Here is a 142,603-nt window from a genome sequence, read left to right as displayed (position 1 = left end):
TTACTGACATTCACACCCACGGACAGAGCAGCAACGCAAGTTCACAATGCTGTATGTATGCCCACTGGCAGGGAGAAGCACGTTTGCTGTATGGGGTATCTCCCGTTAAACGGTGTCCCTAAATCCCTCCTAAAACAGTCTTCTTCTTCAGAACTGCGGGAAACACAGGAAATTCCGATCGTTAAAGAAATTGGCAGGATCGGTAAGATTATCTCGAGGGTCCCCAAATCAAGTTACCCCTAAAGAGTGCGATTCCTACAGCTGTTACGTTCCGAGAACTTGGGAGAATCGTATAGCCGGGCTAGTCGGAGCTAAGAGAAAAGCAGGGCGCGATCGGGCAAACGAACCATTCGCCGAAAGGAAAAACATGGTCTTATTTTGAAAACAAGAAACAACTTTCCACTGCGGGTATCGGAGCATTTGACAGAGTAAGTGATTAATCTTCAGCGCGATCCTGGGAGGCAGGCGAGACGAGCGTTTCCCTGATTTAGAGATTAAGTAAAAGCCGCGGTTGACAGTGAAGGCAGGGGAATGGGAGAGGAATGAGAGCGGGGGGGGGGGGGGGAGGCGGGGGGAGGTGATTGATCTTCGTGCCCGGCCTCCACTTTTTAAAGTACGGTAATAAAACCGTGTCCCTGGCTGGATGCAAAAGTAAGTCGAGAAGGGGGTGGGGGAGGGGAAGGGGAGGAGGAAGAGGAGTAAGGGGAAAGGGGGCCGGGGGGGGGGGAGGTATATCTCGGGCGCCCTTCCCTCTCCCCATCTCGGCGGGGCGAAGCGGAGACTAGCCTTCACGAGCGGGAAAGCCCGCCGGGGTCCCCGCGCCCCCTCGCTCCACCCCTCGGGTCGGGCAAGGCGCCCGAGACGGGGGCACCGAGGCGAGGGAGCCGGGAGCGCTCACTTAGGGGGCCGGCCGGTCTCCCCGGAAGCCAAGGTCGGGCCGGGAGGCCGGGACACCCACCTGCAGGCCCCAGGGGCGGGGGCTGCTGTTGCCCGTCCTCCCCGAAGATGAGCTTGAAGTCGAACTCGTCGTTGGCGCCACAGTTTGCAGTAGTCATCGGTTTGGCAGGGGGCTCGAGGCGGCCGGATCCCCCCACGCGGCGGCGATGGCTCCCGCTCGGGCACCGGCGGCGACAGTCGGCTGGTCCCCTCAGCGTCGCTTCATGCCCGGGGGCGGGGGGAAGGGGACGGCGAGATCAGCGGGAAACTTTCTGAGAGGTGTCGTCCCGGGCCCCCCTACCGGACTGCGCGAGCGCTGTGGGGCCCCCTTCGGCCGACCGCTATCCGCACCTCTTACCGCCGCCGCCGCACCGCCTCCGAGCGCGCCTCCGCTCTCCGCGCGCGCGCGCAAAGCTCACACGCTTCCGCACCGGGCCCCGCTCATCCACCCCGCGTGCGGAGCCGCCTCCCCCGCCCCCCACCCAGCCCGGAGCCCCGAGCCCGGAGCCCCGAGCCCCGACGCCCCTCTCCCATTGGCCGCCCGAGGCCCCGCCTCCTCTCGCTCCGCCCGACCTGTCACTCGCGGGGCTTCGGGACCGAAGGCCGGGAGCGGGGGCGGGAGGAAAGGGACCGGGGGGAGGAGCCCATCGAGGGAGGAGGGAAGAGGGAAGAGGGAGGAGGGAGGAGGAAGTCGGGGCCCCGCTGCGCCTTGGAGCCGGCTGGGACTTGTAGTTGCAGCGCCTTCACCTCACCGGAGTTGGAGTGCAGCGCACTGGACTGCCGTCGGCTCACCCTATTTATTTTGTTGCTAATAATGTTGCTATTTGTTAAGCGCTTACTATGTGCCGAGCCCTGTTCTAAGCGCTGGGGGAGATACAAGGCAATCAGGTTGTCCCACGTAGGGCTCACAGACTTCATCCCCATTTTACAGATGGGGGAACTGAGGCCCAGAGAAGTGAAGTGACTTGCCCAAGGTCACACAGCTGACGAGTAGCAGAGCCGGGATTCGAACCCATGACCTCTGACTCCCAAGCCCGTGCCCTTTCCACTGAGCCACGCTGTTGAGATGTACACCCCCTTGATTCTACTTATTGCTATTGTTTTCGTCCGTCCGTCTCCCCCGATTAATAATAATGTTGGTATTTGTTAAGCGCTTACTATGTGCAGAGCACTGTTCTAAGCGCTGGGGGAGAGACGGGGGAATGAGGTTGTCCCACGTGGGGCCCACAGTCTTCATTCCTATTTTACAGATGAGGGAACTGAGGCACAGAGAAGTGAAGTGACTTGCCCACGGTCACACAGCTGACGAGTGGTGGAGTCGACATTCGAACCCATGACCTCGGATTCCAAAGCCCATGCTCTTTCCACTGAGCCACGCGTACATCGCCTTGATTCTATTTTTTGCTATTGTTTTAACGAGATGTTCATCCCCTTGATTCTACTTATTGCTATTGTTTTTGTCCGTCTGTCTCCACAGATTAATAATAATATTGGTATTTGTTTAGCCCTTACTATGTGCAGAGAGCACTGTTCTAAGCTCTGGGGGAGACATGGGGGAATCAGGTTGTCCCACGTGGGGCTCACAGTCTTCATCCCCATTTTCCAGATGAGGGAACTGAGGCACAGAGAAGTGAAGTGACTTGCCCACAGTCACACAGCTGACAAGTGGCAGAGCCGGGAGTCGAACTCATGACTTCTGACTCCCAAGCCCAGACTCTTTCCACTGAGCCACGCTGCTTCCCCTCTGTCAGTGGGCAAGGACTGTCTCTGTCTGTTGCCGATTTGTACATTCCAAGCGCTTAGTACAGTGCTCTGCACATAGCAGAGAAGCAGCATGGCTCATTGGAAAGAGCACGAGCTTGGGAGTCGGAGGTCATGGGTTCGATTCCCGGATGTGCCACTTGTTAACTGTGTGACTGTGGGCAAGTCGCTTAACTTCTCTGTGCCTCAGTGACCTCAACTGGAAAATGGGGATGAAGACTGGGAGCCTCACGTGGGACAACCTGATGACCCTGTATCTCTCCCAGCTCTTAGAACAGTGCTCTGCACATAGTAAGCGCTTAACAAATACCAACATTATTATTAGTAGTGGTAAGCGCTCAATAAATACTATTGAATGAATGCGGGAGAAGCTGGAGGCGTGGGGCCGGAGGGAGCGCCCCGTAAGTGGCCGGTGCTGAACGCTCAGCATTACCGTGTGAGGCTCAGTGAAAAGAGCCCGGGCTGGGGAGTCGGCGGGCATGGGTTTGAATCCCGGCTCCGCCACTTGTCAGCTGGGGAACTCTGGGCAAGTCACTTGACTTCTCGGAGCCTCAGTTCCCTCATCTGGAAAATGGGGATGAAGACTGCGAGCCTCGAGTGGGACGACCTCGATCTCCCCCAGCACTTAGAACAGTGCTTGGCACATAATAATAGTAATGTTGGTATTTGTTAAGCGCTTACTATGTGCAGAGCACTGTTCTAAGCGCTGGGTAGATACAGAGTAATCAGGTTGTCCCAGGTGAGGCTCACAGTCTTAATCCCCATTTTACAGATGAGGGAGCTGAGGCACAGAGAAATTAAGTGACTTGCCCACAGTCACACAGCTGACAAGCGGCAGAGCCGGGATTTGAACCCATGTAAGCGCTTAACAAATACCAACATTATTATCATCACCATGGAGAAGCAGCGTGGCTCCGTGGAAAGAGCCCGGGCTGGGGAGTCAGAGGGCGTGGGTTCTAATCCTGGTCACTTGTCAGCTGTGGGACTCTGGGCAAGTCATTTCATTTTCTGTGCCTCATCTGTAAAATGGGGATAAAGACTGTGAGCCCCACGTGGGATGACCTGATCACTTTGTATCCCCCCCACAGCGCTTAGAACAGTGCTTCGCACATAGTAAGCACTTCTCTGTGCCTCAGTTACCTCATCTGTAAAATGGGGATGAAGACTGTGAGCCTCATGTGGGACAACCTGATTACTCTATAACTACCCCAGCGCTTAGAACAGTGCTCAGCACATAGTAAGCGCTTAACAAATACCAACATTATTATTATTAACAAATACCATCATCACCTCCATGCTTAAAATGAACAGTGACCATGTGTGGAGCACCTACTGGGTGCTGAGCGGTGGGGAGACTACTGTAGAGCTAGTGCACGCCATCCCTGTCCTCGAGGAGTCTGGCAAAGGAGACGGACGCTAAAGTAAATTATAGACGGGAGGAAGCAATGGAAAATAAAGACGCCTACAGAAATGATATGGGCGGTGGGGTGAGTGTACCCGAGTGCTCGAGTGATGGCGGAAACACGTCCTGAGGAAGAGGCCGGAGAGGAGCTGCCAGAGCTTGGAGAAGCAGGAGAGGGCCGGTTAAAAAAATAGTTCTATCCGCTGCGGCAGAGAAACCAGAAAAAGGGGATGTCCATCGGGTCAAAGGCAGCTGAGAAGTCGAGGAGGATTAACACAGAGTACAGACCGTTGGATTCAGCAAAAAGGAGGTCTTCGGTGACCCCGAAGAGAAGAATGTTTCTCCCCACCCCCATTTGTGTTTATATTCCTCTTTTTTTTTTTTGCCACCCTCATCCTCTCTGGAGTCCTCTACCACATTTTTTTATGGTATTTGTTAACCGTTTACTAGGTGCCAAGCGCTCTACTAAGCCCTGGGATGGAGACAAGCTAATCGGGTTGGACACACTCCACCTCCCACAGGGGGCTCACAGTCTTAATCCCCATTTTACAGATGAGATAGCTGAGGCCCAGAGAAGTGACGCGACTCGCCCAAGGCCACACAGCAAACAAGTAGGGGAACCGGGATGAGAACCCAGGTCCTTCTGGCTCCCAGCCCACTAGACCGCACTGCCCATCAAGTTCCCCCACAGAGGCCAACGGCCCCAAAAGGAACACAGCCCAGGGCAAGTCAGTTCACTCAGACTCAGCGCTGCCGCTGCGGCTGTAGCTGCTGCTACCAAAACCCAAACGTAATCAACACCACTGGTCCCGAGTGAAAGAGGGGAGACAAATGTGTCCATTTATTGTTCCAGTGTACTGTCCCAAGTGCTTAGTGTGGTGCTCTGCACACAGTAAATGCTTAATAAATACAACTGACAGACTGACTGCCCTGCACACAGTAAGGACTCAATAAATATGGCTGACTGAGTAGGCCTGGCTTCAGACGATGAGAGAGGCAGCCCTCTCAGGTGTACTGCACATTGCAGGCCAAAGTTATTGACGTGCAGGACCCATTTACAGCCAGAGTCACCACAGGGTGATCCTGTGCCGTGGCAGCATGACCCAGAAGGCGATCGCCCCGGGAGCCACTATGGTCTTTGCCGCTCACTTTAGAAAGCTATTTTTCAGGATTCCTGCCAGGCCCGTGCACTTTACGGAATGTACCTCCAGTGGTTCTTCGGTCTGAAAGCTTCGGCACCGATGACATAGCCCCAACGGACAAAACTGAGACGAGGACCCGGGGGTCCCGATTCCCTAAACGCTGCTCTCTCCAGTGGACCAACAGCAGGGCAGTGACAGCAATATTGACGCTAACAATTAGGATATCTCTAAAGTACTGTGCCATGTGCCAAGTACTGTCCTGAGCCCTAGGGTAGATACAAGATAATCAGGATGGACACAGACGCTATGCCACATGGAGCTCACAGTTGAAGGGTGCCGGAGAGCGGGTATTTCATTTATTCAATCATATTTCCTGAGTGCTTACTGTGTGCAGAGCACTGTACTAAGCACTTGGGAAGTACAGTTCAGCAATAGAGAGAGACAATCCCTGCCCGCAACAGGCTTACAGTCTAGAAATCTAGGTTATTTAATTTCCATTTTACAGATGAGAAAACTGAGGCCCAAGGTCCCACAGCAGACAAGTGGCAGAGCTGGGGTTAAATCCCAGGTCCTCTGAGATCTTGGGAAAAATCGTTTAACCTCTTTGGGCTTCCTTTTTCTGTCAAATGGGGGGAATAATCCCTACCCCGTCCTGCCTCATAGAGATGGTGTGAGGCTAAAATGAGGTCACACCTCTCTTTAGCCTAGGGAATTGCCTTCAGTTTTTAGGAAGAATGGTAGTATACAATCAATCAGAGGCATGTATGGGGTGCTTACTGTGTGCAGAACACTGTACTACGGAAACACTAGGGAGAGTGAGACATAACACAGTTGGGAGACACTTTCCCTGCCCACAGGGAGCTTGCAGTCTACAGAGAAATATAAATCTAAAGTTTGATGATTATGTCATCTAGTATCTGGTCTTTATACCTTATAACCCCCTGGGTATTAGCCAAGCCCATTATATTCATCTACAGCCGACTGCTAAATCTCTTGGCTATGTAATGAGTAACCAATAGTCCCCATCTTTGGAAGTGATGCCAGTAGATCCCCAATTCCCTAAGCTGTTTAATGGTGTGTACAGAACCACTCAGTTGCCAAAGTGATAATTGTATATTCAAGGATGTTTGTTGGTCCGTGTATTAATTTCACCTTCTCTATCCGATCCATGTACTTATTCAATTTATCTGCATATTATTGTGGTAATTCTGCTTTTAGGAACAGCAAGATCAATATGCTCCACTGTTTTATTAAATTTACCAAACTATCTAATAATTTGACCATAATTTAATATTGGTATTTGTTAAGCGCTTACTATGTGCAGAGCACTGTTCTAAGCGCTGGGGTAGACACAAGGGAATCAGGTTGTCCCACGTGGGGCTCACAGTTTTAATCCCCATTTTACAGATGAGGTAACTGAGGCACAGAGAAGTTAAGTGACTTGCCCACAGTCACACAGCTGACAAGTGGCGGAGCAGGGATTCGAACCCATGACCTCTGACTCCAAAGTCCGTGCTCTTTCCACTGAGCCACGCTGCTTTCTGTCCCAATATATCTTAGAGTGACCATATTTCATCATACTTTGAGGTTCATACTTGTTTCGTTTTTGCTATTATCGATGATGAGGATTAATCGGTGGAATTTATTAAGTACTCCCTGTGGGCAGAGGACTGCACTAAGCACTCGGGAGAGTACAGTACGGTAAAGTTGATAGGCACATTCCCCGCCCGCAAGGAGTTTACGATCTAAAGGAGGAGACAGACGTTGATATAAATAAATAAATTATGATGATGATTCTGATACGACCATCAGAGGCATTTTTTCCAAGCCCTACGTTATTCCACTTCAGCGTGAGTGTGTCTACCATTAAGTACATCATCTCTCTCGAGACTGTAAGCTCGTTGTGGACAAGGGAATGTGTCTGTTATATTGTTATATTGTACTCTCCCAACCGCTTAGTACAGTGCTCTGCAAACGGTAAGCGCTCAATAGATATGATTGACTGACCCTCTCCCTAAACACACAACTTTTCCAACTCTGTTGGTGTCAGTCCTTCGTGCTTGTGCCTCTAACAGTTAGTTATTCTCCCCAAATTCTATATTCTAGACTTTAAGTCTCTGCCAACTTACCTGTCCTTCCTCACAGACCACATCTCTCACCTCTCCCCTACTCATATCAAACTTCTGTTCTTGCCAGTCAAATGCAATTGCCCTAATGTCCCCTGGCCTCCTTCATCGCTTGCCCCGTGGCTCAGTGGAAAGAGCCTGGGCTTTGAAGTCAGAGGTCATGTGTTCGAATCCCTGCTCCGCCACTTGTCAGCTGTGTGACTTTGGGCAAGTCACTTAACTTCTCGGTGCCTCAGTTACCTCATCTGTAAAATGGGGATTAAGACTGTGAGTCCCACGTGGGACAACCTGATTCCCCTGTGTCTACCCTAGCGCTTAAAACAGTGCTCGGCACATAGTAAGCGCTTAACAAATACCAACATTATTATTATTATTAGATCTGGAAAAGCTAGAGCACGGCTGACATGTCTCCTCCTTCAGACGGCACTTTCAGGAGTGAGTAGAACCTGATACCTCCTGCCCACTCCTAACCCTTCATTCATTCATTCAATAGTATATATTGAGTGCTTACTGTGTGCAGAGCACTGTACTAAGCTCTTGGGAGAGTACAATACAACAATAACACATACAACAATTCAACCCTTTCCCAACCCAGGCTTCCTCCCCGCCCCCACATAAATATAGCTCTGGTTTAGGTGTTTAACTGAACACTCGTATGTATGTCTACTTGAGTCTTTGTTAACTCAATAACTCAATAATAATAATGAATAATGAATAATAATTATGGTATTTGTTAAGTGCTATGTGCCAGGCACTGTACTAAGCGCTGTGGTGGATACAAGCAAATCGGGGTTGGACACAGTCCCTGTTCCACGTGGGGCTCACAGTCTCCATCCCCATTTAACAGATGAGGTAACTGAGGCCCAGCGAAGTGAAGTGACTTGCCCATGGTCACCCAGCAGACAAGTAGCAGAGCCGGGTTTAGAGCCCATGACCTTCTGACTCCCAGGCCTGTGCTCTATCCACTTGGCCGTGCTCGTCTGTACTGCAGGGGCTGTGTTCCCGAAGAACCGCACGTGGACGAAAACTCTTGTACTACTCACAGAGCAAAGTCACTACCTCCAACACCATCTTGCACTAAATCCAGACAGATGTGTATTATTGGATGAATGTTCCCTAATTCCACAATAATGTTGTAGCCCAGATGCCCAGTGAGAAAACGCGCTGTGACAGAACTGACTGTGTAGTTGTCCTTCGAGATTGTCAGTTCCTCATTGGTGGGGATTTCTTTTCCATACTATATACTTCCCTGGAGTACCTATTAGTGTACAGTCCTCCCTCTTCCTCCTCCTTCCCCTCCCCCACCACCCAGGCACTTGGTAAACAATCATAATCCCTTGGCATTTGACCAGGGATGAGAGGCATTGTCTGCAGAGCCTATTATTGTTTGTAACTTTGCCTCCTGGATTACATAATGATTTACATCAGAGGAGAGGGGTGGTTATCACCAACACCACATTTCTGGTCATTTTACTGGGTGGTTTTTAGTATTAATGACCACAGTCAGGATTTACTGAGAGGCGGGGAACAAGGGGGAAATAAGAATGGAGCCAGAAGGTTCAGAACAGAGTGACTGGACCTCCTTTGGTATCTTCCTGCCAAAGGCCTGGATGAAATCGGGGTTCATCTGGCTGCATTAGCACTGTTTATTATCGTTATTAATTAGCTGGAGCAGTGGGGAGTCTGAGAACTCCTACCTCCACAATCAATCCTTACTTGGCATTGTTTGCCTTAGCTTGTTGACTCTGTTTCCTGTTGTTGTTTATTTTTATCTGTCTACCCCTATCTAGATTGTGAGCCCCTTGTGGGACAGGGGACTGTATCCCATCGATCAATCAATGGCATTTATTGAGTGCTTATTGTGTGCAGAGCACTGTACAAAGCACTTGGGAGAGTACAATACAACTGGGTTGGAAGACACCTTCCCTGCTCTACTAGAAAGGGAGCCAGACATTAAGATAAATTATGAATATGTACATAAATGCTGCGGGGCTGAGGGTGGGGTGACTATCAAATGCATAAAGGATACAGATCCAAGTGCAAGAGAGAGGGAGTAGGAGAAATGAGAGCTTAATGGGGGAAGGCCTCCTGAAGGAGATGTGCTTTTAATAAGGCTTTGTAGATGAGGGGGGAGTGGTGGTCTATCAGATATAAAGGGTGTGGGAATTCCAGACCAGAGGGAAGATGTGGGCCAGGGATCGGGGAAGAGATAGACAAGATCCGATCCGTTCTGTGTGTATCTTCCCTCACTTTTAACACAATGCTAGACACAGAGTAAGCACTTTAAAATACCCCTCTGTTTTGCATCAGCATTATGTTCCAATTTTCTCGATCTCAAATAAATGGACAGAAGCTTCTTCTAAACCTCTAATACTACTTAGCCACGTTCTCCCATCTGCTGGGCGGTGAGCTTTTCCCACCTCTCCTTCCTTTCTAAACTGGGCTTCCTGAACTTTTCTTGCCCACAGACTCATTTGGTGACTCTCCTCCTATTCTTGTACCTTTCCCTCATCCCGAACATCCCATTCCTGGGACCCTCAGCAAAGTCCAGGTCACAGTCTGAGACCCCCCACGCTCCCCTTCCCCCACATCGAGGCACTCACCCCGCTGGCTCTAAATGTGTTTACACCAACTTGGGAACAGGTGAATGGGATGATTTACAATTGGGACTCCCCGCTTACTATCTGACAGACCATCACTCTTCCTACCTTCAAAGCCTTATTGAAGGCACATCTCCAACAGGCCTTTCCCCACTAAGTCCCATTTCCCCATCTCCCTCTCCCTTCTGGATCTGCACCCTCTATTCACCCCATCCTCAGTACCACAGCGTTTTTGTACAAATCCATAATTTATTAATTTATATTAACATGCATCTCCTCCTCTAGCCTGTAAGCTCCTGGTGGTCAGGGAACGTATCTACCAAGTCTGTTAGAGTGTCCTCTTCCAAGGACTTAATACAGTGCTCTGTACACAGTAAGTGTTCAATAAATACGTCTGATTGATTGATTGACTGATCGAGGTGTCTCTAAACTGTAAACTCGTTATGGGCAGGGAATGTGTCCACTAATTCCACTGTATCGACTCTCCCAAGTACTTAGGACAGTGCTCGGCACAGAGTAAGCGCTCAATAAACACCATTGATCGATTCAGGAAAACCAGATCTGACTGTCCTCCACCCCACCCCCTGCACATACCCTTCCCGGTCACAAAAAAGTGATCTGAGATCACCTTCTCTAACCCTCCCACCCCGCTTCTGCAGGCACAAAAGGTAATTCCCCATTCCCGTACCTCCCCAAACTCCCTCACACTCTCTAGGGAGCGGCATGGACTGTACCAATTAGAACTCGAGATGCCCAGCTTCCAAAAGGAAAAATAGAATCAGTTAATAAAACTCAATCTTTCCCTCTGTCTGCATTTCCTCTTATTAATAGTAATAACAATAATAATAATTACGATAGAGGGAAGCACATACTGTGTGCCAAAATCTGTACTAAGGGCCACGGTTGGTACAGTAAAAGCATGTCAGACACAGTCACTGTCCTATCAGGGGCTCACAATCTAAAAGGGAGAGAAAACAGGTATTTTATCCATATTTTACAGATGAGGTCACTGAGACATTGAGAAGTTAAGTGACTTACCCAAGGTCACATAGCAGGCAAGTGATTGTGGATGGTACGACCATCCTTCCCGCCTCTAAAGCCCGCAACCTTGGTATCATCCTCGACTCAGCTCTCTCATTCACCCCACACATCCAATCCGTCACCAAGACCTGCGGTCTCACCTCTACAATATCGCCAACATCTGCCCTTTCCTCTCCATCCAAACGGCCATCTTACTGGTACAGGCTCTCGTAATATCCCGGCTGGATTATTGTGTCAGCCTTCTCTCCGATCTCCCTTCTTCCTGTCTCTCCCCGCTCCAGTCTATTCTTCATTCTGCTGCCCGGATCATCTTCCTGCAGAAACGCTCTGAGCATGTCACTCCCTCCTTAAAAACCTCCAGCGGTTGCCTATCAACCTCCTCACAAAACAAAAACTTCTCACTCTGGGCTTCAAGGCTGTCCATCCCCTTGCCCCCTCCTACCTCTCCTCCCTTCTCTTTTTCTACTGCTCACCCCGCACACTCCGCTCCTCGGCCGCTCACCTCCTCACCGTCCCCCGTTCACGCCTATCCCGCCGTCGATCCCTGGCCCACATCCTCCCGCTGTCCTGGAATGCCCTCCCTCCTCACCTCCGCCAAATTAACTCTCTTCCCCTCTTCAAAGCCCTACTGAGAGCTCACCTCCTCCAAGAGGCCTTCCCAGACTGAGCTTCCCCTTTTCCCTCGGCTCCCTCTGCTGCCTAACCCCCCTTCACCTCCCCTCAGCTAAACCCTTTTCCCCCCCTTTCCCTCTGCTCCTCCCCCTCTCCCTTCCCCTCCCCTCAGCACTGTGCTCATTTGTATATATTTTTATTACCCTATTTATTTTGTTAATGAGGTGTACATCCCCTTGATTCTATTTATCGCGATTAAATTGTCTAGGGTTTTTGTCCGTCTGTCTCCCCCGATTAGACTGTAAGCCCGTCAATGGGCAGGGATTATCTCTATCTGTTTGCTGAATTGTACATTCCAAGCGCTTAGTACAGTGCTCTGCACATAGTAAGTGCTCAATAAATACTATTGAATGAATGAATGAATAGAGCCAGGATTAAAAGCCAGATCCCCAACTAATAATAATAATAATGTTGGTATTTGTTAAGCGCTTACTATGTGCCGAGCACTGTTCTAAACGCTGGGGTAGACATAGGGGAATCAGGTTGTCCCACGTGGGGCTCACAGTCTTAATCCCCATTTTACAGATGAGGGAACTGAGGCACAGAGAAGTTAAGTGACTTGCCCACAGTCACACAGCCGACAAGTGGCAGAGCTGGGATTCGAATTCATGAGCCCTGACTCCAAAGCCCGTGCTCTTTCCACTGAGCCACGCTGCTTCTCTAACTCCCAGGCGTGGGCTCTTTCCATGTGCTTGCTCCTCACATGCGGCCTGTTTTCCAAGCAGTAATAAAGAGAGCTGCCCAGGCCTTGGGGTGGGGGGGGTCAACCCAAGGCAGAGACCCCTCATCTGAACAGGTGTCTTACTTGTAATCAAAGACCCTGTTTTTCTGGTTTGACTGGAGCTGAGAGACCACTGGAGAAATGAAAATTCCTTATCCTTCTTGCCCCATCCCAACTGGAAGGTTTGGGCCCAGTAAAGAAGAGCAAATCCAGTCCCTTGGCCTCGGACTGAGTAGTGCAGTGAATCCATCAATCATTTGCATTCCAAGTGCCTATAATTTTGCAATGTGTTCTATCCCTGCCTGCCTACTTGCAATACAACTGGCAGGATCAAGAGAGTACAAGTGGATCTTGTGTCTTCCGCATAGTAAGTACTTAACAAATGCCACAATTATTATGATTATTACTTTATTATTTAACCACTAGCATTATTTTGTGTCTGACCGGAGACTAGTCTGTCACTTATGATGGACTCTATCACCAACACATCACTGTTTTCAGAGCACTATTTGAGGAACTTAGGTAAGTATGATCAAGTTAAAGTTAAAATCCCTGCCCTTGAAGAGCTTGCAATGTAGTCAGGGAGACATATAAATTGATGTCAAAACAACCGGTAACAGGAACAGATTGGAAAAATGAATAAATTGATCGATAAATAGAGTACATGAGATATATCATCTCTCTCTCTCCATATATATATACACATCTATATAGATATATATACACAATACACACACACATACCTAAATGCTAATGGTGGCTGTTAGAATGTGCAGAGACCAAGAGCTTACAGAGCAGAAAGGAGAGTGGAGTTCCCAAGAGTGAAGCAGCAAGTCTGGCCTCCTTAGTTACAGAGCAGTCACCCAAGGTGAGCCCAGTTCTATCTTGTTTACTCCTCCTCCTGAGAGGCTGGAGTGGCCACCATCTTGTGATCACAAGATGGTGGATCCTTGGAAGTGGTTGTGATTTTTCCAGAGAAGAGAACCTCTTCCAGGAATCTGGGGTAGGTGATAATCCCTCTTTTCCCCCTTCCCCTTCTCCTTCCCCATCTCACTCTTGTAAAAGAAGTTGGCCTGGAGGAGACCGAGCTCCATGGGAGATGGGGCACACATCTGGGTAGAGGTGTGGTAGTTGCTCTTTGATTTCACTTACTTGGTGGCACCTGAGAGAGTTGGGGAAGCCTCTGGGGGGGGTGGAGAAGTGCTCTGGGGCATCTGCAGATTCATTCAATAGTATTTATTGAGCGCTTACTATGTGCAGAGCAATAGTATTTATTGAGCGCTTACTATGTGCAGAGCACTGTACTAAGCGCTTGGAATGTACAAATCGGCAACAGATAGAGACAGTCCCTGCCCATTGACGGACTTACAGTCTAATCGGGGGAGACAGACAGACAAAAACAATAGCAATAAATAGAATCAAGGTGATGTACATCTCATTAACAAAATAAATAGGGTAATGAAAATATATACAATTGAGCGAATGAGCACAGTGCTGAGGGGAGGGGAAGGGAGAGGGGGAGGAGCAGAGGGAAAGGGGGGAAAAGAGGCCTTAACTGAGGGGAGGTGAAGGGGTAGAGGGGGAGCAGAAGGAGCAGAGGGAAAAGGGGAAGCTCAGTCTGGGAAGGCCTCTTGGAGGAGGTGAGCTCCATTCATTCATTCAATAGTATTTATGGAGCGTTTACTATGTGCAGAGCACTGTACTAAGCACTTGGAATGGACAATTCAGCAACAGAGACAATCCCTGCCCAGTGATGGGCTCACAGTCTAAATGGGGGAGACAGACAGCAAAACAGAACAAAAACAAGACATCATCAAGATAAATAGAATCAAGGGGATGTACACCTCATTAACAAAATAAATAGGGTAATAAATAATATATACAAATGAGCACAGTACTGAGGAGAGGGGAAGGGGGAAGAGCCGAAGGTGGGGGAGGAGAAGGAAAGAGGGGCTCAGTCTGGGAAGACCTCTTGGAGGAGGTGAGCTCTCAGTAGGGCTTTGAAGAAGGGAAGAGAGTTAGTTTGGCGGACGTGAGGAGGGAGGGCATTTGAGGAATCTTAGTTCAGTGTAAGCAACTCCAGTTCTTTTAAACATTTCTCATAAATCCCTTTCCTAATCTTTTAATGGCTTCTGTTGCTTTTTTTTTTTTGGTAAACCGAGTGCAGATTCAGGCACAAGACTCAATAAAGATCTGCCCAATTCACCATAGAGCTTATCAAAACTGGGAAGTGCATCATTTTCTAATTGCACAGTATAGAATAATAATAATAGTGGTACTTGTTAAGCACTTACTACGTTCAAGGCACATGTGAGATGGTTAGTATAGGAACCAAACTGTCTGAATAGGTCAGAAACACCTCTCTGGGTTAACTGAGTTTTTTTTTCTCTCTCTCTCCTACACAGGGCTGCAAGTGCCCCAGTTTTGGGGTTCACAGACTACATGAGCAGGGCAACTCCTGTCTTCCACATGTAGTTTTTGATCCCAAAAGGCATATATATATATCCTCTCTAAACTATATATCCTCTCTAAACTATATATCCTCTCTAAACTATATATATATAATAATAACAATAATAATGTTGCTATTTGTTAAGCGCTTACTATGTGCCAAGCACTGTTCTAAGCGCTGGGGTAGACACAGGGGAATCAGGTTGTCCCATGTGGGGCTCACAGTCTTAATCCCCATTTTACAGATGAGGTAACTGAGGCACCGAGAAGTTAAGTGACTTGCCCAAAGTCACACAGCTGACAAGTGGCCGAGCCGGGATTTGAACCCATGACCTCTGACTCTAAAGCCCGTGCTCTTTCCACTGAGCCACGCTGCTTCTCAAAATATATATATCCTCTCTAGCCTAACAGGCTCATTCATTCATGCAGTCTTGCAAATAGGGACCAGAAATTCACCAGACTAAGAGAAAGTGTTTCCCAGTATTTTCCAGTCTTCCCCTGTGCCCTACCCAGCCTGGAGACAGGTCAATGTGACTAAAGTGTGCCTGTGGGCCCCCCAATTCTCCATCTGTGAGGTGGAGTGGTGGTCTAGAGGGGGTGGGGACAGGGAAGGAGGGGCAATCATTCAATCAATCAATCATATATATTGAGTGTTTACTGTGTGTGGGGCACTGTACTAAGTGCTTGGGAGAGTAAAAACAGTATAACAGCCACATTCCCTGCCCACATCCATCTGCCACCAGCAAATTCCCAATTACCAATGTCTTCAGTGTTCAACTGAGTTGCAAACGGGGAAGCGTTCGTGCTCCCTGGCCACTGTCATTGTCCAGTTAGATGAGGAAAAGCAGCCAAAGATGGGGAACCCAGGAACAGGGGTTCTGCTCGGTGAGTTACGATAACTCGGCCTGACTTTGGCAGATAAGAAGGTTCTCAGGGGAGCTGAGGAAGAAGGAGAGCAAATGAGAAGCCAAGAGGCCGGTCCTGAAGGAGGTCCACTTTGTAGGGCCACATGGGCTCCGGTTGTCTGTTTGCGTTCTGCGGCTGAGCGTCAGATAAGCCGAGGGAAGCAGCGAGGTCTAGTGGAAAGAGCCCGGGCATGGGAGTCAGACGACCGGGGTTCTAATCCCAGCTCTACCGCTTACCTGTTGTGTGACCCTGGGCAAGTCATTTCACTTCTCTGGGCCTCAGTTCTCTCATCTGCCAAATGAGGATTCAAAGCCTGTTCTTCCTCCTACTTAGTCTATGACCCCCATGGGGGACCCGATCATCTTGTATCCATACAGTGTTCAGTACAATGCTTGGCACAGGCCACTTAAATACTACAATTATTATTATTACTATTAGTTTCACATGTTCTCATTTCCCAGGGCTAGGTCCAGGCTGGGAGCTGGTATTCGGAACACTTTCTACTCATTCTCTTTCCTCCTGTCCTCTCCTTCCCTCTCCCTTCTGTCCTCCTTCCTCCTCTCCTGTGTTCTCCTCCCTTCTCCACTCATTCCTTTCCCCTTTGTCCTCTCCTCTTTCCTACTCTCCTTCTCCTCCACTCTCCCTCACAAATAGAGAGCTCAACTTCCCAAGTGAAGGGGTCCTGGTTCCTCAGCCCAGTCAAAGGCCCCAGCCCCAGGGCCTATGTTTTCTGTGCCCCAGACCCAACTTAGGGGGCCTTAGCTGGACTCGTATAGTTGAATCAGCCATCACCTTATCACTAACTCCCCTCCTGACTTCTTTCTTTTTTATTTATTTATTTTTATTTTGGAGGGAGTTCAACCAAGAACTTATTCTCAGAATCGCTTAACATCCATCGTGCTGAAGGCTGGGGCAGAGAGAAGCCCAGAGTGGGGGGAGGAAGTGCTCTGAGCTGATCAACTAGATCTGCTGAACAAGAAAACTCAACCTCTGGACAATAAAAATAATAATGATGGTATTTGTTAAGGCTTACGATGTGCCAAGCACTGTTCTAAGCGTTGGATAATGGTATTTGTGAAGTGCTTACTATGTGCCAAGCATTGTCGCTGGGGTAGAAACAAGGTTATCAGGTTGTCCCACTTGGGGCTCACAGTCTTCATCCCCATTTTCCAGATGAGGTAACTGAGGCACAGAGAAGTTAAGTGACTTGCCCAAAGTCACACAGCCGACAAGTGGCGGAGACAGGGTTAGAACCCATGACCTCTGACTTCCAAGCCCGAGATCCCCCCTGAATCCCCACCTGGAAAAGAATGGGGTCAAGCGCACCACGGAAGTAAGGAATTTGGCCTCTCTTCCCCAGGAATCCCTCCACATATGTGAGACCCCCCACCTGCGTGTGGATTCATGAAGAGGAGCTAGGGGGACGGACTGGATGACCACCCTGGCCTTCCCGCGCTTTCTCAGATAAGCAGCGTATCTCGCTCCGGTGGCTGGCCGGGGCAAGGGACATGAGGCCCTCTCTAGGCTGGGTTGCTCCAGTCAGCAAGTTGTGCGCACAGCACAGTTCCCCCCAACTGGACTTTGGACAGCACTGATCAGAACTGCCCAAGGCCCTGGGGAGGGGGCCAAATGATGGTTGATGGCAGGGAATTTCTGTTTGATATGGAGATGGATGGGCTACCAGTGGAAGTTTTTGAGTACTGGGGAGTTGTGGGCTGAAAAGTGTTTTAGAAGAATGATTTTCATTTAGAAAAATGCAAAGATGAGACAATGGCCACGGCCTGTAATCTCAATCCAGATTAATCTCAATCAGGCCAGACCTCCTGCCCCAGGATAATTTCCTAAATCTGGGTTCCCTGAACCTGGGTCACCTCTGTATTCCTCAATCTCCTCACAGAGCGGTAGTGAAAGGATTAATTGAGCGCCCACTGGGTGTGATGCACTGTACTAAACACTTGGGTACTGTCAACGGTGAGTCTCTAGCAGGACCAGTTCTGCCAGGCCTCGGAGCAATCTGCAAGGCCAGCCCTGACATAGATTCCCTCCGCGTAAAACCTTAACGAGACCTTGGGGTGTCAGTGCTCTGGTTTACAGACAGGCCTCCCCACCCCTATTAATGGCCTCCAGGACAGGCTCAGCTCAGATTAGACCATTTTATTGTATTTTCCCTGCATTTATTGCAAGTGTCAGACAATTGCTGCCTTTGTTTGGGGTTACACCAGCCAGACGTGACTTCACGAACCCCTCAGCCTTTTCCCACTTGGGTTTGGGGTTTGGTCTGTCTCTAAAGGAGCAAAGGAAGCATTTCCCCAAAGTCACAGTCAAGGGCTAGGCGGATGGCAGAGGGCTGCCAGGATGGTGCAGAACTGAAAAGGATCTCAGTATCAGCATCAAAAGTATTTATTGAGTAGCTACTAAATACAGAGTATTGTACTGGGCGCTTGGGAACATAGAGAAGTAAAGGACACAGTACCTGCCTTTGAGGAGCTTTCAATCATTTGGAGGAGACAGTACTCCCTCCCTCCCTCCCCACATTCAAAGCCCTCCTAAAATCCCACCCCTTCCAACAAACTTTCCCCAATTAATTTCCCAGCACCCTGACCCGCTGCATCCCTTCAGCCAACTCTGCCTTTAGGAATTGACTTATACCCGCCCTCAACACTCCTGAGTACTCAGTTATTTATTTTGACCTTCTTGTTGAAAATATTTTTATGTTCGTCTGATGACGAACGATCCTTTCTCCTTCATCAGACTGTAAGCTCCTAGTGGGCAGGGAACATACCATTACATTATATCTGTACTTCTCAGGTGCCGAGTACGGTGCACTGCCCTAAGTGAGCCTTCGATAAATACTATTACTACTAGTAATAATAATAATGTTGGTATTTGTTAAGTGCTTACTATGTGCAGAGCACTGTTCTAAGCGCTGGGGTAGACACAGGGTAATCAGATTGTCCCACGTGAGGCTCACAGTTCCCATTTTACAGATGAGGTCACTGAGGCACAGATAAGTTAAGTGACTTGCCCACAGTCACACAGCTGCCAAGTGGCAGAGACGGGATTCGAACCCAGACCTCTGACTCCTAAGCCCGTGCTCTTTCCACTGAGCCACGCTGCTTCTCTACTGCTACGGCTAGGTAGAAATTGACAAATATACCACAGAGAAGCAGCATGGCCTAGTGGAAAGAGCACGGGCCTGGGAGTCAGGAGACCCGGGTTCTAATGCCAGCTCTCACCTGCTGTGTAACCTTGGGCACATCACTTAACTGTTCCGGGCCTCGGTTTCCTCATCTGTAAAATGGGAATGAGGCATAGAGAATTTAAGTGACTCGCTCAAGACCACAGAGCAGATCACTAGCAGAGCCAGGATTAGAACTAAGATCTCCTGACTTCCCGGTCCTGTGTTTTACCCAGTAAGCAGTTATATTTCAAACTATCCCCTGAGGCCCTTGGCTTGAGAATTGGAAGCTGGGCTCCAACAGCACACTCTCGCTAATATAAGATATAGATCCCCCCCATCCACTCCCCGAGGCTGCTCCTCTCCACCCTCTGCTTCCCCACGTACTCCTGGGCCCAGCCCAGTTCTGAGCCCCTCCCTGAAGCAGTGAATTGATTCTTTCTGGCCAAGTAAGTAGCCAGCCAGGTGAGCTGGAGAGTTGAAGGATTCAGCTGGTTGGCCACTAGCCATCTTCTAGAACAGAGGCTGGGCTCGTTCACAGATTGGGAGACATCTCCTCCGGGCCCGTGGGTGCTGCTGCCCCACTGAGCGTCACCAACAGCCATTCCTCCTCTGTTGTCCTAGGAGGCGGAGACCCCTGGTAGGGGGAGGGTGGGGAGGGGCCAGGCCAGGAGTGTTGCTGCAGATACAGTTAGTACCACACTAGCAGAGACCCTCCCTCATCACACCACACCACACCCGGCATTAGATAAGAGGCTAAAATGGAAGGAGCTGAGGTATCAAAGCGGGGGAATCCATAATCGTCCACATCCTCATCCTCTGGGGTCTGGAGAGCATACTTTAGTCCACCGGTGACTGTCCTCACAGAGACTGCCCCAACCATGATGGCCCTTTCAGCTTTCATAATCCCAGCCCCTAGACAGGGCTCGCCCCTGGAAAACTAGGTTTTGATTCGACTCCAATGACCCGGGCCCTGCCCATTGTCCTCTCTGGGGATATGGGAGAGGGAAGGAGTCAACCCTCCAACCAGTTTTGGGGTACACACTTTCCCCCTACTTCCCAGCAATGACCCAATCCCTCCAAGAGCAGAGCGGCATCACATCAGGACACTGCCCACTTCTTTGCAAAGCTGGGAGACACTTCCCTGGGCAGGAAGACAGAACAGCATGCAATCAATCAATAGATGGTATCGATTGAGCTCTTCCTGTGTGCAGACCACTGGAGTACGTACTAGGGAGAGTACAATAAAGCTCATTGTGGGCAGGGAATGTGTCTGTTATATTGTTCACTTCTCTGTGCCTCAGTTCTCTCCTCTGGAAAATGGGGATGAAGACTGTGAGCCCGTTCCCTCCTCTGGAAAATGGGGGTGAAGACTGTGAGTCCCACGTGGGATGACCTTATTACCTTGGCACGATTACCCGATTGCCAAGTACAGTGCTTGGCACGTAGTAAGCGCTTAACAAATACCATCATTATTATTATTATTATTATATTATACTCTCCCAGGTGCTCGGTACAGTGCTCTGCACACAATAAGAACTAAATAAATACAATTGACTGACTGACTAGAGTTGGTAGACAAGATTCCTGCCCAAAAGGAGCTTATAGTCTGGTGGAGAGGACCCTTGCTGGCTTGATTCTCGCTCTTTTGATGAGAGATGACACCATCAGCGTCGCCATGACCGTGGCCACCGGCATCACCACCTAAGGGGCAGAGGTTCCTCAGCCCCTCAGGTTGGGGCCCTGCCTTTAGGAGCTCATAATGTAGGCTAGAATCTGGTGGGGAAGAGGGAAGAAGGAACAGGGAGGGCCAGGAGAAATTGAAGAAAAGCACTGGGTTGGGGGTTCTGCCCAAGAAGTTCTTTCAAGTGCAAGGTTGCTCAGTCTAGGGGAGGCTTCCCTGGATATATTTGGGGGATCTGGATTTTTGATTGACCCCATGTTTTTCCAGGCTTAAATTTCTGCTTTGGCCTCTGCTTGTTCCATTTGCCCATTGGAGGGCCTGGGTGGGAGTCCCTATGGCCAGGAGATGACCGAACAGTTTTGAAGAAGGAGAGGGTCCTCCCCCTTTGCAGTAAAACAGTCCATGGCAGCAGGAAGATGCAGCAGGAAGATGCCAACCCACATGCAGGGCAGGGTGGGGCCAGGGCAGGGAGGAGGCAGTGGTGGTTGGATTGAGAAAGTTTAGAACACGAAGAAGAAAAGAGGAAGAAAAACAGGCACCAGAGAAGAGACTCGCAAAGACTTGATTGACCCTCCCCTCTCTCTCCCTCCCACCCCTATCAACCCTCAGTTTCTGGCTCCCAGCCCCATTCCCAACCACCTTCACCGCCACGATCCCATACCCCTTCATCTCATGTCCTGAACTGCAACCCTCTGATGCCCCAAGCCCCAGCACCCTACTAACATGAGAACAAAAGCACGGCCATTTCATGGTCAAACCAGTGATCCATCTGGGTCAGAATTCCGCCTCTAACAGTGCTTCCCCTATCTGTAACTTATTATCATATCTGTCACCCCCTCTAGACTGTGAGCTCCTCGTGGGCACGGACCACCTCTACTGAATTGTCTTCTCTCAAGTGTTTAGTTCAGTGCTCTGTACAGTAAGCACTCAATAAAACCCGTCAATTGATTGCACAGTGCCAACAGGATATTAGGAGGTACAGCGTGCTAGTGATCTCCCTTGACATCCATCTTCGTGGTTACGGATGGACCATCTAATGTACCTGATTTTCCCCCTAGTAACCCATTACAGATCTCTCGTCGGTGAAATGATCCAAATCTCTCTTTAACCTTTTTTTTTCTTTACGTAACCTCCTGCGGTAACAAATTCCATATGCTTACCACACACTGTATGAAGAGGTTTTTCCTTTTGTTGGTTTTTGAATTTACCACCATGAAGCTTCAGGGGGTGCCCCCTCATCATTGAGGGATTTGGGGAACAATTTTGGGTTCATCCTACCAACCTCCTACATGATTCTGTAGACTTCAATCATGTCATCTCTCATCCTGCAACTTTCCAGACTGAAGAATCCAAACCGTTACTCTCTCCTCGTACAGAAGCTTCTCCGTCCTCCTTCCATCTTGTTCATCCTTCCCTGTACCTTCTCTGGATCTTTTCCGGTTCTATTATGTACAGAACTGCCCCCTTCCCTTCCCCCCCCCACCGTGTTGCAGGTAGGAGCGTGCCAGGGTTTATGTAGTGGCAAAACTCAGATTTTCTAATAATAATAATAATTGTGCTAGTTGTTAAGTGCTTGCTATGTGCCAAGCACTGTACTAAGCACGAGGGTAGGTACAAGATAATCAGGTCATTTGCAAGGCTCACAGTCTAAATAGGAGGGAGGTTGGGAATCGAATCCCCATTCTACAGATGAGGAAACTGAGGTTCAGAGAAGTTAAATGTCTTGCCCAAGGTCACGCAGCAGGCAAGAGGTGGAGCTAGAAATAGAACCTAGGCCTTCTGACCCCTAGGCTTGTGATCTTGCTATTAAACCGTGCTGCTTCCCAAAATATGAACCTGGCAGGGGACACCTGAAAATGAACCACAGAACTCTTCTTGGCTTTTGTTTGTTTTTGTCTTTTTCCTACTGATGATGCTCAGCATTTGGTTGGCTTTTATTGCTACTGTTGAACATCAGACCAGTGACTTAAAAGAACAATCAACAACTACAACAAGATCTCTTTCCTCTTTCCTTAGTTATGACAGATAGCTCTGAGCCCATCATCATGACCTTGGAGTTTGGATTCTCTTTCTTTATTTGCTAGTCCTGAAGTTCTATTTCTGATCCTAGACCATGCAAGTCTTATTATTATGGTGTTTGTTATGCGCTTACTCTGTGCCAAGCATTGTTCTCGGCACTGGGGTAGATACAAGGTTCTCAGGTTGGACACAGTCCCTTGTCCTGCATGGGGCTCACAGTCTAGTTAGGTGGAAGTAGAATTTTAATCCCCGTTTTACAAATGAGGGCACTGAGGCACAGAGAAGTGAAGTGACTTGACTAAGGTCACACAGAAGACAAGCGGTGGAGCTGGGATTAGAACCCAGGTCCTCTGACTCCCAGGCTGGGGCTCTTTCCACTAGGCCATGCTGCTTCTCTTCTGCCTCAATCCCCTACACTCTTGACCCCTACTGAGCTTAGAGCCAATGGACCAGTCATCGTGGGTTTGGGGGGTCCTAGGGATTCTGAACTGAAATTTACTCAGCAGAATTTGCTTATGATTCTAACACGAGGGGGGTTGCAGAGACCCAGTGAATGACATAGGTCTGGGTTTTGTTTTTACAGTAGTATTTGTTAAGTGCTTACTATGTGCCAGGCACCATTCCGAACACTGGGAATCAGGTTGGACACAGTCCCTGTCCCACATGGGGCTCACAGTCTCAATCCCCATTTTACAAATGAGGGAACTGAAATACGGAGAAGTTAAGTGACCTGCCCACTGTCACATAGCAGAGAAGTGGCAGAGCCAAGACTAGAACCCAGGTCCTTCTAACTTCCAGGCCCCAGTTCTATCCACTAGGCCATGCTGCTTTTCCAGAGATTGAGCAGAGAATCAATCGATCGGTCGATCGATCACATTTATCGAGCACTTAACTGTGTGCAGAGCACTATAGTAAGCGCTTAGGAGAATACACTATAACAGCGTTAGTAGACACGTTCCCTGCCCTCAACAAGTTTACAATCTAGAGGGGGAGACAGGCATTAATATAAATAAATGTTACGGATATGTACATAAGTGCTGTGGGGCTGAGAGGAGGTGAATAAAGGTTGAAAATCCAAGTGCAAATGTGATGCAGAAGGGAGTGGGAGATGAGGAAATGAGGGCTTAGTCAGGGAAGGTCTCTTGGAGAAGATGTGCTTTGAAGATGTATAGAGAGTGATTGTCAGAGGTGAACAGGGAGGGAATTCCAGATCAGAGGCAGGACATGGGCAAGGGGTTGGGCAGCATGGTAGATAAGATTGAGGTACAGTGAGTAAGTTGACATTAGAGGAGCAAAGTGTGCAGGCTGGTTTGTCGTAGGAAATCAGAGAGGTGAGGTGGGAGGGGCCAAGGTGATTGAGTTCTTCAAAGCCAATAGTAAGAAGTTTCTGTTTGATGCAGAGGTGGATGGGCAACCACTGGAGGTTCTTGAGGAGCGGGGAAACATGGACTGAAAGATTCTGTAGAAAAACAAAAAATGTAGAAACTCAGGAAAATCCAGAGTCATATCCATTACTGCTTATTGATCCAAGGACTTAGAAAGTCACTCCTCAATTTGAAGACAACATTATTACTGCTAATAATGATAGTAACAATGATATGTTTATTAAGTGCTTATTATGTCTAAGTGCTGGGGTAGATATGGGATCATCGATCGAGTACAATCTCGGGCTTAGGTTTTACGAAGGAAGGAGGACAAGTATCTTATCCCTACTCTGTAGATGAGAAAGCCGAGGTACAGAGAGGTTAAGTGACTTGACCAAGGTCATGCAGCAGGCCAGCGGCGGAGCCGGGGACTAGAACCTGGGTCTTCTGACTGCCGGTCTCGGGCTCTTTCCACTGCACCACGCTGCCTCTCGAATCTGTCCATGAGTGGGAGTATCACTGAAAGAGAATGCCTTGTCCATTTGCACCCTTAGCCCATGAAAACAGTTAGATGAGCAGGGCATGAGACCCCACCTTCAATCATTCCCACACCTCCATCCCTCTCCCCACTTTCCCCTGCCAGCTTCCTCTCCCCTCTCCCTCTGAGCAAGATCGAGAAAGGGTGAGTGGGTGTAGAAGTGAAACACGGTGTTGAGGAGATGGAGTGATAAAGGCACTGCCAGGCAGGCGGGGACCTGGGCTGAAACGCAGGCGTGAGGTAGTGGAGTTCAAGTCAGGGCCCCTGATAGAAAGCCTCTCCGGGAGCCACCTGAGACCTGAGGCTGGGTGACTCTGGCCCAAGAAGATGAAGAAAAGTAGAACAGTAAGACCGTTAAATCCAGAGAGAGCACTCTCTCTTTCTCTCTCTGTTTCTCTGTCTCTGGCTCACTCTCACTCTCTTTCTGTCAGGGAGCAAAGAAAATTCCTCCCTCCTCCAACCTACAGAAGCACTGGAGCTGTTAATGGGAACCTGGGATTGGGAGCTGGACACTTGAGTCTCTAGGTGACCTGGGGCAGACCCTAGGTCCTTGTTCACCCTGTAGGTATGGTCTCCTCTCTTAGTCTCCAGACACCTTGTGGGCAGAAACTGATTTTGTCTTTCTTCCTTATGCTTCTCCAGCTGCCTTCAGTAAAAACCATGATGTTGCTCCTGACATATATTAATAATAATAGTAATGATGATGATGGTATTTGTTAAGTGCTTACTATATGTCAAGCCCTGTTCTAAGCACTGGGGTAGATACAAGCTAATCAGGTTGGATGCAATCCTTGTCCCACATGGGCCACACAGTCTTAATCCCCATTTTACAGATGAGGCAACTGAGACAGAGAAGTTAAGTGACTTGTGCAAGGTCACACAGCAGACAAGTGGTGAAATCAGGATTAGAACCCAGGTGCTACTGACTCCCAGGCCCGTGCTCTATTCACTGGGCCATGCTGCTTCCCTATCGCTGCTGCTGCTGAAGACTAAGATGATCCTGGCCACTACCCTGCAGGGATTAGGGCAGTACCGGGCTCCCAAGCCTGGCTCCCAGGCATCCAATCTCTGTGAGGCAGTAAGGACCAGTTCCGTGCAGCTGGAGAGGTGGGTGGGGAAGGTGGAGAAAAGGGGTAAGTTTTCCTGGTTCTCTTATAAGTATCAACAGTATTGATTATAGTCATAGTAATAGTGCTATTTCTTGAGCATCCATCTTGTGCACTGTTCTAGATGCTCGGGAAGTACAGAGAACAAAGTGACACATTCATGACACATGACACACAGCCCCACAGGGAGCTGACACTCTAATGCGGGGAGGCAAACACTAGAGGGATCTGAATCAACAAATCGAGCAGAGGTATATACTTGAGGGCTAAGAAAGGTGTAAATAAGTTCGGAGGGTGCTTTGGGATCATTCAGAAGAAGAAAAAGACCCAAGAGTGAGACAGAAATTGATGACTACACTAAAGTTAAGCGTGAGACAATAGAAATCATCAGACACAAATGAATAAACAACTAATAAAGGGCCGAAGAGAAATGCACATTGAGGAGATGGAGTAATAAAGCAGTTGTTGGCCAGGGAGCCCCCGGAGAGGTGCAGGCATAAAGGGGAGAGAGCCAACTCCTCCTTTTGTGGGAAAGGGGGGCTGGGGAGCACCTGACCTGGATTGAGGGGCTCCCACCTCCCCGAGGGATGGATTCAAGGAAAAAGGCATTTATTGAACTAAGAGGCCTCAGTGGGAAGGAAAGGAGCAGGAATGTTTTTTTTTGTTTTTAAGGTATTTGTTAAGTGCTTACTATGTGCCAGGCCCTGTACTAAGCGCTGGAATGTGTCAACCCATCATTCGGTGGTATTTATTGAGCTCTTACTGTGTGCAGAGCACTGTACTAAGTGCTTGGGAAAGTACAACAGAGTTGGTTAGGTGTGTTCCCTGCTTCCAGTGAGCTTCCAGTCTAGAGGGGGAGACAGAGACATTAAAATAAATTTCAGGTAGGGAAGGGAACTGAATATAAGGATAGGTACATAAGTGCTGTGGGGGTGGAGTATGTATGAAAGTGCTTAGGGCATATGGACCCAAATGATGCAGAAGGGAGGGAAAATAGGGTGGGAAGATGAGAGATTGATTAGGGAAGGCTTCTGGGGGGAGAAGTGTGTGTGTGTGTGTCTTTGTGTCAGAGTGTGTTTATGTGCCAGTTGTATAAGTGATAGGTCTCCATGTTTTGTCTGTGCTTCTGTACCAGGGTGTGAGTGCGTGCGACTATGATGTCAACGTGTTTGCCGGTGAGAAGCCATGTGGCCTAGTGGCTAGAGCACAGGACTGGGAGTCAGAGGACCCGACTTCTAACCCCAACTCTGCCAGTTGCTTGGTGTTTGACCTTGGGTAAGTCTCTTTACCTTCTCTGGGCCTGTTTCCTCTAATGTAAAGTGGGGATTCAATACCTGTCTTTCCTCCCCCTTAGACTATGCCCCCCGTGAGAGAGGGACTCTGTCTGACTTGGTTATCTCGTATCTAGTGGTGGCGCTTGGCATGTAATAAGTCCTTAACAAATGCCATTTGCTATTATTTGTTAATCTTCCCGTTCTGCACTAGTATGGTGGAGCACTGGGAGCTCACTGTCAGGGGCTGGGCTGGAGTCAATGATGTAGTTGATGAGAGTAGCTCTCTTTCGGTCTGGCCCCGAGCCTTCCCCAACCCGCACACTGGGGAGGGGACTGTGCTTACTGGCCTAGTCTGAAAGGAATCTGCCCTTTCCTGTCCCACCACCCTTAAGCCCAGCAGGAGGGTGACATGAGGGGGTGGGGATGGGCAGTGCAGTGGAAGGGGGAAGGGGAAGTGCAGGAAGGGAGGCCGATAAGCCAGCCTAGCCCAACACATCTGTTCCCCTCATGAAGGGGCCTGGGAACGGGAGTGTATGTGCTCGAATTTATTATGAACCCAGATCAACAGCTGTGAAAGGGCTGTGGCTGTGGGCCCCAGGGCGGGGAGGCGGGGAGGAAGAGGGGAAGGGGGTGGGGGGAGGAGTAGGTGAGGAAGCGCTAGCACCACAAGACCTAGACACCTTAAGATGCTCCACAAGTCCTCCCAAAACAATCACTGGCTAGGCTTCCTTGGCCCCATTCTCACCTCCCCCTACTTCCCACAATTCTTATGGGGGTCTTGCTGCCCTGGACCGTGAAGATCACTGGGAGTAAGACCTCGGCGGACGAGACCCACAAGGTCCTTGACCACCACCCCTCCCCCCCAACTCCCCAGCCAACCACCACCTCACCCCCTTGCCACGTGCTTTCTTATGAGGGCAAGTGAGTTCTCTATCTGTGGTTGGGAACGGGTCCATCCATACCCCTCCCCCCGGCCCAGGCCTTTCACCAGTCCCGTCCCTGCTTCCAGCCCTCACCCCAGCTCTGGGAAGCTCCAGTCACCTTCCGATAGCACCGCCCCTCACCCCTCCTCTCCTGACCCTCACGAAACAAGATAGTGAACTCCATGTTCCGACGGTTGTACGTGCTGGGGGAATTTTACCGACAAACTCGGCTCCCGGTTACGGGTCTGCGCCCTGGACTCGGGAAGGGGGTGGCTGCACACAGTGCTTTATTGGCTCAGTGCTGGAGGGTGGAGGGAGTTTATGAAACAGATATTCATCAGTCCTCGTTTCTCCCCACCCCTGTGGCAGAGCCTATAGCAGAAATATATTTCTTAGTCCTTCCCTGCCTTCCCCTGACCTGCATTTAAGATACTTTAAAAAGACTCCGCCCCCGCAGCTATACTGGCCTGGAACAACCCCGCTTGGGCCAGGCCATAAGCAAGAAGCAACGTGGCCTAATGCAAAGAGCCCGGGCCTGGTAGTCGGGGGACTTGGGCTTTAATCCCAGGTCCAACACTTGCCCGCCAAGTGACCTTGGGTAGGTCCCTTAACTTCTCTGTGCTTCGGTTTCCTTATCTATAAAATGGGGATTGAATACCTGCTCTCTCTTCCCTTTTGACTGTGAGCCCCATGTGTCCAACCTGATTGTTTTATAGCTACCCCAGTGTCGGCACACAGTGGGGACTTGACAAAGTACCACAGCGATGATTATTATGCTGGACTGAATTGGTTCATTCAATTGCATTTACTGAGCGCTTACTGTGTGCAGAGCACAAATTTGACCCGGCCTCAGTTTGTCTCATCTGGCTTGGTCGGGAGAAAAGTGGATAAGAATCCCGCTCAGAGGCGTGAGGTTGGATGAGAATGACCTCTCATGAACCTTCCCTTCCGGTCCCAAGATTCTCAAACGTGGGGGGAGAACACGGGAGGGAAAGGAGGTGCGGGAGACTGGAATAGAGCCCCTGATCTGGCCCCGACCTGAATCCTCTCCATCTACTGGAAAGTTTGGATAGAACGATGTCTCTGGCTCCTCAGCCCACCAGAACAGGGCCGAATGGGGGAGAGGGAGGGAGAGATTGAGGAGAGACTGCAGGGAGTGGAAGGGGAGACAGAGGCCAGGGAGAGGTGAGGGGCAGGGAAGGCAAATCCCAGGGCTCCCGGGCTCAGGTTTCTAGTCAACACTCCCCAGGTCCTCCCCAGCTCGGTTGTTCCCTCAGTGGGACGGATGCCCCCGACCTTCCTGGAGCTCGGCCCACTGGGGAAAACAGGGAGAGGAACTCCCACGCCGGAGAGAGCAGCCCCTACCCCACTCTGGGGAGGGGTAAGGAAAGGGAGGGGAAGGGAGAGGAGAAGAGAAGCCCCAGGTGTTTCCTCATGTTGATTCCTGTTTCTCCAGTAACCACAGCAGCTCACTGCTGGCCTGTTTCAATCGTTAGTGCAGCAATTCCTAAATACAGTAGGGAGGTCCCTCCCCTCCTCCCACTCCCTGCCCCCCTTTCCAGGCTGCACCACCTCCTCTCTCTCTCCCGGACCTTCTTCTTTCTCTCACACGGCCCCCTGGCCCCCAAGGCCAGGCTTTCCGCTCCTCCCCCAGCTTCCCCTCTTTCCTGTACTGCACCTTGCATCCAGGAGCAGGGACCCGGCCTTGGGGATACCCTAATCCTCATCCAGGCTCATCCTCCTCCAAGCAGCCCTCCCAGATCGAGCTCATCCGTCGCCGAGCTTTACAACGCGTCGGTCGGCTGCTGGCGTGCTTCCCGTGGACCTCGATAAATGAGGTTTCCAACCTCTGCCCCTCAGCCCTCTTGACTGTGTCTGGTTTTCTGGAGGTCTGCTTCCCTGAAGTACGTTTAGCGAATAGAGGACGAGGCCCGTGTTTTCTCCTTTCTCTTTGTCTGCCCAAGGGAGGCTCGGTTCCCCACGCTTGCCATGAATCCGGCTTTGGAGAACTCAGTGTAGCTGGGTTTTAATCCCGGCTCTGCCACTTCCCTGCTCGGTGACCTTGGGCAAGTCGCTTGACTTCTCTGGGCCTCAGTTTCATCATCTGTAAAATGGGGGAGGGCGATGCCCATTCTCTCTTGCCTCCCTTCGACTACGGGACAGGGACTGTGTCCGCCCTGAGTATTTTGTTTCTCTGCCAGGGTTTAGTAAGCAGCGTGGCTCAGTGGAAAGAGCCCGGGCTTGGGAGTCAAAGGTCATGGGTTCCAATCCCAGCTCTGCCACTTGTCAGCTGTGTGACTGTGGGCAAGTCACTTAACTTCTCTGTGCCTCAGTTCCTTCATCTGTAAAATGGGGATGAAGACTGTGAGCCTCACGTGGGACAACCCGATTACCCTGTATCCACCCCAGCGCTTAGAACAGTACTCTGCACATAGTAAGCGCTTAACAAATACCAACATTATTATTATTATTACAGTGCTGGGCATCGAGTCGAAGCTTCACGAATCCTACGACGATGATAGGAGCTCAGTACCTTCTAGCCGAGTCCAGGCGCTCCTGGCTACCAGGTGATGATGATTATGGTATTCGTTAAGCACTTAACTATGTGCCAGGCAGTGTACTAAGCGCTGGGGTGGATAGGAGCAGATTGGGTTGGACACAGTCCCTGTCCCACGTGGGGCTCACCGTCCCATTTTATTAACAATAACAATACTAATGTTGGTATTCGTTAAGCGGTTACTCTGTCCAGTGCACTGTTCTCTGTCCAGTGCACTGTTCTAAGCGCTGGGGTAGATACACGTGGGGCTCACAGTCTCAATCCCCATTTTCCAGATGAGGTCACTGAGGCCCAGAGAAGTGACTTGCCCACAGTCACGCAGCTGACGAGGGGCAGAGTCGGGATTGGAACCCATGACCTCTGCCTCCCAAGCCCGGGCTCTTGCCACTGAGCCACGCCGGTGCTTGCCCTGCCCCCCACCCCCGAAGCCGAGGGCAGCGAAACTCTCGTCCCCGCCTCTCCATCGCTCGGATCCGGAGCGGAGCTGCCTGGCCGGGGCCGGGGCCGGGGCCGGGGCGCGTCCCCGGGGCGTCGGGGGCTGACCCAATGGAGTCCCCGGGAGGCTGAAGGCCAGACCCTTCCCCTCCTTCCCCGCCCCCGCCCCCCCGGCTGGTTGAGCGTCGGAAGCCGGAGCGACTGCTGTGGCCGGGTGACCTTTACCGGGAGCAGGGACCGCGCCCCCCTCCGCCCCCGGCCCTCGCCCCACGGCCCGGAGCGGGGGCGGCAGCGGCAGCGGAGAGGAGATGCGGTCGGAGATGTTTGTTGCTCGCTCCGAGGAAACTAATGAGAGGATCCGCCGCTTCCTCCCGCGGGGGCCGGGCGGAGGGGTGTTGGGCCGGAGCGGGAGCGGGGCTCTCCGCGGACGAGGCCGGCCTCCCTGCCCTGCCCAGACCCTTCCGCTCACCGGCCTCCGGTTACGGGATCCGGGGGCCGAGTCCCACTCCGCCAGCGGCCTGCCGCGTGAGCTGGCACGGGTCCTTTCACTTCTCTGGGCCTCAGTTTCCTCGGCCGTAAAACCGTGATTCAATATCGGACTGCGAGTCGCATGGGGGACAGGGACGGTGGCCCATCCTGATGACCTCGCATCCATCCCGGGGCTTAGCGCAGAGTGAGCACTTAAATCCCACAAATATTATTGGCATCGCGGCGACGATTTCCGCTGGCCCGGGCCTGCTCCTCCGGACCTGCTCCTGCGTGGGAGCCGTTGACTGCGAGCTCGTTGTGGCCAGGGAATGTCACCGTCGATTGTGGTATTGTACTTTCCCGAGCGCTCAGTAAAGTGCTCCACACGGGGTAAGTGCCCAGTGAAGCCGATTGGGGATTCCTTTCCCAGCCCTCCCCACTCTCCCGTGAGGCAACGACAGCCAGGTTCAGTGAACTTCCCGGCTACTAATTCTACACCAGGCCGGCCGGGCTCATTTCAATTCTGCAGCCTCAGTTTCCCCATCAGTAAAATGGGGCTGTCCCCCCCACCCCCACCCCCTTCCCAGTCGGGCGGTCACATAATGTGAAACCCTGAGCTGACTGGAGAAGAGCCTAGAACAAACTCAGGAACCGATGCTGAAACCTCCCCCGCCCGGTGGCTTCACCACCTGCATTTTAAAACAGTCGATTCATTTCCTCTCCAGGACCGGGGAAGTGACAAGTCCAACTCCACCCCCCCCCCCCCCAAAACCCACCAGTCAGACCAGCTGTGCCACACACCCCAGTTCAGAGGGAGCAGTGTCCCGGTGAAACGGGGCTCTCAAGTTGAGTTCACGCTTTCAGAAGGTCCCCACTCTCCCAGTGGCTAGGGCAGTCTCCCAACCACCTGCACTGACCCACGGAGGGCTACTTTCAGGGGGAAGCACAGTGCTTATCACTGCAGCAAGCCTCCGCACCCCAAGTGTGGCTTTAACCTTAGTAACTGGCACAGCTGGCAATGCTGCCTGGGTAATTTCCCTAAGTGTATGAGGGAGGTTCTTTATAGGGCAGCCCCCCGATCCTAGTCCTGCTTCTATTTTTCTTCCAGACAGACCCTCTGTGATGGGATTAGGATTTAAGGCTTAACCACCTCCAGGGCTGGTTGAGCAGGATTCAGCCTCCAGCTTGCCACAGCTGTCTGGAAGCGGGGAGTCGAAGCGGGGAGTCACATCTGGGTTCTCGTCCCGGCGCTGCTATTCACCTGCTGCACAATCACGGGCCAGGCGGTTCACTTCTCTGGGTCAGTTTCCTCATCTGTAAAATGGGGGGATTCAATAACTGTTCTCCCCTTGCCTTGGACCGTCAGCCCCCTGTGGGGCAGGGATTGCATTCCTTCTGCTTGTATTATATCTCCCGCAGGGCTTATTACATAGAGAAGCAGCATGCCTCAGTGGAAAGAGCCTGGGCTTGGGAGTAAGAGGTCATGGGTTCGAATTCCCGCTCTGCCACTTGTCAGCTGTGTGACTGTGGGTAGGTCACTTAACCTCTCTGGGCCTCCGTTACCTCATCTGTAAAATGGGGATTAACTGTGAGCCTCACATGGGATAACCTGATTACCCTGTACCTACCCCAGCGCTTAGAACAGTGCTCGGCACATAGTAAGCGCTTAACAAATACCAACATTATTATTATTACATATGAAATGCTTAAATACCAGTAGTTATTCTCCAGCTGAGTCCCAAGCGAAGAGCTGAAATCTATTCATATCACTGCTCCTCCTGGAGTTCAGCATATTAGGGCGCAACAGGAGGGGAGTCGCTCTCCTCAAAGGACAGCTCTGCCGGGGGCCCAGGGAAGAGACATTATCCCCCTTGGTGCCGAGTACAGTCCAGGGAGAACTAACAGACAAATTCCCTTAAGAAGACATCTTTATCAAGCACTACTTAAGGGTCAGATCCTATGGAGGGTGCGAGCAGGAGGAGTCCAGGTGGGAACATTATCCAGTATGGTTCATGGCTCAGGGTCCCGAAAGAGAAAATACCGCACCACCTGAGGCAATGGGGATGTCACCATTTAATTTTGCCCCCTCTACCCCTGGCCCCCTTGATTTCTAATCTTCAGACTATTTCACATGCCATGGGGGCCCACAGCCATGGAGAAGCAGTGCGGACAGTGGAGAGAGCACAGGCCTGGGAGTCAGAAGGACCTTAGGTTCTAATCCCGGATCCACCACGTATCTGCTGTGTGACCTTGGGTGATTCACTTTACTCCTCTGGGCCTCAGTTACCCCTCTATAAAATGGAGACTAAGACTGTGGGACAGGAACTGTGTCCAGCCCAATTACCTTTTATCTACCCCAGCGCTCATTACAGCGCCTGGTACACAGTAAGAGCTTAACAAATACAATTATTATCATCATTACCCACTCTTTGGTCATTCTGGATGAACGGCTGGGCCTCTCTGTCAGCCAGCTTTATGTGTAGCTTGTTAAGACTAGGTCGGGGGCCACACACAGCTCGTTGTGGGCAGCAGTGTGTCTGTGATATTGCACTCCTCCAAGTGCTCATTACAGTGCTCTGCACACAGTGTAGGTGTTCAATAAATACGACTGATCGCCATGCACACACCAACCCAACACCCAATCAGCAAAACCATTAAAAAAAAAAAAAAACTAGTGGAGATCAGGTCTGATACTTGGTTTCCCTAGCTCCTTCCTGGAAAATCCGTCTGAAAAGCATGCGTCAAATTTGCCTCCTCCTGAGGGCCACACACCTTAGGTCACAGACTGCCCGCCTGGCCCCGTCTACTTTCCACGTGCCCTCCAGCCCCACGTATTGCTGCGGTTCTTCCTTTCTCGCCCCGTGTCTGTATTTCTACCTCTCTGACCCTGTGTGAGGCCGTGTCTCTCTTCGTTGCCTCGAGAACGCCACACCAAGTTCGCTCCTGTGCTTGAAAAGTGGGCACTCCTGGTGGTAGGTAGAGTACAGATGGGCGGTCTTCACAGGGCCAAAAAACAGGACAGTGGATGGGGAGCTGAGGAGGAGGAGGAAGACCAGGGACCGATGGCCAACCGACAGCCCCTCGAGGGAGAGGCGGTCACAGGCTTCTGGCGTAGAGCCTTTTATGAGGGGCTCCCTCCTCACTCAGGCAGTTCTCGACCTCGCTGCCGTTCAAAAAGTCCGGGCCCTCCCACTTGCGCTTGTGCAGGTACTGGTCTTTTCCCTCGCTCAGCTCCCCGGTGGGCAGTCCCAGGGCCTTCAGGCAGACGATGGCCGCGGCCTGTTCCGCCAACTTCTTGGACTTGTCCCTGAGAAGAGACGGAGAGGAGGAAAGGTTAAGGAACAACGGGCGTGATGCCGAACTCGGGGCCGTGAGCTCGACCGAAACGCCACGCGCCTGAGAAGCATCCGCCTTGGCCCCTCGGCTCCTCTGACTAGCCCGTAGGAACAGAAATGGAGGGTGAGGCTGTGGAGGCCTAGGGGACGCTAAAGAGCTGGAGCCACGGGAGGGAGCAGGGCCGAAGCCAGGACTCACAACTCGCATTCCCACCTGTGCTCCTCATTCACAGCTCTTCCTATGCCTCCGCCCCCCACCCCACCCCCCGATTTCAACCCATTCTTTGGAGGGAATGCATAAATAAATAAAATAGTGGTGTCTGTCAAGCGCTTACTAAGCGCAAAGCACTGTTCTAAGCGTTGGGGCATACAAGGTGATCAGGTTGTCCCACGAGGGCTCTCAGTCTTAATCCCCATTTTAAAGATGAGGGAACTGAGGCACAGAGAAGTTACGCGATTTGCCCACAGTCACCCAGCTGGCAAGCGGCGGGGCCGGGATTAGAACCCACTCCCAAGCCCCGTGGCTTCTCTGCATTACTGCGCGGCTGGGTACGAGGCCCAGAGCAGAAAAGGGAGCCGTGAAAGTTGAAGCTGAGCCCTGGGAGAGGAGGGCCTGCCGGAAGGCTACGTTCTCCCTCCCTCCCGCCCAGCCCGCCCCCTCGGCTCGGTCTGCCCTACGGCCCCCGGGGCACGGGGCTGAGGCCTGCAGGTCCCTGCAGAACAGACTCCACTACCCTCACCGTTTCCTGCAACGCTCAGCAGTTCAGGCCTGCTTAGCACACGATATCTGATAAGGCCACAGCCTGAGGCCGGTAGGGCCCCATCCCTAGATAGCTCGGTCTCATCAGTGGCTCTGCAGGACTGGGAAGGGGAGGGAGGGGAAGGGAACGGCTGCGGCACCGGTGAGCTGAGGGCCAGGACATCCCACCCAGATGCAGCAGTGCCACAGCGTGGTCACCGGGAGTATACTCACACAAATAAATACAGCCACCTAGTCATCGATGGTATTTATTGAGCGCTTACTGTCCGCAGAGCACTGTACTAAGCGCTTGGAAGAGCACGGGACAACAGAGGGTCGGCGGACACGTTCCCCGCTCACAACGGGCTTACAGTCTAGAAGCCAGACAAGGAGGCAAAAGAAGGGCGCCGGGCGCTACCAACGTGAAACACGACGCCAGGGACGATCTTTCTGTGGGCGCGATGCGGCTGACTCTGTGGATTGTGTGTGAAGCCAACTGTCCCACGAAAGTGACTCAGATCAAAGAGCTGCTTGGATCCCAGTAGCTGCGAACCAAATTCAGCCGGTCCCGAACTATAAGGCTTTTCCGTAACGGTTCGGCTGGTTGGGAGGGCTTCGTCTGACCCATCTCTCGTGATTAAGGGTGGCAATAATCGATCCAGCTCTATTCAACTGATTTTAATCAACCCACGGAATTTATCGAGCACGTACTGCGTGCGGGGCGCTACACTAAATGCCGGGGAGAGGACGATACAATAGAGTCGGTAGGCGCGATCCGAGGGGGGAGACAGACGGCCGCAGACTATAAGGCTACGTACGAAAGTGTTGTGGAGGTGGGGTGACTATCTTAAGGGGACACACCCAAGAGCGTAGGTGACGCAGAGGGGAGGGTGAAGAGAGTGGGGAAATGAGGGACGGCCAGGAAAAGCCTCTTGGAGGAGGTGTGATTTTAGTAGGGCTCTGAGAACGGTGAGAGTGACGGTCTGTCGAGTACGAAGGGCGAGGGAGTTCCAGGCCGCAGGGAGGATGTGGGCAAGGGGTCGGCAGCGAGACAGGTGAGGTCGCGATACGGCGGGTAGGTTGGCGTTAGAGGAGCAAAGTGCGCGGGCTGGGTGGTAGCGGGAGATTAGTGAGGTTTAGGTAGGATGGGGAGAGCTGATCGAATGCCTTAGAGCTGACGGTAAGGAGTTTCTGTTTGGCGCAGAGATGGTCGGGCAACCGCTGGAAGTTTCTGAGTAGTCATGTTTGAGGAGAAGGATGATGATCATCATCATCATCAAAGTCCTTACTATGTGCCAAGCATTGACCTAAGGGCTGCGGTAGATATCATATAAGCAGCATGGTGTACTGGATAGAGCAAGGGCCTGGGAGTCATGGGTTCTAATCACAGCTCCACCACGTGTCTGCTGTGTGACCTTGGGCAAGTCACTTTACTTCCTCTGTGCTTCAGTTACCTCATCTGTAAAACGGGGACTGAGACTGTGAGCCCCACATGGGACGGGGACTGTGTCCAACCCGATTTGTCTGTATCTACCACGGAGCTTAGTACAGTGTCCGGCCCATAGTGAGCACTTAACGAATTTCACAATTATTATTATTACATCAGACACAGGCCCGTCCCATGTGAGGCTCACAGTCTAACAGGGAAAGAGAAGAAATTAAATTCCCATTTTACAGGTGAGGAAACTGGGCACAAAGCTGTTACATAACTTTCCTAAGATTCCACAGCAGGCAAGTGGCAGCACCAGGATTAGGACTCAGGTCTCCTGACTCCCAGTCCCGTGCTCTTTCTACTAGGTCAGGATGTCCAGCAGTCTGAGAAACTGAAATTAAAATCTGCTTCTGACCTCCAGGAAACTCTTCTGGAGTTTCTGAGAAAGTGTGGCCTTGTGGAAAGAGCACCAGCTTGGGAGTTAGAGGACCTGGGTTCTAATTCTGGCTCTGCCACTCACCTGCTGTGTGACCTTGGGCAAGACATGTAACGACTCTGTGCCTCAATTCCCTTATTGGCAAAATGGAGATTAAATACCTGTTCTCCCTCCTACTTGGACTGTGAGTCCCAGGTGGGGCCTGATTATCTTTTATGTACCCTAGCACTTAGTAGAGTGCCTGCTACATACTAAGTGCTTAACAAATCCTGCAATTATTATTATTGTTATCATTATTAATAGCACTAGCAATAATAACAACAATTCTGACAGCATAGAGCACCATCAAGCCTCAGAGACAGTAATCTAGGACCTGCTGACACTTAATAACGATGAAGTGCTTTGGAAGTGGCACATGCAAGAACATATGCAAATGATCATATACTGCTTAGAAGAGTTCCTGCAATGTTCTGAGGCACAGAGACTTCAGGTGACTTGCCCAAGGTAGCATGGCAGGCAAGTGGAGGAGCTGAGATTGGAACCCAGGTCCCCTGACTTCCAGACCTGTGCTCTTTCCCCTCGGCCCCGCGGCTTCCGACGTGCCCTGAACAGGATTCGCAGAGTCCTGATGTCGACAGAATACCTAAACAACTGTTGAAATTGGGTGACTGAATGCCAGGTAGACTTATTAAATAATTAAAAACCCACGGAAGCGCAGGTTGACTGGACTATTGTCTGGTGGCGGGCAACAGTAGCAGTCAAACCCGGTGAAGCAGCAGTTGGAACTGGGGGAGGGGAACGGGAGCACAGACGATGTCTTCTCTTGAGCATAGGATTCAAGGAAAACACGGGTAAAGGAGGCAGACTCAAAAACAAAGCGCCGGGAGATGCGGCTGGCAGCTGAATTTCTGGCCAGTGTGTATCCAGTGCAAAAGGTACTACAGGTCCCATAACAAAGCTTTCAGCCCCACTTCCATACAGACCGTCACCGTCGGACATTCACCACTAAAATAATAACGATAAGAATAAGGGCAGTTAAGCTGTCACTAAGAGCCAAACACTGTGCTGAACACCACGGTGGATACAGGACAACAAGATTGGACCCAGTTCCTGTCCCACATAGGGCTTGAAATCTAAGAGGGAGGGAGCATAGCTATTTTAGCCCCATTCTACAGATGGAGAAGCCGAGGCACAGAGAAGTTGTGACATGCAACATACGAGTGGGAGAGCTGGACTAGAACTGGAGTCTCCTGACTCCCAGGGGTTTTTCTGGTAATGATCTTTGTTAAGAGCTTACTATATGTCGAGCACTGTTCTGAGCACGAGGGTAGGTACAAGTTAAACAGGTGGGGCAAGGTTCCTGTCCCACATGGGGGGTCACGGTCTAAGAGGGAGGGAGAAGAGGGATTGAATCACTTTACAGATGGAGAAACTGGCTCAGAAAGTTAAGTGACTTGCAAGCACAGCAGGCAAGTGGCAGAGTCGGGATCAGAACCCAGGTTCTCTGACTCCCAGGTCCGTGGTCTTTCCACCAGGTCTCGCTGCCTCCCAAATACATCTTCAAATGCAAAACAGCTCATGTATCAATACATTCGTGTGATTTAGTGTGCACCTGATATACTGTAAATAATAATAATAATAATGTTGGTATTTGTTAAGCGCTTACTATGGAGACTGTAAGCCCGTCAAACGGCAGGGACTGTCTCTATCTGTTGCTGACTTGTTTATTCCAAGCGCTTAGTACAGTGCTCTGCACATAGTAAGCGCTCAATAAATATTATTGAATGAATGAATGAATGCAGAGCACTGTTCTAAGTGCTGGGGGAGATACAGGGTAATCGGGTTGTCCCACATGAGACTCACAGTCTTAATCCCCATTTTACAGATGAGGTCACTGAGGCACAGAGAAGTTAAGTGACTTGCCCACAGTCACACAGCTGACAAGTGGCAGAGCCGGGATTCGAACCCATGACCTCTGACTCCCAAGCCCGGGCTCTTTCCACGGAGCCACGCTGCTTCTCTACTGTATTTGTGTATCTATCTCCTTGCCCTTTTGCCACTTATCGATCAATAAATGATATTCATTGAGTAACAATGAATATCATTCATTGAATATCATTGAATAAATGGTATTCATTGAGTGTTCACTCTGCGCAGAGCACTGTGTTGAGCATTTTGGAGACTACGACGGAGGAAAGAGACACGATCCCTGCCCTCAAGAAGCTGAGTCTAAAGAAGGAGCTTGCAACCGAGAACTGGAGTTTGAAATCTAGTTTCCAGTAATTCGTAAATTATTACTCATCCCAGGTAAGTGACTAATTCAAAGCCGCTTTACAAACATTCCAATTTTGAAACCTGAGAGGAAGCTAAAAGTAAACACAGCAATAACTTGGTCCTAAGAATGACATCCTGGATTTGGGGGTTTGGGCTCTACAAATTCCTACAAGGATGAATATTATTTTGTCACAGTTCCGGCACACTCCCCCAGAGCCTCAATCTTGGGGATCCAGTTCATTTATCAGCAGGGATTGTTGGAGTCAGGTGGAGATCCAACTACTGCAACCCGAGAGTGCCTCTTCTGTTGCCTGGTGCAGACTCCTACATCACCGCCACCACCATGGTAAATGCCGGACACTCAGGGACGGGGGACGGGGTGGGGGGCACTGAGAAGAGAAAGCTCTCTGAATTCTCTAAGGAAACAAGCACTGTCCGAGCATGAGACTGATGGAAAAAAGAGCATCTTGCAGCCTCTCCCTGCCCCCGCCCACCATGAATGTGGAAAGGAACAATGTCAGAGGGGAGGGGAAGGGGTGAGGGGGAAAGTACGGAATTTTTTTTTTAATGAGGGGAAAAAAACCCATTTCCTCATCAGTAAAATGGGGATTCAATATCTGCTCTGCCTCCTACTTAAACTGTGAGCCTCATGTGGGACAGGGACTGTGTCTGACCTAATGATCTTGCTCTGTTGCTTAGAACAGTGCTTGACACATAGTAGGTGCTTAATACCACAATTATTATAATTACTAATAACAATATTAATAATATATGTCCAGGAATGGATGCCCAACCGCTTAGCCTGTGCTAGAGTGCAGGGTAACAGAGGTCACTTGATGCACCAATGAAGTAAAGTATCCTAGTTATAATGGCTAGTTGATTACCATATTTGCTTGCATAATTACCCTACTTTTTGGCATTAATTTTTGCAATCCGAAAACAGGGGAGGGGCTATTACGTGGGAACTTCAGTCAAGCAATGAGGAACGGAGGGGAGAAAGAAGGGAAAAGTAAAAGGGTACTTGAGATTACATCTCATATTTCTACAGTTCACTCTCCCCCATGTGTTGCATACAATAGGCACTCAGCTTGGTCTAAGAGGACCTGGGTTCTAATCTCTGCTTTGCCACTTGCCCACTGTGTGACCAGCATCGAGTCATTTAATTGCTCTGGGCCTCAGTTTTCTCATCTGTAAAATGGGGGTTCCTTAACTGTTCTCCCTCCCGCATAGACTGTGAGCTCCATGTGAGACAGGGACTGTGTCAAATCTGATTACCATATATCTACCCCAGTACTTAGTTTACAATCTAGAGGGGGAGACAGGCATTAATAGGAATAAATAACCTCCCCCCCCCAACCACATCTCCGCAGTTCCCTTTCCTGCTCTGGGTTTCCTGCAGTGACAAGAACTTACCACATGGATGACTTGTACTTCTGCTCAGCCACAGTAACAACCGAACAGAACAGTCCATTTGACGGCCTCTGAACCTAAAACAGAGAGAGTTCAGTGTATCGACCAGCAAAATGCAGGCAGCAGTTGCAGTTCCTACAGAATTTTCTGCCTGCCCCGGATCCTCCGCCAAGGTCAGTGGAAAGGCTTCCGTCTCTTCTCTCGCACACGCTTGGGAAAACCCAAACAATCAATCGTATTTGAGTTCTTGAAGAGCACTGTACTTAGTAAGCGCTTGGGAGAGTACAATACAATGGAGTTGGTATACATGTTCCCTGCCCACGACGACTTATGGTCTAGGGGAAACTCCATTTCAGGGTACCCCAGCAATGCCATGGGAGTTCAGGTACTTGTCTAAAGATGTGGGATACGATGAAGAGTGGCGAATGAAAAATGAATTATCTCCCCGAGAAGGTCTGCACATACTGCACTGCTCTGCGTGGACTTTCCTGACCGGCCTGGCTCTCTCATAATTCCCCATCCACCCTCCCTCCTTTTACCTCCCTTCCTCCCCCACCCCCGAGTACCGCAGCGGGGATCCAGTCAGGTCCACAGGGACATAACTGCTCAGCATTATCCTCAAATCCCTTTGGGAAAAGGGCAGCTCGGACAGGCTAGGTTCCCAGGATATTTGGGAGGTCAGGGGATGGGCAGAAAGGACACAGGAACTGGTACCCTTCAGGGACTCCAGATTCTCATGTGGCCTCCAGCTCCAGGAGCTCAGGAAGATCACTTAGGCTACAAGAGAAAATATCACTCGACCCCATTTGTGTGTCTCCCGGCACAATACTCCACTGGTCCGCTCTTTGCCCTGTCTGCCTAATGAATAATTCAGCCTATTTCCTCTTCCGCCCACCTCGGTGGTTTAAAGACCTTGCAGTATCTGTCTCAGGGAGTCTAGGAGCAGAGCAGAGCAGCCTCAAGGGGAGTAGAAACAATACCCATCTGCCTTCATGTAATGGTGGGTTCCCTAAACACCTGTGGGGCAGGTGCTAGAGGGATTAGAGGAGCAGCGTGGCTCAGCGGAAAGAGCACGGGCTTGGGAGTCAGAGGTCATGGGTTCTAATACCGACTCTGCCGCTTGTCAGCTGTGTGACTTTGGGCAAGTCACTTAACTTCTCTGTGCCTGTTACCTCATCTGTAAAATGGGGATTAAGACTGTGAGCCTCACGTGGGATAACCCGGATTACCTTGTATCTACCCCAGCGCTTAGAACAGTGCTCGGCACATAGTAAGCGCTTAACAAATACCAACATTATTATTATTATTATTATTATTGTTATTATTATTATTATGACCCTCACACATCCCCTTTGCTGACAGGCTAAACCTCTCCGGAGAAGTAGACCTCTTCCATCACAGACCCTGTCCGACGTGGGTCGGACCTCTTCTAGATCCAAGGTTGGCAGTGCCAGCCACCAGGCACCAGGTCAGCCCAGTGGGGGTGGAGACCATCACCAGATCACAGCTTGGCCTCGGTCCAGACTCACCGTCTCGTACACCGGCTGAGGAAGCTTCTCTTTGTGGCACCATTCCAGTAAGCACATCTTGGGAGTGATCTGGGCCGGGTATTCTCGCCTGGGAAGAGAGAGAAAAGAACCACCCAAATGTGATTTGGGGTGGGCGAGCGACCAGCCTGACATCACCCAAAGCTATGGATCCCCACTTCTCAGCCCACAGAGCCATGCCTCTTTCCTCCTTCTCCTACTCCTCCCTCCAGACGGTTCCTGGACCTGAGGCAAGCCTTCGGGAATTTCTTTCCTGCACTCTCCCCTCAAATCAAAAAGTCTTTTTTGACAGGTGGGCCCATGAACAGGTATTGGGGAGGGAATCATTTCCCTCTGGGAAACTGATCGACTTTCTGCTGAGCCAAGAGATGCCGGAATAACAGTAATAATAATTATGGTATCTGTTAAGCACTTACTCTGTGCCAAGCCTTGTTCTAAGCGCTGGGGTAGGTACAAGGTAATCAGGCTGTCCCACGTGGGGCTCAAAGTCTGAATGCTCATTTTTACAGATGAGGTAACTGAGGCTCCGCCACTTGTCTGCTGCATGACCTTGGTCCAGATCACAACTTCTCCGTGCCTCAGTTTTTTCGTCTGTGAAACACTCTCCCTTCTACTCAGAGTGTGAGCCCCATGGGGGACAGGGACTGTGTCCACATTGATTAACTTCTACGTACCCCAGGGCTTAGTACAGTGCTTGGCACGAGGTAGGCACTTCGATGCCACAATTATTATCACGATCATTTGGCAGGCCAGCTCAGAGCCCAACGGTCACAACGGCTCGACTTTGCCAAAGTTCTAAATGTTTTTACGGAGCCAACAGCCGTTTAATGTTCTCGCCCTGTTAGGGCAGGCCCCTACTGGGTGGGGGTGGGAGGAAGGGCAGCTTCATGAGCTTCTCAAGCCTCAGCAGGCTGAGATGTCCTGTTGACAAGAGAGCAGCTTAAGTCTCTTTCCTCCCACTCCTACCTGCCACCAGATGAGTCTCATTGGGAAGTTTCAGGAAGTGTAAACCCACAGGAAGACAATTCCCTTATTTTCATTCATGTTGGTTTGGCTCTTGGGACACAGCTCAGCCAAGATGGAGAAGCGCTGCCAGCCAAGGTTGGCTGCCAACTTTTCTCATTTCTCTCAGACTCCCAGGTCCCAGAGGGTGGGGAGTGATGCCCAGATATGAATTCCTATTGAATTAAAGGCCAAGCAGTCCCTAGGGATAAATCAAGCACATGGCTCCTGGATAGCCTATCTAGCCATTACTATGGGACATAGAATATTTAACAAGAAATAAAAGAGTTGGGAAAAAGGCAGCGGCATGAAGGAAACAGGAAGAGCCAAAAGTATCATCGGTATGGGGAGAGCCCGGGGACAATCAAAGCTTGGCAATTGTGTCCTCAAAGAGAAGAGGGGAGGATGTCTGTGGGGACAGAGAATGTCTCTCCACTGAAAGTGTGTGAGAGGAATCCCACTCCTCTTTCAATGAGGAGGGTTCAGATTGGGAGAGGGGGAGCTGAGAGCACTAGATGTGGAGCAGAAAATGAAGGGATTTTTAGGTCTTGCCAAGGAAACCCAAGGCCCCTGGGGAAATGAAGTAGACTCTTCAGCCTCAGAACATTTTTTGCCCACAAATGGGGATGGGGGCCAGGGGAGGGGCATCTGAGAGGAAAGTTTAGAGAGGTCTTAGAGCCCTTCTCCTCAGCAGAAAGCCTTCGCTGTTCACACAAGTTTTCCGAAAACACGAGAGCAAAAACACACCTTCTGGTGCTATTCCAGACTTTGGGAGCCTAGAAGGAAACCCTGGAAAGCCTTTTCTCCAGTGTCTGAGAAGCATTTATTTCTGATATCAGATTGCCCTGGAATTTGGTGCCATCAAGCTCCTGGAGCAAAAGCTAGACGAGCCAGCAGAGGGCAGTGGAATACCGGCTAAAGACGATGAGGGGCAGGATTTCGCTGAGAGCTCGAGCCGTCGGCCCACGGGCGAGCTTCCTTGAACTTACTTGTCAAATTTAACTGCCATCTCTATCACATCTGCATCATCCATTTGGTCGACGTCTTCCTGCCCCAGGGCCTCATGCAAGACCCTCTTGGCTGCCAGCTCTGCAGTCACTTCCTCATAGAAACCGTCCAGTTCGAACACTTCACTGTGGAAAACAATGCTTTCTCTTCAGCATTCGCAAGGTAATCGAGCCAAGGCATTTATAATGAGGGCAAACACCCTAAAATGTCCCAAGCCCACAGGGCTGGACATCACAACCCTAGATGCTGAAACTTCATCGACTTCTGGGTCCAGTGAGATCACAGTTTAAATTGCAGTCAGAATTAAGAAATGTTTTTACCCTGATGGAACTTGGGGTGCAGTTTGCTTTTAGTGCCACTAAGAAGCACTGCCAAGCAACAGGCCTGGCTCCTTTACACAAAACAAGCCGTGAATGCCCCTGATTCTCCTTTGCCCTCGTGCTAGAGTCCTGCACGGAGCAAAACTGCACCTAGCTGAGAGCTTGGGCCAGGTTCTGACACACCCCAAGTCCCCACTTCACGAGTGGAGGCTGCGGGGCTGCCTAACTAGAAGTGCTTAGCACCCAGGCCAAGACCGTGACAGGGGCCGAGCGTGATATCAGAATGGCCCAGGCCTGGCTGGGCCCTGGATCTTCAGCCACACTCTATGCACTCTGAAGCGCCCCAAGGTGTTCGTTGGCATCCCGGGAGCTTTGAAGAGCTTCCTCTTTGGCGTTACCATAAGCATTCACGGCACTAACTGACTGGCCTTCAGGTGAGCTAAGCTGGATTTTAGGAGTCTATTAAACCCGGGAAAAATCCACAAGCACAACCACTTCCACCCTTTCCAGCGTGCCCCGCGAGTGAACGCTCAAAATGAATATCAGGGGTGCTCGGCAGAGCTGAAAAATCCAGGACAGGTGATTAGCGAGAAAGTTAAGGATGTTGGATGGTACATTCATAACCCATGAGGATGCATGCCAAGGAGGGAAACAGCGCTTCCGACATCCTTTGTTGCCAACAAAATATTGAGCTGGATGGACCAACTCATCTGAAACAGTATGGCATGGGTTCCTGGTATACAAACCCACCGACCCGACCCCTCGCAGGACTGCTCACCAGATATTCTGAGAAGACTGTGCCGCATGGAGTTTTTTCCCCAAGGGGCTTTCTAGCTGTTCTCTCAGCATCTGACACAAACAGTACTTGGTGTTGATGTAGTGATTGTCGAATCTCACTGCCTGAAGGGAAAAACCATAAAGAATGAGTTGCAGATGTGGGGAAACTTTAAGGAGTAACAGAGAGCTCCTCTCCCTATTTAACCAGCTGGGCTTCGATTTGCAAATGATAAATTATTTATTCATAGTCATGTCTGTCTCCCCCCCTCTAGACTGTAATCTCGTATTGGGCAGGGAACGTGTCTGCTAATTCTACTGTACTCTCCCAGGTGCTTAATATAACGCTCTGAGCATAGTAAGCGTTCGATAAATACCACTGATTGAGCTCACGCGTCGGGGACTGAGCGAGCTTGCTTCACTGCATTTTAAATAACGTTAAGGGCCCGGGTTAGTTCTGCACAGCTTCCGGGCACCCACTGAACACTTGCAGACCAACAGTCACGAGGCAAGTCTCCGGCGATGATTTTCCCGAGCAATAGCTTAGACCAAGTGCTTAGAGGCAGCATCCACAGGCGAAAATAGAAAGCCCGCCAATCCAGGGAGAAGACGAAGCGCCCAGTGGCACTCCGGCTGAATGCGCCTTCCGATCTGCTCGTGACTGAGGGCTACCTCCTACACGGAGGATGCGCGAACCCATTCGCCAGAAGCCCCCGTAAGCATCCAAGCTCAGGGGCCAGGCTGACCTCTGGCAGCCAGGTGTGAGCTACAGAAAGGAAGTGGAAAATAATGATGAGGAGACTTAGAGAACAAGCTCTCCCCTCACCAGCTGCCTGGGGTTCCCGCATCTGAGCCAGCAGCATCTTTCTTTATGAAGGAAGTGCGGAGCTAGAGAGAGACACAACCATAGCCACTCACGCCCCGAAAAGGAACCCGGCAGTGGGCAGCAGCTCACAGAGGCACTCTTGCCATTCGACTAGAGTGTGCCTCACCTTGCAGGATGAAGAGGAGTCAGGGGTGGGCAGAAGGGAACAGAAACAGAGTGGCTTAGTGGAGTCCCATGGGCCTGGGAGTCAGAAGGACTTGGGTTCTATTCCCTGCTCCACCAGGTGCCTGTTGTGTGATCTTGGGCAAATCACTTCACTTCTCTGGGCCTCAGTTTCCTCATCTGTAAAATGGGGATGAAGAGTGGGAGTCCCATGTGGGACAGGGACTGTGTCCAACCTGATTACCTTGTACCTACCTCAGTGTTTAGAATAGTGCTTGGCACACAGTGCTTAACAAATGCCATTATTATTACCGCTAATATTATGATTATCGCTCAAAATTAGTTTTCAGCAGATTTCACCCAGCTCCTGTTTTGAGCTGGTCTCAACCTGACTGTATGCCCCACTCCAAATCCATCCTCCAGCTGGCCCAGAAATAGATGACCCCAGAGTAAAAACTTCCCTTTCCCAAGTGAGGGATGGGGCTAAAGAGCCACTCCACACTCTTTATCAATTCCTAATCCAAGGAGCTCTCCTCAGAGGGAATGTCACCCACACTTTACGGCAGGACCGACGGAGTCACATAAGTACGGAACTGAGTTTGTATTTGTAAGAGACTCTAGAGAAGAAATGAGATACTGGTTTTTTGGCAGTAACTTGGGCATAAAAGGACATCCTGCCATGGTGAAGGTAAAACCAGGTGTACCTTAAAGTCTGAGATTATGATGGAAATTCTGGTTCTTGCTCACTTTGACAACGGGAATGTTTTTGTACATCAGGCATCCAGCCAAAAGAGGGCTTGCTTTCAGGAATACCCAAATTCATCCTTTTCAGTTTGTCTTCTACTGGATGACACCAGGAATATTAACATTAACCTGGCTCAAATTGGTTATTTTTTTTCCTGCTTGGAAGTGTTCCTCCCAAACAGGCCACTTCTCTTATTCTTGGCTCTCCCATTTGCCTGCTGTGTGGCCTTAGGCAACTCACTTCACATTGCTCTCACTCCACTAACCCACAGCCCTGGATCTCTGCCTCTGTCCACCTCCTTCTCTCTTATGCTCGAGCTGCTGAGCGCTGCTGGTGAAAGTCTAACCACCAAGCCAAGCTTGCTCACTTTAAATTTATCCTTTCCTGCCTTACCTCTGCCCTCTCCTCTGCCAGGCAAAACTATTTTTCTTCCCTCATTGAAGCCCATGCCCGTCACCCCTGCCAGTTGTTCCGGACTTTTAACTGTCTCCTCAGGCCCCCCGTTCCTCCCCCTCCTCCACCCCTCACCTCCAACGATCTAGCCACCTACTTCATTACGAAAATTAACACCATCAGGTCTGAGCTCTCCAAATGTACCCCTTCCCCTTCTCCATCCCCCCCGCTCTCAACCCTCTCCCCTACGTTCCCATCCTTCCCAGCAGTATCCTCAGAGGAGATCTCCCTGCTTGCAAGTGCCACACCCTCCACCTGTGCTTCGGACCCCGTTCCCACTCATTTTATAAAAACTATCGCCCCTTCTCTCCTCTCCTCCTTAATTTCCATCTCTAACCACTCACTCTCCAATGGCTTCTTCCCCTTTGCCTTCAAACAGGCCCATGTCTCCCCCATCCTAAAAAAACCCTCTCTCGACCCCACTTCCCCTTCCAGTTATCTTCCTATCTCCCTCCTGCCCGTCCTTTCCAAACTCCTGGAACGTGTCGTCTACACTCGCTGCCTTGAATTCCTCAACTCCAGCTCTCTCCTGGACCCCCTCTGATCTGGCTTCCGTCCCCTCCATTCCACTGAAACTGCCCTCTCAAAGGTCACCCATGACCTCCTTCTTGCCAAATCCAATGGCTCCTACTCTAACCAAAAACTCCTTGACCTCTCAGCTGCCTTTGACACTGTCGACCATCCCTTTCTCCTCCACACTTTATCTAATCTTGGCTTCACGGACTCCATCCTCTCCTGGTTCTCCTCTTATCTCTCTGGCCGTTCGTTCTCGGTCTCCATCACGGGCTCCTCCTCCCCCTCCCATCCACTAACTGTAGGGATTCCTCAAGGGTCAGTTGATGATGATGATGGCATTTGTTAAGCACTTATTATGTGCAAAGCACTGTTCTAAGCACTGAGGTGGATACAAGGTGATCGGGTTGTCCCATGTGGGGCTCACAACAGACTTCTTTAGAACACCCAATGGTGTTATACACCACAGTGCAAACATGACAGTATCACAAGTGCATATAAAACTTAAAAAAGCAATGTGAAAAATATGCATTAATAGACAAAAAAAGATCCATATAATAGTTATTACGGCACAACCTGGCTCTGTACAAGTGACTGAGCTTGGGGGCCTGGGGACCACCTCAAAGCTGCCTTAGTCATTCATTCAGTAGTACTTACTGAACACTATGTGCAGAGCACTGTACTAAGCGCTTGGAATGTATAATTCAGCAACAAATAGAGACAATCCCTGCCCAATAACGGGCTCACAGTCTAAACGACTTAGCCTTAGCCCCCATGGAGCTCCCGGGCAACTTAGTGGAGGCAATGAGGTAAAAAGGCTGGCATTTTCCATGTTAACCAGATTTTCCGGTGTTACCGGTGTTCCGGTGTTAATCATTCCCAGCCTTCATTCTAAATTCTTCCAGTTACAAAAACTGCTAATTTCAGTGGCTCAGACCATCCACTACTATGAGACCAGCTTGGGTTACTGGAAAGATAACTGGGAAGCAGTGTGGCCCAGTGGAAAGAGCCTGGGTCGAAGAGTCCGAGGACCTGGGTTCTAATCCCAGCTCTGCCACTTGCCTGCTATGGGAGCTTGGGCCTGGGCCTCAGTTTCCTCATCTGTAAAATGGGGATTCTCCCTCCTTTCCCCTTAGACTGGGAGCCCCATGTGGGACAGGGACTGTGTCCAACCATCTCCCCCAGAACTTAATGCCTGGTGCATAATAAGCACTTAATTACCATATTAAAAACAAAAAGTGGCCAAAGACAAGGTTAAAATCCCCCCCTTTTCAAATCCAACCAACACACCACCGTAAAGAGTTGAAAGAAACTGTCTCTCATCCTGAATTGATGAGAGTCGTTTCAGTTAGCATCTCTGGAGGTGAGCAGATTAAAAAAAAAAATCTTTCTTGGAGCTCTGCACAGTGGAGGGGAGGGAGGAGAGAGGAAATAGAGCAGTTCCGTGAAGGGTGTTCCCCCAACTTTAGGGAGCGGGGAGAAGCAAAATTTGGAAACCTCAAGACCTCTTCCTAAATAACAATGAAAAACGCCAGGAGAAACGGAAAAGACTCAAGCTGCAGCTGGCAACCTGCCCATCTGGCTGCTGCTTGACATTTAAGAATAGAGGAGACTTACATATTTGATATATTCTTTCATGACCTTTTCCAGGGGTTGCAGGCCCTCCTTTCTAAAGACGGATGGATTCCACATGGCCGCACGGGCCACCATCACCGAAGAGGCAGCTGTCGCTTGCCGGAAGACTTCTATATCCGAATACTCCTTAATGTAGTCGTGAGACCCTCCACTGCAATCCAACACAGTTAAGTCATGGCTGTTCCTACTCATTAAGCCAAGGCCACACAAACCCAGCACTGGTTGAACTCATAACCCACGTAAGATCATAAGAGTGTCGTCAATTTGAAAAACGGTGGCAGAAACATCAACTAAGAGAGGGTGGGCGGGACTTGCACATCCACTAGTTGGGACTTTGGGTTCAGTTTTGACATGTGGGGTCCCAGGGTCCTGCATGAATCACCAATTCACCAACGGATCAAAAGCAGTTGGCATGCAACATCTCAAATTAGGCTTACAGTTCTATCATCTGCTGTTTCCTGAATGGTGGATTTTGGAAAACCTTCATCACTTGACATTTCTGCTTTGAGTGCCGAAACAAACAAACAAAAAAGGGCAATAAGTTTTTTTTACAAAGGTCCATTATGCCAAGAGGAGGGGAGTGAATGGGTCAGAAATGCACACCGTTTCTGCTTCCTAGAAGGAACTTTTTAAAAAAGGACCTAATTTTGTGACCGTGCCAGGCACAGGCATCCTTTCTGCCACCCTCGAGGATCGTTCTTGTGCCAACCACTCGCCTGGGCATTTCTTCGACTGTGTCGGTCATCACTCGGGATTGTGTTGAATGGCAACTTACTTGGCTATTACTGGGATAGAGATGGCTTCAGCGATGGCTTTGATAACATCACAGTGGACGGGATGTTGGGGCCTCTCTTCCTTCTTCCTTTGCAACGAGAGAGCACAATTCTGAAACTGTTATTTCGTTAACTGCCATTTCATTAACTGTCAGATGGCAGATATCCTACTTCTGGGAAGCTGGAAGCCAGTTTTGCTTATAACCCCAACACTAAAAACAGCAGCAAGGTGGGCTAGTGGCTGGTGGCTAATATTTTTCATTATTTTTCATTGGTTCCTGGGCTGCGGGTGAAAGATTCTCAGACCATGCCTGGAAAGACTTTATTATTACTATTACTATTATTATACGTGTTAAGTGCGTACTCTGTGTCAAGCACTGTTTGAAGCACTGGGGTAGATTCAAGTTATTCAGGTTGGACACGGTCCCTGTCTCACATTCATTCATTCATTCAATAGTATTTATTGAGCGCTTACTATGTGCAGAGCACTGTACTAAGCGCTTGGGATGAACAAGTCGGCAACAGATAGAGACAGTCCCTGCCGTTTGACGGGCTTACAGTCTAATCTGGGGAGACGGACAGACAAGAACAATGGCACTAAACAGCGTCAAGGGGAAGAACATCTCGTAAAAACAATGGCAACTAAATAGAATCAAGGCGATGTACAATTCATTAACAAAATAAATAGGGTAACGAAAATATATACAGTTGAGCGGACGGGTACAGTGCTGTGGGGATGGGAAGGGAGAGGTGGAGGAGCAGAGGGAAAAGGGGAAAATGAGGCTTTAGCTGCGGAGAGGTAAAGGGGGGATGGCAGAGGGAGTAGAGGGGGAAGAGGAGCTCAGTCTGGGAACGCCTCTTGGAGGAGGTGATTTTTAAGTAAGGTTTTGAAGAGGGAAAGAGAATCAGTTTGGCGGAGGTGAGGAGGGAGGGCGTTCCAGGACCGCGGGAGGACGTGACCCAGGGGTCGACGGCGGGATAGGCGAGACCGAGGGACGGCGAGGAGGTGGGCGGCAGAGGAGCGGAGCGTGCGGGGTGGGCGGTAGAAAGAGAGAAGGGAGGAGAGGTAGGAAGGGGCAAGGTGATGGAGAGCCTTGAAGCCTAGAGTGAGGAGTTTTTGTTTGGAGCGGAGGTCGATAGGCAACCACTGGAGTTGTTTAAGAAGGGGAGTGACATGCCCAGATCGTTTCTGCAGGAAGATGAGCCGGGCAGCGGAGTGAAGAATAGACCGGAGCGGGGCGAGAGAGGAGGAAGGGAGGTCAGAGAGAAATGGGTCTCAGTCTAAGGGGGAGGCAAAAAAGGTAGGTATTTACTACTCCCCATTTTACAGATGAAGAAACTGAGGTCCAGAGAAGTTAAAGAACTTGCCCAAGGTCACAAAGCAAGCAAGTGGCAGAGCTAAAATCAGAACCCAGCTCCTCTGACTCCCAGGCCCAGGCTTTTTCCACTAGGCCATGCTGCTTTTACTGTAAGCTCCTTGTGGGCAGGGAACGTATCTACCAACTCTGCTGTACTGTATTTTCCCAAGGGCTCAGTACAGTGCTCTTCACACAGTAAGCACTCAATAAATACCCCTGGTTGACTGATTGATTCTCTGGCAGTATCACCTGCTCACCTCACCTCCATCTCCTCAACTCTTCCCTGGGCGGAACTTTTCACCTCTAGTGCCAAATGCTAAGTGGATGTTTCCGTCTCCACCTGCGCCTCTTGGAGGATGCAACTTTCAGAGAGTAGTAGTAATAATATTTACCAAGCCCTTACTAGGTGTGCAGAGCAACATATTAGGCGCTGGGGAAGATATATATGGATAAGTTGGAGACAAGATCCCTGGTCCTCAAGGGGCAAACAATCTAAGAAGGGGGGTGGGGAGGGGTGGGGGGGGGTGGTTGGCAATAGGTAAGGAAAGGAGCACAAACATACAAAAGACTAAGAGGAAGACAGATGTCAAAGCGCCAGGGTGTCAGGCTCCCCATAGCAGATATATTTCAGATAAAGATCTCTACTTAGAATCATGACTACTACGGTATTACTACCGCTACTATTCCATGACCACTACCGTGTAGTAGATGCAGCGTGGCCAAGTGAGTCAGAAGGACTTGGGTTCTAATCCCGGATCTGGCGCTCGTCAGCTCTGCTCTTGCTCTTGCTCCTACCCAAACCCCCTGCCTCGGAAAAGCTGCTGAGCCCTTGGTAACCTCCAGGGTGGGTGGGGCGGACTGGGGTGAGGATTTCCCGGCCTGAACAGCGTGGGGTGGGAGGTCCGAGGGGCGGGGGTTCTGGCCTCATCCAAGGTAGGGGCCCGGCTCCCGGGTCCGTGGCCTTCTGGAGATAGGCATTTGACTTCACTTCTCTGTGCCTCAGTTACCTCATCTCTAAAATGAGGGTTATGACTGTGGGAAAGGGACTGTGTCCAACCCCATTATCTTGTAAACTTGGGTGGGAGGGGGCCATGGCTTAGTGGATAGAGCACGGGCCTGGGAGTCAGAAGGACCTGGGTTCTAATCCCCTCACTGCCACATGTCTGCTGTGTGACCTTGGGCAAATCACTTAACTTCTCTGGGCCTCAGTTATCTCATCTGGAAAATGGGCACGAAGAGTGCGAGCCCCATGTGGGACAGGGACTGTGTCCAACCTAATTAACTTGTATCTACTGCAGTGCTTAGAACAGTGCTTGGCATATAGTAAGTGCTTAACGAGTACGATTATTATTATTATTGTACCTACTTCAGCACTTAGTACAATGTCTGGCACAAACTAAGCATTTAAGTACCCTGAAAGACAAAAAAACCCAACTATTCAAACTTATGGCTTACTAGACTGCAAAGTCCTTGTAGGCAGGGACTGTTGTCTAACCAACTCCATTCCATGGTACTCAAATAGCACTGATTGATTGATATGCAATTGTACTGGGGTTTTTTTCCCTTTTATTTGAGGCTTGGGAGTTAGATATAAGACTCACCCTCCTGTTCAGAACACTGCTCTTCATTCTAGCCTATTTGCAAAGACCTTAATACTAGAGCAGGGGTCTGCAACCTATGACTGGCATGCCAGGGCTTGTTCTTCTTGGAATCAAATGTGGCTCTCAGGCCGGTGGGGGGACGTGGCATTTAAAACCGCCACCCAGGGACTTGGGCTAAGGGGAGGAGGGAATCGGCAACCAATGGCTGGCTTGGGTTCTTCTGCCGAGAGGGACAGGAGGGTGCCCATCTCCAGAAGGCCATGGACCGGGGTCCCTGCTTCGGGTGGGGCAGACCCCCGCCGCTCGGACCCCTCACGCCCGCCGTTCAGGCCGGAGAATCCTCACCCCAGTCCGCCCCACCTGCCCTGGAGGCTCCCACGGGCTCAGCAGTTTTTCTGAGGCAGGAGGGAAGGGGAGAAGCAGGGGGCTGCGGGCAAGAGCGAGAGCAAGAGCAGGTCCTAGACACCCTCCATGAGGCCCTGGGAAGAGCTCCCCATCTCCCTGAACTGCACAGCCCAGAGACTCTGTTGCAGTCCCCATGGGGGACAAGCTTCTATCCTCCCCTGATGGCATCCAGGTGGCAGGGAGAGGCTGCATGACTACTGTACATGCCCGGCCGCGTGGGCACTGCCCTCTTGTATTCCTGGGGCTAGGGGAGGAGAGGTGAGGGGAAGAGACTAAGTGCGGCCTTTGCCAGCCCAACGTGCCGCTCCTCCCGCAGCCTACCTTCCCTCGCTGGCAGAAGCGACACGCAGTGCACTGACATCATCACACTGTGCCGTGGGTGTAATGATGTCATGCGGGGGCCCTGTAAAACCAAGTAGCCTTGGAAACGCTAAGGGGGCGGAGGGGTTTGAATCTGGCCCAGCTGCTCCCCAGTAGGCACTGCACAGGGGCAGAGGGGGAGGCATTGAAAACTGTTAGATTTACAAGAGCCCACTCTGTTAGCGCGTGTTTAAATTGCGATTGGCTCTTTGTGCACCAACTGCTCCAGGGTTTCACTCTGTTTGGCTCTTTTGCCCCAGAATGTTGTCGACTCCCCTACTAGTTGCCACACCAAAATGTTGTTTCCCGATTTCCTCTCCTAACCTCCATATAGTTGGCAGAGTCTGCACAGTAAAGTATTCACAAAACAAAACAATTTTCCACAGGCAAAGGGGCAAGGGTCAGTTCATGAGGAATACAGGACAGGCTCAAACTTTGGTAAGAGGAATGAGCAGCTGTTTGGCTGACTCCATGGTATGTGAGCCCCGAGAGAGTGCTGGGTGCTGTCCAGTCCTCGGACTACAGCGAAACATCTATGGAGAGGAAGCCCTCTTTTAGAGAAAAACAATACCATCCTCTAGGGAAAAGGTGAAACAACTGTCCAGCAGAGATGAGCCCCTAGAAGGTCTGGAGACCTAACTGAGGACAGTGATGAAGAGCAAATCAACCCAAATGGCCAAGGATGGGGAACACTACCTAAAAACCTCCCTGAAGCGGACAGAATACATTTTCCAAGAAACATGAAACGTTACCAAGAATTGAAATGACCCTGAAATAGATGGATTTTAAGTGGAGATGGAGAAAGGGCGGGAGCCGCACAGGCTTGCTCACTTTACAAATTAGTCACAAATGACATCTATTGATTTCCTATTTAATTGCATTACTTCAATTCAAGCACACTCCTCAAGTACCAATGCCATGGCAGAAAATGCCTGTTGTACCCAGATGCACTTTCAGTTGGAAGCCAAGGCAACAGTGCAACATTTCAAAATGATATGCAAAAATATTCCAACTAATCATCCCTAGGAATTGCTGTTCTTAAGCGAGGCATGGAAGGATTGTGAACAAACCAAAACCTTCTAAGGGTGAAAATGAGAGGGTCAATAAAGCAAAATATTGCTGTGATTGTGATAACCTTTGGCTACTGGACCAATTGTTAGGTTAATCAAAATGTAGTCTAAACTGAAATGTGTTAGACTTCCCTGTCAGAATGTTAACTGGAAATCTGGTCTAACACGACATCTATTATAGAAATATTTATTATTTCTACCAGACTCTCTCAGATGCAGTACCATCATGAATCATCATGGGGCTCAATACATTTCTCCTCTTTGGGATACATTCCCACTGGATTTTATCATTATCACTATTATCATCATTTATCTTTAAAATAAAATAAATAAAATAATGGTATTCGTTAAGCACTTACTATGCATCAAGCACTGTTCTAAGCGCTGGGGTAGATACAGGTTCATCAGGTCGGACACAGTCCCTGTCCCGCATGGGCCTCAAAGTCTAAGTAGGAGGGAGAACGGGTATTGAATCCCCATTTTGCAGTTGAGGAAACTGGGGCACAGAAGTTAAGTGAAGTTAAGGTCACACTAAATTAAGGTTGCTGTTTGACCTTTATTATGCACAATGTAATAAAACATTCCACGTGAAAGCAAAATATTTCTACTTATCAGGAAGACAGCTGGGGTAGCATTGTCAATTACAAATGCAACATACTCAACCACCACATGATAAAGTTTCTCCAAAGTTTTCATCGCTTTTGTGATTCAAAATGGTAGTTCTTTAGCACAAATGAACTCTTCCTTTCCTCTGTGGATTACGGTATCAGGTTTGCTCTCCCCACGGATAGTGCTTAAAGGAGAAAGCAGATACGCCCTCTGCTTCGTGGGTACCTTAGATATGGCGGGAAGTATCACATTCCATCTCATCTCTGGGGAACCTGACTGTTCAAAGGACTCCCCTTAAAGACTTCAAAGGACTCCCCTTAATGACTCATTCCACAGAGGTTTCGGAAACTTGTCGAAACAAAAATCAATTAATCAGTCGTATTTATTGAGTGCTTACTGTGTGCGGTGCACTGTACTAAGCTCTTGGAAGAGCACAATATATCAGAGTTGGTAGACACGTGGGCTTTAAAGCACTCAATCACCTTGTTCCCTCCTACCACAGCCTGCACACTTTGCTCCTCTATTGCAACCTTCTCACTGTACCTCGATCTCGTCTATCTCGCCGCCGCCATCTCACCCATGTCCTGCCTCTGGCCTGGAACGCCTCCTCCTTCATAGCCGACAATTAGGCTCCCCACCTTCAGAGCGTTATTGAAGCCACATCTTTTCCAGGACACCTTCCCTGACCAAGCCCTCCTTTCCTCTTCTCCTACTCCCTTCTGCACCGCCTTGGCTCGCTCCCTTTATTCATCCCCCCTCCCAGCTCCACAGCACTTATATACCTCTCATTTTATCTATTTATATTAATGTCTGTCTCCCCCTCTAGACTGTAAACTTGTTGTGGGCAGGGGATGTGTCTGTTATACTGTACTCTCCGAAGTGCTTAGTAAAGTGCTCCGCACACAGTAAGCGCTCAATAAAATATGACTAAGTGATGTTCACTAAACTTAACGAGCTTGCAGTCTGGGGGCGGAGGAGGAGGGTGTGGATAGACATTAATATAAATGAATAAATTATGGATATGTACGTGAGTGCTGAGGAGCTGAGGGAGGGGGTGAATAAAGGGTGCAAATTCAAGTGCATTTGCTCAAGGACATTTTGAATGTTGAAAGCAACTAAAATATTCTGAAGTGGTAATGACCCGGGCAAGATAGACGGAGGTGGACAGAGAAATCACAGACTGCCCCTCCCTTCCACTAGAGCCTGGAGCCTCAGTGGGGGCTGTCTAGAGAGTCAGTGGGGTGACTGGATATAATGAAGTCTGCCTGAACTCTCTCATCATCCATTTTATACTCAATTCTCCCACAACACACATTTTCTCTTTGAGTTTTGAATACTGTGCTGTTCAGGAATCTGATCAGATAGGGTGTGACGTAGTGTTGAAAGAAATGATTGTGCACCTATTCACAGCAAAGGACATGGAGTACTACCTTGTTTGTTTTTTCCTAGCCCATGGCTCACCAAAGATCTATCAATCAATCAGTCATATTTGCTGAGCACCTACTGTGGGCAGAGCACTGTACTAAGTGCTTGGGAGTAAACTAAAATAGAGTTGGTGCCCACAAGGAGCTCATAACCTATTGATGATGGCATCTATTCAATGCTATGTGTCAAGCGCTGGAGTAGATTCGAGTTAATCAGATCGGACACAGCCCCCGGCCCAAAATGAAGTCTAAGCAGGAGGGAGAATAGGTATTATATCCCCATTTTATCCATAAGGCCCAGAAGTGAAATGACTTGCCCAAGGTCACACAGCAGACAAGTGGCAGAGCCAGGACTAGAACCTGGTCCAATAGAGACTCGTCTTGATGATGGAGCTTGGTAAGACCAGATGTCAGGGAGTTGAGTTTTCATCTGAAACTGGCCAGTTCAAGGTTTAAGGAAGCAGGAAATACCTGCCTCTCAGCAGTTAGAAAACCACAAGTCCGCTTTCCCAAGCAACTCACCTCCCGTGGATCGTGATGGCGGCTATGCCTGTCTTTTCTATCCGTTTAACGAGGTCCAGTGTGTCCTCGAGCTGAAAAGAACCACCAGGGAGGAACACTTTTCACCCGGGCACAGGTCACCATCAACACTGTCAACCGATTAACTCAAAATGAGATTCCAACCCCTTGGCCCTTGCTTCCGCCCTGTGCGCTGATAAGGAAAACATCCATCCCTTTAATCCACTTTCATTATAAGCAGACGCGAGTTTCAGAAGGCAAGAAACCATAATTACCGATGGCAGGATCCGAATCTTGCAGGTCACCGGTTTGCAAATCCCTTTAACGAGAGTACTTAGAATCTGTACAAAGGGAAGAAAGTAATGATTTTAAGTTGTAGCTCAAGGGCATCTCGTTTCCTTTAGGAATCAAAGCTGATTACCCCCACAGCATCATATATATCCCATGCAGGCATCTATAGATATTTCTTGGTCTTTTTCTCTATTTCTTACAGAGGCCGTTCTCGTACCTTCCCAGGACAAAGGGAATGGGCAAAGAGGTTATGCAGGCGTCCCCCCAGAAGTTCCTAAACTACAGCCTCCTTTCCTTGCATTTTACAGTGTCTTAGAAACAGCAGTCGGTCAATATGGATTATTAATCTCACCCCTCAGATGAGGAACCTCAGGCATAAGAAGTTCAAATGCCTTGCCCCAGTGAGCTGGCTAAACCACATTAATCTCTGCTTAGTTTTTTAGCCCGATGTTCTTGTGCTAATCTGCGTCTTTGTTTCTACATAATGCAGCAAGAATAGAAATGATTCTCCAACACGGAGAACAACAATAAAATGAGGCTTGGCATAATCAATCGATCAATCACACCTATTGAGCGCTGTGTACAGAGCACTGTACCAAACGTCTGGGAAAGTACAATATAACAGAGTTGGTAGACACGTTCCCCATCCACAGGAGTTTACTTAATAACTGTATTATTTGAGAGCTTATTATGAGCCAAGTACTGGGGTGGGTACGGGATAATCAGGTTGGATCCAGTCCCATGGGGCCAGGTGCAGGGAAAATCAGAGAAGCCAAAACATGTAACTCAAATCAAAAGCCATTCTGGAAAGTTTCGGGGAAAAAAACACAGTACAAGAGCTACATGCATTTAGAGGTGAGACAAGGGGACATATTTCTAAAATAATTCAAAACGGAGATCCTTTCTTAAGGAGCATCAAGCCAAACAAAGCTATCCCTCACAATCTAGGGAAGAGGAAAGGGAGGAGGAGTGCAGGGAACATGGCCCCTGAAAGACCCTCACAATCTAGGGAAGAGGAAAGGGAGGAGGAGTGCAGGGAACATGGCCCCTGAAAGAGAAGCTTTCACTGAGGACACGCTCTAAGAAAACCCAATGATGTGAACATCTTCTGGCTCTTTGATTCTACTAGGTGCCGGGGTAGATACAAAATAATCAGGTCCTACATGGGACTCACAGTCTAATTAGGAGAGACAACAGGTAATGAATCCCCATTTTACAGCTGAGGAAACTGAGGCATAAAGAAGTGAAATGACTCGCCCAAGGTCACAGAGCAGGCAAGTGGCGGAGCCAGGTTTAGAATGCAGGTCCTCTGACTCCCAGGCCACGCTGCTTCACAGCTGGGGAAACAGGGGGAGCCAGACAACATCAGCAGGAGACTTAAGAGCAAGGTACAATTAGATGGTACAGTGAGAAGCCGTGTAGCCAAGTGGATAGAGCATGGGTTTGGGAGTCAGAGGACATGGTTTCTTTTTTTTTTTTAATGGCATTTGTTTGAGCGCTTACTATGCATCAAGAACTGTTCTTAGTGCTAGGGTAGATACAAGGTAATCTGTTTGGACACAGTCTCTCTCCCATGTGGGGCTCATAGTCTCATTCCCCAATTTACAGAAGAGGACACTGAGGCGGAGAAGTCAAGTGACTTTGCCCAAGGTCACACCACAGACAAGTGGCAGAGCCAGGATTAGAACCCAGGTCCTTCTGACTCCCGGGCCCACGCTCTATCAACTAGACCACGCCGCTTCTAATCGGCTCCTCCACTTGTCTGCTGTGTGACCCCAGGCAAGTCACTTAACTTCTCTGTGCCTGTTACCTCATCTGTAAAATGAGGACTGAGACTGTGAGCCCCATTTAAGACATGGTCTGTGTCCAACCCAATTAGCTTGGATCTACCTCAGTGCCTAGTGCAGTGCCTGGCACATAGTAAGCGCTTAGTCAATACCCTGAAACAAAATTGGAAGGTAAGCTTGGGAGGAACAAAAGAGAATGAGCTGGGGAGCAGCGGGGGAAGAGAGCAGACATGTAGGTGGGGGGAGTTGATGGACAGCCCTGAAGCTAATTATGAGGAGTTTTTGCTTCATGTGAGAGGACATGGGGAGCTAATGGAGTGCTTGGGGGACTGGAGAGATATGTGTTGAGCAATGCTTCAGGTAGACGAAAGGTACAGCGTGGCTCAGTGGAAAGAGCCCGGGCTTGGGAGTCAGAGGTCATGGGTTCGAATCCCGGCTCTGCCACTAGTCAGCTGTGTGACTGTAGGCAAGTCACTTAACTTCTCTGTGCCTCAGTTACCTCATCTGTAAAATGGGGATTAACTGTGAGCCTCACGGGGGAGAACCTGTATCTACCCCAGCGCTTAGAACGGTGCTCCGCATATAGTAAGCGCTTAACAAATACCAACATTATTATTATTATTATTACAGCAGCGTGCACTATAAATTGTGGTGGAGAGGCAGGCTGGAGGCAGGAGACCAGTGAAGAGACAAAAACAACAGTCTAACTGCAATATGAACAGAGCCTGTCCCGGAATGGTAGCTGTTTGGGTGGAGAAGGAGAGGTGAATCTGGGAGATGCTGTGGAGGAAGAGCCAGCAGGATCTGACAGCAGACTGAATATGAGTTGAAGGAGAGAGAGGAGACAGGGATGTCGATGAGGTTGTGGGCTTTTGGGATAAGGAGGATGGTGGTGCTACTGACTGAGATAGGCAAGTCAGGAGGAGTGGATTTAGGATGGAAAATGAGTAGTTCACTTTCAAACATATTGAGTTTGAGGTGCCAGCAGGACATCCAAGTGGAGATGTCCTGGAGGCAAGAGGAGATGCGGATTTCAGATTAGATTATCTGTAGTATTATTAAAAAAAAAAAATCACGCAAGGCCAACAGAAAGGAACCCACTTCAGAACATTTTACAGTCTAAATAGTTCATTTTAAACCACTTCAATGCATTAATCAATTATGCATGAATCATAAAAAGTACTCTCCTTTAAGAGGGCCCTTTTCAAAATTCAAGAGTGGAATTTTCAGAGGCCTTCTTTTATCTGGGAGCGACAATCTAAGTGCAAATGAGTTGCTTCCGAGAAAGTGCTCACCAATTCTGCCCCAAATTACCCCCTTGTTTTTCCTTAAATGGAGGGTCAAGTAGCCAAATGAAGATGCAAGTGGATTTCTTCCAGACCGGGGTCCAATCAAGAAGAAAACAGATCTTAAAATTTGGCCTCTATATTCTGAGTAGAGGAAGAAAAATAATTGCAGCTGCTGAGAAACCATGGTAACAGTGTAGGTGTAGTTCCACTGCAAATCCACCAATCAGTGAACGGTATTTACTGAGCGCTTACTGTGTGCAGGGCACTGTATTAAGCACTGGGGAGAATACAATTGTGTAGGTAGACATGATCCAACTAGAAAAGGAAACAGACATTAAAACAAATTACAGAATGATATCTATGTAAGTGCTGTGGGGCTTGAGGAAGGGATGGATTCACACCCAAGTGCACAGGTGATGCAGAAGGGAGAACATAGACAGGAAAGCAATGGCTTATTTCCTCTTAGAGGCCTCTTGGATGAAATATGATTTTAGTAGGGCTCAGAAGGTGGGGACAGTGGTGGTCTATCTGTCGTATATGAAAGTGGAGGGTGTTCCAGGACAGAAGGAAGAGCAAGGGATCAGTAGCAAGATAGATGAGATTGAGGCACAGTTAAGTAGGTTGGCTTTAGGGGAGCCAAGTACGCAGGTTGGGTCATAGTAGGAAGTCAGTGAGATGAGGTAGGAAGGGGGGAGCTGTCTACCTTAAAGCTAATGATAAGGAGTTTTTGTTCGATGAGGAGGTGGATGGGCTCCCACTGGAGGTTTCTGAGGAGCAGGGAGATATGGACTGAATAGTTTTTCAGGAAAATGATCGGGACAGCAGTGTGGAGTAGAGACTGGAGAGGGGAGAGAGAGGAGGCAGGGAGGTCAGTGAGGAGGCTGATGCAGTAATCAAGATGGGCTATGATACAGCTTGGATCAGCATGGCAACAGTTTAGATATAGAGGAAAGAGCAGATTCTAAAGATGCTGTGAAGATAGAACCGACAGAATTCTGTGACAAACTGAATGTGTGCGTTGAATGAGAGATGAGTCGAGGATAACGCCAAGGTTACGAGCTTGTGAGATGGGAAGGGTGGTAGTGCTGTCTCATGATAATAAAGTCATGGGGAGGAAAGGGTTTGGGGGCGAGAACATGAGGAATTCTGTTTTGGAAACACAAATAGCTACTGAATGGTGAGCTGAAACTGGGAGACCAAAAGCAGGGAGGGCCAAGGAAGCGTTCTAAAGACCTGGGGAAGCAAAGCTTTAGACAATGCTACATCTCAGTTGGCAACTGGGAATCGGTTAATAATGTTGGTATCTGTTAAGCGCTTACTATGTGCCAAGCACCGTTCTAAGCGCTGGAGGAGATACAGGGTAATCTGGTTGTCCCACATGAGGCTCACAGTCTTAATCCCCATTTTACTGATGAGGTAACTGAGGCACCAAGAAGTCAAGTGACTTGCCCAAAGTCACACAGCTGACAGGTGGCAGAGTCGGGATCAGAACCCATGACCTCCGACTCCTAAGCCCTTGCTTTTTCCACTGAGCCATGCTACTTCTCTAAGCAGTTGCAGAGGCTAGGCCAGCATGGCGTACTGCTACCAAGAAAGGAGAGGCTCTTTCTGACCAAAATCTTTGTAAGGGACGAGAGACGAGATGGCCGAAGGGAAAACATCTCCAGGCCCTGCAAGCATTAAGCATAACAAATACAACAAGGGACAGCCATTTTGTGTGTACGACATAACCAGGACTGTGGATCCCACATTTACCTATTCAGCCATACAGACACTCATGGATGAACTTCACCGTCAGTAGTTGTCTTCAAATACGCTGCATGGCTATACGTAATCATTTCATCAGAGGAAAAGGAAGCCCACTGCTCGGAAACATGAATTACTGACTGCCAACTCTGGTATATTGTACTCACTCAAGCCCTTAGAACAGTGCTCTGCACACAGTAAGCACTCAATAAATACCACTGATTAACCTGTCACGTCTCACAGCCCAGTACTTTCTTGCTAAAGGCTGAGGAACTTAAACTCTCATTTTCCTAAGTGGTTTTTCGCTTCTTTTCAGTCAAGGATGACTCATATCGAATTCCTCAGATTCCCTCTCCCTCCACCAATGTAAGTTTGGTTTCATTTTAAATTTTTAGTTTGGGGGGTGGCCTCTAGAGAGAAAGAAAACTCATTTTCAGGAAGACCCAAGGGGCCAAACAATTATGGCTGTGTCACCCCAATACACTTCATCCTATAAATTGCACAACTGAAAAATTCCAGGTCAGTACCATCAACACTATCAGACAACTCTTATTTTAGCTCTTTTGAAAAGGACCTTTTCAAAAGGAAGGAAGGAGCCCAGGGGTTTGCTTTTTTCTTTTAAAGGCAGCAATGCTGCAGTTCCCGTTACTCATTTAATGTGATGAGAGCTTATTCTAACTGCTTGGGGCTACAACCCCAAAGCTTTTTCTGCCAACAGCCATTACCTGATTCTATCTATTCATATTCCTAGGTGAAGGCAAGCTAAATTGTCAGCAGTCTTTTTGTTCTTACTCTTCTACCTCTACTCTCAATATGCCAGCGAGCTCATGACTTCTGTGAGGATGATCCCCAAATCTACCTCTCTGGGTTCAAACGGCCAACTAATCTTCAGTCCCACAGCTCCTCCCATTATTATTATTGCCAATAATAATAATAATAATAATAATAATTTGTGGCATTTGTTCTTGCCTCCAGGACATCTCCACTTGGATGTCTCACCAGCACCTCTAACTCAGCCTGTCTAAATTTCATCTTATCTTCCCTCCTGAGCCCATTCAGCATGGCCTAGTGGAAAGAACGTGGGCCTGGGAGTCAGAAGACCTAGGTTCTACTCCCGGCTCTGTCACTTGTCTGCTGTGTGACCTTGGGCAAGTCACTTCACTTCTCTGTGCCTCCATTTCTTCAACTGTAAAACAGGGATTAAATCCTACTCCTTCCTACTTAGACTGTGAACCCCATATAGAACATGGACTGTGTCCAATCTGATAAACTTGTATCTACCCCAGTGTTTAGAACAGTGCCTGACACATAGTAAGCACTTAACAAATATCACAAAACAAACACCCCTCCTCCTAAATTTTCCATCTCTGTTAATAACACTACCCTCCCTGCCCCAGAAACCCACAATCTGGGAGTCATCCTCAATTCCACACTGTCTTCCAGTTCTCACATGCAATCAACTGCTAAATCCTGCCAATTCTTCCAATTCTTCCAACAAAATATTTCCCAGCTTCACCCCTTCCTCTTCACCCAAACAGCCACCACCCTAGTCCAAGCTTTTGTCATATCCCACAGACCAATACTCTCCCAGTCTTCAAAGCCCTACTAAAATATCTCTTATAGGAAGCCCTCCCTGACTAAACCCTTCTTTCCTCTTCTCCCACTCCCTTCCTCGTCACCCTGACTTGCACCCTTTATTCACCCCCATACCCAGCCCCAAAGCACTTATGTACATATTTGTATTTATTTATATTAATGTCTGTCTCCCCCTCTAGACTCTAAGATCACTCCCCCACCCTATTTTCCCTTTCTACTGCCTCACCCATGCACTTAGGTACACACCCCACCTCTACCCCCACAGAATTTATGTACACATCCTTACCCTTGGCTGCTTCCCTTGGCTGCAATTTATTTTAATGCTGGAGTCCCTGGCTAAGCTCTGAGAGCAGGCATCATGTCTATCAACTATACTGAACTCACCCAAGTGCTTAGTTCAGTGTTCTGCACAAAGTAAGCCCTTAATAAATACACTTGATTGATTGATTGAGTGATTGTCATATCAAGGTTAGATTTCTCTATTACCCTCCTTGCTGTTCTTCCTGCTTCCAGCTTCATCCCCCTTCAGTCTAGACTCCATACTGCTGCTCGGAGCATATTCTGGAAAGTCCACTTGGCGCCCAACTCTCCATTCCTCAAAAATCCCCCAATGGCTACCCATCTCCATCCACTTCAGGTAAAAACTCCTCACAGTTGGCTTCAAGGCTCTCTGCCAACTTTCCTCACCTTATGTATCGGCTCTCTTCATTCACTACTCCCCCAACTTCCTTTCTTCATTCCTTTCAAGCTCACCTTCTAGCCCATACCACCCCCCTCCACCCTCCGCCCTAAGCCCTCTCTCATGCTGTTCCCCTGACATGGAACTCCCACCCCACAACTCAAATTTCCCAGTCTGTAAGTCTCCTCATATTCAAAGTCTTCCAAAAATCTCACCTGCTCCAATTAACTCCTAACTCCTAGTCACATCACTCCAACAGCCACCTTGCAAACTTATGTATTTATTTATATTAATGTCCACCTCCCGCTTTAGACTGTAAGCTCCTTGTGGGCAGGGAACGTGTCTACGAACTGTTATATGGTAATCTCCAAGCTCTGCACAGAGTAAGCACTCAATAAATACGACTGATTGATGTATTTTGTTTATCTTGGGCACTTATGTACAGATGGTACATTTGTCATTTCAATTATTTACTCAACTGTTTCATTCTGACCAACTTAGACTACTACCTGCTATATCCTTGTTCTTCCTCTTGCTCCCATTATTTGAACATCATTTTCATCTGCTTATCTCCCCAATTAGATTGTAAACTCCTTGAGGGCAGAGAGAGCACTCTTGCTTCCACTGTACTTTTCTAAGTGCTTAGCACGGTGTTTTGCACTCAGAAGCTGCTCAATAAATACCACTGATTGACTGACTCTAAGGATGCATTTGACACTGACTTGGCATCTTCTTGACCCCAACACAGAACAGACCAAATTATTTCAAAGTATTTACGGTTCTTGAAGGGAATCATCTATAATTCATCCAAGTCCCCCACACAGGTACTGAAGAAGGTGGCTGTTGGGAAGGGCCCATCATTAAAATTGTGTAATCTGGAACAAGGAGCAGGTTGCGTATGCTCATACATTCCTATTCTCTTCTCAAATTGCCCAACCACCTCCGCATCACAGAAAAGCTCTTCACCGTTGGTTTTAAAGCACTCCATCACCTCACCCCCCCACCTCACCTTGTAACTCTCCTACTACAGCGCAGCCCGCATACTTCGCTCCTCTAATGCTAACCTTCTCACTGTGCCTCCATCTCGCCCATCTTGCCACCGACCACTCACCCATGTCCTGCCTCTGGCCTGGAATGCCCCACCTTCCTCAAATCTGACAGACAGTAACTCTGCCCCACTTCAAAGCCTTACTGAAGGCACATCTCCCCCAGGTGGCCTTCCCTGACTAAGCCCCCTCTTTCCTCTTCTCCATTCCCTTCCACGTCGCCCTGACTTGCTCCCTTTGTTTTTCCCCCCTCCTAGCCCCACAGCACTTATGTATATATCTGTAATTTTTTTTTATATTAATGTCTGTCTCCCCGACTCTAGACTGTAAGCTCATAGTAGACAGGGAATTTGTCCGTTTATTGTTGTATTGTATTCTCTCAAGTGCTTAGTAGAGTGCTCTGCACACAGTAAGCGCTCAATAAATGTGACTGAATGAATGAATGTTGGTAGACATGTTCCCTGCCCACAACGAGCTTACAGTCTAGAGGGGAAGACAGATGTTACTATCAATAAATAAATGCATACGTGTGAAGAGTGGCTGTTGGGGTGACGTGACTAGAAGCTGGGAATAAAAAAAGTGAATTACTTACCAATTCAATTTTGTCTGGATTAGACAGCAATGCTGCTCCCATTCCTCCCTAAGGAAAAAAAAGTACAACAAAAGAATTACAGACTGAAACTTTCCTCAAACTAGTAAGTCGTATCAGTTCATAGTAATACCATCTTATATTTACATAGTGCCTTTCTTTGAGGGACTCAAATTACCATTAGTTAATAGCACACGTACAATTCCATCAGTCTACATGCCACCAGTGTGGGTAGAATGACAGACAACCTTTCACAGGTGGAGAAACCGAGCCATCGAAATGGGAGGGGATCTGACCCAAGTTCTCTCATCTGCAGAGGAGACAAGGATCTCCAAGTCTCATTCTACTGTGTGGTAGAATGAGGTTTCTGACCCTGCTGAAATCAGAACAATCTGAAAAGAGATGTAGGTCAGTCAGTCAGTCATATTTATTGAGCGCTTACTGTGTGTGGAGCACTGTACTAAGCGCTTGGGAGAGTACAATACAACAATAAACGGACATATTCCCTGTCCACAATGAGCTTAGGGCCCAGAGGGGGAAACAGACATTAATACAAACAAATACAAATATTTACATAAGTGCTGTGAGGCTGGGAATGGGGGTGAATAAAGGATGCAAGTCAGGGTGACGCAGAAGGGAGTGGGGGAAGAGGAAAGAAGGGCTTAGTCAGGGAAGTCTTCTGGGAAGAACTGTGCCTTCAGTGAGGCTTTGAACGGGCTGGGGGGGAGTCACTGTCTGTCAGATTTGAGGAGGGAGAGCATTCTGAACCAGAGACAGGACATGGGCAAGAGGTCGGTGGTGAGATAGATGAGATCAAGGTTCAGTGAGAAGGTTAGCATTAGAGGAGCAAAGTGTGCAGGCTGGGTTGCAGTGGGAGAGTAGTAAGGTGAGGTAGGAGGGGGCAAGGTGATTTGAGTACTTTAAAGCCAATGGTGAAGACTTTCTGTTTGATGCCAAAGTGGATGGGCGGGCTGGGTGGATGGGACCACTGGAGTTTCTTGAGGAGTGGGGAAATGTAGCCTGATCGCTTTTGTAGAAAAATGACCCGGGGAGCAGAGTGAAGTAGGGACTGAAGTGGGGACAGACAGGAGGCAGGGAGGTCAGCAAGGAGGCTGATTCAGTAATCAAGGTGGGATAGGACAATTCTCCAGGTATGCTTGCTAAATGCCCCTGGGGTACGTAGGCTGGAACAGACCCCTTACAGTTGCTGTGTTAGTCCCTTATCTAGGATTGGAGCACAGTCATTTCTGCAATTTAATCAAAATGAATCACATCAAATGCAACATCATAAATACTACCCACGTTTAAACCATTAGAGGAGAGATGTGTGAATCGCCAACTTAAATTAAAATGCTTCCTCTAAATGGGTTTCTCTAGAACAAAGGAAGCTGTATCACTCTTCACATCAATGATTGCTTGGGTTGACAACTGACTGGCAACGCCCTGACATTCACTAAGTTATTGTGCCATAGGTTTGACGTCAACCTGGTGAAAATGACCTCCTCTCAAAGTGACTGCTGCTGGGGTCTCCGTTTTGGCAAATTCACCAGGGAAGTAACTCCCCACTTCCTCCTCTGCTCCTGTGGCTTTTCTCTTTCTTGTCCCCATTAGAGTGTAACCTCTTTGTGGGCAAGGACTGTGTATCACTTCTTTGGACTGTACTTCCCAAGTGCTTAGTGCAGTGCTCTGCACCTCGTGGGCACTCAACGAATTCTACCACTACTATTACTGTCCCCTGTCTCCATGCCCCGAACTCACTCTTCTTGCAGCACGCAAGATCACAAAGCCAAATTGTCTATTCTTACAGAGGCTGGTCAGTAGTTAGTCAATAGTATTTACTGAGCACTTACTGTGTAGGGCGCTATACTAAGTACATTATTCCCCACCCACAATGAGCTTACAGTCGAGAGGGGAAGACAGACATTAATATAAATAAAATTACAGATATGTACATGAGTGCTGTGGGGCCGGGTGGGGGCATGAATAAAGGGAGCGAGTCAAGGTGATGGAGAAGGGAGTGGAAGAAGAGGAAAGGAGGGCTTAGTCAGGGAAGGCTTCTTGGAAATGTGCCTTCAATAAGGCTTTGAAAGTGGGGAGACTAATTGTCTGTCGGATATGAAGAGGGAGGGCGTTCCAGGCCAGAGGCAGGACGTGGGCGAGAGGTCGGCGGCAAGACATATGAGATCGAGATAGAGTGAAGAGATTGGCATTAGAGAAGCGAAGTGTGTGGGCTGGGTTGTAGTAGGAGAATAGCGAAGTGAGGTGGGGGGGGGAGGTGGTTGAATGCTCTAAAGCCAACATGTCATCTCATCCCATTACCCTGGCTGTCACCCAAGCCAAAAACAGGACAGATGACAGGCAGAAACTTTCAGAATCTCAAATGAAATAAACAAGTGTAAGGATTTGTCAAGCCCACAAAAGGTAAGGAGAACGGTAAAATCAACTTACCTGAATAGAAAATTTTTTCGGACAGCCCATGTTAATATCAATGCCAGCTACGTCATTCTCCCTGGAAAGAAATAAAGTATCAAACCAGGGTGAAGAAGACAAAGAGCAAGAGAAGTAAAAGGAGTGAGAGGAAGGGGTGGAGGAGTGAAAAATACGGCACTGTAGAGGGGTAGTGAGCATAAGTGCCGGCACAGGTCCATCGTTGCATAACTGTCTACCAGGTGACAGCCTTAGCACAAGTAACTGACCACATGTGCATTCCTGGGGGTGTGTGGAGACACATACACACACACATATATGATTTAAGCATTATGTAAAAAAGCTGAAGATTTCCAATCAATTTTAGGAAAGAGCGAGCAAGAGAAATAAGCTTGAAATTTCCAGAGAAACCAGATGAACAGGTTTTGACACTGCCTGACTTCTAAAAAAAGATCCCTTCAGATCAGTAATACACTGGAAAAGATCACAAGCTCAAAAAACCTAACCAAATTTGGGGTTTTAGTCTAACAGGGGCAATAAACGTAGTTCATCTTAGAACTGGCTATCAATCTAGAAAAAACAGTGAAATCCAAGGACCGTATTATTTGAAAACCATCACAAAGTTGTCATCTTAGAAATCATTACGGGATCAGTCTCCAAGCTCAAATGCTTCAGTGCTTTTTTAAGGAGGCCGGGAGGGAGGGCCTTAGTTTGAAGAAGGGAAAAATCTGCTTGAGGGGGAGAGGAAGAATGTGAGTGTATGTGCGTGAAAGACAGAGAGAAAAGTGTGTGAGATGGCAAATCACTCTCTCATGAACTACGTAAAATTGCTTTTCAGTTCTGAAGTAACAAGTGTGACAACGAGATTTCCCAAAATCTAACTTCAACATGATTAAGAAGTGATAGGATACCTTCGCTATTACTAGCTGAAGAGTGTCAGAAACAGGTTCATGAACTTGAATTTTAATCATTTTAGTAGGGGTAGGTAGCTTCTTCCATATCCAAAAAGAATTACTCATGTTCAGCTTTTTCAAAGTGCAGCTTGCACTCAAACGTGTAACCACATGAGTGGAGCATCCACAGGGATGAGTTTGACATGTGTGACTCAAACCAATGAAGACCCTGTGGCCAGCACTGCGTATGATCTAGTTAATGGTTCTGCAAGCTGGAGAGGCACAAGGAATACTTGATTCAACCAGTAATTAATTCTGGAGCTCAAATAATAATGATGGTGCTTATTAAGCACATTACTATGTGCCAAGTGCTGCCCTAAGAACTGAGACAGAAACAAGATAATGCGATAGGACACAGTCCCAGTCTCACAGGTTATGGGATTGCGGGGAGAAGAACAGGTATTTTAACAGGTATTTTAACCCCACTTCACAGATGAAGAAACTGAGGCACAGAAGAGTTAAGTGACTTGCCTAAGGTCACACAACCGACGAGTGGCAGGGCTGAAATGAGAAACCTGGTATCCAAACCCCCAGCCCCCCGAGCTTCCCCAGAGGTCACGCTGCTCCCATAGTCAAAAACCACACTAACTTCCAGACCAATAATTAGTGGGTCAGAGCCATCAAATGCCGTTCCCGTACCTGTGTGAAGGGAACTTGATCCTTTCGGTTTGGGTTTGCATGCGCAACAAACTGCAAGTGGCCCATCATTGACTTTATTTTCAATGGGCCTTACAGCTAAGAGGAAAACTCCGCCTGGCTGGGAAGAACTTACACAAACTTGGCGGCGGCGAGGGCTCTCTCGGCATCTGCTGTTCCCTAAGGGCATATAATGCGACATTAACCACAAGCCTGACACAAGCACACAGCCATTCTCAGTGAAGGGGCAGATCTGGTTACAATTCTTTTATAATGATAGGACACGACAAAAAAGGCGTACTAGTAGGTCACAGATTTGGGGTGGGTCAAAAACACAATTTGGAGGGCTAATTATCAGGTATTTTAATTTGGGTAAAAATGTGGTTTCAACTTCAGGGTTATTTAATTTTAAATTTTATGATTCGGTTACAGGAAAATCTGCACGGCAAGAGTTTGCTTGACAATAATCCTCTTGCCCAGCTTTTGCAAATGATGAAAACGACTGAAGAGTGCTCCTTATTTCAGGTCACTATCGGCACACCCAGAAATGTTAAACAACCTCGCTTGATTGGACTCCTTCATTAATCCATACCCTACTTACTGGTGGATCCTGAGGGAAAAAACCCATCACCAATCTGGAAAAAATGAATCATGCTACACCTTCTGATGATGTCTTTCCATGTAAGTGGAATCGTAGAAGAGAAGAGTATAGCAGGCATATGGTATACCCTGACTTCAGTAAATGTCTTGGGTAGTACAATAGAGATTATCGGCTTTTGAATCAACTTCAAAACTCACAACTCATGGCCCCAAACCCGGGTCCTGCCTGTGTAAACCACAGATGAAAAAAAGCAGGACATCCCAGTGAGGGGAGGGAAGATCTGTTGTGGGAGCGAAACCCTGTGTCCAGTTGTGGTGAGAATTTCTGATGATTTGGAATAGAGCACGCCACATCATATCTGAGACACTTAAAAGGATGCGGCCGTGACATTGTCGGTCACTTCTGAGGTCGGATGCTCCGCTTCTCACACCAGGGCCCTTAGTGACCATGGCAATTTACATCCAGGGAGGGGCTCTCGGGGTTCTGCACTAGGACACCCTGAGATTGCCCTAGTAGTCTGTTACCACTATCACATTTTGAAGCAGCGTTTTGAAACCCCCAAAGCATCTGGGGCTCAGTCCGCCAGGCTCGCACCCTCAAGCCAGACTGCTGAGGCTTAGAGGAATGCCAACTGCCCACTCCCTCATGTGACAGTGAATCACCTAATTAGTAGGTGCCACCCCCAGAGACTGCCCGGGCACACTCTCTGGTCAGAAACAAGATCACCACTATTCCAATCAATCGTATTTATTGAGCGCTTACTGTGTGCAGAACACTGTATTAAGCACTTGGGAGACGACAATATAACAGACATATTCCCTGCCCACAGCGAGCTTATGGCCTAGAGAGGGAGAGAGACATATCTCCCTGAGCAGCTCTTCAATGCCCACACTGTATCCACAGGACCTGTCTGGCCAGGGAGTTCACCTTACTGACCATTAGCATTCCTGGCAAACACCAATTTCAGACTTCCTTTCCCATCAGTCTTTTAGACTGCAAGCTCCTTGTGGACAGGGGTCATGTCTGCCAACTCTAGTATACTGTACTTTCCCAAGTACATAGTACAGCGCTCTGCACATAGTAAGCGTTCAATAAATATCAACGGTTGACTGACTGATTGACTTATTGGGAAACCTGGTAAGGATCGATTCTCCTAAAAACACGGGGGGAGGAGGGAGTGTTCCCCAACTTTCCTAGCACCCCCCTCCTTCTTACCCAATTCCTCCCCGGGGAATTGGTTGTGTCATTCAGCAGCTGAGTGACCGACAGCCTATGTAAAACAGCTTTTCCTCTATGCCAGGGGGAGGGAACGAGGGAGAGGGAGGAAGGGAGGGAGCTGAGATGTTAGCATATTCCGTTTTAGAAATCTCTGGGCTTTTTTCCCCTCTTTTATGTGGTGGGCTAATCTGCTGGACCGTTGCAGTGACACGCTGCATTTTGTATGGAAATCTTTGTTCTGCTGCTGGGATCATACTCTTCTAGATACTGGTTTCTACCATGATTGATCACAATCATCAAAACTATCGTATCGCACTACGACAATCAGTTACCAGAAGCTGAAGAGGTAGAGAACGGAAGCTGAAGACCCCGGTCCCCTCTCTCTCTACAGAATCACCATAAAACTACCTCAGAAGTTTTACAGAATGCACGAATAAGCCTTTAACTGGAGCATTTTAAGCCTTGTGATTCAGAAGGTCTACATCTGAAATGTAATTGAGCAACATAAGGGTGAGGAAATACACATCTGGTTTTTCCATCTCATCTGAAAAGCAGATGCTCTCAGTTCCTCACCATTTGGAAGACAACATGATCGCGCTCTCTCTCACAGGTTCGGAAAATGACCCTCTCGTTGGGAGCTACAAAGTCGATGGTATTCAGGACCTCTGTGTAGAAAAGGAACAGCCATGAGGGATACAATTATAGGGGAAGCGTATCCTATTTTGATGAACCGGAGCTGAGGAAGCCCAAGCGTTGCCATCACCAAAAAAAGAGTCTCACCGTGCACATATACGGGAACACGATAAAGAAAAAGATTTCTCCTGGACGCCTCAACTGTGTCTTGGGCCTGCTCTGAACTTTTAGGTGTACACACCCTAAGCAGTGGGAACGAGCTGGCACACATCACATGCAACAGTCTCAGGCTGTATGACTTACATACAGCTCCTCTCTGAGAATTCTTGGCTTAGCGCTGCCTGCTATGCAGGCAGCTAGTCCAGCCCTGCTCCTTTCTTCTAAGTAAGAAATGCCAATTGGCCTACTTAGAAGAGCAGCCCAGTTCCCAAGAAGTCCTCCCAAAGCTTATCAAAAAGGGGGCACTTTCTAGGAAGCTCTATATTCTGTAAAGTCAGAGACTTTCCTACTTTCTCTCCCTGTCCTCTGCCGGTTCAAACAGCTACAGAGTCAGTCCCCTCAATTGATCTCTGTGACAGAGCAGGGACGTGTCACACAAGTTTCTTTTGCGCCCCACATTTTGAAGGGATCTACCTCGGGAAGTTCCCGGGAGCTTTCTCCGACACTGCCAGTGCAGCAGAGTCTAGATTTTAAAAGGGCTTTGTAAAAAGGCTTCTGCTGAAAAGAAACAGTTCTAATTCTTTCAGTGCTTTGGGGAAACAGACTGCGCCTACTTCGCTTTCCCAGGTCTGACTGCGAGGGGGTTTACTTAATCAACTCGACTGAATGGGGGTGGCGGCCTGCTGCGCTCCTCCCCCCGCCTCTCCCCTCCCCGATTCGGTGCCCCAGTGAGACAGTCAGCAACAATCAGGATGAAGCTTCCAGATGCTGATGAAAGCAGACTGGAGAGCAGCACTGACATAAATGTGATGCCAAAGGATCCCAATCTGGGATGAAAGGCATCTCCAGGAATTTTCAATTTAGATGATGCCTCAATTTATAAAAATGCTATCGCCACTCTCTTAAGAAAGCTGTTTCTCCTCCACGTGCTGACCTTAAAAAAAAGTATGCTGATATTTAGAACGCTGGGACGGTTGTGACCGTTTAGACCACGGAAACCTTTTTTTGGGGATTTGCTAAATGCTTATTATGTGTCGAACACTCTTCTAAGCACTGGGGTAGGTTAGAACAGTGCTTGGCACATAGTAAGTGCTTACCAAATACCAGGATTATTATTATTACAAGTTAATTAGGTCAGACAGTTCCTGTCCCACATGGGGCTCGCAGCCTAAGTAGGAGGGAGAACTGGAATTTAATCCCCATTTTACAATCAATGGTATTTATTGAACATTTATTATGTGCAGAGCACTGTTCTAAGCGCTTGGGAGAGTACAATGCAACAGAATTAGCAGACATGTTCCCTGCCCACGACGGGTTTACAGTCCAAATATTTTGTGAAGTAACTTGCCCAAGGTCACACGGCACAAGTGGTGGAGAGTTGGCAGGAGAGTTGAGGAACCAGAGGACTATTTGCTCCCAGCAGTAATGTACTATTGCTTCTCTGGTTGTTACTGTTATTGTAATGCTGCCCTTTTCAGAATTTGCTCAGTTTTGACTAGGGACCTCCCGGTAGCCAGGGACCACTCACCGTCCCGGCCCTTTTGCTCAGCACTCAGTACAGTCAAGTGCTTTGCACGAAGTAGGTGCTCAACAAATGTCGGAAATGGAGAAGCAGCGTGACTTAGTGGAAAGAGCACGGACCTGGGAGTCAGAGGACATGGGTTCTAATCCCCGCTCTGCCACTCGTCTGCTGTGTGACCTTGGGCAAGCCACTTAACTTCCCTGTGCCTCAGTGACCTCATCTGTAAAATGGGGATTAAGCCTCTGAGCCCCAGGTGGGACACCCTGATTACCTTGAATCTACCCCAGCATTTAGAACAGTGGGTGGCACATAGTAAGCGCTTAACAAATACCACCATTAGTATTATTATTACTTATTGAGCACTTACTGTGCACAGAGCACACAAGTAAGCGCTTGGGAGAGTACAACACAATACAGGCAGTGGACACAACCCCGGCACTCTAAACAAACCTCCCAAAACCTAAGGCCTCCATTTCACTTACCATTTACAACTCTCTTGCACTGAAGCATCTTTATGTCAATCAGCTCCTGTCCATTAACAAAAGCACATAACACTCGGTCATTGGGAAGTCTTAAGTCTTTCCCTCTTGGATCTCTTTCACTCTCCACCTAACTTATTTTTGTATGGGCTATTATTTGAAAGACAAAAGACAGAGTTATGTTTGTCAGATAACTGTCACACTGATTGACATACTCTTCTCAACCAAACATTCTATGAGGATCTAATAATGCAATCATGGACTGTTTGAATCAGGGGAAAGCTGGGGTCAGAAAAGAGGCGGGAAGGGCTTGTGTCTATCAGCAGCTCACTGATCCCACTGTAACAGCTTTGCTCCATGACCCTTTCCCAATGTTTGACACCTACAAATGCAAAAGGAAAACTGAGTTGGCTCAGAAGTTAACTCAGGAAAGAATGCAAGGATGAGCCTCGGTTTGGGCTGGAGTTGACCTGTGAGTCTTGTGCCGCTGAACAGGTTGGGGTTCCCCCAAACCCAGCAGTTCACAGAAGCAAGCCTGGGCGCCCCAACCCTTCGTGTATGTGCCTCCAAAGCCCTCAACAAGTGAGTCGTGTCTGGACTTAGAGACACGGCAGCTGGAGAAAGTTTCCTGGCAGAGAAAGGCACCAGTTCAGAACCATGCACGTTTGGACTGCTCTACCTCTTCCGTGATCTTGTTAATTTAAATGAGCGAACTCTTTTTCCCAAAGCAAAACCTGTGGATGTTAGAAACCCAAACCTTAGCTCAGGAAAACGGGCACTGTTCTTTTTGAGTCCTGCTTTTGTTATCCAAAAGTCTCTTCCGGTGCTGAAATGAAAGGCTGAAGGATATTCTTTGATAATTCTTGGAAACTATCTTTGGCCTCCTGTCTCACTGATTTCTGGGAAAGAATAATGGCAGCATCCTACTCTCAGAGTCACTCAACACTGCAGTTCTAATCAAAATGCCACATGCTATTTTCAACCTCTACTTCAAAATGCCAAAGAAAGATGGAATGCCATCATCGATCCTTGAATCCTGATTAATCTAATATGGGGTAGACAGTTTTTCCTATGCTGACTTCACTAGTAGGCTTCGCACACCTCCAATTATTAACTCACAGAAGGCCATGACTTCTCGGAAATCAGTGTTTCCTAATGGAACTAGGAAGTTAGTTTAAACAAAATGCTCGCTCTTGCAGAGTATCCTGTGAAACGTATTGAACTGGAGGTTAGTGCTTTCTTAGTTATACACCACGCCTGTCGGTTTTTGAAGGTATTCTACGATGCCTTGCTTTGCTCCTATAATAGCCTTGCAATTTCAATCCAGCCCTATTTTGTTCCTCTCAGGATGATCTTTTTTTTTTAAATTCAGGTAAACCCTGCTTTTCTCTTCCCTGCTCTCTTCACCTGCCGATTTCAGATACCTGTGCACAGAGCCAAAGAAGCTACCTCCCCAACTTTTCTGAAGGCTTCTAGGTCAGTCATCTGAGTTCAGCAAAAGAGACACAGCTCCTTGCTCCTCAAATAAGGGTCATCCACCACCATGGAGGTGAGTACAAACAGTCTTCTTCCTTCCATAAACTGGCTTGCCCGGAATGATTCTGGTCCCGTGGCAGCCACTCTATCTGGGCAAGTGACAGACTGTACCGCAGGGGAAGTAATATGGAACGCTGTTACTTCCAGGACATTTCCTGTTGGGGTATTTGCAAAGCAACTTTACAATATCCACTTAACCCACACAGCCACTTCTAACTGGAGTTATGAATCACTCTCCCCACTTTACCGGTGCAAAGCAAACATAGCAGCCAGAGCCCGGGAGCTAATTTACCACAAAGACTTTGAGCCACTTCATCCACCAAGAAGCGCCCATGAAATGGCAACCTTCCACACCATCCACTTTTCCAGCAGCCACTTCCTCAGTAAAGGCAAATCCTAGCTGGGAAGACTGGCCGCGTACAAAAGGAGGGAAACTCTGGCTGAGAACTAAGAGGTACTCAGGATGTGACTTCTCGATCCGAAGCGGCATTCATCAGGACTGGGCTCGGACGCCTTTGGCAGGAGCAAACCGGATGGCTCCCCATTAACTTTCTAAACGTAAGCTTCCCCTTAGGCCTCACACCCAGTGTCCGGAAGCTGAGATGAAGGCTCGGGTGGGGGGTCTTGGAAAGCTCCTTACCTCGCTGTAGACAATGTCAGCTCCAAGGTCCAGGGCAAGGAGACGCATAGGCAACGACCCGATTCGCACCATAGGGGCCAGAATGGTTTTGTTCCGGTAGCAGAGCGTGACGCTGTTCACAGTCATTACTTCTCTGGTGCGAGCTAAAGCAAAAGGTCAGAGAAATTGCTTTCAACCAGCCATATGGCGCTCTCCCTAATTGCCAATGGGGGTCTGGACCTGAAGACTTTCCCACTAATACCCCAAATTTATTGGCCTATCCAAAAAATCTCATCGAGCTGTATTTCCTTTGTAGAAAAAAGTCAGAGCCACCTAACCTTACTTCATCCTCACCTCCTCACTCGCATTTTCCTGAGGCGGGGGGTGGCCTGGAACTCTCCTCCCCACGACTCTCCGCCCCACTGTCGATCCCATCGCTGCCCATCTTCAAAGCCTAAAATCTCATATAATAACAGTAACGATAATAACGATGCCATCTGTTAAATGCTGGAAATGTGCCAAATACTATGTCAAACGCTGGGGTAGACAGAAGGTAATCAGGTCAGAAGTAGTCGAGAAACCTTCCTCGACTAATTCAGCGCTTGGCACGTAACAGTAATGATAATGATATTTGTTATACCAAGTGACTATGTGCCAAGCACTGTTCTAAGCGCTGGGGTTGACACAAGGTAATCGGGTTGTCCCACGTGGGGGTCCCGGTCTTAATCCCCATTTTGCAGATGAGGTCACTGAGGCACGGAGTAGTTAAGTGACTGGCCCGAGGTCACACAGCAGACGAGTGGAGGAGGCCGGGATTAGCACCCACGTCCTCCGACTCCCGAGCCCGGGTTCTTTCCACTAATAAGCGCTTAGCCAATACCGCTCCAAATAACTTCACAACGCCCTGCTCGGGGCAATCCAACAGCCACCCGTAGCACTTAAATAATCACTTCCTTCCCTCGATCGGCACGTGCAGCACACTGATTATTTTCAATGACGTAGTTATCGTAGCTTTCCTGTTCCATCCTTGCTCTTCACCTCCCCCCTTTCGTAGACGATTTTCTTGAGCGCGTCTCTCTCGAGGGCGGGGGCTGCACCTCCGGTCCTCTCCCAATCGCAGCGTGGCTCAGTGGCAAGAGCCCGGGCTTGGGAGGCAGAGGTCATGGGTTCGAATCCCGGCTCTGGCACTTGTCAGCTGGGTGACTGCGGGCAAGTCCCTTCACTTCTCTGGGCCTCAGTGACCTCATCTGGAAAAGGGGGATGAAGACTGTGAGCCCCACGTGGGACGACCTGATGACCCTGGATCTCCCCCTGCGCTTGGAACGGTGCTCTGCACATAGGAAGCGCTGAACAGATACCAACATTATTATTATTATTCTTACGGTGCTGTGGCCTCAGCAGGCGGATCGACTGCCGTTTCGGGGGCGGCTCCTTCCCGAGGCCTTGGGATCCCCGGGTTCCCCCTCCCCCGCCCCCGTCGCCGACCCGATTTTGCCCCGCCCGCCCGCCCCCGGGCCAGAGGGAGGGAGGAAAGGGAGGAAGGAGGGAGCCGGGGCACTAGGCCCCGACGGCCTCGGAGGGTGGTGCTGGGCGAAGGGGAACCGAGTCCCCTCTGCCGGCTCCTCGTCACGGCAGCCGCCGCCGCCTCGGGCCCGCGTCCGGGGGGGAGAACGGGGGGCCACTCACCCGGCGCCGCCCTAGAACGCCGCCGGTTCCCACCACGCCGGCCCCCACCACGCCGGCCGCCGGTCCGGCCTGGTTTCCGGGCTCCGTCATCGGGCCGCGTCCGTCATCACCGTGCGCTGGCCCGCCCCCAGCCCCGCCCCGCCGCCCGCCGAGCCACCATGGGCCTGCGCCTGCCGGCCGCTCTCTTCCCGCGGCGCGGGCCGGAGGCCGGCGCGGCCGGGGCCCAGCTGGCGGTGATCCGGATCCCGCGGGCCCTCCAGCTGCGGCGGGAGCGGGCCCCCGGGAGCCCGGGCTCCAGGTTCCCGCAGCCCGGGCTCTCGCGGCCGGGCCGGCTGCTCATCAACGCGCGGCGGCCGCAGTTGAACCAGCCGGCGAACCTCACCTTGGGCCGCTGGGACAGCGCGACTCTGGCCTCGGCTGGCTGGAAGCACCGAAAGGCGCTCGGCGACTACTTCGTCATCGAGCGGTCGCAGGACGAGCCCCCCGCCCTGGGCCAGGCGCCCGAGTCCGGGGAGGGCTTCGGGGCCCTGGGGCTGGAACCGGCCTTGCTGGAGGCCCTGAGGCTGGCCGCGCCCTCCGCCCTCCGCCCCACCGCCGTCCAGCTCCGCGCCATCCCCGCGCTGCTCCGCGGCCGCCACACGCTGCTCGCCGCCGAAACGGGCAGCGGCAAGACCCTGGGCTACCTGCTGCCGCTCATGCAGCGCCTCCTGCACCGGCCTCCGCCGAGCCGGGCGGCCGCCCGCCGCGGGCCCGCCGAGCCCCGGGGCCTGGTGCTGGTGCCTTCGCGAGAACTGGCCGACCAAGTGTGGGCCGTGCTCGACGCCCTCCGCCCCACCCTGGACCTGTCCGTGCGGAAGATCGGCGGCGGCCACCGGAGGAGCGGCATCGGGCCCCGGCCGGCCGGGGCCTCCCGCCTGGACGTGCTGGTGGCAACCCCCGGAGCCCTGGGGATGGCGCTGAAGCGGCGCCAGGTCACCCTCCGGGGCCTCTGCTTCCTCGTCCTAGACGAAGCCGACACCCTCCTGGACCAGAGCTTCCTGGAGCTGGTCGACTACATCCTGCGGAAAAGCCCCGTGGCCCCAGATCCCACCGGCGTCGCCCCCAAAGCCCAGCTGGTGCTGGTGGCCGCCACGCTGCCCCAGGGTATCGGCCGGCTGCTGGAAGGCTTCGCGGAGCCGGGCCGGCTCGCCGCCGTCACCAGCCCCCGGCTGCACCGCGTCACGCCCAACGTGTCGCAGAGGTTCCTGCGGCTCAAGGGAGCGGCCAAGGCCGCCGAGCTCCTGCAGATCCTCAAGCAGCGCTCGAAGGGCGGGCCTGACCCGACGGGGGCCGTGGTGGTGTTCTGCAATACTTCCGGCACTGTGAATTGGCTGGGCCACGTCCTGGACGAGCATAACGTCAGATATTTGAAGCTGCAGGGGGAGATGCCGGCCGCCCTGCGGGCCGGCGTCTTCAAGTCCTTCCAGGAAGGCTTTCGGGACATCCTGCTCTGCACCGACATCGCTTCCAGGGGTCTGGACAGCATCCGGGTTGAACTGGTCGTCAATTACGATTTCCCCCTCACCCTGCAGGACTACATCCACCGGGCGGGGCGAGTCGGGCGGGTGGGCAGCGTGGCGCCAGGCTCCGTGATTAGCTTCGTGACCCATCGCTGGGATGTGGACCTGGTCCAGAAAATCGAGTTGTCCGCCCGCCGGAGAAAATGCCTCCCGGGGTTGGACACCGAGGTGAAGAAGCTTATGAGTTAGGATTTGGACTCGACAGATACTGCCTGTCGAAATGGGTCGCTCTGTGCTGTTCTCTGTTTCTCCCCAATAAACGAGGCCGTGGAAAATCAGCATGCCGGGCTCCATCAGCTCCATCGGGCCAGTCAGTCCAACCGTCGGCAGTGGCGACCATCCCAGAGTTCTAAGATGCCCCTGCTCTGCCGTTGGAATCTCCCTGGGTTGCGTGGCGGGGGTGGGGAGAGGGGTCGAGGGACCCGGAGTCTCTCCCACGTCCCTGGGTGTGTTCTCCTTCTCGAAATGCCAGCCTCCAGCCCTGCCACTTGCTCCCCGTCTTCCTTCTCTGGTTCTTACATTGCACTCTCGTTCCCAAATTCTCAGTACCTGGATTCGGACCTCTCAAGGCCACCAGGCTACCCGCATCCTCTTCCAGAATGGTGGAGTATTTCCGATCCCCGTGTTGCCGTGATACAGCTAGGCCAGGGCCAACATCAGCAGCACCAACCACACTTTCACAATCTAGAAAGAATTCACACGGGTGGGAAGTTAGAGGTATCCCTGCTTCAAAGGTGGTTAGCCGGGACTGAGTCGCATGATTATCTGGTGGAGGGAGCGGTGCGGGGGGGAGATGTGGGTATGTGACCGAGGCCCAACCAACTTTGTTTACCTGGAGCAATTAATCAGTGTTATTTATTGAGTGTTTACTGTGGGCAGAACACTGTACTGAGCACTGGGGAGAGTACAGTACAATAGAGTTGATAGGCTTGAGTCCCACAGGGAGCTTTCAGTCTGGTCGGGGGGTGGAGGGCAACATTAAAATAAATTACAGATAGGGGATGGGACAGAGTAGAGGAATGTGTACCTTAAGTGCTGTGGGACTCGGGTGGGGTGAGTATCAAAGTGCTTTCGGGGTACAGACTCAAAGGGCACAGGCAATGCAGAAGGGAGGGCGAATAGAACTGGACTGTGTTGGACAATTATTTCAGCCCTCCCTCTCGGGCCCTCCAGTTCCCCAACTTAATGAACAATCAGTGGTCTGAGCATTCCTCATGGAGTATCAGGTCAAAAACCAAGAGGGTGTATCTATGATTGTGCTCTTCTCAGTTTATCGAGAATAATGGATCTTTATGATGCCTTGTCTTCAAGACCATATTCATGTACTATCAATCAATCAATCGTACTTATGGAGCGCTAAGCGTTTGCAGAGTGCCATTCTAAGCGCTTGGGAGAGTACAGTATAACAGTTGGTACACATTCCCTGCCCACAAGGAGCTTACAGTCTAGAGAGGGAGACAGACATTAAAATAAATGGCAGATATGTATGTGAGTGCTGTGGAGTTGAGGGAGAGGTAAATGAAGGGTATATATGTAAGTGCAAGGGTGCAGAAGGGAGAGGGAGTAGGGGAAATGAGGGCTTAGTCAGGGAAGGCCTCTTGGAGGAGATGCGATCTTAATAAGACTTAGAAGGTGGGAGGAGTGATCGTCAGATGAGGAGGGGGAAGGAGTTTCCAGGCCAGAGGCAGGTCACGGGCATGGGGTCTGCAGTGAGATAGACAAGATTGAGGTACAGTGAGTAGATTGGCATTAGAGGAGCAAAGTGTGTGGGCTGGATTGTAGTTGGAAATCTAGGAGGTAAGGTAGGAAGGGGGCAAGGTGCTTTCGAGTGCTTTCGAGTCAATGGTAAGGAGCGTCTGTGATGCAGAGGTGGTTGGGCAACCCCTAGAGGTTCTTGAGAAGTGGGGAAACGTGGACCGAACAGTTTTGCAGAAAAATGTTCCGGGCGGCAGAGTGAAGTATGGACTGAAGCGGGGAGAGACACAGGAGGCAGGGAGGTCAGCGAGGAGGCTAATGCATAATCAAGGTGGGAGAGGATCAGTGTGGTAGCAGTTTGGATGGAGAGGAAACGGCAGATTTTAGAGATGTTGCAAAGATTGAACGGGCAGGATTTGGTGACAGATTGAGTACGTGGGCTGAATGAGAGAGTTGAGTCGAGGATACCGCCAAGCTTCCGGGCTTGGGAGACAAGGAGGATAGTGTTGCTGTCTACAGTGATGGGAAAGTCAGGGGAGGACAAGAGTTTGGGTGGGAAGACGAGGCGTTCTGTTTGGGGCATGTTAAGTTTGAGATGGCGGCCAAACATCCGTTTGTTTGGCGGAACATTTGTTTACTGAATGAAGATTTAATGTTGGTAAATGCATATTTATTGCATATTGCATATTTCCCTGCTTGTCGAATCAGGGAGGTTGAGAAAGTTGGGTGCCAAGCTAGCATCTTAATACCTGGAATATTTCCATTGTGCCCATGCTGCAGAAGCAAGGGTAGAAACAGAGGAGGGGTGATGGTTTCCTGGGGCATTCGTTCAGTGGCAGTGAGAATAGTCTGACAATTAGACTAGGGGTGACTAACTTATAATAAGGAATGTAGACTGTTTTCATTCAACAAAATGGAAGAAGGCTTTTTTTTTTTTAACAACCTTAGCTTACCAACACATTTCAACAATTTTAGGAAGTTTGACTATACCATACTTAAAAAAAGACCTCTTTACACACACTGAAAGAGTTCTGCCGAGTTGTAAAGGGCATATTAAGGATGGCTCTTTGCGACAGCCAGGATTTTTATTATTTTTTAATGTTAGCCGCACAAATATATGGTGATTAAATCAGAGTTGATATATAATTTTGAATTAAAATACATCAGATTTCATTTCTCTCTATTCATTTTAGTCCAGGGCAGAGTAGTTACACTGGCTTTTTTTCTCTTATGAGACCAGAAAATTTCGGAGAAACCCAGGCAAGCAGAGGCAGATCAGGAAAAAACAAGGGCTAGGGAGATCCAGCTCCACACTAAGAAGCAGTGTGGCTTAGTGGAAAGAGTATTCATTCATTCATTCAATAGTATTTATTGAGCGCTTACTATGTGCAGAGCACTGTACTAAGCGCTTGGGATGAACAAGTCGGCAACAGATAGAGACAGTCCCTGCCGTTTGACGGGCTTACAGTCTAATCGGGGGAGACGGACAGACGAGAACAATGGCACTAAACAGCGTCAAGGGGAAGAACATCTCGTAAAAACCGATGGCAACTAAATAGAATCAAGGCGATGTACAATTCATTAACAAAATAAATAGGGTAACGAAAATATATACAGTTGAGCGGACGGGTACAGTGCTGTGGGGATGGGAAGGGAGAGGTGGAGGAGCAGAGGGAAAAGGGGAAAATGAGGCTTTAGCTGCGGAGAGGTGAAGGGGGGATGGCAGAGGGAGTAGAGGGGGAGGAGGAGCTCAGTCTGGGAAGGCCTCTTGGAGGAGGTGATTTTTAAGTAAGGTTTTGAAGAGGGAAAGAGAATCAGTTTGGCGGAGGTGAGGAGGGAGGGCGTTCCAGGACCGCGGGAGGACGTGACCCAGGGGTCGACGGCGGGATAGGCGAGACCGAGGGACGGCGAGGAGGTGGGCGGCAGAGGAGCGGAGCGTGCGGGGTGGGCGGTAGAAAGAGAGAAGGGAGGAGAGGTAGGAAGGGGCAAGGTGATGGAGAGCCTTGAAGCCTAGAGTGAGGAGTTTTTTGTTTGGAGCGGAGGTCGATAGGCAACCACTGGAGTTGTTTAAGAAGGGGAGTGACATGCCCAGATCGTTTCTGTAGGAAGATGAGCCGGGCAGCGGAGTGAAGAATAGACCGGAGCGGGGCGAGAGAGGAGGAAGGGAGGTCAGAGAGAAGGCTGACACAGTAGTCTAGCCGGGATATGACGAGAGCCCGTAATAGTAAGGTAGCCGTTTGGGTGGAGAGGAAAGGGCGGATCTTGGCGATATTGTAGAGGTGAAACCGGCAGGTCTTGGTAACGGATAGGATGTGTGGGGTGAACGAGAGGGACGAGTCAAGGATGACACCGAGACTGCGGCCTGCGGGACGGGAAGGATGGTCGTTGCCATCCACGGTGATGGAGAAGTCTGGGAGCGGACCGGGCTTGGGAGGGAAGATGAGGAGCTCAGTCTTGCTCATGTTGAGTTTTAGGTGGCGGGCAGACATCCAGGTGGAGACGTCCCGGAGGCAGGAGGAGATGCGAGCCTGAAGGGAGGGGGAGAGGACAGGGGCGGAGATGTAGATCTGCGTGTCATCTGCGTAGAGATGGTAGTCAAAGCCGTGAGAGCGAATGAGTTCACCGAGGGAGTGAGTGTAAATGGAGAACAGAAGAGGGCCAAGAACTGACCCTTGAGGAACTCCAACAGTTAAAGGATGGGAGGGGGAGGAGGCTCCAGCGTAGGAGACCGAGAATGATCGGCCAGAGAGGTAAGAGGAGAACCAGGAGAGGACAGAGTCCGTGAAGCCAAGGTGAGATAAGGTACGGAGGAGGAGGGGATGGTCGACAGTGTCAAAGGCAGCAGAGAGGTCAAGGAGGATCAGAATGGAGTAGGAGTCATTGGATTTGGCAAGAAGGAGGTCATGGGTGACCTTAGAGAGAGCAGTCTCGGTAGAGTGGAGGGGACGGAAGCCAGATTGGAGGGGGTCTAGGAGAGAATGGGAGTTAAGGAATTCTAGGCATCGATTGTAGACAACTCGTTCTAAGATTTTGGAAAGGAAGGGTAGTAGGGAGATAGGACGATAACTGGAGGGGGAAGTGGGGTCAAGAGTGGGTTTTTTTAGGATGGGGGAGACGTGGGCGTGTTTGAAGGCAGAGGGGAAGGAGCCCTTGGAGATTGAGTGGTTAAAAATAGAAGTTAAGGAAGGGAGGAGGGCAGGGGCGATGGTTTTAAGAAGGTGAGAGGGAATGGGGTCCGAGGCGCAGGTGGAGGGGGTGGCACTTGCGAGGAGGGAGGAGATCTCCTCTGAGGATACTGCAGGGAAGGATGGGAAAGAGTACGGGCTTGGGAGTCAGAGGATGTGGGTTCTAATCCCGCCTCCGCCACTTGTCTGCTGGGTGACCTTGGGCAAGTCACTTAACTTCCCTGTGCCTCAGTTACCTCATCCGTAAAATGGGGATTAAAAGTGTGAGCCCCACGTGGGACAACCTGATTACCCTGTATCTACCCCAGTGCTTAGAACAGTGCTTGGCACATAGTAAGTGCTTAACAAATGCCATAAGTATTATTATTATTATTATTATTGTCCAAGTAGAGCTGTCCTGAAAGCAGAAGGAAATGCGAGACCTGCAGAGGAGGAGAAAGAATGGACTGGTGACATAGATTTGGGAATCGTCCACGTAGAGACGGTAGTTGGAGCCATAGGAGCGAATGAATTCTCCGAGGGAGTGGCTGTAGATGGAGAATAGAAGGGGACCCAAATCTGAGCCTTGAGGGACTCCCACATTTAGGAAGTGGGAGGCAGAGGAGAAGCCCACAAAAGAGACTGAGAATGAGTGGTCTGTTTACACCCTCAAGAGTTGAGCGGTGATGTGCTCACAAAGGTAAAAGTGTATCATTTGAAGCAAGAGGGGTTGATGGGGTAATTCCCACTCGAGGCATCATTGTCCACCAACCCCCAAGGCCACCACCTTGGGTAGTTATCCCAAGAACAAAGCCTCCTGGTTACGGATACAACGACTTATGGAGATGCTAAACACCTTCATCTCCACTCGGCCCATGGGGCATCATGTGCCAACTGGGCAATAATAATGGTGGTATTCGTTAAGCGCTTACTATGTCCCCAATGATCTGGCCACCTATTTCCTCACGAAAATCAACACGATCAGGTCTGAGCTCCCCAAAGTCACCCCTCCGCCTCTCCCCTCCCCCCCACCAACCCCCTCCCCTACTTTCCCATCCTTCCCTGCAGTATCCTCAGAGGAGATCTCCTCCCTCCTCGCAAGTGCCACCCCCTCCACCTGCGCCTCGGCCCCCATTCCCTCTCACCTTCTTAAAACCATCGCCCCTGCCCTCCTACCTTCCTTAACTTCTATTTTTAACCACTCAATCTCCAAGGGCTCCTTCCCCTCTGCCTTCAAACATGCCCACGTCTCCCCCATCCTAAAAAAACCCGCTCTTGACCCCACTTCCCCCTCCAGTTATCGTCCTATCTCCCTACTACCCTTCCTTTCCAAAATCCTAGAACGAGTCGTCTACAATCGATGCCTAGAATTCCTTAACTCCCATTCTCTCCTAGACCCCCTCCAATCTGGCTTCTGTCCCCTCCACTCTACCGAGACTGCTCTCTCTAAGGTCACCCGTGACCTCCTTCTTGCCAAATCCAATGGCTCCTACTCCATTCTGATCCTCCTTGACCTCTCTGCTGCCTTTGACACTGTCGACCATCCCCTCCTCCTCCATACCTTATCTCACCTTGGCTTCACGGACTCCGTCCTCTCCTGGTTCTCCTCTTACCTCTCTGGCCGGTCATTCTCGGTCTCCTTCGCTGGCGCCTCGTCCCCCTCCCATCCTTTAACTGTTGGAGTTCCTCAAGGGTCAGTTCTTGGCCCTCTTCTGTTCTCCATTTACACTCACTCCCTCGGTGAACTCATTCGCTCTCACGGCTTTGACTACCATCTCTACGCAGATGACACGCAGATCTACATCTCCGCCCCTGTCCTCTCCCCCTCCCTTCAGGCTCGCATCTCCTCCTGCCTCTGGGACGTCTCCACCTGGATGTCGGCCCGCCACCTAAAACTCAACATGAGCAAGACTGAGCTCCTCATCTTCCCTCCCAAACCCGGTCCTCTCCCAGACTTCTCTATCACCGTGGATGGCACGACCATCCTTCCCGTCTCTCAGGCCCGCAATCTCGGTGTCATCCTTGACTCGTCTCTCTCGTTCACCCCACACATCCTATCCGTTACCGAGACCTGCCGATTTCACCTTTACAGTATCGCCGAGATCCGCCCTTTCCTCTCCACCCAAACGGCTACCTTACTGCTACGGGCTCTCGTTATATCCCGGCTAGACTACTGTGTCAGCCTTCTCTCTGATCGCCCTTCCTCCTCTCTCACCCCGCTCCAGTCTATTCTTCACTCCACTGCCCGGCTCATCTTCCTGCAGAAACGATCTGGGCATGTCACTCCCCTTCTTAAACAACTCCAGTGGTTGCCTATCAACCTCTGCTCCAAACAAAAACTCCTCACTCTAGGCTTCAAGGCTCTACATCACCTTGCCCCTTCCTACCTCTCCTCCCTTCTCTCTTTCTACCGCCCACCCTGCACGCTCCGATCCTCTGCCGCCCACCTCCTCACCGTCCCTCGGTCTCGCCTATCCCGCCGTCGACCCCTGGGTCACGTCCTCCCGCTGTCCTGGAACGCCCTCCCTCCTCACCTCCGCCAAACTGATTCTCTTTCCCTCTTCAAAACCCTACTTAAAAATCACCTCCTCCAAGAGGCGTTCCCAGACTGAGCTCCTCTTCCCCCTCTACTCCCTCTGCCATCCCCCCTTTACCTCTCCGCAGCTAAAGCCTCATTTTCCCCTTTTCCCTCTGCTCCTCCACCTCTCCCTTCCCATCCCCACAGCACTGTACTCGTCCGCTCAACTGTATATATTTTCGTTACCCTATTTATTTTGTTAATGAATTGTACATCGCCTTGATTCTATTTAGTTGCCATTGTTTTTACGAGATGTTCTTCCCCTTGACGCTGTTTATTGCCATTGTTCTTGTCTGTCCGTCTCCCCCGATTAGACTGTAAGCCCGTCAAACGGCAGGGACTGTCTCTATCTGTTGCCGACTTGTTCATCCCAAGCGCTTAGTACAGTGCTCTGCACATAGTAAGCGCTCAATAAATACTATTGAATGAATGAATGAAAGTGCCAAGCACTGTTCTAAGAGCTGGGGTAGATACAAGGTAAGCAGGTTGTCCCACGTGGGGCTCATAGTCTTCATCCCCATTTTACAGATGAGGTAACTGAAGCACAGAGAAGTCAGGTGACTTGCCCAAAGTCACACAGCTGACAAGTGGCGGAGCTGGGATTAGAACCCATGACCGTCTGACTCCCAGGCCCGTGCTCTGTCCCCTGTACCATGCTGCTTTCCATGCTGCTTCTTAGGCTTGTTCTTCTGGGATGGAGTGGGAGGTCATCATAGGTGAATTGTACATCGCCTTGATTCGATTTAGTTGCCATTGTTTTTACGAGGTGTTCTTCCCCTTGACTCTATTTATTGCCATTGTTCTTGTCTGTCCGTCTCCCCCGATTAGACTGTAAGCCCGTCAAATGGCAGGGACCGTCTCTATCTGTTGCCGACTTGTTCATCCCAAGCGCTTAGTACAGTGCTCTGCACATAGTAAGCGCTCAATAAATACTATTGAATGAATGAATGAAAGGTGAGACTTGCAACATTGCGGAGACCCAGCATAGCAAGGGCACATGATGATGCCCCACCAACCAGCTGGTGCCGCACCGTGTCTGTGTCTAGGTAATAGCGGAGTTAAATCCAATGGCGATGTCCGTGGAGAAAGGAAAGTGGCTTATGGACCAGTATGCAGAAGTGATAACTTCTCCTAGAAGATGTGATGAGCCCCTGTGAAAGCAACTTCACCTGGGGCAGGTGGGCATCCTGGCTGAAGGTTCTGGTCAGCTTTTGCAGGAGGATGGGCAGGCTGGCATAGAACCCTCTCCCCCACCCCCCAAATCGGAATAAAAGCCTTCACAGTCAAGGTCTACCACCTCTGGGGATTCTGAATAATAAAGAGAAATGGCATGGCTCATAAGAAGCGGCGTGGCTTAATGGAAAGGGCCCGGGCCTGGGTGGGAGTCCGGGGATCTGGGTTGTAATCCCGGCTCTGCCAATTACTTGTTGGGTGACCTGGGCAGGTCACTTAACTTCTCTGTGCCTCAATTTCCTCAATTGTAAAATGGGGATTAAATACCTGTTCTTCCTCCTACTTAGACTGTGAGCCCCAAGAGGGACAGGGACAGCGTCGAACCTGATTCACTTGTATCTACCCCAGTGCTTAGTACAGTGCTTGAAACATAGTAAGCACTTAATAATAGTATAATAGTAATATTCGTGAAGCACTTGCTATGTGTCAATCACTGTTCATTCAATCGTATTTATTGAACGGTTACCGTGTGTTCTAGGTGCTGGGGTAGATACAAGTTAATCACCATCCAGGAGTCCGACCTTCCATGATCCCGGCAGGTCCAAAGACCTGGCCAGCAGCACCATAAAGCCAAAAAAGGTGTTTTGGGCGACATGTGCATACAGGCGTTTCTGGGCAACGTGAAGTACAGGCCTCTCGCAATCAGTGTTGTCTTGGAAGCAGCGTGACTTAGTGGAAAGAGCCCGGGCTTGGGAGTCACAGGTTGTGGGTTCTAATCCCGGCTCCACCACCTGTCTGCTGTGTGACCTTGGGCAAGTCACTGAACTTCTCTGTGCCTCAGTTCCCTCATCTGTAAAATGGGGCTTAAGACTGTGAGCTCCGCGTAGGACAACCTTTCAATAGTATTTTCAATAGTATTTATTGAGCGCTTACTATGTGCAGAGCACTGTACTAAGCACTTGGAATGAACAAGTCGGCAACAGATAGAGACAGTCCCTGCCGTTTGACGGGCTTACGGTCTAATCGGGGGAGATGGACAGACGAGAACAATGGCAATAAATAGAGACAAGGGGAAGAACATCTCGTAAAAACAATGGCAACTAAATAGAATCAAGGCATTGTACAATTCATTAACAAAATAAATAGGGCAATGGAAATATATACAGTTGAGCGGACGAGTACAGTGCTGTGGGGATGGGAAGGGAGAGGGGGAGGAGCAGAGGGAAAGGGGGAAAAGAGGGTTTAGCTGCGGAGAGGTGAAGGGGGGGGTGGTAGAGGGAGTAGAGGGAGAAGAGGAGCTCAGTCTGGGAAGGCCTCTTGGAGGAGGTGAGTTTTAAGTAGGGTTTTGAAGAGGGGAAGAGAATCAGTTTGGCGGAGGTGAGGAGGGAGGGCGTTCCAGGACCGCGGGAGGACGTGGCCCAGGGGTCGACGGCGGGATAGGCGAGACCGAGGGACAGTGAGGAGGTGGGCGGCAGAGGAGCGGAGCGTGCGGGGTGGGCGGTAGAAAGAGAGAAGGGAGGAGAGGTAGGAAGGGGCAAGGTGATGTAGAGCCTTGAAGCCTAGAGTGAGGAGTTTTTGTTTGGAGCGGAGGTTGATAGGCAACCACTGGAGTTGTTTAAGAAGGGGAGTGACATGCCCTGCAGGAGGGCAGCGGAGTGAAGAATAGACTGGAGCGGGGCGAGAGAGGAGGAAGGGAGGTCAGAGAGAAGGCCGACACAGTAGTCTAGCCGGGATATAACGAGAGCCTGTAGCAGTAAGGTAGCCGTTTGGGTGGAGAGGAAAGGGCGGATCTTGGCGATATTGTAAAGGTGAAACCGGCAGGTCTCGGTAACGGATAGGATGTGTGGGGTGAACGAGAGAGACGAGTCAAGGATGACACCGAGATCGCGGGCCCGAGAGACGGGAAGGATGGTCGTGCCATCCACGGTGATAGAGAAGTCTGGGAGAGGACCGGGTTTGGGAGGGAAGATGAGGAGCTCAGTCTTGCTCATGTTGAGTTTTAGGTGGCGGGCCGACATCCAGGTGGAGACGTCCTGAAGGCAGGAGGAGATGCGAGCCTGAAGGGAGGGGGAGAGGACGGGGCGGAGATGTAGATCTGCATGTCATCTGCGTAGAGATGGTAGTCAAAGCCATGAGAGCGAATGAGTTCACCGAGGGAGTGAGTGTAAATGGAGAACAGAAGAGGGCCAAAACTGACCCTTGAGGAACTCCAACAGTTAAAGGATGGGAGGGGGAGGAGGCGCCAGCGAAGGAGACCGAGAATGACCGGCCAGAGAGGTAAGAGGAGAACCAGGAGAGGATGGAGTCCGTGAAGCCAAGATTACCTGATTACCTTGTATCTATCCCAGCGCTTAGAGCAGTGCTTGGCACACAGTGAGCACTTAACAAATACCATCATTATTATTAGGCAACCGGCAGCCTGAAGATCAGTTAATCCGTGCTACATATTGAACCCTTACGGTGTACAGAGCACTGTACCAAGCATATGGGAGAGTACAGTACAACAGGGTTGACAGACATGTTCCCTTAGGTAAGGCCTCTTGGAGGGGAAGTGAGCAGCTGCAGTATAGATCGGAGGTGGGGGAGGCCGGAGGCAGGGAAACCAACAAGGAGGCTGGCACAGGAGTCTAGTGGCGATTTAACGGGGGTGGTTGTTTGGGTGGAGAGGAAGGGGTGGATCCAGGAGGTTATATGGCGGATGAACCAGCGGGATTTGGCAGTAGATTAAATGTGAAAATGGAAAGACCAAGAGAAGTCCAGGGTATTTCGGGCATCTCCTCCCCAAGAGGTCTTCTCCGACCAAATCCTCGTTTCCACTATCCGCCCTGTCCCTCTTTGTCAACCGTGGAGTTGGCTGTGTACCCCTTAAGCAGTGTGGCCTAGTGGAAAGAGCACGGGCCTAGAAGCCAAAAGACCTGCTGTGTTCTAATCCCGCTAATTCCTCTAGGCTATAAATTCATTGTGGGCAGGGAACGTGTCTACCAACTCTATCACGTTCTCCCAAGTGCCTTATATAGTGCTTTGCACACAGTGATAGCTCAATAACTACGACTGATTGATTGATTGAACCCCGGCTCTGCCACTGGTCTCCCGTGTGACCGTGGGCCAGTCACCAACTTCTCTGTGCCTCAGTGCCCTCATCTGCAAAATGGGGATTCAATGCCTGCCCCCCTCTTAGTCTGTGAGCCCCCAGGTGGGACCTGATGATATTGTATCTACCCCAGCGCTTATTACAGTGCTTCGTATATAGTAAAAGCTTTACAAATATCACACTTCAATACTCACTCCACCCCACAGCACTTATGTATATATCTTTATACTTTCCCATAGCCTCTATCTGTAATTCATTTGAATGTCTGTCTCCTCCCTCTAGTCTGTAAGCTCCTTAAAAATAATGATGGTATCTGTTAAGCGCTTACTATGTGCCAAGCACTGTTCTAAGCGCTGAACAGGGCAGGGGTCATGTCTAACAACTCTCTTGAGTTGTATTTTCCCAAGCCCTTAGTACAGTGCTCTGCACCCAGGAAATGCTCAATAAATACCGTTGATTGATTGATTTCCCCCCCTTAGCTAGTCAAGGCACTTGTTAACAGTTCAAGCCCTCGTTCCTCGCCACAGCTTCTCAAAACTGGGATTCCACCCCACCGCAACTCATTCATTCAATAGTATTTATTGAGTGCTATGTGCAGAGCACCATACTAAGCGCTTGGAATGTACAATTCGGCAACAGATAGAGACAATCCCTGCCCACTGATTGGCTTACAGTCTAATTGGGGGAGACAGATGGACAAAAAACAAGACAACTTAATCACGATAAATAGAATCAAGGGGATGCACACCTCATTAACAAAATAAATAGGGTAATAAAAATATATACAAATGAGCACAATGCTGAGGGGAGGGGAAGGGAGAGGGGGAGGAGCAGAGGGAAAGGGGGGAAAAGGGGCTTAGCTGAGGGGAGGTGAAGGGGGAGCAGAGAGGGAGCAGAGGGAGCAGAGGGAAAAGGGGAAGCTCAGTCTGGGAAGGCCTCTTGGAGGAGGTGAGCTCATGGTAGGGCTTTGAAGAGGGAAAGAGAGTTAGTTTGGCGGAGGTGAGGAGAGAGGGCATTCCAAGACAGCGGTAGGACGTGGGCCAGAGGTCGACGGCAGGATAGGCGAGAACGGGGAACGGTGAGGAGATGAGCGGCAGAGGAGCGGAGCGTGCGGGGTGGGCAGTAGAAAGAGACAAGGGAGGAGAGGTAGGAGGGGGCAAGGTGATGGAGAGCCTTGAAGCCCAGAGTGAGAAGTTTTTGTTTCGTGTGGAGGTTGATAGGCAACCACTGGAGGATTTTAAGGAGGGGAGTGACATGCCCAGAGCGTTTCTGCAGAAAGATGATCTGGGCAATGGAATGAAGGATAGACTGGAGCGGGGAGAGACAGGAGGAAGGGAGATCAGAGAGAAGGCTGACACAATAATCCAGTCGGGATATTAGGAGAGTTTGTACCAGTAAGATAGCCGTTTGGATGGAGAGGAAAGGGCGGATCTCGGAGATATTGTAAAGGTGAGACCGGCAGCCATTGGTGACGGATTGGATGTGTGGGGTGAATGAGAGAGCTGAGTCGAGGATGACACCAAGATTGCGGGCTTGAGAGACAGGAAGGATGGTCATACCATCCACAATGACAGGGAAGTCAGGAAGAGGACAGGGCTTGGGAGGGAAGATAAGGAGCTCAGTTTTGGACACGTTGAGTTTTAGGTGGCGGGCAGACATCCAGGTGGAGACGTCCTGGAGGCAGGAGGAGATACGAGCCAGAAAGGACGGGGAGAGAACAGGGGAGGAGATGTAGATTTGTGTGTCATCTGCATAGAGATGAGAGTTGAAGCCGTGGGATGGAGAACAGAAGAGGGCCAAGAACTGACCCTGGTGAGTAGTGCTTAGAACAGTGCTCTGCACATAGTAAGCACTTAACAAATACCATAATTATTATTATTATTACTAAAATGGCCTTGAGCAGGTCTGGTATCCCAGACATTTCTGAATCAGGGGTTTAGGGTCCCAATCAATTAAACACAGACTCCACGGTGCTGCTCTACAGGATTTTTATTTTGCGAAGGTTCTTGCAAGCAAATCAGCCCCCACAGTGAATTTCTTCTCTACACATCACTTGTTGGGCTTTCAAGCTGAGAGGATAAAATGCGGCTGCTACAAACTGGTTCATGATATCATCATTAATGTCCACAAATTCAAAATTCACCAGACACGAACTACCAACACAAGCCTATATTTCAAAATAGGGTAGAATCACTTGCTCGAGCCCCCTCTGTCATCAGGGCCCAGGCCCTCCCACAGGCTGAAAAATGAACAAATATCGAATCCCATCTTACAGAATCAAACTGCAGTTCCACAAACTCTAAGGCATCTGCGTCTTTCACAGCTCTCCGTGCTACACAACCCAGGATAAAGGGAACCCAACTGAAGTTTTCTTCAGAGGGTCGACGGCCCTCTTCAGGACAAGATTGGTGCAAGACCAAGTTCAGGAAAAGTTCTGGGTGAAAGAACATGGGTAAACCAGAGTGAACGGGGGCAGCACACTCTTAGGGAGCGAGCTCCCCATCTGTATACCCCAACAATCCCACCCCTGGATGTCCCCAACACCCACCACCTCTGGCCGGCCCTGGCAGGGACCCTTCCAGCGGGCGGTGTGGGGATTCTCGATTAGGTGGCTGGGGCTCAGGCATCTGTGGGAGTGGGATGTCCACCGGGTCTCCATATCCAGGGCTCAGTTCGGGGTCTGGACTCTGGCAGAATTCCCAGGATCGGGCAGGTTGTGATCGGGGTGCAATTTGAGAGGAGGCAGGGCCTATTTCAACAGAAGGGCAGGGTGGAGGCAGGGCTTATTTTGACTGGAGGTCAAAATACTTGAGACACGGTCTTAAATGCCCTCTTTCCTTTGCCTTTCCTTCTCCCCCCCCCCCCCCCCCCCCATCCCCAACTTCCCATCTCCCTTTTGTCTTCTCTTTTTTCCCCTACTCCCCTTATTGGTAAGCTTAATTCTTATGTGACCCCACACAACAGCCCCGGTTTTAGGATTGCAAAAATTAAGCAAAAGAGTGGGGTAATTAGCGTGGCCTAATGGAACAAACCCGGGCCCGAGAATCGGGGGTCCTGGGTTCCAATCCTGGCAAGACCACTCGCCTGCTGTGTAGCCTTGGGTACGTCACTTAACTTCTCTGAACCTCAGTTTCCTCATCTGTAAAATGGGGATTCAATACCTGTTCTCCCTCCCTTTTATCCCGGGAGCCCCACGTGGGGCAGGGACGGTGTCCAATCTGGTTATCTTGAATCTACCCAGCACTTAGTACGATATTTGACAAATAGTAAGAACTTAACAAACAGCACAATTACTATCATTATCACCATCTCCTTCACAGAATAAAGACAGATCGGCCACAGATATACAAATACATAGCCAATATACGAATGCAGACACACTCACGCTCGGATGGTCACTAGGATCACTGCCCCATGGACAGGCTTCTGGAGTCAATTGGGAGAGCCAGGAAAGAGTCCTACCCTGAGGGTGGGGGCATCTGAGTTGGACACATCTAGAATTGGGTAGTGGCTTCCTCTGGGATCCTAAGCAAGTCTTCCCACCTTTTTGTGCTTCCGTTTCCCCATCTGTAGGATGGAAAGAGCACTGGGACTGGAGGGGGTGAGACAGGATGACAGTCTGAAGGGACCCTTCCCAGGAACCAGAGCCCCTGAGGTCTACAGAGCCTCTGCCTGAACCGACACACTTTTCCACCAGGTCAGGGCACGGCGTTGTTCAATGGCACAGGCCTCGGGTTTCGCCAAAGAGAAGAAAAACAGTAGGCTTCCCCTACAACAGGGTCGCACCATCATGCATGCAAGTGTGGGGAGGCCAGCTGATTGCATACAGACTCCCAGGAGGGAAGGCAGGTGCTAAGTGAGATGTACGGCTTCTCTGTGGCCTAAATCCCCAAGAAATGAGGCATATGCATGTGCCGTCTCTGCCCAGAGGGTGCCTGTGGGCGTTCTCGTTCCCAGTGGTGTGCAGAAACCAAGACAGAGGAGCAACCACTGACGTACAACCTGAGGTTCTCCTCCTGCCCCTGCCCAGCCTCATGGATGAGGACTGGATGAATACTGACCAGTCCCAAACATCCTCTCCTACCAAATATGCTCTCCAAATATGCTCCCACTTACCCCTAATCCTGAGCCAAATAATCCACAATCAACTAAAAAACACAGCCTCCCCCAACCCCCGCCAAAAAAAAATAAAGCCCCTCCCCTCATCTTCTTTACTCCAGGCCCTCCAGTAGGAGTCATTGCCCTAAGCCAACAACTCTTGAAGACCAGAGTCCATCTCACCCAGTCTGGTCACCTTAACCTTGACCGTCCCTCTTTCCCCACCCTTGGGGGAGCGTCCAGCGCAGGGAGCGGTTTAAAGCTAGGGCCAGAGGCTTGGGGCAGCAGCCGAGAGGGAAGATTTGCAGAGGGAAGGCAGCATAAACAATGTTAGATTGTCCTGAGACAAATGACGCAGCTGTTTACTTAGTTATTCATCTAGTCGTCCCCCTCATCCCCCCGTGTCCCCCCCGCCCCCCCCCCCCCGTGCTGCCTGTCGTTATCTATACATACGTTCTCCTCATTACGGTATGTTTGGCTTCTCATGCCCACCTGTCTCCCCTGTTCAATCGTATGGTTCTCGGGAGCAGGGAACAGGTCTTCTACTTCTCTGTTTGTTCTCTCGGCATCTAGCACGGGGCTCGTGCGTGGGAGTTGCCATTAAATACCACTGAACACGAAAAGATGGTGATGACTCGGACATCTACCGGTTGCCTGTAAGGAAAGCTTGCCCTTTTTGTAGTGGTAAAAGGAAGGGGGAGGTAGAGAGGCCCAAGAAGGGACTGCCCATCTCCACCTCCAGCCCAGCTGCTATTGACCCCACCAAGAGACGGCCGACATCTAGAAGGCCGGCCCCGCAGGAGGTCTGCGCCCAGGCCTGCTGGATGGAGGTGGTTTGACATTGGGGAAACGTTAGCAGAGAGAGTTGACCCAAGGGAGCAACTGATCTCAAACCCCAAAATCTAAGCCCCACTGCAGACCTAGGCTGACCCCTTTACCTATCTCAAGGCCAGTGCATTGGATTTGACCTCGGACATGCCAACTGCCTAGCTTGAGAGGTCTTGAGATGGGTTACTGTGACACGGTTCATTTCTCACCCCCTGGTGGTACGGCTATAAAAAGCTTCACTGGTCATCGTGGAGGTGAGTTCGGGATGCACAAGGGGCTTGGAGGAGCCCCTCCTCACCCCCCTGTCCTCGGCCCCATCGTGGGGCTCGGCAGAAACCCTGTGACCAGCACTCAGCACTGAGCTGGGTGTTTGAGAAAGGAGTATTTCACAAGAGCACTGGAGCCACAGACACAAAGATGGTGAGAAAGCTGAAGCGGGGGGAGAACTGCGGGGCAGGGGGAGAAGAGGAGAGAAGCTGGCAGGGAGAGGGGAAGATTCCCAACTCTTTATACGTTTCGTGTCTCCCTCAGCCTACACAGTGTGCCCGGGGCACCGGCCACATCCCTCAAGCCAGGAGAGCTCAGTGACATCGCCACTGAACATCGCCACACACTAGACCATACCAACATCGCTGTGGAGGAGGACTTTCTGGTACCTGGTAGGAAACAGCTTGGTTCAAGTCCAAACTGGACCGGGAATCCAAGCCATTTCTTAGCAATGACTGCAGGGGCCCGGACTCGGGCGTACCTGCTCCCCTCAACTGCCCTCAGCCATCTGGAAGGCTTATCCTCCACCCTCTATTCCTCCTCCCGTCCTTCAGCTCATCCCTCCATCCCTCCTCCTGCCTTTCTTTCCCGTTACATATTAGTGGTGGAGCGGGTCACGGAAATGTTATCCATACGGATACGGACCCGCTTGTCCTCACGCGCAGGCTTCAGGAGGCAGCGGCCAGGGCAGACTTGGCGGCAGGACCTGCGGAAGTTTTCGGAGAGGAAGGCGTAGAGGATGGGGTTGATGCAAGAGTTGCTGTAGGCTAGGCAGTGCGAGATGATACGGAAGGTGAAGGAGGTACTGGTGAGGGGGAAGTTACCAAACTCGGCCCACATGATGATGATGTGATGGGGCATCCAGGACACCAGGAACACAGCCACCACCAGCAATATGGTCTGTGCCGTCTGGGGAGACACACAGGAGAGGAAATCACGGACTGGGGGATGGTGGTAGAGGAGAGACAGTGGGCCGGAGGCTCAGGGTCACGGGACCCAACGAGAATGGAGGCGGTGGGGAGAGAGGGAAGCAGAAGGCAGTTGGGAAGCGGCATGGTCTAGTGGAAAGAGCACGGGCCTGAGAGTCAGAGGACCTGGGTTCTAATCCTGGCTCTACCACTTACCTGCTAAGTGACCTTAGTTAGGCCAGTCACTTCACTTCTCTATGCCTCAGTTCCCTCATCTGCCAAATGGGGATTCAATACCTGTCCTCCCTCCTACTTAAACAGTGAGTCCCATATGGGGCTTGATTATCTTGTATCTACCCCAGCACTTAGGTACCGTGCTTGGCATACAGTAAGCACTTAACAAATATCAATATTAATTATTATTATTTTACCTTAGCAGAAAGCCTCTGATATACCACAGTGTGACATGCAGACAAGAGCATAGACACAGATAGGCACTGATGCACAGAGACAGGCACAGGCATGGGGCCGAGGCACGCGTGCACAGAGACACAGGAACAGAGGCTTAGAGACAAATACGGGTACAGGCACACAGAAGCAGGCACAGAGACACGGCCGTGGTGAAGACCCACAAACAACAAACCCACATCCCAGGCTCCAAAACCGAAATATTTAGTGACAGAGGTACTCACGTGGACAGAAAGACACAAGTGCACACAGACAGAGGCAGGCCTGACCACCCCCCCCCAAAAAAAAACCCCAACAACACACACCCGCACATACACACAGAGCCACAGTACAGAGGGGCACACAGAGATGCAGAAACAACACAGAGGCAAAGGCAGAAAGAGATGCATCCAGGCAGGTTAGACGCACAAACGGGCACTCACAGAGACACACCCAAGCGATTACACTCCCACATACGGGCAGAGACAGAGACACGCTCACAGGCAACAACTCAGAGAGGCGCACACACACAGGCAAGGGCACAGAGACAGAGACACATACAGGCAAAGACTGAGGTGTAGACACAAAGACCCACACATGCAGCCCTAGGCACAGAAATCAGAGAGAGATATAGACCCAGACCAAAAGGTGCAGACAGTCACAGACACAAGCACAGAGATACAACTCCACCCATTAGTCACAGAAACAAAAAATGAGACATGCACCTACATCCACATACAGAGGCCTAGATAGAGAAACAGACTGGTGAAGGCAGAGAGACACACAGGAGCACAGACAGTCATGAAAGCAGGGACAAGCACAGAGACAATGGCACAGAAGCGGAGGCAGTGACACGGACAGAGGCAAGAACACACTCTGGTACGCTTACAAAGGTACACACAAACCCAAGTCCACAAACAAGCACAGGCAGTCACGGCACAGAGACAGAGACACATACAGACGGTGACAAAAACACAGCAAAGAGGCACAGACACATGGAAGCACACACATAGATGCAGAGTCACAGATGTAAGGAAAAAGACATGGGGACACAAACGGACATGGGCAAAAGCACAGACACACACACACACACACACACAGAGCAGTAAAAGTTGAGGTACAGGGAAAGAGAAAAACCCAGAGGCCCAGACACAAAAACACAGGCACCCGGAGAGATACAGGTTCGGGGACACAGGGACATCAAGTCAGCCACAAGGACTCACTAACCACTGACAACCCGGGGACACAGACAGACACAGACACACACACGGACACTGAACACAGAAACAGAGACCCAAAATGCAGACTGAGGAACAGGGGAGAAATAGAAAGGAGGGGGAAAGATCAGTCTTGGTGGGGGGAGGTCAGGGAACATATAACTGGAGTAGACAGGTAGACAGATAGTAGGAGGAATGAGACCGCTGGACTTTTAGGGGATAAAGGGGGAGGCACGGGTGGGCCGGGATTACGGTGGGAGGTGGGAGAGACTGTCCTGGAGCACGGGGGGAGTCGAGGGAGGGAGTTGGAGAGAAAGAAAGGCGGGGTGGGAGAAGCGTCCCCAGAGACTCGGGCAACTGTCTCCTCACCCTCGTCTCACCTTTTTCTTGGATCTCTCGGATTTCTTGGAAACATTCTTGACTTTCTTATGGAGATGGAACAGCACCTGGAGGGGAGAGAAAGCCACAAATAATATCACTCCTGTCCACCCGGGGTCCGAGGCTCACCCAGATCGAATCTTGACTCCTGTGATGGGGAGGCACACGAGGACGGAACACAGTGCCCATTGATCAACCCTCCTCACTCATCTCCACACCCATCTTTCCCATCTCTGCCTCACTGTTCATGTCCTGCTCTCTTCACCTAATCACACCCCTCAAGGGTTTTGAGGATTCATTAAAAACCTACTATTTCCAAGAAAATTCCTCCGATTAATAACCCTCCGCTCTCCGAGTCATGCCGCCACCACCGTCGCCATCATCATCATCAGTGATATTTACTGAGGGCAGAGCACTGGTGCTAAGCGCTTGGGAGTGTACAATACAACAGAGTCGGCAGACAAGTTCCCTGCCACAAGGAGCTTGCAAGTCCAGAGGACTTACTAATCCTTTACCCATACAACTCTCTCAATCGGGTCTGTACCTGTCACTTTATTTCTGCACCGTTCATTCTTGTGATTGCTTCGCTAGTCGTACGTTCCCCTTTTTAAGGGGGCTTGTCTCCCCGTGTAAGAAGGGCAGGGACTTTGTCTAGTACATATCTGTCTGTACATAACAGGACTTGGACGAATACCGAAGATGACGAGGTTACTCTCTAAAGCCAAAAAACTCAAACACAAAGGCTTGGCCACCTCAACCCTCAAAACTTCAGGATCAGTCTCTCCTCAGCCCGGAGAGGTGTAGATCGTGGTCTCTAGACCGTGAGTTCCTGGTAGGCCGGGAACATGTCTGTTAAATCGCTATGTGGTTCTCTCCCAACCGCTTAGTACAGTGCTCCGCACACAGCAAGCTCTCCATAGATACGACTGATCGACTGAGGTGGCACAAAGTCAAAAAAACAGTGGGTAGAACATGGGTGAAGGGAAAGGGGTTGCTTGAACTGACACTGGTTACTGTTTCCTTTTTAAAAATGAAACCTAGCATTTTTGGAAGTTTGATTTACTGGAGTTCTTTCCCTTCTCTCTGTCCTTTATTTTCCCTTCCTCTCCTGCCCCCCTGGTTAGCAGTACATTCTGGAGCACAGGCGGGAGAATCGTTTGGGGAAGTCGGGGCTGGGGGTTGGGGGGCGGCGGGGGATGGGGGGAGACGCCGTACATGAGAAGATTCATGAAACCGTCCGAGCGTACCCAGAAATGCTCCTCATCCCCCTCAAGATAACGGCAGGCGATTTCCCCCAAATCCAGAGCATCTCCCAACTCACTTGTCTGCCCCTCTGACCCAGTCTGATCTTCTCAAGTAGTAACAGGTTCCCTACGCGGAGACAACACTCCAGAGCAAGAAAGAACAAGATGAACGGAGAGAGGCAGAAAGAGAAAGGGAGGCAGAGAGGAGAGAGAGGGAGCGACAGAGAGAGAAAACCCCAAAGACCAGCTCCGTCCAGCGCTCTGTACGCCCGTCCGCATTAACCTTTCCAAACGGGATTACAGCCACGCTGTGACCCACCGATCGGTCTCGGCTACTCACCAGGGGCAGATTTCTCCGGCTCCAGTTCATCCCCCAAATCCACTCTGGGGAAGCTGTTCGGGGCCAAGCCCATGAGGCCCCGCTCCCCACTGGCCTTTAGAGGCAAAGTGGTGGGGTTTCTGGCTTAGACCGGGCCAGGGAATCTTTGGGAACAAAACCTCCTCCTGTCCCCCTCCTTCCTCCTTCTGAGGCGGTGGGGGGCGGGGAGGGTCAAGGCCCGGGGGGGGTCCTTTCGGACCCCTCTTCAGTCCCGAGCAGGACTAGGATCCCAGAGTGTACTCACTGCTCTCATCGCCAAGGCTCAACGTCAGCTCGCCGTGGACTTCGTTATTTGCCGAGCACGGCCCAGAAGTCAGGCCACCGAGGAGGAGTACAAAATTCACGGGCAACGAGGCCGTGCGTCCCTGGGGAAGAAGCCAGGACCGGGATCTCGCCGGGCCGGCTATCGCGGAAAAACACCCGGGACGGGAAAGCCCGGCTGACCGCCGCCCTCCCCACCCCTCTCCCCCACCTCCCACGATCTCGGTGACTCGAATCGCCTGGACACCAAGACGGCTTTTTCTCCGCAGACGGAACCCTCCGGGTCGGAAAGACACGAACCGCGAGCGGGGCCGTGCGGAAACCTCTAGACCTGGACGCCTGGGGGACCCCTGGCCCTTCACCTTGGCATAGCAGTAGGTGATAAGCATGAGGGGCAGCAGGTAGCCCAGCAGCAGGATAACGATCTTGTAGGCGTGCTTGGCCGACGTGTGCCCAGCTCCCCAGTGCTCCCAGCAGAAAGACCTGTTGGGCGCCTGGTGTTGCCCGCTAACCAGGACCTGATGCTGAGCGGTGGGCACGGCCACGGCCACGGCCAGCAGCCAAGCGGTGGCCACGCCCAGGGCGGCATTGCGACGGCTGCGGATGCAGAGCGAGCGACGAGCGTGGACTATGGCCACGTAACGGTCCACGGACATGGCCACCAGCGTGAAGACGCTGACCAGCATGCTGACCATGACGCAGTAGTGGACCCACTTGCACAGGAAGGCACCGAACACCCACTCTGGCAGCGAGTACACCGTGGCCTGGAAGGGGACGCAAAAGAGCAGGAAGGAGCAGTCCGCCACGCTCAGATTGAGGATGAAAATGTTGGTGGGGCTCCGCGGACCCGGCACCTTGGCCCGCCACAGCACCAGCAGGACCAGCATGTTGCCCGACAGGCCCAGCAGGAAAAAGAGCCCGAAGAGGATGGGCACCAGCACCACCTCGGGGCCCTCCCACTGCCCCATTGGGACCCAGCAGTCCTCCCCGGCCTCGCCTTGCTCCCAGCTGGCGTTGCCCCAGGCCCAGCACCACGTGCCGTTGGTTTCGGGCTCCATGGAGGCTCGGGGGGCCGGCGGCGGGGGGCGGATTTCCTGGATGGCGGGAGCGGGGGGCAGATGAGAGGGACGGGGGACGGCAGGGGCGTCGGGGGGCCCGGACTCCTGGGGCCCGGAGGCTCCCGGCTCCCGGCTCGGCGATGCGGAGGCGCGGGGAGGCTCGGGGCCACCTAGGCGGAGGGGCCGGGCGCCGGGACTCTCGAGGTCCCTGCGCTCCGGGAGATGCTGGGGGTTGGTTCGAGCTGCTGGGGGCGCCGAGCCCCCTGGAGCTTCGGGAGTCCCCGGAATGCCGGGCTCCCGGCCGGAGACTGGGGACTGGCGGGTCGGGCTCGGGGACGGACGGACGGGGGGCGGACGGGGGTCCCCGGCCCCAAGACGTGGGCTCGCCTCGGCGTCTGGCTGCTCTCGGGGGGCGCCGCGGAGAGGGAGAAAGGCGGAGCGGAGCGCGGGAATCCTCACGACCCCAACCGGCGGCCGCCGCGCCGCTTTTAAAAGGCTCCGCCGCTCGCCCCGCCCCGGCCCGCCCCGCCCCGCTCCGCCCTCCCCTCGCCCTCCCGCCCCCACGCCGGGGGACCCGAGACCACCGACGCCGAGCGGCGCCCAGCGGCGCCCCTTCGGGTCCCTGCCCGGCCTCCTCTTTCCTCCCGTCCCCGCAGGGCCGGTCTCCAGCCCCCGCTCCCTGCCCCTGTCCCCCTCTCCCGTCTCCGCTCCGTTCGGCCCCGACCTCGATTTTTCAAAAGATAATACAAAAATTGATGGCATCTCTCAAGCCCCGACCGTGGGTCGGACGCGGTTCTAAGCGCCGGGCGAGGTAGGAGGTGATGAGGTGGGACCCAGTCCCCGGCCCGCACGGGGCTCACCGTCTCCGTGGGAGGGAGACCGGGTGTTCGATCCCCGTTCTAGCAGGTGAGGCCACCGAGGCATGGAGCACCCCACGCTTCGGCGCCTTGCCCCGGTTGACGCGGCGAGCGGTTGGCCGAGGCGGGATCGGAACCCGGCTCCTCTGACTCCCAGGTCTACTAGGATGCCATTCTCCCATTCTGCTCCGCCCGAGCTGACGCAGCGAGCGGTTGGCCGAGGCGGGATTAGAACCCGGCTCCTCCGACTCCCACCTCTACTAGGATGCCATTCTCCCATTCTGCCCCTTTTCCACATGATGAGCGATAACGGCGTCGGTTAAGGCGCGCCCAGACCCTCGGGTAGACGGGAGGCGGTCCGATCGGACACGGCCCCCGTCCTACGCGGGGCTCTAAGTCTAAGTGGGACGGGGAAGGGGTACGGGGCCCAGATGAGGAAAACGGGGCACGGAGACGTTAAGCCGCTGGCCCGAGGTCATACGGCAGTCCAGCGGCAGAGGCCGGGATGGGGACCCGGTCTCCCGATTCACGGTCCCGGGCCCTTTCCGTTAGGCTACGCTGCCTCTGGCTCTCCGGCCCCCCGGGATGGGACTCGGGTGGCCACGCTCCCAGCCCTCTGAGGGTCCTGGGCTGGGGGGTGTGGGGAAGAGGGGACAGGCGTCACCCCCAGCTCTTTCTACGACCGACCCGAGGGCCCCCGGGGTTGTACTGTCTCGACCGGGTGTGGATCGAATTTCCGGAATCGGGGGAGACCGCCTGGAAAAGGGCAGCGGCGGTGAGTTAAGGAGGGGAGGAAGTAGCCGGTTGGATGGAGTTTGGGAGCCGGCGTCAGGGGTAGGAGTCACGGGAGAACTGCCCGGGCGGGAAAGGAAGGAGCAGATAAATAAATGCGACCTGGTGATTCCACCCATCCCTTAACATCCTGGGTCCTGCCTTCGGCAGAGAGCAGTGTTGATCTTCCAGTGCAGCCAGACGGATGATCCAAGCTACCCCTCAAACACTGAACCTACGTTATTTCTGTGCATCATTCCTTACAGTACGTCACTCTCCAAAACACCATTTTCCACCCTTCCCGGCATCCACTTATGATCCTCGTGATAATGGAGGTTCCGAAAGCCCTGATGCAGGGAGGCCACTTGAGTGCGCAAACTGTATCCTTAGAAGCCTGGTGTGATCCCTCTGATTAATTGGATTGGCTCTGGTGAAAAGGGTTCAGATGGAATGAATCAGGAAAGGAGGGGATCTGATGTGAAACTGTCACCTTTTGACCCAGGAAATTCCCGTATTTTGGGGGACTAGTCCTTGGGTCCAAGCTAGCAGCCACGGAAAGGCCTACGGCTTCAGTTTGTCCAACTCCCAAGAGATGGGACCCTGTGCTTTAACTTTTGAGACAGTCCACGAAGAAGCTGCCGCTGGCTACCAGTGATCTAGAAGCATTTAGGACAGTGCTCTGCACACAGTAAGCATCAAAGAAGCATCGCCGATTGATGTACAGTATCAGAAAATGATAATGAAGAATGAGGTGGATTCGCCCCAGCTGTTTAAACCGACAGTTATCCCGGAGAAGACTGAATTATGCACCAGAGCGGGTCAGCGAAGCCTTGCCTACACCCCAAGGCTCACATTAGCTGGTTGCTCTCACTGGATTCTGCTCTTCTGCTGTTGCACACTGTCCAAGGATGCACTGATGAACAAAAAGGTAGGAAGGACAACCAAATTCTGAGCGTCATCAGAAAGGAGATAGAAAACAAAACCAAAAGAATAGTTTTTGTCACTATATTAAACCACAGTACATATGAAATACTGCATGCAGTTCTGGTCACCACCTCTTAGGAAGGACACAGTAGAACTGGAGAAAGTGCAGAAAACAGTAACAAAGATGATGGGGAAAAGTACTGTACTCTCCCAAGCGCTCAGTACAGTGTTCTGCGCATGGTTTAGTGCTCGGTATATACTATTGAATGAATGGAGAAGCTTCCATATGATGATAGATTGAAAACATGAGGACACAATCAATTAGCCTGGAAAGATGAATGCTGAGGAAGGATGTATTGGTAAGCTTGAGGGGGACTTGCAGAAATTCAAGGATGAGTACTCTAAAATGAGCTACCAAAAGGCAAGCTAGACAAAAAGATGTAAATCTGGGGACGTTAGAGGGTACATATGTAACTATTAGGATGGATGTCAAGGAGAACAACAATCTCACTTTCCTTCCAAACCTCTTGTTATTGTAGGTGATAGAGCACTGGACTGGGTGGACCACTGGTCTATTATTATTCTTATTCTTATTACGGTTATGATGGTATTTGTTCAGCACTTACTATGTGTCAAGCACTGTTCTGAGTGCTGGGGTGGATACAAGTTAGTCAGGTTGGACACCGCCCCTGTCCCACATGGGGCTCACAGTCTAGACTTAGGAATGGCAGTGTGTATGCTCTAGACTGACAGTGTAGCGATAATGTGGCATGAAGAGTCACATGAAAGGGAAGAAACTCTACGGAGTCGTATTGCCGCCCAACCAACAACGGGGTTCATTCATTCATGCAATCGAATTTATTGAGCGCTTATTAGGTACTGAGCACTGAACACTGTACTGAGCGCTTGGACAGTACAATTCAGCCATAAAGAGAGACAATCCCTGCCCACAACGGGCTTACAGTCTAGAAGGGGGGAGACAGACATCAAAACAAGTAAACAGGCATCAATAGCATCAGTATAAATAAATATAATTCCCGGAACCATCAAAGCCATTAAATCTGTATCTTGTGCATTTCCATCGGCATCACCCATGGGTCATCCTCAATGTTAGTTGGCAAGACAGGAGCTCCCACATCGAGGTGCAGGAATCCAATCCAGATAATTAGGGGAGAGAGTCCTTGGTTTCCTCGGCTCTGCCTCACTACTCCCGTCCAAGTCACACGGGCCCAAACGGTCACAACCTTCTCAGTGTTCTAAGGTTGGCAATCAAGCAATCAATCAACCAATGATATTTTCTGATCACTTACTGCGTGCAGAGCCCTGTGCAAAGCGCTTGGGAGAGTACAATACAACAGAGTTGGGAAGGTGACTTCTGCCTTTCTTCTACTCCCACAACATTGGTTGGGAGGAGGGAGGCTCACCCCAATCAATCAATCAATCAGTGGTATTTATTGAGCACTTAGTGTACACCAGCCATGGGATGGTCCCTCTCAGCCCCTGGAATTTGTCTGCTGTGTGATCCTGGGCAAGTCACTTAACTTCTCTATTACCTCATCTATAAAATGGAGATTAAAGCTTTGTGCCCTACACAGGGCAGGGACCGTGTCCAACCCAGTTAGCTTGTATCTACTCCAGCTCTTAGAACAGTGCCTGGCATAGAGTAAATAGCTTAACAAATAACAGAAGTATTATTATTATTATTATTACTACTATGACTCTGAGCCCCATGTCTTGTATATTGAGCTTACCAGAGAAACATTCCCTGCTCCCAGAGTCTTACGGAGCTTTTGGGGTCGTGAACAAACTGCTCGTGGGAATTGAAATAAGACAGAGAGCTAGAGCCTCTGTTTCTTCTTGGGGGCCGGGGGTGGAGGTGGGGAGGATGGGGTTGGGAAAGTAAAGTCATATCCCATCTCGACTATTGCATCAGCCTCCTCACTCACCAAAACTGAGCTCCTCATCTTCCCTCCCAAGCCCCGTCCTCTTCCTGACTTCCCTATCACTGTGGGTGGTACGACCATCCTTCCCGTCTCTCAGGCCCCCAACCTCGGTGTCTTCTTTGACTCGGCTCTCTCATTCACCCCACACATGCAATCCGTCACCAAAACCTGCCGATCTCACCTTTATAATATCGCCAAGATCCGCCCTTTCCTCTCCACCCAAATAGCTATCTTACTGGTACAGGCTCTCGTAATATCCCGGCTGGATTATTGTGTCAGCCTTCTCTCTGATCTCCCTTCCTCCTCTCTCTCCCCACTCCAGTCTATTCTTCACTCTGCTGCCCGGCTCATCTTCCTGCAGAAATGGTCTGGGCATGTCACTCCCCTTCTTAAAAACCTACAGTGGTTGCCTATCAACCTCCACACAAAACAAAAACTTCTCACCCTAGGCTTCAAGGCTCTCCATCACCTTGCCCCCTCCTACCTGTCCTCCCTTCTCTCTTTCCACTGCCCACCCCGCACGCTCCACTCCTCTGCCACCCACCTCCTCACCGTCCTCCATTCTCGCCTATCCCACCATTGACCCCTGGGCCACGTCCTCCCACAGTCCTGGAATGCTCTCCCTCCTTACCTCCGCCAAACTAATTCTCTTCCCCTCTTCAAAACCCTATTTAGAGCTCACCTCCTCCAAGAGGCCTTCCCAGACTGAGCTCCCCCTTTTCCTTCTGCTCCCTCTGCTCCCCCTCTACCCCCCCTTCACCTCCCCTCAGCTAAGCCCTCTTTTCCCCCATTTCCCTCTGCTCCTCCCCCTCTCCCTTCCCCTCCCCTCAGCACTGTACTCGTCCGCTCAACTGTATATATTTTCATTACCCTATTTATTTTGTTAATGAGATGTACATCACCTTGATTCTATTATTTTGTTAATGAGATATACATCACCTTGATTCTATTTATTTGCTACTGTTTTAATGAGATGTTCATCCCCTTGATTCTATTTATTACTATTGTTTTTGTCTGACTGTCTCCCCTGATTAGACTGTAAGCCCGTCATAGGGCAGGGACTGTCTATATCTGTTACTGATTTGTACATTCCAAGCACTTAGTACAGTGCTCTGCACATAGTAAGCGCTCAATAAATCCTATTGAATGATTGAATGAATACAGGGAGATCAGGTTGTCCCACGTGGGGCTCACAGTTTTAATCCCCATTTTGCAGATGAGGTAACTGAGGCACAGAGAAGTTAAGTGACTTGCCCACAGTCACACAGCTGACAAGTGGTGGAGCTGGGATTCGAACCCATGACCTCTGACTCCCAAGCCCGTGCTCTTTCCACTGAGCCACGCTGCTTCTCTAGAAATTCCTACTTATCCTCACTTCTTTCTCACTACGACCCAACCCCCACACTTGACTTCCCTAATGCCAACCTATTCACTAAGCTTCACTCTAATCTCTGTTGCCATAAATCTAATTAATCAGCTAATTAATTAATTTTGGTATTTGTTCAGTGCTTACTATGTGCCAAGCACTGTTCTAAGCACTGGGTAGATACAAGGTAATCAGGTTGTCCCACGTGGGGCTCACAGTCTTAATCCCCATTTTCCAGATGAGGGAACTGAGGCACAGAGAAATGAAGTGACTTGCCCAAAGTCACACAGCTAAGTGGCGGAGCTGGGATTAGAACCCACGTCCTCTGACTCCCAAGCCCGTGTTCTTTCCACTGAGCCACGCTGTTTCTCTTGCTCACACTCTCCCCACTTCCAACCTTCACATCTAGCAGAGCACTACTCTCTCCACCTTCAAAACCCTACTAAAATCACAACTCCTACAGGAAGCCTTCCTTTCTCCTACAGGAAGTCTTACTCTTCCTCTCTACTGCATCATTTATGCACTTGAGTCCTTACCTGCTACGCATTTAGGTACTCATCTCCACCTCTCAATGACATTTATGTACCTATCCTTAGTCTAGGTTGCTTCCCCTACTGGAATTTATTTTAATGTCTGTCTTCCCCACTAGAGTGTAGGCTCCTTGAGGGCAGGGATCTTGTGTCTCAGCTCTAGTTTACTCTCTCAAGTGCTCAGTACAGTTCTCTGCACATAGTAAGCGCTCTGTATATGTCATCGAATGATCAATTAAGGCAAGTAGGAAGGGAGGGAGCTGAGCAATGCTTTTGTTTTATCTGCACTGCTGGGCTAAGCAGTGAAATAGTGAGATAGCAGGGAGAAAACATAGAGAAATTTGTCACTCACTCTTCCCTGAATGAATGAATGAATGAATGCATAAATAAATTGGGTACACTGATGGGTGGGTGCCGAGGCTCCTCCAGGCTTCTTGTTCTTTGGGATTCCCCAAGAGAGGGGATCTATTTTGCTCTGGTTGCCCAGACCCAAGTCTCTCTTAGGGCACCGCCTTTCTGTACACAGAGCTCTCATTAAGGGCCGACGAAGCTGAGCCGATCTTCATCTTCATCTCAACGGCTCTCTCACCTCCTATCTGCACTCAGAAAGCCTTGAAGACTCTAGAAGAGGCCAAGGTACCAACTGATAAAATATTTGGGATCTCCATTTAAATCCAGAACACCAACCTCTATTACCTGACTAGAGAATCCTGAACTCCCAGAGGGAGTTGGCATCCCTGGCCAAAGTGCAAGGATCCCAGTGGCCCATCCCACATCCAGGACTGGGTTTACAGTGGGCTGTGAAAGGTACTACAGAGACAGCAAGGCTTGTTCCCGAGTCCTGCTTAGCTGCCCGGTCGTCAGGGAAATATGAAGGTGCCTTTTTATATAGAATTCATCAGCTAGAGGTGCAAGTTCAAAAATGCCCCTGAAGACTTCTTCCTTTACCTGTGGCTTTCCTGATCTGGGGAATGACGCCACTGGGAGAGAGGATTTTATCTCCAGCACTTCAAAGAAATCAGACATGTAGATGCTCATAACCTTTAGGATGGTGGGAAGGGCTGGAGGTGAAGACGGGGAAGAGGAGGGAGGCAAGACAAGGGAGGTTTTCAAGACTGGAATATGCTGGATCATCGCATACCAAAATAATTCCTCCTCACACATCAGGTTTTCCCCTTGCCATTCGGTCCTTCTCCCTACATCTTCACAAGGCAGAAATGATCTTCCCACTTTGCCCAGAGAGGCTAAGTAGCATGTTAATGGTCACACAGCACATTGAAGAGGAGAGGTGAGATAGAGAAGGCAGAGGGAATGTGGTCATCTGAATCAGTCAATCACCTTACCCCTTGATTGATTGACATGCTGGAAAGCAGAAGCTAAAGACGTTCTTCAGTCAATCATCAATGAATCAACAAATCATATTTTTTGAGTGCTTACCATGTGCAGAGCACTTTACTTCGCTCTTGAGAGAATACAGTGTAACAGAGTTGGTACACAGGTTCCCAAATTTATTGAGTGCTTACTCTATGCAAAACATTGTACTAAGCATTTGGGAGAATAGAATAAAGTAGATATAATCCCTGCTTGTGAGGACCTTACCGTCTAGCAGGGGAGACAGATATTTAAATAAATTATAGGTAAGGGAAGCAACCCTGTGTCTTGTCTTGTCTAGTCTTATGCCGTCGAGTAGTCTCCGACCCTCAGTGTCACCGTGAACACATCTCTCCTAGAATGCCACCCCTCCATCTGCAATCGATCTGGTAGCGTATCCATAGGGTTTTCTTGGTAAAAGTACAGGAGTGGTTTACCATCGCCTCCTTCCGCACAGTAAACTTGAGTCTCCGCCCTCGACTCTCTCCAATGCCGCTGCTGCCCACCTCAGGTGAGTTTTGACTTGTAGCAGATTGCCTCCCACTTGCTAGCCGCTGCCCAAGCTAGGAATGAAATGGATATGCCTCTGCTTGACTCTCCCTTCTATAGTCAAGAGTGGTAGAATACTTGGAAACTCTCCTGGTGTGACTCTGATAGTGGAACCCTGTGTAAGGATGTGCATATAAGCACAGTGGGAGTAGAGGGTGTTTAGAAGATATGGACTCAAGTTCATAGATGATGGAGTAGGGAGAGAAAATCAATCAATCCATGGTATTTATTGAGCACTTACTGTGTGCAGAGCACTATACTAAGCGCTTGGTAGAGTACAGTACAACTGAGTTGGTAGACACGTTCCCTGCCCACCAGGAGCTTACAGTCTAGAGGGAGAGAAAGACTTTAAAAGAAATTAGATATGTACATAAGTTCTTGGGGAGAGAGGGTGAGGTGAATAAAAGGTACAGATCTGGGCGCATAGGGCTTAGTCAGGAAAGGACTCTTGGAGAAGATGTGAATTTAATAAGGCTTTGAAGGTGGGGAGGGTGGTGATCTGTCAGACATGAAGGGGAAGAGAGCTCCAGGCCAGAGGTAGGGAGATGAAAATAGGGAAAATAGGGTTGGGAGATAAGTGATTAATCAGGAAAGACATTTTGGAGGACTTGTGATTTTAGGATGGCTTTGAGGGTGGGGAAAGTGCTGGCCCCTCTGATATGAAGAAGGAGGGAATTCTAGGCTCAAGGGAAGGCATGGGCAAAGGGTCCACGGTGAGAGAGATGAGAGCGAGGCACAGAAAGTAGGTTGATGTTAGACGAGCGAAGTGCGTGGGCTGAGTTGAAGTGGCAGAGAAGCCAGGATTGTAAGTGGGGAGAGAGCTGATTACATGCTTTAAAGCACTTGAGAAGTAGTGTGGTCTAGTGGAACGAGCATGGAACTGGGGATCAAAAAAACCTGGGTTCTAATTCCAGCTCCTCCACTTACTTGCTGTGCGACAAAAGGCAACTCATTTAATTTCTCTGTGCCTCAGTTTCCTCATCCATAAAATGAGGATTCAATATCTGTTCTCCCTCCTATTTGGATTGCGAACCTCATGAAGGACAGAGACTGTGTCTGACCTGATTGCCTTGTATCTACCCTAGCGCTTAGTTCAGTGCTTGGAACACAGTATTATTACTAAAGCTGACCAATCAATCGATCAGTCAGTGACACTTATTGAGTGCCTACTGTGTGCAGAGTGCTGTGCGCTTACTGTGTTCTACGCATTTGGGAGAGTAACAGTACAACAGCTGATAGACCTGCTCCTTGCCCACAAGGAGCTTGCAGTCTGGATGTAGTGAGTTTCTGTTTGATGCAGAGATGAATCGACAGTCACTGGAGATTTCTGAGGAGCGGTGAGATATGCACAGACCAACGTTCTAGAAAAAGTGATTTAAGCGAAGTATGGATTGGAGAGGGGCTAGAGACAGGGAGGTCCGTGAGGAAGCCGATGCAGTAGCGATGAATGTGTTGAGGGGTGGTAAAATAGCAGTATTTGACTTCTCCCACTAGAGGGAAGCAATTCTGTTCCCTGAATAATAATGATAATGTTGGTATTTGTTAAGCGCTTACTATGTGCAGAGCATTGTTCTAAGCGCTGGGGTAGATACAGGGTAATCGGGTTGTCCCACGTGAGGCTCACAGTCTTAATCCCCATTTTACAGATGAGGTAACTGAGACCCAGAGAAGTTAAGTGACTTGCCCACAGTCACACAGTTGACAAGTGGCAGAGCCGTGATTCGAACCCATCACCTCTGCCTCCCAAGCCCGTGCTCTTTCCACTGAGCCACCCTTCCCTTTTGCTAGGAGTAGGAGTCCCTGGAGGGATCTTTCCCCTCTCAGGGTCACCCCTGGAGAGTTTCCAGTTCTCTGCCAGTCTTGACTATGGGAGGGAGAGGGAGGTATATCCATTCCATTCCTAGCTGGGGCAGTGGCTAGCGAGTGGAAGGCCATCTGCTACAAGTCAACACTCACCTGTGCTAGGCAGCAACGGCGAGTCGAGGGCGGAGACTCAGGTTTACTGCGTGGAAGGAGGCGATGGTAAACCACTTCCGTATTTTGACCAAGTAAACTCTATGGATACACTACCAGAACGATCGCAGATGGAGGTGGAGCGTTCTGGGAGAGATGTGTCTGCGGCATCGCTACGGGTCGGAGATGACTCGGCATAAGACAAGACAAGGAGGTATCTGCCACCCACAGGTACTATCTCAGGAAGGGGCCTCTCTCAGCTCTCTAAAAGAGAGGCCCAGGGAGCTGGGATAGTAGGAGAGAGAGGCTACAAAAGGGAGGTTGCCTTCTGTTTAGGCTTCGGAAGAGTCGCATAAGGCATAGGAGAGGCAGCGTGGCCCAGTGGATAGACCACTGGCCTGGGAGTCAGAAAGACCTGGGTTCTAATCCAGCTCCACTACTTGTCTGTTGTGTGACCTTGGGCAAGTCACTTAACTTCTCTGTGCCTCACTTACCTCATCTGTAAAATGGGGATTAGGACTGTGAGTCTCACGTGGGCCATGGACTACATCCAACCTGATTAGCTAGTACCTACCCCAGCGCTTAGAACATATAATATATAGTAAGCGCTTAACAAATATCACAGTTATTATTATTAGTATTACCCCAGTGCTCAGTTCAGTGCCCAGCACAGAGGTGACAAATACCACTAAAAAAAAGAAGAGAAAGCCTAGCACATGACAGCTGAGATGCGGACAGGGGCAGAGGGGCTGCTTTGGAGCAGAATCTGGGGTAAGGGAGGGAGGGGGGAGGAGACAGGCTAAAGAGAATAGCATCCTGCAATGCCTTCTCACCATCCCTGGGTAAAGCCTGAGGGTTCAGACAGTCTAACTGCTGGCCCTCTTGTCCTAATTGAAGAGCAGTGGGACTTGGGCAATGCCAACTGACGGACTGCAAGTACTTCAGGAGTTGAACTGGACTGGCTCTCTCTGTGGTAGGTCCCGTACTTCCTGGTCTGCAGGACCTCCCAGCTGCCATTGGCAAGGGACTGACAGTGTTTTCTGAGCAGAGTTCAGACAATCTTGTTGTGCCTGTATTGGTCAACAGGAGGGAGATTTCCTAGTGGAAGGTGAACCAGTGGCTGGGCTGCTGGAGAGAGGATGCTCCCATCTCCCCTTCTCCTCTCCTGTTCCCTAAGCATCCCTCTTCCCAAGGTCTTTGCCGACACTCCAGCTTCGGTCTCCTTTCTGCCGCCTGCCCCAGTCGGATGTGCTTTGTCTCAGGAAACCGCAGCAGAAGGGCATTCGCGGTCAGGTATTTCCATTGCTGTTGTGTGCCTAGGTTTGCTCCCCTACTCTGTTCAAGAGCTGATGGGAAATGGCAGGAGCCAGGAGGTACGTGCCCCCGCATGTGAGCTGGACAGTCTCTTGACCCTGGGTGGAAGCATCAGTGCGTGGATGATGCCTGTTTTCCTTCCCTAGTCTCATTCATTCCAGTAATTAAACCTGCAGCACACCCTCCTCTCCTTCTCCGCTCCCGAGACTGCCCCAGCCTCTTAGCTCTCATTTGCTTCTCCAGGATACTATTTGGCTTCCAGGCTCATCCACCACACTACTCTGTCCCAGACTGGGTTGGTAGAGGAATGGGGTGCAGGCAACTGGAGAAGGAGTTTGTCTAAGACTGGAACCCCAGTCCAAGTGCCCCAGAAGGGATTTGGGAGGAAGGTACACCTGCCGGGCCTCTGTGGCCTTAGGGGAAAGAGCGTAGGACAGAGAGTCAGAGGAACTGGGTTCAAATCCTGCCTCCACCACTTACCTGCTGTGTGACCTTGGGCAAGTCATTTCACTTCTTCTGGCTCTCAGTTTCCTCATCTGTAAAATGAGGATGAAATGCCTGTTCTCCCTCCCTGTTAGACTGCAAGCCCTGTTGGGGACAGGGACTGTGTCTGATCTTACTATATCATATCCACCCCCAAGGTTTGGCACACAGTAAGTAATTCAAAAATACCACAGTGATGATGATGATGATGATGATGCTAATTCTGGGAAGGGATGGACACCCACTCAGTAGGGTAGGAAGCCCAAAAGATGGTGGGAATGTATCCCTCAGCCACCCACTATGATGATAGCCCCATTGGAGGGCTGGAGGGGAGGGAGAGAATCCAAAGTTGAGGGGCTATGGAGAAGGAACTACGGTCAATTACAGGGTCTTATATTATCTTATAATAATATTTGTGGTATTTGTTAAGCGCTTATTATGTGCCACACACCGTACTAAGCGCTGGGATGGATACAAGCAAATCAGGTTAGACACAGTCCCTGTCCCACGTGGGGCTCACGGTCTCAAACCCCATTTTACAGATGAGGTAACTGAGCCCCAGAGAAGTGAAGTGACTTGCCCAAGGTCCCACAGTAGACAAGTGGCAGAGCCAGGATTAGAACCATGACTGCCTGATTCTCAGAACCATGCTCTATCCACAAGGCCACCCTGCTAGGGGAGGAGACTCAGATCACCCTGAATTAGGGTAGATCTGAGAGCCAAACTCAGAGCTACTGATGCCCTGGTTGGGGCCTGGCTCCCTCTTTCTGAGTGAGACGTTGGGGACCTCGATGCAGCAGAAACCGTGGACTTTTTCAAAGGAGTTGGGAAGAGTCTTCGTGGATGCCTTGAAATGGAACGGTTTTCTAAACAGCTCTGGGTTTTGAGCATGAACTAGCCACAGATTCATTCAACTGTATTTATTGAGCACTTACTGTGTGCAGAGCACCGTATTAAGTGCTTAGCACTGTATTAAGATGCTTTGAGTCTATAGGGAGGGAGAGCAATATACATTAAGAGACCCATTTTGTTCCACAACCATGACCCACCAAGCCCCAGCGACAAACCTGCTCATTTGAACCTATTCAATCATTTTACCACAGGCAATTGTGGATGAAGTCTAAGGATGTGCCAGCCTAAGCCTCTGCGGTAATCCTAATGACCAGGGGAAAGTCAATCCTACTCTACAAGGCAGCCCTCATTAAGGCTAGACAGGCCGAAGGCAGGCCCCATAGGGAGGGGATCAAGTAGGCCTTCAGACAGTTCCTCAGACCCTATTTCCTGGGGAATGGGCGCTAACAGATCCAAAAATAGAGTGTACAAAGACATAAGTGGCAACTGGCAGATGTAACGGAGTGAAAATGTGTGGCCTTGTTTTTTCCAATAGCCTTCCCTTCCCCCCCCCCCCCCCAAACCCTGCCTGGAGTGGCAAGTTTTAAGGGGGAAAAAAAAGCAATGAGAAGCCGCATGACTGCTGGAAAGAGCACAGGTCTGGGAGTCAGAGGACCTGGCTTCATTCATTCATTCATTCAATCGTATTTATTGAGCACTTACTGGGTGCAGAGCACTGTACTAAGCTCTTGGAAAGTACAATTCGGCAACAGATAGAGACAATCCCTACCCAACAACGGGCAATCGCAGCTCTGGCACTTGTCTGCTGCGTGACTTTGGGAAAGTCACTTCACTTCTCTGTGCTCAGTTTCCCTATCTGTAAAATAAGGATTAAATCCTACTGCCTCCTACCTTGACTGCGACTTCTATATGGGGCAGGAACTGTGCCCAGCCTGATTAATCTTGTATCTACCCTAGTGCTTAGAACAGTGTTAGGCACATAGTAAGCACTTAACAAATACCATAAAAGCAACAAGAAAAACAAACCCAAAACCACTTATATTAATCACACGAGGTCCTTGTATGAATTCTTTTCCTCGCACACTAGAGGCCTTCTGAACATAGTGCCACATGGATGGTTTGTAGTGCCACATGGGTGGTTTGTAGGGTACAGTGCAGCAGATCCCTTGTGTGACCGTGGTGGCTGGGAAGTGATCTCACCCCAGAAATGGCCCGGTCAGGGTTGTGAGAGAAGAGTTGAGAGAGAAACAGCAACAACTAAGGAGCAGCGTTCATTTTAGTTTCTACCCGTAATTTATTTATTTATACTAATGTCTGCCTCCCATCGCTCTAGATTGTAAACTCACTGTGGGCAAGGAATGTGTCTGTTTATTGTTGTATTATACTCTCCCAAGTGCTTAACACAGTGCCCTGTACACAGTAAGCGCTCAGTAAATATGACTGAAGGAATAAATGAACGAACGGATGGCAAAATGACAGATCTGCCCCTGGAAATCTGAGAAGTGCCCAGCCTTGTGGGTGTACTGTGTAGGCCCTTGTCCCGGAGGATGGGTATGCTGTGTAACAGTTAAGCAAAATTGGTATGTCTTTACTGCCATGCCTAATAAAGACTGTCAGATTCAAGCCTCTGATTATTGAGCCCCAGGGCTCCCTCCCATCATTTGATCTCCTAAAACTGAACTCTGCTCAGAAGTGGGAGGTCACGCTACAGGTCTTGCAAAAACACCAAGGAACAAATCCTGGTTATGGACAGACAACCGGCTCTGAGACTAGTCAACCCTAACGTCCTGGCTGCTTGTCAGAATTAGTTCTCAGTCATATGCCCTGATGGGCTCTGGACTTGAATGTTCATTCATTCATTCAATCGTATTTATTAAGCGCTTTCTGTGTGCAGAGTGCTGTATTAAGTGCTTGGGAAAGTATAATACAACAATATACAATAAACAGTGACATTCCCTGCCCGCAACAAGCTCACAGTCTAGAGGAGGGGAGACAGACATTAATACAAATAAATAAAATTACAGATATGTACTAAAGTACTGTGGGGCTGGGAGTGGGGAAGAGCAAAGGGAGCGAGTCAGGACAACACAGAAGGGAGTGGGAGATGAGGAAAAGTGGGGCTTAATCTGGGAAGGCCTCTTGGACGAGATGTGCCTTCAATAAGGCTTTGAAGGGTGGGAGAGTAACTGTCCGTCGGATTTGAGGAGGGAGGACGTTCCAGGCCAGAGGCAGGACGCGGGCCAAGGGTTGGCAGCAAGACAGGTGAGACTGGGGCACAGTGAGAAGGTTAGCACTAGAGGAACAAAGTATGTGTGTTGGGTTGTAGAAGGAGAGAAGCGAGGTGAGGTAGGAGGGGGCAAGGTGATGGAATGCTTTAAAGCCAATGGTGAGGAGTTTTTGTTTGATACGGAGAGGATCCAGGTATTGGTTTATGTAATGATAATAGTAATAATAATAATAATAATAGTGGTATCTGTTAAGCGCTTACTATGTGGCAAGCACTGTACTAAGCACTGAGGTAAAATATAAGCTAATCAGGTCCCACATGGAGGTCACAGTCTAAATAGGAGAGGGAACAGGTATTGAATCCCCATTTTGCAGAGGAGGGAAATGAGGCACAGAGAAGTGAAGTGACTTGCCCAAAGTCACAGAGCAGACAAGTGGCAGAGCCGGGATTAGACCTCAGGTCCTCTGACTCTCAGGCCTGTGCTCTTTTCACCAGGCCACGTTGTTTCTCAATATAATGACACCTCCTCTTCCCCACCCCCATCCGAGAAAAATCTTTCTTGAGCTAAATTGTAAGAGCTAGGATTAGGGGTTGGCCGATAGGGTAGCTTTCACAGATGCGGAGTATGAGTGGGAACAAAGTCACTTTCCCAGATCATTGCTCCTGAGTGAGGACTACCTGAGAAGCAATGCGGCTTAGGGGAAAGAGCACAGACCTGGGAGTCAGGAGGCCTGAGTTCTAGTCCCAGCTCTGCCACTTGTCTGCTTTGTGACCTTGGGAAAGTCACTTAACTTCTCTGTGACTCAATTTCCTCATCTGTAAAATGAAGATAAAATACCCGATTGCCCCTCTTCCTTAGACTGTGAGCTCCACGTGGGGCAGGGACTGTGTCCTATCTGTTTATCTTGAATCTAACCCAGTACAGTGTGTGGTACATTGTGAATGCACTCATTCACCTTGCCCCTTCCTACCTCACCTTGCTACTTTACTACTACAACCCAGCCGGCTCACTTCGTTCCTCTAATGCCACCCTACTCACTATACCTTCATCTCGCCTATCTCGCCGCTGACCTCTCGCCCATGTCCTGCCTCTGGCCTGGGACGCCCTTCCTCTTCATATCCAACAGACATGAACAACTCTCCCCCACTTTCAAACTCTTACTGAAGCCACATGTCCTCCGAGAGGCCTTCCCTGACTAAGCCCCCTTTTCCTTTTCTTCCACTCTCTTTTGAGTTGTCCTGACTTCCTCCCTTTATTCAACACCCCCTCCCAGCCCCACAGCACTTACGTACATATCTGAATTTATTTATTTATTATTAATGTCTGTCTCCCCCTTTAGACTATAAGTTCACTGTGGACAGGGAATGTGTCTGTTATATTGCTATAGTGTATTCTCCTAAGTGCTTAGTACAGTGCTCTGCACACAGTGAGCACTCAATAAGTATGACTGATTAACAAGTACCACAATTATTATTATTATCATTATGACAGTCTTTCTCAAAGGTACTCACATTCACGGATGCAGTCTGACAAGTGGCAACGTCATTTTTGAACCAGAGGGCATTTTTGAACTAGAAGACAGAGCAAAGACCCCAGAGGAAGAAGACAGGGAAAGAGGAAATGCTGAAAATGTCAAAGTAAGAAGAGTAGCAAGGGGGGAGCAGAAGGAGAGTGTGAGGCAGAGAGAGGGAGGGGGGCAGAAAGTGGGGAGGTGATGTTGCAACTCAATTCCAAGTTCAGAAGCAAAGAGAATCTCAAAGGGACAAAGGTTGACAGGAGCTAGGAGAGAGATAGAGAGGAAAATTAGGGGAGTGGGGAGTGTGAAAGGGGGAAATGAGAGGCATAATGAGGAGCCAGAAACAGGAGATCAGTAACAGGCAAATAGGCAAAGGAGACAGTAAGAGAAAGTTAGACACACAAGAGTAAAGGGTCATAGAGGGAGCGAGCAGAGTGACTCAAAGATAATTACAAGAATAGAAATAAGGAGAAGTGGAAGGGACAGAGAAGTGGAAAACTACTGAATCTTTCTGCAACCTAGGCGAAGGATAGGTACTTCCGCTCGTTTAAAATAAACTCCCTCTCCAAGCTGTGATCACTGTAGTGATGCAGTTCATTAGACTCCCAGCATGCAAAGGACTGATTAGAGTCTTTGTGAAAACCGCCTTGTGGCTGGGCGTTCCTGTTCTTCTAATAGCTGACAGCATATTACAACATTCACATTTTGACACAGCAGAAGCTGTCACCATAACCAGTATGTGGCCAAAACTTTCTTCATCCTCTTCTTGAGGACAGTGCTCCAGAAAATGACCATGGGAGATGGTGAATTTTCCAGTTTATCTTCATGGATAGGGTCGGGGCAGAGAGAGGAAGGTACCCATGTTCAAGATCCTCACTATTACATAAAAAAGTATTTTTCTTTTCTTTTAATGTTAGAACTTTTCATGGTGTTCAGGGAGTGGGAAACTGTTGTCGAGAAAATCGCTCATTGGTTGCCCTTGCATTAATTCTTTCATTGATTCAATCGTATTTATTGAGCGCTTACTGTGTGTGCAGAGCACTGTACCGAGTGCTTGGAAAGTACAATTCAGCAACAAAGAGAGACAATCCCTGCCCACAACAGGCTCACAGTCTAGAAGGGGGGAGACAGGCATCAAAACAACCAAACAGGCATCAATAGCATCAATATAAATAAATAGAATTATAGACATATACACATCATAGCAGCGTGGCTCAGTGGAGAGAGCCCGGGCTTGGGACTCAGAGGTCATGAGTTCGAATCCCAGCTCTGCCACTTGGCAGCTGTGTGACTGTGGGCAAGTCACTTAACGTCTCTGGGCCTCAGTTCCCTCATCTGTAAAATGGGGATTAACTGTGAGCCTCACGTGGGACAACCTGATTACCCTGTATCTACCCCAGAGCTTAGAACAGTGCTTTGCACATAGTAAGCGCTTAACAAATACCAACATTATTATAAATAAATAGAATTATAAATATGTGCATATATACACAAGTGCTGTGGAGGGTAGAGCAAAGGAAGCGAGTTGGGACGATGGGGAGGGGGAGCAGAGGAAAAGAGGGGCTTAATCTGGGAAGGCCTCCTGGAGGAGGTGAGCTTTCAGTAGGGTTTTGAAGGGGGGAAGGGTGATTATTTGGCGGATTTGAAGGAGGGCATTCCTGGCCAGAGGTAGGGCGTGGGTCAGGGGTCGATGGCGGGACAGGTGAGAACGAGGCACAGTGATAAGGTTAGCACCAGAGGAGCAGAGTCTGCCGGCTGGGATGGAGAAAGAGAGAAGGGAGGTGAGGTAAGAAGGGGCAAGGTGATGGAGAGTTTTGAAGCCAATAGTGAGGAGTTTTTGCTTGATATGGAAGTTGAGAGGCAACCACTGGAGATTTTTGAGGAGGGAGGTGACATGCCCAGAATGTTTCTGTAGAAACATTTCTTTCTCACATTAAGACCTTTGGGGCTTGGCTGGTTGGGGCTACTATAAGTTTGCCCTCTAAGGACTACAGAGGGCAGAGATGGTTCTCCAGGATGTGACTGCTAGATGCCAAGTGCTGAGATTTTAATGTCAGATTTACAGCTGCCCTGCAGTGTAAACCTTAAGAACTCACCTCCCTGCTCTCAGGAAGACATCCATGTCCCTTGATCTTGCAACTGAAATTTATAGTCATAAATACCACTCGGTTATGGTGAAGGTTAAGGTTTGGGTGAAGAAGCAGTGTGGCCTAGTGGAAAGACCTAGCACGAGCCTGGGAGTCAGAGTACCTAGGTTTTAATCCTGGCTCTGCCACTGCCCTGCTGTGTGACCTGGGAGAGTCACTTAACTTCACTGTGCTCAAGTTTCCTCATCTGTAAAATAGGGATTAAATGCCTTTTCTCCCTCCTACTTAGACTGTGAGCCTGGTGTGGGGCAGGGACTGTGTCCAACCTGATTATCCTGGCTCTGTCACTAGTCTGCTGTGTGACCTTGGGAAAGTCACTTCCCTTCTCTGTGCCTCGGTTACCTCATCTGTGAAATGGGGATTGAGACTGTGAGCCCCATGTGGGACAGGGACTGCTTTCAACCCGATTTGCTCGTATCCACCCCTGCACTTAGTACAGTGTCTTAAAGTAAGTGCTTAACAAATACCACAATTATTATAATCTAATCAGTGCTTGGGACATAGGAAGTGTTGAACAAATACCACAGTTATTAGGTGATCAGATTTTGTGGCCCTTAGACTGAGACTGAGGTGGGGACAGAGAATGGGGCTGGAAAGACAGAGCCAGAGGTGTAAAAAGACAGAAGGAAATACAGAGGACAGAGAGAGTTGGAACAGAGAAACAAAGGGACCAAGAGAGGGGGGCATGGAGGAGTATATTGGCAACTTTAGCCACCACCACTGAGGCTCTCTCTCTCTCTCCCTCTCTCTATCTCTCTGCTGTTCTTCCCCTCTGTCTCCCTTTCCCTCCCTTACTCTCTCCTTCTCTCCCTCCCTCTTGCAGAACCACTCCCCACCAACTCCCCAAATAGTGGAAATGGCCATCGCAAACTATTCCAATCATATATTTTGGTCTGGAGTGGCCTCTTGGCCCACCTTTGCCTGTGAAGACACAGCTAAAGAATCACTTCAGTTTCTCTCAGACCCAGATCTCACCCAGGGCTTTTGCAAGCCCCTCAGTCTCTTTGGTGCAGCACTTAGCACCTTGTTGTTGCTCAAAAAACCTTATATAATGAGAATGAAAAGTCATTGCCGACCATGCTACTGTCTGACCTAGAGCTCCAGACGTCAGGCAAAGGTAATAAATGGGAGGTGACCAGGCAATACCGTAATGTCGGCCGCACAGAAGTGTTTCCATGGTGATTAATCTCTGCTACCAGGAGACTGAGAGGTTATTATTTATTTCTTAGATTTACGTGGCCTATTTCCTCCAAATGGGCCTAAGCCCCCAGCCATGCCCTCTTGTTGTTGACCCCTATTGTTTCCCAGCCCTGGCAGAGGTCCATGCCGTGTGCTCACCAGTTGGAGGAGGGGAAATTTTCAGATTAAGCAAACTGCCATGCTGGGGTGGGTGTGAGTGATGGGAATAGAGGATGACTCAAGAACGTATCTGGGGAGGGGGCGAGAAGGGGTTTTGTGTGTGCGTGCATGTGTGTGTGTGTGTGTGTGTGCGCGCACCAGAATAGAGAGTGTCTCTGGGATCTCAAACTTATTCAGTGTGAAAAGCAAAATTCAATAACCCTTACTCCTACTGTTGAATGGCAATTTTCACCTAGGAACTTCTAAGCCGAGTAGAAGATAGGCCAGGTCTACTTTCCTGGGGCGGGTTTGTTCCGTGAAACTCTGCTCATTAGTTTGGGAAAATGAAGGCTCAATGGAAGGAAGCAGTCTGAGGAGGCTATCAGCCCAGGCTGGTTACATGGTTGCTGGGGCCTCAAAAACAGCAGCTTCCATTTGGTAATTGCTCAACTAGGTGAGTGGGAGGTGATGCCTGACTGCTTGTTTTGTTTTGCTGTCTGTCTCCCCCTTTTAGACTGTGAGCCTGTTGTTGGGCAGAGTTTGCCTCTATCTGTTGCCGAATTGTACATTCCAAGCTTTTAGTACAGTGCTCTGCACACAGTAAACACTCAATAAATACGACTGAATGAATGAAAGTGTGTGGCAGGTTTGACTTCTGTACCTGCTGACTCCACTTCCTCTCCTCCAATTCTCTCCTTGACCCTCCCCAATCTGGCTTCCACCCCCTTCACTCCACAGAACCTACCCTCTCAAAGGTCACCAAGGATCTCATTCTTGCCAAATCCAACAGCCTCTACTCCATCCTAACCCTCCTCAACCTTTCAGTTGCCTTTGACACTGTCGACCACCTCCTGGAAACATTATCCAACCTTGGCTTTATTGATATTATCCTCTCCTGATTCTCCTCCTACCTCTCTGGCTGCTCCTTCTCAGTCTCTTTAGCGGACTTCTCCTCTGCCTCCCACCCGCTGACTGTGGGAATCCCTCGAGGCTCACTTCTAGGTCCCCTTTTATTCTCCACCAAGACCCATTCCCTTGGAGAACTCATTCACTCCCTTGTCTTTTAAACTACCATCTCTATGCAGATGATTCCCAAATCTGATATCTCTCCCTCTCGGCAGTCTCACATTTTTCTGAAAAACCAGTTAATCCACATCTCCTCTCTCCTCAAGAATCTCCAATGGCTGCCCATCCACCTCCGCATCCCAAAGAAACTCCATAACCTTGGCTTTAAAACATTCAATCAGCTCGCCCTGTCCTACCTCACCTCACTGATCTCCTACAGCACAGCCAACACACTCCACTCCTCTAGCACCAGCTTATTCACTGTGCTTCGATCTCATCTATCTTGTTGCAGATCCTTTTCCCACCTCCTCCCCCTAGCCTGGAACTCCCTCTCTCTCCATATATGCCAGACCACCAATCTCTCCACCTTCAAAGCATCATTAAGGACCCATCTCCTCCAAGAGGCCTTCCCCTCTTTTCCCCTGCTCGCACTCCCTCTACATCGTCTATGAGTTTGGATCTATGCACCTTTGTTTATTTGATATTCACCCCACCCTCAACTCTGTAGCCCTTGTGTACATATCTTTAAATTATATATTATAAATTATTTATTGATATTTATTCATTCAATAGTATTTATTGAGCGCTTACTATGTGCAGAGCAGTGTACTAAGCGCTTGGAATGTACAAATCGGTAACAGAGACAGTCTCTGCCCTTGCCCTTTGATGGGCTTACAGTCTAATCGGGGGAGACAGACAAGAACAGTGGTAATGAATAGAATCAAGGGGAAGAACATCTCATTAAAACAATAGCAAATAAATAGAATCAAGGTGATGTACATCCCATTAACAAAATAAATAGGGTAATGAAGATATATACAGTTGAGCGGATGAGTACAGTGCTGAGGGGATGGGACGGGAGAGGGGGAGGAGCAGAGGGAAAGGGGGGAGATGAGGGTTTAGCTGCAGAGAGGTGGGGGGGGTAGAGGGAGCAGAGGGAAAAGGGGAGCTCAGTCTGGGAAGGCGTCTTGGAGGAGGTGAGCTTTAAGAGGAGGTGAGCTTTAAGTAGGGTTTTGAAGAGGGGAAGAGAATTAGTTTGGTGGAGGTGAGGAGGGAGGGTATTCCAGGACCGCGGGAGGACGTGGCCCAGGGGTCAACGGCGGGATAGGCGAGAATGGGGGACGGTGAGGAGGTGGGCGGCAGAGGAGCAGAGCGTGCGGGGTGGGCAGTAGAAAGAGAGAAGGGAGGAGAGGTAGGAAGGAGCAAGATGATGGACAGCCTCGAAGCCTAGAGTGGGAAGTTTTTGTTTTGTGCGGAGATTGATAGGCAACCACTGGAGGTTTTTAAGAAGGGGAGTGACATGCCCAGAGTGTTTCTGCAGGAAGATGAGCCGGGCAGCAGAGTGAAGAATAGCCCTACTTCAAGTACGAGCCCCATGTGGGACAGGGACTCAGGGACTGTGTCCAACTTGATTTAATTATACTGTTACAGCGCTTGGAGCAGTGTTTGACACATGGTGAGCACTTGACAAATGCTATTTAAAAAAATGACTGCTTTGATACTTATGTTCATATGTGTAATTTATTTATTTCTATTAATATGTCTCCCCCTCTAGACTGTAAGCTCGTTGTGGGCAGGGAATGTGTCATTCGTTGTTTTATTGTATTCTCCCAAGCGCTTAGTACAGTGCTTTGCACACAGTAAGCACTCAGTAAATACAATTAATTGATTGACAGATTCTGAAGGAGAGGGAAGAGGCACATGGTTCCAGACCCACCCTTGCTGCTCAGGACTAGTTATGCTCTGACTTCCCACTCCTTCTGCTTCTTAGAAAAGGCAGGACTTGTGTACCGTAATGGTATGTGACGTTCCGTGTGTGTGTGAATGTGTGCATGCGTGCATATGTGCGTGTGTGTATTTATGTTTGTAGTATACAAAACTGCTGTTTCTAAAGAAAATGGTCTTGCTTTTGGTAATCTGTAGTTACGAATGATTCCTGTCAGCACTGATTTGGAAATAATTATTTAATCTCCTCGTTCCTTTTTTTCCTTTAGTGGCACTATAAATATTAATTCTGCAATTTAGTGACGGATTCATAACCCCAGGACTGTGTGTTTAACGTCCAAACATCCATTTTAATGGTTGCGTCACGGGGAGCTGGAAGCAGGGAGGCAAATGGTGTTTTGTTGTTGTTTCTCTCCCTGCTGAATGCTGCCAGCAGATAATAAATGTGCTTTTTTAACCTCTTACTGGTTTCATTTGAAAACAAACTTCTTCACAGGGTGGTGCTGATTTTCCATTTTGGAGAGTCTCACATAGACCGTAATTCTAAAGCACAGCACAAGGGAAAGATCTAAAAGGGTCAGGATTTTGTTTGATTGGAGAAAAGATGAGACAAACTACACTCGGTTCTACCAGAAGACACGGTTCACTATGCATTTTGGCTAGAACATGACTGCAGAATTAGGGAACTTTCTTTAGACAAAGCGTGTCTGTCTGGATATAGTGTGATACAGTGCCAGAAGAAATGGTTTGTGTATTTAGACATATCATGAGTACAGCACATGAGTTTACCTTCAAATGGGTTTGTGAGTCAGAGAACCTGGCTTCTAATTCCAGCTGTGCCACTTGCCTGCTGTGTGACCTTGGAGCAAGTCAATTCACTTCTCTGTGCTTCAGTTTCCTCATCTGTAAAATGGGGACTCAATACCTGTTCTCTCTCCTCCTTAGACACTGAGCCCTCTGTGAGGCAGAGACTGTATCCCACCTGATTAACTTGTATGTACCCCAGTGCTTAGTACAGTACTTGACACATAGTAAAGGCTAAAAAATACCACAATTATTATTATTATTATCATCATCAGTAATAGTAGTAGCACAACACCCATGTTATAGGAAAAATAAATTTATGCTAAATCTTACTAGCACACAGGGAAGAGAGAAGAATCCTACATGGAACAGGGACTGTGTCCAACCTGATTAACCTGTACCCACCCCAGCTTTTTGTACAGTGCCTGGTACATAGTAAGCACTTAATAAATATCGTGGAAAAAAAAGAGACTGCTAAAAACATTAGTCTGACCTAATCAATCAGTGGTACTTATTGAGTGTTTACTGTATGAAGAGCACTGTACTAAGACTGACTTAAGGTCAGCTGGGAACTCTAAGTGGAACAGGAATTGGGGGCCTGAGAGAGAGGGAGAGGGAGAGAGAGGGAGAAACAAAAGATAAAAATCAACAGAAAGACAGAGACAAAGAAATAAAGAAAAGGCACAGAGAGAGGGACAAAGGGTGAAACAGGGGTTACATATGCACACACCCCACCCCACCCCCGCCACACACACACATACACGCACACACACTAATATAGTCATAGACACACTCTCCCAGCCCCTGCTGCTGCCATTGTTCACTCCACCACAGCTGCTGCAGATACCTGTACCAAAGACTGTTTGTTTCATGGCCGCAGTAGGTCACAACTGTTTTTGTGACAGGTGTAGAAGCCATTTCTGCCACAGCTGCCCTGATGTAATTCCAGCAGAAACTCCAGAAAGTAAGGTGGAAGGCAGCAGATTCTGGACAGTTGGGGCAGAAAAGGCTAGGTGGCATCTCTTTCCTCCCCTCCCCTCCCCTTCTTTTCCCTCCCTTCCCCTCCCCTTCCTCTTCCACTTACCTACTGATGGTGTTGCCTCCATCACCAATCAGTGACCTTTAACTCTCTCCTTAGGCCCCTTGTTCCTTCCCCTCCCCCATCTCTCACCCCCAATGATCTGGCCACCTATTTCGTCACGAAAATCAACACAATCAGGTCTGAGCTCCCCAAAGTCACCCCTCCGCCTCTCCCCTCCCCATCACCAACCCTCTCCCCTACTTTCCCATCCTTCCCTGCAGTATCCTCAGAGGAGATCTCCTCCCTCCTCGCAAGTGCCACCCCCTCCACCTGCGCCTCAGACCCCATTCCCTCTCACCTTATTAAAACCATCGCCCCTGCCCTCCTCCCTTCCTTAACTTCTATTTTTAACCACTCAATCTCCAATGGCTCCTTCCCCGCTGCCTTCAAACATTCCCACGTCTCCCCCATCCTAAAAAAACCCGCTCTTGACCCCACTTCCCCCTCCAGTTATCGCCCTATCTCCCTACTACCCTTCCTTTCCAAAATCCTAGAACGAGTCATCTACAATCGATGCTTAGAATTCCTTAACTCCCATTCTCTCCTAGACCCCCTCCAATCTGGCTTCCGTCCCCTCCACTCTACCGAGACTGCTCTCTCTAAGGTCACCCATGACCTCCTTCTTGCCAAATCCAATGGCTCCTACTCCATTCTGATCCTCCTTGACCTCTCTGCTGCCTTTGACACTGTCGACCATCCCCTCCTCCTCCATACCTTATCTCACCTTGGCTTCACGGACTCCGTCCTCTCCTGGTTCTCCTCTTACCTCTCTGGCCGGTCATTCTCGGTCTCCTTCGCTGGCACCTCCTCCCCCTCCCATCCTTTAACTGTTGGAGTTCCTCAAGGGTCAGTTCTTGGCCCTCTTCTGTTCTCCATTTACACTCACTCCCTCGGTGAACTCATTCGCTCACACGGCTTTGACTACCATCTCTACGCAGATGACACGCAGATCTACATCTCTGCCCCTGTCCTCTCCCCCTCCCTTCAGGCTCGCATCTCCTCCTGCCTCCGGGACGTCTCCACCTGGATGTCAGCCCGCCACCTAAAACTCAACATGAGCAAGACTGAGCTCCTCATCTTCCCTTCCAAACCCGGTCCTCTCCCAGACTTCTCTATCACCGTGGATGGCACGACCATCCCTCCCATCTCTCAGGCCCGCAATCTCGGTGTCATCCTTGACTCGTCTCTCTCGTTCACCCCACACATCCTATCCGTTTCCAAGACCTGCCGGTTTCACCTTTACAATATCGCCAAGATCCGCCCTTTCCTCTCCACCCAAACGGCTACCTTACTGCTACAGGCTCTCGTTATATCCCGGCTAGACTACTGTGTCAGCCTTCTCTCTGACCTCCCTTCCTCCTCTCTCGCCCCGCTCCAGTCTATTCTTCACTCCGCTGCCCGGCTCATCTTCCTGCAGAAACGATTTGGACATGTCACTCCCCTTCTTAAACAACTCCAGTGGTTGCCTATCAACCTCTGCTCCAAACAAAAACTCCTCACTCTAGGCTTCAAGGCTCTACATCACCTTGCCCCTTCCTACCTCTCCTCCCTTCTCTCTTTCTACCGCCCACCCCGCACGCTCCGCTCCTCTGCCGCCCACCTCCTCACCGTCCCTCGGTCTCGCCTATCCCGCCGTCGACCCCTGGGCCACGTCTTCCCGCGGTCCCGGAACGCCCTCCCTCCTCACCTCCGCCAAACTGATTCTCTTCCCCTCTTCAAAACCCTACTTAAAACTCACCTCCTCCAAGAGGCCTTCCCAGACTGAGCTCCTCTTCTCCCTCTACTCCCTCTACCACCCCCCCTTTACCTCTCCGCAGCTAAACCCTCTTTTCCCCCTTTCCCTCTGCTCCTCCACCTCTCCCTTCCCATCCCCACAGCACTGTACTCGTCCGCTCAACTGTATATATTTCCATTACCCTATTTATTTTGTTAATGAATTGTACATTGCCTTGATTCTATTTAGTTGCCATTGTTTTTACGAGATGTTCTTCCCCTTGACTCTATTTATTGCCATTGTTCTCGTCTGTCCGTCTCCCCCCATTAGACTGTAAGCCCGTCAAACAGCAGGGACTGTCTCTATCTGTTGCCGACTTGTTCATTCCAAGCGCTTAGTACAGTGCTCTGCACATAGTAAGCGCTCAATAAATACTATTGAATGAATCTACTGGGTACTAAGCACATGGGAGAGTACAATACAATGAGTGATAAAATTCCTGCCCTCAAAGAGCTTACTATAATAAATCACGGGAAGGAAGACGAATGAAAGGGGGCTATCTATGAACATGACTTACTATTTAAGTAATAGACAATGTAAGAAATGCACAAAAGTGCACTGGGAGGTGAGGTGTACTCAAGTTCTTAGGGGGCACAGAAGTACTGGAGGGGCAGTAGTGGGTATATACATTGGCGGGGATTAGAAATTAGGGAAGGTCTCCTGGAAGAAATAAGATTTCAGAACAGCTTTGAAGATGAGGCGATCAATCCTTCAGTGGTGTTTACTGAGAGCTTATTGTGTGCAGAGCACTGAATTAACACTCAGAGAGGACAGCAAAGTAATAGCCTATCAAATTTGAAAGGGGAAGGCGTGGCAAGCAGAGGGATGGGCACCAGTAAAAGGTCAGTAGCTAAAGAGATGAGAATGAGGCACAGTGAGTAGGTTAGTTTGAGAGGAATGAAGGGTGTGAGCTGGGTTGTAGTGAGAGAAGAAAGTGGATAAGTAGGATGGGGAGAGCAGATTGTGTTTCTGCAGGTTATAGAGAAGAATGGGCAACCATTTGAGATTTTTGAGAACTGGGAAGATGTGCAGAATGATGATTTCAAAAAATGATCTGGGCTGCATAGTGAAGTGTAGACTGGGGAGAGGAGAAACTGGAGGCAGGGAGACCCATGAAGAGGCTGATGTGGTACTCAAGGCAGCTTATGACAAGGATCTTGGCCAGCTTGGTCGCCATTTGGATAGAGAGGAAGCAGTCGATCCTGGAATATATTGTGGGGGAAAAAACCTGACAGGATTTGGCTAAAGGCAGAATGTGGGAGGAAGTGTAGGGGAGCAGTAGTGACAGAAGTTTAAAAGGTTGCAGGAAGAGCAGAGTGAGGAAAAATAAATAAATGCATATAAATGTACAAAAGGCTTATCTGGCAACTGGTTTCAGTAACACAGTGAATTAAGTTTGATATGTGTATGTGTACAACTGGAAATGAGATACCCCGCTGAGCTCACCTCAGTCAGACTCCCCACAAAGATCCAGCATAAAAGGTTCAAGCAAGTGTAAAATGCGGCTGAAATATGTTTTCCAGGCACTGCCTAGTGAGATGCTCAGAAACTGAGCTCCCTTTTGAGAGCTCCTACTCAGGCCCACTATAATAATAATAATTATGATAATAACATTATTATTATCCACCAGGAGACTCTTCAATCCCAGGCTCAGTCTGGACTAGTTGCTGCCTAGGAAAATAGACCCCCAGAAGGACTGGACCTCCAAGCAGAGTCAATAAATTCAGACTCTTGGTTGGGCAACTAAAGGGCTTGAGCAGAAATCTGGTTGGACTAGCCTGTTGTTAAATACACACCATTAGATGTGAACTTCCTCATTCATTCATTCAATAGTATTTATGTGTGACTTCTTCGAGTCCCCTCCCTTACCTCCTCAACCCTCTCCTTTCTTCACCTTCATATTTTCCTCCTTCTCAGATGTCTCTGTAGAGGAAGCTTCCTGCTCTCAAAATCTACCCGCTTCTACCTATGCCAGACACTCCATCTTCTCTCACCTCTTAAAAGCCTTTGCCCTCACCCTTCTCCCTTCCCTTACTGCCATCTTCAGTCTCTCATTCTCCACTGGTTCCTTCCCCATTGCCTTCAAACACATTCAAGGCTCCCCACACAGATAAAAAGCCTTCTCTAAATCCCCCTGCATCCTCCAGCCAATTCCCCATCTTCCTTCTTGCCCAAACTACTCAATGGTTTGTGTACAGCTACTGCCTTCACTTCCTCTGCACTAACTCCCTTCTTGAGTTACAGCATACAAGGATCAGGAAGTGAACACCACGTAGGATGCCTTAGGGGGGTTATTCAGTCAGAGACCTTCACCAGTGATTGGCCATCAGTGATGGTGTAGCCCCAGCAGGTTATCAGGTAGAGGTTGAAAAACTTATATCCACAGCTAAAAAAGAAACATATCGAATGAAGAAACTACTGCTTGGATAGTTCCCTGAAAACTTTAAAAAACTTACAGTGGTCTTCCTTGTGGCCAGTCAGGCATACAACCAGAAGTAGGGTGGACACTGACAGTGCTCAATACTGGCCAACCTTTGACTGGCCCCCCTCTTCTCACAGAATTGAAAAGTACAGAGAGTTAGGTCAGCTGAAAAACAGCTACTGGTAAAAAGCCAGGCAAGTGGTCGCCCTAATAAGAAGGGATCCGCTGCAATAAACAACACAATTACAGGGAAATGGACTGAAACTACCCCTCATCAGGTAGCGCATTTTCCATTTGTTTCATATGTGGGGCCTCCACCTCCCATAAGTGAAATTGTAGCTTGATAAAGGCTAAGTAACATTCAGCATTCTCTTCATATTCGACAAGGCATGGGCAATGACAGATTTCCTAATGGGTCATATAGGTCCCTGCCTAGAGTGGCTAATTTGGATGGGGGTTGCATGAGGGCATTTTTCAAAGGGAGAAAATTTAAAAAGAGAAAGAAAGAAAACCCAAAAGAGGTTTATACTGATAATATTATACAAGGTGCACACTGCAGCTCAGTAACCAACCCGGTGGTGAAATCCTTCATACAAGCCACCTTGTACAGGGAGTGCTGTGGTCGCATGTGCGCCTGCACGTGTGATTGTGTGTGTGTGTGTGTGTGTGTGTGTGTGTGTGTGAGAGAGAGAGAAAGAGAGAGAGAGAGAGAGTGTTTTAATTCAGGGGTGCTGTTAAACTTGATGCTAATGAGCAGCTCAATGACAAATCCAACTCGGACCTGGTACGAGAACAGTAAGAGCAGCAACATGAACCATATGGGGTGATGTACAGGTTATTATTATAAAGTTAGTTCAGACTTTTATTCCAATATTAAAACTTCATTCTACAGTACTGATAGTTGTTTGGGATTTGAACGTCTCGCCCAGGGATCCATCAAGTTAAATGTCAATGAGGGGCTGGTGGGGGTGAGAAAGATGGTGATATGAATATACCAGTAAGAAATTTAAGCTACTTTCCCCTCTAAGCAGGAGAAGTTTCAGTTGGACAGTAGAAGAACTCTGGGTGATAAAACACTGGTATGACTAGTAAGGGAGGTTGGAAAGACTGCTTCCCTGACTCTTCAAGATGCCTTCCAGGTGTTTGACTCTGTGACTCTATGACAACCACCATCCCTGCTTTTTTCCCCCCAATGCCACTATATTCCTAGGATTTCCAGCCCACCGGGGCCCAGAAAAGATGTTGGTGTTAGCCTCAGCCACTGGAGAAACTGTTGCCATCAGCAACACTACTTCTGCTGGCAGAGAGGTCTCCCAGAGCAGGAGGTGGCAAGCAGAAAAACTGCAGGAGAGGAAGGGCCTCTCCTTTCCTGATCGTCTCTTCTTTCCCTCCCCGCTGCTGAGCCAGTTAAAGTGAAAAGGGAACATCACCGAGGAGGTGTGTTTGGGAAATCTGGAGGTGTCCTGGGGTCTGGGAGAAGCAAAAATATAGCTCAACTCTTTGTGGGTGGAATGCTGAATGGTGGTTACTCAGGATGCCTTTCTTCACTCTCTTCCAGTGCATACTTCCTTCCATTACCACAGACCCACTTAGTAAAATTCCCCTCTCTCCCTCCACCACCATAAACTTGATGAGAAAGTTTGAGGGGACAGTGAGTTGAGAGGATTTAGATCCCAGCCCCCCCCCCCCCCGACCAGTCTCCTGGGCAAAACCCACAGCATGGGTGTGGATGGGCAGGGCAGTTACCGCTTCTCTCACCAATTCCATTCAGCAGGATGTGCTACCTGGCTTATGGGGAGACCACAACTGGCAGAAACTCCTACCCTTGGATGTGTGGGGGCTGTCTCAGAGTCTGTTAGCAGCGAGTGACACAGTCTCTCATCAGGCTGTTTTGAACCTGCTTCCAAGAAATGAACCCTCAAAGGAGGGGGTTTGGTCTCGTACTCTGTGGACTCTCCCTGCTTCTCACTCCCTGAGAACCCAGGGAGAGACTATTTCTCCTGCTACCCAGGCTTCCTTACAACTCCAGGTAGGGTCAAACCAGCCCCTCTGCCCTGGCAGCACTTGGCTGTAGCCCTGAAACACTCCACACTTCAGGCAACTCTGTGGTCACTGGGAGCAGGGAGTGCCAGACTGGGAAAATCTCTCCCTTCCCCTCATTTTCCCTCTCTTTAGGGCTTGTTTATTTGTCCACATCAGGAGTGACCGTCAGTCTTCTCGTAATAGTAACAGCGGTATTTAAGTACTTACTATGGGCTGAGCACTGTACTGCTGGCCAAGCACTGGGTTGGATATGTGGTAATCAGGTCCCACACGGAATTCGCAATCTAAGTAGGAGGGAGAACAAGTACTGAAACTCCGTTTTGCAGATGAGGGTACTGAGGTACAGAGAAGTGAAGTGCCTTGCCCGAGGTCATACAGCAGACAAGTGGTGGAGCTGGGATTAGAACCCAGGTCTTCAGACTCCCTGGCCTGGCTCTATCCACTTGGCCACACTGCTCCTCCTAAGTTACCCTTCACCAGTTTTTGGCCCAAAGAGGAAAGGGAGACAGTTGGTTTCCCAGCAGTTTTAGTTGCTGGGCATGTAGAAAAGCCCCCAGATTGCCTGGGGAATAGTCAAGGCAGCTAGGGCCCCTCTTCCAAGAGGCTTCTTAGCTTCAACCAACTTCCTCTGACTTCTGCCCCTTCCTTTTTCTAGGAAGGTGCCCAGCTCACCTCACAACATATCCCAGCAAGCAGCAGGGAAATCCAGCCCAGCAGGAGGACAACCACTGGCCAGGAAAACAAGGGAAAGCCATGGAGTAAATGGAGAGGAAGGATTGAGGGTTTAAAGCAGGCTTACTTGGCACCTGCCCAGCAGCATCCCCATCCAGAAGGCCAGAGATAATAATAATAATTATTGTAATTGTGGTATTTGTGAAATGTTTACTCCGTGCCAAGAACAGAGAAGCAGCCTGGCCTAGTGGAAAGAGCAAGGGCCCCAGAGACAGAGGGCCTGGGAGTCAGAGGACCTGAATTCTAGTCTCGGATCCTCCGCTTGTCTGCTGTGTGACCTTGGGCAAGTCACTTTACTTCCCAGTGCCTTGGTTATCTCGTCTGTAAACTGGGGATTAAGACGGTGAGCCCCACGTGGGACATGGACCATGTCCAACCTGATTAACCTGTATCTACCCCAATGCTCAGTATAGTGCCTGGCACGCAGTAAGTGCTGAACAAATACCATTAAAAAAACCATAGTAGATACATGATAATCAAGTTGGATACAGTCCTTGTCCCACCTGTGGCTCACATTCGAAGGGGGAGGAAAAACAGGTATTGAATCCCCAATTTTCAGATGAGGAAACTAGGGCACAGTGACTTGCCCAAGGTCACATAGCAGGCAAGTGCCAGAGCCGTGATTAGAAACTCAGGTCCTCTGACTCCTGGGCACTAGGCCACCCTGCTTTCCACCAAAAAATTGACCACAAGATATGTCAAGACCAGTTCTCCATTCCATTTTCCATCCCATCCTGGATCAGTGACCAAAAGTAGGTGAGTACTGTGTATTTTCTGTTCTTTGCTCAGCCCTCTGTTCAGGCTCTGAGTAGAGGGAATGGGGTTGAGAAGCAGATATAACTACCACCAAGTACTTTGAGATCCTCAGATGTTTTCCATAGCCAGGTGAAAAGTTAATACTTTTCTTGCTTGTTGTTGTGTGAAGTCAGCTCTTTCAAGAGTGCTAGCTGATTTAAACTCTAAGGACAACAACGAAAGAGTTCTGAAGATAGACGAAAAGGCATTTACGTAGGATGGTATCTAGGCAAATTCTACTTTGCTGAGCTCTTCTATGTTTTCGGCTAGGTCACGTGAGCTTGAACTCAATTGAATGAGCCAAATCTGGACACTGCCGCACTCCCCAAATTGCTCCTTAGACTTCATCTCCCAGGCACTCAATAAATGCTGCTGATTGCTCTTAGATGTAGCCTCTTACTGAGTCAGCAGCTACTACTGAGTCAGGATGGCAGTTGACGTTCTGAGATGTGGGAGGAGCAAGTGGTGTCAATAGTGGTGGTCTGAGAGGTGGCTCTGATTGCAAGAAAACTTGTCTAGAGGCTCTTTTGACTACTGGGCTGGATTTAGAAAATGTGTACTTGGGTATCTGGGGAAACTTCTGACTTCAACCCTGGCGCTCAGAGATCAACTTTCATGGAGTTCTTTAAACTCTGAAAGTCTGACTACAGAGGGAGAGGGCTTCAAAACTCACCTCGAGTTTCAGATACAAATCCGAGGCCCGACAAATGGACCTGACCATTCTGCCGGACCGTGGGCTCAGGGACACAGACCTAGCTTCCTTGGGGCAAGCTCGTGAAAGGGGTTCTTTCAAGGTCTGGGGTGAGGGATACTCACTTCTGGATGTCTAATCCAGGCCATGCCAGCTTGCCAGTGGCTTCTTGTTGGGTGGGGTCAGTCAAGAACCCTGTAGAATGCCTGCTGGGTGTAGAGCCCTGAGCCAGGCTGAAGTCTGAGGATCTATGGGGTGCTGGCTGAAGGGAATGCCAACCATTCTATTTATTTATTTATTGCTATTGTTTTTGTCTGTCTCCCCCGATTAGACTGTAAGCCCGTCAATGGGCAGGAACTGTCTCTGTTGCCGATTTGTACATTCCAAGCGCTTAGTACAGTGCTCTGCACATAGTAAGCGCTCAATAAATACTATTGAATGAATGAATGAGTGAATTGTAGGCTGAGAGGGGACTTGCCATACTTCAGCTCTTATCTGCTTCTGTGTCCTACCTGATTCTGACAAATGAGAATTTAACATACATTCAGAGGTTTTTGTGTCTGTGATATTTGCATCTCTCTTTGGACCTTGCTCTCCCGGTACAGAAACCCCCATCCTTCTTTGACTGCGAGAAGGGAAGCTGATGGTGCTCAGTCTATTTTCGGAGCACATTCCCCTCCCACCCACAAAAAGGCTGAAACAGTAATAGACGCAGTCATGACCATATCAAGGGTGCCATGACTATATCCTCATTCTTGTAGCCCAGGGGATGCACTCCTGGCAGATATCATGGCTGCCATGCCCTCAACATGACCGTGTATGTGTATATGTATAGCAACAAAAAGAAGGATTGGCATACTGGCATAAATACACAATCGTGGGCATCAGCTGAATGAACTGAGATATGGGGAAGTACAAGGTTAATGTTAATAATAACTGTGGTTTTTGTTGTGCGCTTACTAAATGCCAAGCACTGTACTAAGCACTGGGGTAGATACAAGATCATCAGGTCCCACATGGGGCTCACAGTCTAAGTCAGAGGGAGAACAGGTAGTGACTCCCCATTTTGCAGATGAGGGAGCTGAGGCACAGAGTTGTGAGGACTTGCCTAACTAAGGTCACGTAGCAGGTAAGTAGCAGAGCTGGGATTAAAACCCAGGTCCTCTGATTTCCAGTCTTGCACTCGTTCCACTAGACCACGCTGCTCTGAGTTAATTGGGAAAATAAGAGGTGGATTGATAGATGAATCCTAAGGCATGATTGAGGGGCTGGGTTTATTTTATTCTATTTCAAGATGATCTTTATGATATTTGCTATATGTTAAGTACAGAACTAAGCATTGGGGCAGATACAAAACTGCTTGCCACAGTCTAGGGTCATGCCAAGCCAGGCAGAATATATATGTCTTCCTGGTGTCAATTTCATTAAGGGATTTTCCCCCTGCGGTTGTTTCCCAACCGATTCTGCTTCATCTCTCGAAGGTCACCAGTGACCTCTGTCTTGCCAAATCCAATGGCTCCTACACTATCTTAATCCTCCTCGACCTCTCAGCTGCCTTTGACACTGTCGACCATCCCGTTCTCCACAAGACATTATCCAACTTTGGCTTCCGGACTCTGTCCTCCCTTGCTTCTCTTCTTATTTCTCTGGCCGTTCATTCTCGGTCTCCTTTGCGGGCTCCTCCTCCTGCTCCTATCCCCTAACTGTAGGGGTTCCTCAAGGGTCAGTTCTTCGTCCCCTTCTGCTCTTCATCTATACTCACTCCCTTGGTGAACTCATTCGCTCCCATGGCTTCAACTATCATCTCTACGCAGATGACACCCAAATCTACATCTCCTCCCCGGTTCTCTCTCCCTCCCTCCAGGTTCGTAACTCCTGCCTTCAGGACATCTCCACCTGGATGTCTGCCCACCACTTAAAACTCAACATGTCCAAGACTGAGCTCCTTATCTTCCCTCCCAAATCCTGTCCTCTCCCTGACTTTCCTGTCACTGTGGACGGCACTACCATCCTTCCCGTCTCACAAGCCCACAACCTTGGTGTCATCCTTCACTCTGCTCTCTCATTCACCCCACACATCCAATCCGTCACCAAAACCTTCTGGTCTCACCTTCACAACATCGCCAAGATCCACCCTTTCCTCTCCATCCAAACTGCTACCTTGCTGGTACAAGCTCTCATAATATCCCGACTGGATTATTGCATCAGCCTCCTCTCTGAGCTCCCATCCTCCTGTCTCTCTCCACTTTAGTCTATACTTCACTCTGCTGCCCGGATTACCTTTCTACAGAAACACTCTGGGCATGTCACTCCCCTCCTCAAAAACCTCCAGTGGTTGCCTATCAACTTTCACATGAAGCAAAAACTCTTCACTCTTGGCTTCAAAGCTCTCCATTACCTTGCCCTTCCTACCTCACCTCCTCTCTCTCCTTCTACAGCCCAGCCCATACACTCCTCATGGTCCCTGGTTCGCGCCTGTCCTGCCGCCGACCCCCGGCTCACGTCCTACTACTGACCTGGAATGCCCTCCCTCCTCACATCTGCCAAATAACTCTCTTCCCCTCTTCAAAGCCCTACTCAGAGCTCACCTCCTCCAGGAGGCCTTCCCATACTGAGCCCTCCCTTTCCCTCTGCCCCTCCCCATTCCCCCTACTCCCTCCCTCTGCTCTACCCCCTTCCCCTCCCCACAGCACTTGTGTATATTTATATTTGTATATATTATTTATTACTCTATTTTATTAATGATGCATATATATCTATGATTCTATTTATCTATTTTGATGGTATCAATGCCCGACTACTTGTTTTGTTTTGCTGTCTGTCTCTCCCTTTAAGACTGTAAGCCCGTCGTGGGGTGGGGATTGTCTCTATCTGTTGCCGAATTGTACATTCCAAGCGCTTAGTACGGCGCTCTGGACACAGTAAGCGCTCAATAAATACGATTAAATGAATGAATGAATGAAGCTCTCACCTATCACAGATGTGAGACTGAGCCCAGGCTCCAGTCGAGTTCCTGCTAGGGTCCCGGGTCCACTCTGCTTGCAAGGCTCAGTAAGTACTATTACTCCTACTACTACTAGAGAGGAACCTGGGGTCTGGGACTGGAACAGATTGCTGATTTGGGAATTAAGAAATTTAACAAAACAACCAAAAACAAAATTGGTATCTCCGGACTGTGTGAGAGAGCTGAGGACATATAAGCATCTGGGGCCCTCTCGTGGTAGAGGCTAGGAAAATCAGAGAAAGAAGCAGCCAGCAGAATTTAATAATAATAATCTTGGTATTTGTTAAGCACTTACTATGTGCAGAGCACTGTTCTAAGCGCTACGGTAGATACAGGATAATCAGGTTATCCCACGTGAAGCTCACAGTCTTAATCCCCATTTTACAGATGAGGTAACTGAGGCACAGAGAAGTTGAGTCTTGCCCATAGTCACACAGTTGACAAGTGGCAGAGCCGGGATTCAAACCTGTGACCTCTGACTCCCAAACCCGTGCTCTTTCCACTGAGCGACGCTGCTTCTCGATTTAGGCCCTGGACACTAGTTCTGCAAGTATCTCTCTGGAAACTCGGGTTGATTCAACTCTCCTCTGTTTCCGGAGCTTGTCGTGCCTCCTCTTCTACTCTCGGATGTGTTTAGCCCTTCCTGGCACTTTCCTTAATACTCCTTACTAAACGGGTTCTGTGCCCCTTCCATATTAAGCTTGGGCCCAAGATTAGGAGTCTCTCTCTCTCTGGCAGATGGTTTCCTCTGTTTCCCATTCTTTCCTAAACATTTACTCTTACCACAAAACCTTCCTCACTCCTACTGAAGAATCAGGAAAGAGGCAAAGGTACCTGGCACTCCTCGAGTTTCTTCCCCTCCTTCCTAAATATGCTGCTAAACGAAGAAAGAGGAAAGATTCCAGAGGAACTTTAAGGTGACTTTAAGGTGATTTAGAATAATTATAGCTTGGAAATTTTGACACAAGAGAGGGTGAGGATCATTGAAATTTTGATGCCATTTCTCAGAAAGGGATAGCAATCTAAGTCAAGTATTTTAAGCCACCGCTTTAGGAACCTTCATCAACGTCATTTACAGTGCATTTGTTATTTCCAAGAAGTATGCTAAGTACCAAAGTCAGGCAAGAGATGCGGCGAGCATGACGGATAGTGGTTATGCAAAGCTTCACCGAAATGCCATTTAATATCACAGGTGGGCCATACTGGTTTATAAGGCATTGTTACAGCATCATCACCAATGGCATTTGTTGAGCACTTACTATGTGCAGAGCACTGTACTACACGCTTGGGAGAGTGTAATACAAGAGAGTTGGTAGACACGTTCCCTTCCCACAAGGAGCTAGCAGTCTAGTGGGCCAGACAGACATTAGTATATGAAGCGATGCGAACAGGAGGCATAGTTTGGCATGGGCTATGAAAACTTTACTGAACTTGAAAATCAAGTCCTGAAGCCATAGCCATCATCCACATTCCACAAGACAGAACACAGGACTTCTGGTCCACCAATTTAGGTGGTAATACCATTGGGTAGATAACCAACCTTTCAGAAAATATTTGTGAGTAACCTATCTTCCACTTGTCTTTGCTTTACGTTTGATGGTAAGCTCCTAGAGGGCAAAAATAACCTCTTTTCCTTTATTTGTATGTTCCTCAAGTGCTTGATACAGTGTTCTTTGAACAGTAGGTGCCGAATAAATATGGTTGAAAAACACATATTTCAATGCCCATGCTCTATTACAGTTTCGAGGAGAAAGCAAACCAACAATTCAATAAGAATATCTTTAGAGGAACTGAGAGCAAGTCCCTGGGGGCTAGGCAGAAGAAACAACCCCACTACAATAATTCCTTGAATTTCTACAGCTCTTTGATTTTCCAAAGTAATTTCAAATCAGTTATGTCATTTGTCTTTATTTCATTTCTGGAAGACAGGGATTATTCTCCCCATTTTACAGACAAGACAGCTCATACTCAGAGGAGACTTTCTGAAGCTATGTCACAAAATACAGGTCTCCCCATGTCGGGGCTTGAAATCTGTCACCTCACCCATCCCACTCATCCAACAAACTCTCACGTGGTCTCTGAGGCCAGCGGAGAAATATGTTGGGCTTACAAAGAAACCATAGCCCCATCCATCCCACCCACTCCAATAAACTATCAAGTCTTACCTGGCATCATCCAGTATTTACATTGGGCTTCGACATGCTTCCTGGCTGAGTGTTTTGTGCTTTATTCTGATACTCTTAATTGTCGGATCATTTTTCACTGTTGGATTGATGAATTGTTGAATTATTCTTTGTTCCTCCCCTTTTCAATTGTCAGCTGCTTGAAGGCCAAGGGCCCAGGTCTTTACAGGCTCTATTTAGCAGAGCGCTTTGCACAAAGCAGGCGCTCACCAAATGATCATGCTGACAAAATAGTAATAATGATGAGATTAAAAAAAAAAACTTGCCCAAA

At 49.7% G+C, this 142,603-nt stretch overlaps 4 protein-coding genes and 1 non-coding gene across 9 annotated transcripts in view; 2 read left to right on the top strand and 3 right to left on the bottom strand.

Annotated features, from left to right (window-relative positions):
* Positions 1 to 1,383, bottom strand: part of NFATC3 (nuclear factor of activated T cells 3) — a 196,411-nt gene extending 195,028 nt beyond the window's left edge. For 2 of the 3 annotated variants that reach the window (XM_029050383.2, XM_029050384.2), the window contains exon 1: positions 959 to 1,383. In XM_029050383.2, the coding sequence (XP_028906216.1) occupies positions 959 to 1,055 (97 nt within the window). In that variant the 5' untranslated portion in view covers positions 1,056 to 1,383. The remainder of the gene's footprint in view (positions 1 to 958) is intronic. The other variant, XM_029050385.2, reaches the window with a different exon arrangement.
* Positions 1,384 to 33,654: 32,271 nt separating this feature from the next.
* On the bottom strand, positions 33,655 to 79,573 carry DUS2 (dihydrouridine synthase 2). Of its 3 annotated transcripts, none has more exons than XM_029051850.2 (16): positions 79,527 to 79,573; positions 77,862 to 78,004; positions 75,689 to 75,734; positions 73,466 to 73,557; positions 71,210 to 71,253; positions 69,506 to 69,566; positions 67,061 to 67,108; positions 58,310 to 58,375; positions 58,038 to 58,108; positions 50,691 to 50,777; positions 49,898 to 50,066; positions 45,586 to 45,707; positions 44,469 to 44,612; positions 42,460 to 42,547; positions 40,934 to 41,007; positions 33,655 to 34,611 (listed from the first exon to the last, which is right to left on the bottom strand). In XM_029051850.2, exons 2-16 carry the CDS (start codon positions 77,985 to 77,987, stop codon positions 34,401 to 34,403), a joined length of 1,449 nt encoding a protein of 482 aa, XP_028907683.1. In that variant the 5' UTR covers positions 77,988 to 78,004; positions 79,527 to 79,573; the 3' UTR covers positions 33,655 to 34,400. The 3 variants fall into 3 exon arrangements, with proteins under 3 accessions (XP_028907683.1, XP_028907682.1, XP_039766261.1); XM_029051849.2 differs by lacking the exon at positions 79,527 to 79,573 and adding an exon at positions 78,195 to 78,496; XM_039910327.1 differs by lacking the exons at positions 71,210 to 71,253; positions 73,466 to 73,557; positions 75,689 to 75,734; positions 77,862 to 78,004; positions 79,527 to 79,573 and adding an exon at positions 71,077 to 71,203.
* A 99-nt stretch (positions 79,574 to 79,672) lies between these two features.
* Positions 79,673 to 81,364, top strand: DDX28 (DEAD-box helicase 28). The gene has a single exon (XM_007665957.3). It carries the CDS (start codon positions 79,685 to 79,687, stop codon positions 81,272 to 81,274), a length of 1,590 nt encoding a protein of 529 aa, XP_007664147.2. The 5' UTR covers positions 79,673 to 79,684; the 3' UTR covers positions 81,275 to 81,364.
* A 15,952-nt stretch (positions 81,365 to 97,316) lies between these two features.
* LOC107547373 (galanin receptor type 1-like) lies at positions 97,317 to 128,525 on the bottom strand. The gene is made up of 4 exons (XM_029051100.1): positions 128,369 to 128,525; positions 103,176 to 104,041; positions 100,932 to 100,997; positions 97,317 to 98,888 (listed from the first exon to the last, which is right to left on the bottom strand). Exons 1-4 carry the CDS (start codon positions 128,523 to 128,525, stop codon positions 98,571 to 98,573), a joined length of 1,407 nt encoding a protein of 468 aa, XP_028906933.1. The 3' UTR covers positions 97,317 to 98,570.
* Positions 113,997 to 114,128, top strand: LOC114807254. The gene has a single exon (XR_003755305.1). It is a non-coding gene; the product is annotated as a small nucleolar RNA SNORA7 (small nucleolar RNA).
* Positions 128,526 to 142,603: the final 14,078 nt, after the last annotated feature.

This window comes from Ornithorhynchus anatinus, chromosome X1 (assembly GCF_004115215.2).
Source record: "Ornithorhynchus anatinus isolate Pmale09 chromosome X1, mOrnAna1.pri.v4, whole genome shotgun sequence".
Taxonomy (NCBI): Eukaryota; Metazoa; Chordata; class Mammalia; order Monotremata; family Ornithorhynchidae; genus Ornithorhynchus; species Ornithorhynchus anatinus.
The sequence above is the reverse complement of the archived record's forward strand: the minus strand, read 5'-3'. Positions and strand labels throughout refer to the sequence as shown.

What these genes read in the sequence shown, in the direction of transcription:
- DUS2 (XM_029051850.2), bottom strand. Translation starts at nt 77,987, where the DNA reads ATGACTGTGAACAGCGTCACGCTCTGCTACCGGAACAAAACCATTCTG. An exon ending in AGATTCGGATCCTGCCATCG is followed by an intron (nt 58,109 to 58,309) that starts GTAATTATGGTT and finishes GGTTCTTTTCAG; the next exon opens with CTCGAGGACACACTGGACCT. An exon ending in CTCAGCCGGTGTACGAGACG is followed by an intron (nt 41,008 to 42,459) that starts GTGAGTCTGGAC and finishes TCTCTGTTTTAG; the next exon opens with GTTCAGAGGCCGTCAAATGG.
- DDX28 (XM_007665957.3), top strand. Translation starts at nt 79,685, where the DNA reads ATGGGCCTGCGCCTGCCGGCCGCTCTCTTCCCGCGGCGCGGGCCGGAG.
- LOC107547373 (XM_029051100.1), bottom strand. Translation starts at nt 128,525, where the DNA reads ATGGCTTCTACACCTGTCACAAAAACAGTTGTGACCTACTGCGGCCAT. An exon ending in TCACCTACTGCTATGCCAAG is followed by an intron (nt 100,998 to 103,175) that starts GTGAAGGGCCAG and finishes TCTCCCCTCCAG; the next exon opens with GTGCTGTTCCATCTCCATAA. An exon ending in CCGAGAGATCCAAGAAAAAG is followed by an intron (nt 98,889 to 100,931) that starts GTGAGACGAGGG and finishes GTGTCTCCCCAG; the next exon opens with ACGGCACAGACCATATTGCT.